This window comes from Bidens hawaiensis, unplaced genomic scaffold (genome assembly GCF_021521415.1).
Source record: "Bidens hawaiensis isolate Kalapana, Puna unplaced genomic scaffold, B.hawaiensis_p1.1 tig00019588_1, whole genome shotgun sequence".
In the NCBI taxonomy this organism is placed as follows: domain Eukaryota; kingdom Viridiplantae; phylum Streptophyta; class Magnoliopsida; order Asterales; family Asteraceae; genus Bidens; species Bidens hawaiensis.
Window position 1 is genome coordinate 161064 of NW_027492976.1, and position 144179 is coordinate 305242.

The window sequence follows — 144179 nt, forward strand, 5'->3', positions numbered from 1 at the left end:
TCATAATAAGAACTATAATAAGTTCTTTTATGTATGTAAACATGTTATGTATAACTTTTTATTAGAGGTTTAGTAGTAGTTTTAAATTTTAATTCAAGAAAAGCCACTTTTGCTATTTCTTTAATTTAATTAGTGAAAGTGGTTTTCTGCTTTAGTTTCAATCACCAATGAGATTACATCTTTCAAGAAAGTGGTTCTTGAATCTTTATTTTTAGTGATGATTTTTAGGTTGTGTGATATCATGTATGTAAAGGTAAAGGTTAAACCATGTGTTGGCTGACTAGTGATGGTATTGGATGTATATGGAAAATGAAAACACATACTTTTTATCTTCATTGCAGTACAATAAATCAGACATATTTGTTATAAACAACAGTTGGTTTGGTCATGCCCAGATTGACTCTGATTTTGCTAGTACAGTTTTGTGTTTCTTGTTTTGTTCTTGCTTGTTGTCATAGTTATTTTAAATTTTTAACTTGTGACTGTTTGGAATTTTTTTAGATAGCCTAAAACTCTAAAAGCCATAAGTTTAAATATAAGTTTACAAAAAAAAATCATAAATTTAGGACCTTTTTTTTTATTAAAAAAAGAGTTATCTTCTTGTGTGAATAGAAGTCTTTATAAATTTAGGCTGTTTATGTAAATTTTTTGGTCTAAAACATTGGTAGGTGAGAAGATTCACAATTTTACATCCACTTGTATTTCTTTTCCAAAAATATCAACAAGTTATGTTGTAGTGTTTTTTTTTTTGTTTAGACCTATTTTCGAATCCTATTTAATAACTAGGAAAATGACTAAACACTTAAATCGGTTATCAAATGACGTTAGCGAGTAACGTGTTGGAAATCACAAGAGCGGTGGACTTGATTATATATAATACATGTAGGGTGTACATTGTGACGAAAGGTAGATGTCAAGAAATGGACTTGTAAAGTTATTTGTTTGAAAACAAATCATAATTTTGTGACTCAAGTAAACTCTGTTGTAGTAAAAGGACCATAATTATAAATTACATATAGTTCAGGGACCACAAAATGATTGCCAATGAATCACACATTCACACGGGGTAAAAGATACAGAGCAAGTTACTAAAGTAGCCCTGAATATTACACCAATGTCAATTTTTTTTTATTTTTTTTATAACCTAGAATTGCATGAATATCACTTGTAAACGAGTTGAGGCGAGCTTGGCTCGTTTAGGTTAACAAAGATGAATCTCTGGTCACAAGAAATTTTCAAACTCAAGCTTGGTTCATTTGTTTATATTTATTTAAGTTGTTTATTTTTATACACATGTAGTAATTTTTACGTTTATTAACAAGTGTAATTTCTAAATAACACGATATGCGTTTTGTTTGGTTATTTTTATCATAATTATACTTACAATGATCCTTACTATGCAACATATATTTACTATATAAAATAAACTTTGTTGGAATTAATTGTATCGAACAACAAGAACATCACCGATAATTTTGTGGTAACTCGCCACGACTCTTTCAGTATTAGAAAAAGTATACTAATCCTACTCAAATAGTTCTCTAATATTTTGAAAAAGTCAATAAGTCAGAACTCATTCTCTAACATTATCTCTACTAATTACATGATCACTTAAACATTAAAATACTATATTTGATTAAACTCAACTTACACTTAATACCTATAACAAGCTTATCACATTGTCAAAACTAACATGCTAGTTTAGCTTAGAGCTTGGGCTTAAGCTCGTTTAAGCTTGATTCAGTTTGAGCTTTTAACAAACCGATCTCTATAAGCTCACAAACAGTTTGACCCGTTTACGTCACTTCATCTTAATTTGCATAATAAGGAAAATAGGGGTTTATTGAAATTGAATAAAGAGTAGAGAGGTACAGGGGTGAGTTAGATTTGGTTCTCCTTTTTGACCTATATAGGGAAAGTAAGAAAAACAAGATTGAAATTAGGAATTTGTTGTGTTTGTAAATGAGTTGGACTTTTACCTAAACAACAAATGACCACAAAGATGCCCGTGACAATGGCACATGTGGTATTCGCCGAAAGTTTACCAACCCCAACTGGCCACATCGCCTTTGCTTTTGCATTTGCCACTTTTAATCTCACCTCACTACAATAAAACCGTACTACATCCTTTCATTATTTATTATACAAATATATAGAATTTTATTCATAAAAACTTATCACAAGCGTGTTCAATAATAACATGTTATACTAAGTAGAATACTACGAGAACACCATAGACATTGTTAGTTTTATGCACAATTGTAATCGTTTTGAGCAGTGACAAAGTTTGGACGAAAATGCGAAGAGGGTTGGGACACAAATTTTTGGATGAAAACGGGTAAATTTATAATACGTGTAAAAACAATTGGACGGAAATGAGTAAATTTACACTATTGAGCTTAAATAAGGGGGTCAAAGACACCTCCCCCCCACCCAAAAAAAATAATAATAAAAAATAAAAATTTATATACTAAGCTTCATCCATGGCTTTGAGGCATAGGTTTGATAGCGGCATGGCAAACTTATTATGACGGAATGCCAAACTCTTCAAGTCTGAAACACAAGTTCTAAACCCCTTTTGTCATTCTTAATAGCCTGATTTTAGCTTTAGAGTTTGAAAACTACGATTGAGCTTGACAAACTACGAGAAAATAACAATAAAATGTTATAACAACTTTTCTTTTGTTTTTATCAAGGACAAAACGCAAATTACACTTAATGTGTAACACATGAAACAATTCACGTTATTTTTCATTGATTACATTGACAATAGAATAATATATAGAAAAGTCAAATGTTAAACTATAAAGATCAAAGGGAATCATTTTCAATAAAATACATTGACAAACAAATGAAACCTAAAACATCTTCAAAGTCGTGGCTCCATCATGATAAGAAAAAGGAATCATCAATGTCAAGAAAGTGTATCTAATAAGTTGGAGTTGGTTAATTCCGATTAAAAAAAAAGAGGAAAAGAAGTTGAAGTTGGTTGAATATTAATGGAGATAGTATGAATATACAAAACGAGAAAAGCATGTTAATTATTTACTTATATTGTTTGATTTAAGAGAAAAGAGATAATATTCGTATTAAAGACTTTATAAAATGTTAATGATATTTATAAAGATTGGCTAGTCCTTATTACTTACCAATATTTTTTTAAAGCATATTTTATTTTATCATTCTCACACAGCAGTTTAATACTTAAACCAATTTTAAGTAATATAATGTGAAAATGACATACTGCATAATTGCGTATGGCTTTTATGCGGCAACATAACTATCTCTAGTTAAATGAGTGTTTAATACACATTACTACTTTATTATTATTTTATTATTATTATTTTTTTCTTTCGGTTGCTATAACGAAACGAGCTGATATCAACCGAATTCCCACCATATCGTGTGATCGGTATCGGTTTGGTTCGTGATGGTACCGACATTCGCTATAACAACTGAAAGAGAAATCCGAAATAATTACGTCGTGATATGTCAAAGGATATTAACACGTGATTTATATTGATCGATAACTATAAAAACAAATGTCGGTACCGTATCAGTAATGAATATTTATCATGTTACAAGAAATCAATCTCTGTTGTGAAACAAGCCTAATAGCCAAACAATAGGAGATGAACATGTAGGGAGAAATATGGAGATTTCATTAATATGTGTGTCTTACAAAGAGGTACAATGAGATGTATATATAGGATAGGAAAACTTGGAGAGAAAGCTAATCTATATTAGGTATTGATAACCATAATATTAATATATTTATAACACTCCCCCTTGGTTATCAACTTAATACGCTTGAAGATGCTGCCTCATTAAAAACCTTGCTAGGAAAACCCAGTGGGACAAAACCATAGCTAAGGAAAAAAGAGTGCAGCGCGTATTGTCTCCCCTTGATTTATATATCCGTTAAAATGGTAAATATCGATCTTCTGCGAAAGTTGCCCAAGACGTTTGTAGTCAATCATTTGTGTCTTCGTCCCTTGACATTTGAATCCTCAAGTTGAATAATGTTGTATGATCTTCACGTGAAAACTTCTATTGCTTCATTTGGTAAACATTATGATCATGTTGTGTTTCTCTGCATCAACAAGACTAGCCAAACTTGTTTTGATGGGTTAGTAAAATATAAATACATATCTTTCTTACCAGAAATATGTGTTTTTACCCATTCTGATGTTTCCTAGCAGGACACATGCCGATAAATATAAATATAGAAAATAATAATCATATATACCTAATAGTATGACATAATGCACATATGCATTTAATTATGGTATTTCCGAACCAATAATGTTTCATATTATGATAGACAAGGATATAGTCATTTTTAGACATCCTTTAATATGCTAAAATGATTAAATTTGTCCATGGTAAAATGTCTCAACATTTTCTAGATGCACTTTGATGGATTTATAAGCATATAATTACACATATACTCGAACTATAAGTTGAACAATAATCACACTATGTCAAGGTCTTTCAAAAAAAATTTTCTCTATAAAAGCTCGTAAGTTTCTCTTTGTGATATGTACATCATTGTAAATTGTGATTATAATGACCATTTAAGAGTAATATTTTGATAAAAGTATGGCTAATTATATCCAACTTATCTCCCTCCTTATCAAAATATCTCTTGAGTTGTGTCAAGCTCAATCCAAAAAATTTACGTAATAAGCAATCCATGCATTTAGCAATCCATCATGGACTTCTTTCAACTTGACAAATGATGCATATGCATTCACTTTTCTAGGATTTTTGTTGCATAATTTGCTCATTAACACACCATTTTGTATCACATATCAAAAATCCATATTGTACGATTTATTTGTTTATTGAGATATTGTACTCATCACGTACATTTTCTTCTATGTGTATGCTTGTTGATGCAAATAATCAATTAATTTTTCAAGTATTCAATTACCTTAGGAAACTCTTCAGGAGTTTCATTTATGTTTAACATATTCAATAATCGTAAAGTATTCAAACATGACTCTATACACAGCAATCATTATGTTCTCGAGAACTTACTTCACATTATTTGATAATTCAATTTCTTCATAGATTTTCTAGTAAACTCTCAGTATCAACTAAATAACAATATTTAGTGGACGCATATCAATTCTCTCTTTATATTACCAGACTGTTTAGTTATCGGAAAGTCATTGCTTCCACCACTGGAGAATGTGTCTCCTCATTATTAATCATGGGTCTTTGCAAAAATTCTTGTGCCATCAGTTTTGCTTATATCACTTGATAAATTTTCATAACTCATATACAATACCCGTTTGTATCTAACACATCTAACACATTTTACAACTTTAGTTGTACGGACTGCTGGTCCAACAAACTTTCCGTTATTTAGAGAATTCAACTCTGCCTTGTTTGCGCCTTTTCACTTTGGCCAATCATTTTTCATAGGCAGATTTATAATCTTGATCCTCATCATCATCATTTATATAAAAGTATAGCGACGTCGACTTTATTTCGATTCCATATATCTGTGTAGAAGATGTACATAGAAATATACATCTTTTCAGCATCAAATAATCTCTAAAAACTGCAATTTCTATCTAATAACATAGCATAAAAGGCTACTTATCATAATAAAACGTAATTTCAGGTGAAACCAAACCTCAAACGAAGAAACAAGCAAAAAGACGAAGAAAAACAGAAGAAAACACAAGAAAACAAAGAAACACGCCCCCATGTCTCAAGAAACACGCCCTCGTGCTTATGGAACAAGAAAAGACAAAATCTGAGAACAAAAGCACGGGGCCGTGCTCAGCATGCACGGGGCCGTGGACGGGAATGAAAAAAAAGACAAAGAAGAATTGAGCACATGTCACTAAAAAGCACGGGACCGTGCCTGGTAACCACGGGGCCGTTGCCAGCTCACACAAAAGACAAAACAAATCTGGCACATGTCATAAAAATACACGGGGCCGTGCTCATCAAGCACGGGGTCGTGCCTCACCATCCAGATTGCCTATAAATAGTGGCTCATGTTGCATTCATCAAGTGTGCCTTGAAAAGATTTATATCTGATTCTCTCTTATAAAAACACACACTAACACTCACCTTGAAGATCTAGTGAAGAGTTTGAAGGTTTGGAGGTCATCACCACTAATCATCATCATCAACCATCATCCCCATCATTAAGAAGAAGGATTCATCTACATTTGGTTAGATTGTTCCAAGTTTAATCATGTATTTGTTATTATCAATCATCTTAATGTTCATCATAATGCTCATTATGAGCTAAACTCCTTTTACCATCTAAAATCTATGAAGAAGCTTTGTTTTACTTTATAATTAATCAAGACATGTGATGTAGTCTAGTTAAGTACATGGTTATATTACAATTATCTTTTGATGAGAAATGTTTCACCATCTTAAATCACTAATTCAAAGTTGGTGGTTGTCAATCTCTTTGGCAATCGTTCATGATCGATTCATGTTCTTGAAAGATAGAAATACTTTGATACATTATCGAAACATGGATCCTTATATTGTACTTAGAAATGATGAGATATAAGTTATGGTGTATTTTTCTAAACCTTGGTAATCCGAAAATGGTTTTGCTTAGGATATCAAATTAGCTAAAGAAATCATATGTTAATGGAATGTGTAATCATAACCTACTTAAATCAACCAAGGGGAGGTTGTGTGATGAACTACAATCACCCGAAGTTGTTAGAATTGGTATTCGAGAAATTGAAGCCAATCCTAATCTTTCTACTTAACGAAACTACTTGCCAACTTAAATTGACATCATTGAGATGGTATGACATTAGGAAAGGGTGGACTTTAAAATGCGCATATCATCTCCTTAGTGCCAAAGATGCTCACTTTGGGTTAAGGAGTTATCTATCATATATTGCTACGGTAAGTTTATCACATGTCTACATATTAATTATCAATGCTAAAATGGAGTGGATTCTTGATCTTAGATGGTAACCTTCGTATAATTGAACAAGTCGTTTAGAATTTCTTATCTTGGTCAATTATATTATATATATATATATATATATATATATATATAATTATTTATATTTTATAAAAAGTTTAAAAATTAACCTCAAAATGATTAAAACCTCCGATTGAAGTAAAACAACGATTTATTATTAGAAACCTTTGTGTCCACGGATCGATACTTGGTTCTTACCAATACTATTCTACATATACGATAGGTACACTTGCCTATTTTGTGTGTGTTTAGTCTTTGTAGAAATCACTTTTATAAATTTAAAACACGATCTTGTGCAAAATCTAAATATCCAATCTATCATATTTTATACAAGCTACACAGCACGCATCAGTAGACATGATACAATATAATTTATTGAGAGCTCTTTGTTTTCTGGTACCTAAGGTTCTTCAAGAACCATCATGTCTAATCTCTTTCAAGAGACCTTTTTATTGTACCTCGACTTGACCATCTTTATTACTTGCTCCAATTTTCGAGGAAATTTTACCTTTGGAATCGATTGGTCTACCATGTTACACCGTGTATTAGACTCATTATCAATATGCGTTTTTCCTTCTTAGACAACTTTAATTGGAGCATTAGCAGTTGGTATATGTGTCTTAGATAGACACTCTATTTTGGTCAGTGAATTGTCTGGTAATTGATTCGTTAAGTTGTATACATGAATTATCCTTTGAATGTTCAGTTTATATAACTTAGTTTGAGGATCAATGATAATTCATTCCAACTAAATTCATTTTCCAACTGCCTTATTTCTCCCCCTGATGTTGGGATCATCGATTCACTAAAATGAAGACCAATGAGCCATAATCAAATATCACAATAATGGCTCTAAGTATTACATCATATATATTTAATACCAACATAAATTCCCAACTTACTTTGTGGCCTCATCATTGTGTCTTGCGGTGGATTAATTTCAATATATAACACATATGAAATATTAGATGAGATATATTTGGTTACTGACAAAAAACCAATTGCAACGGGGAGGAAGTATCATAACTTGTTAGCTTGATATGAATTAGTTTAAAAACATCTAAAATCATATGTACTCAAATACAAACATGAACCTTTGCTCTCGTGATAATTGCATTTGCAACCAATTACAGACGTTGAGTAATCGTCTTTAACAAAACAATTTATGTAAAAACATAATTTGTTATAAAGTTCAACACTTATTCCAATGATCATTATTAACTTGGGAATCAAATTCATTATTATAACCAAATGTAAATATACCACGTTGGAATAATATGTTTGCTATCTTATTATCTAAGCCATAGATCATGCAAACATCGAGTTGCGATCTTGATAACCATTTAGACGATGCGTCTGTTTTGAAAAACACTAAATGGTATCATGTGAGCATATGTGTATCGTTTCTCAATTCCATAATATTTAGGGATTCGCGCCCCCTTCAATTGGTAAATAAATGATTTCCCTTGAGAGCAATATTACATGTATATTTATTATGAAGAATCTTTTGGTTCCTCAATAAATTTCACATCATTGACTCGGTGTGGTCTAACCGGTCATGCCATAAGATGATCATGATCCATAAACTTCAGGTTTATGATCGTATATGTATCATGCTTCTTTAGTACAAGATTGTAAATATGAGTGAACGTTGTATTATCGTTTCAAACGATCATGTGATTTCACTTTTGTATTTCCAGATTTTGTTCTCATATATGATCAATCTCTTTGCCACATGTGGTGGTCGATCTCATTATTAGCATGAAAAACATTATAATTTCGATAGCCGATCTCATTATTAATATAATCATTGTTACAAGTTTTTTTTATTATGTCCATGATCGCAACAATCAGTGCGTATTCACATTCACTTCGGGAAATGATATCAAACCAAACACTTTTCATGGTTTATTCATAATTTTCTCGGACATAGATACAAAATCACTTCAAACCCTTCATACGGTTTAATGATATGCTACTTCAGAGCATATTTTAGGTTTAACAAATGAAAAATGGTCTTATCCGGTTTTTCCTCATAATTAATCTTCTCTTCATATAACAAGTAATGAGAAGTAATTACATGAATGAGTCATGTAAAGATTTATCATGCTATATTTTATAACATTCAATAAGATTTAGGAAAAGTGACACTTAAAAGTCTCATATTTGAACATACTCTTTCATGATAGTAATAATAAAACACAACTTTGATTTAGTTGTTCTATCAAATAGTATCCATATCTATATGTATATATAAAAAAACACGCACACTACAAGTTGTACATAAAGACATAACGTTATAACATGCATGTCGCAATATAAAGGGGGTTATAATAAACCTTTACGAAATAACATTTTTATCACTTATAAACAACAATATATAACATAAAGTATCATCGGTCACAATCAGCTAGTCAACTATATATATCTTATATGTATTTGACATTTTAACTTGAAATATACACAAATATCTAAACCAGAATTAAAGTTGCTACAACTTTCACTCAAGGATGTTTTGTTTTAATTGCTACAGAAAATTATCATAAACAACATACTTATACACCTTTAAAGTATGTGTATAACGACATAAATATTCATATAGATATTGTGTTCAAATCGACTCTAGAATTTTACGCTATAATATTGATTAATACTCAAATTGTATTCTGGATTTCATTTCTCTTTTAATAAATATATTGCTAAGAATTAATTGATAAAAGAAAATATAAAATCAAACCCTAAAAATCTTATTCTATAAAATTTATCCCAGTATTATTTATCAGTAAATCAATATACCAACATGCATATAGAGTCAATAAATACATAATTATTGCTATAATTAACAAATTATTATTATTATTATTTGTAAAACTCGTCGAAAATAGTTTCTTTAAATGTTTTTTACAAATAATAAAACTACTGTCATTCGTTTACCGAAATAATAAAATAAAAATGTGTATTATATTTAACATAATCCAATATCACAACTTGATATTATTAAATCCCTAATCGTTGCGGTTAAAAATTTGATAGCCAAATAAGCCGGTTCCTTTTCCTTTGTTTGATCAAACCATAAGCATAAATAAAAAATCTAATTTATTTTTTAAAATAAACTAATAAATAAATCAAGAAAAGACCACATTAGCTTTGTAGATCAAAATAGATTGTCAAAAACTTCAATCCACTTACGACGGAATAAAATCATAAGTTTTACTACCACAAATTTGATTTGTAGAATAAGAAATTTAAATAGATATATAAACCTAAAACCATGTGAATTACTTTTTAAAGATTTAGGTATAATAAAACAGGTGTCCGTCACAACTAAAATTATATGAATCATTTTGAGGTATACAGGAGTGGAATAAAAATATCTTTAACACAATCCAAAATTGTATTACTTACAATATGGATCATGCATATAGATTAAAGAACAACAATATGTAAACTAAACAATGCGACTTACCTTATGATATGTGATTCAATTCCAAAAGCAATTCGTGTTGATAACGTGTTGTGAAACAAGCCTAATAGCTAATCTATATTAGGTATTGATAACCATAATATTAATATATTTGTAACAGTCTCAACTATCTACTATTACTTTACAGAATTTTAACAATATTCCTGAAATATTAAGCCAATCCTCATATCATACACATGTAAACTTTCGACCTTTACGAGTGTAAACTTTTCACAGGTTGATTGTAAAGATAAAAACACTAGGAACAGTATGCAATGCATATTAAGACTTTACACATCTACATATTAACTGCCTTGTAAATATATACTTCATTACTTAAATGTCCAAATCACCATAAATCATGACAAAGTTTGATTATTCAACTTTCAAATAAGTTATATAAAGTAACTTTAGAACTTTTACCAAATAAACTAATAAAACCAACACACTAACAATTGAAAACATATACTTATGACTTATTAGCAAACACAAGCTATTCATACATCAAGAACCAACGACTACAATTTCAAAAAACACAAAATCAGACAACAAAAAATACCTATGCAATCAAAAAATAACGAGGCAAATATGCAAATGTCTAATAAAATATGTAGTTGCCAAAAAGAAAAAAGAAATCTTACTTGTACAATGTTAGAAGATATGAAGCAAAGCTTAAAGCTACAAGCACTAGGGACAAATTGACCATCCGAAGACGACCTCTTGTCAAATCATTGTCTTTAGAGTCATCATTTTTAATGTAGTACAATATACAAATTTCCATGCATATGGTACAAGTCCAAAACTTCACGGCATAAATAATACAAACCCAACAGTTAATTTCTGTTAAGTTATTAGAAAAACATTACATGCCGAATGATTACAAGATCAATAAGGTGAGTGGAGTTGGACCATAATGTGATGAATGGTACTTATACCCAATTCTATATTAAGACTAGTAAGAGACAACCAAATGTGTCACTGTCCAAGTGTCCATTACCGAGGCAGAGTATCATGCAGTTGCAATGACGACTCAGGAGTGTGTTCGGTTGGTATAGTTATTAAAGGAGCTGAAACAAAAGACGAGTAGCCTTGTTCAGAGATAATATATCCTCGATTATGTTAGCTGAGAATCCTATGTTCCATGCTCGGACAATTATTATCACTTCACGCATAAGATGTATTGCAAGGACAGATTGACTTTAAATATGCCAACACTCCACTCATAAGAACATTATAGTCTACTTTTTTTAATATCATAAATTGCGACTGTCAATTACTTTTTTTCTCTAGGGGTGTATAAGAACCCAGACCCTTTTAGAAGATGCGAAAACAATAACTATTCACTAGAGACACATTGGCAATCCAAACATGACCTCTTGTCAAATCATGTGTCTTTTGAGTAGAAATTTTTAATGTAGTATAAGTGTACAACATAAAATTCTTGCATACGGTACAAGTCCAAAACTTCTAGGCTTAAATAATACAAAACCAACAGTGGATTGCTAAATTATAAAAAAAAACATTACATGATAAATGATACAAAATATATAAGGTGAATGAAATTAGATCATGGTGTGATGAATGGTACTTATACCCAATTCTATATTAAGAGAGTTGAGACCGGTTTCTTGTAACATGCTGAATGCAGTAAATCCATAATATGAATGGTAAAGATCCGGAAACTGTCTAGGAAACTTACTGAAACCGCCATACTACAAAAGATAAACAAAATAAATTATTTGTTTAAACAAATTATGAAGAACAGTGTAGCACACAAAAGAAAGAAGATTTGACCTCAGACTGGCAAGTGAGCAAAAATTCACGTAGGGTTTTTTCGTTCATGAATTTATTAGCACCTAAAATCTTCAAAACTCCACCGACCCTACGAATTTACCATAAAAACCAGTGAACTCTAAAAATATAAAAGAAAAAGAACAGAAATCTGAAGCAGTTATGAGCTTACCAAAAAGCATAACATGTGTCACTAACTTTGTTAGGTCTTCCTTGAAATCCTCCATCAACCGCTTGCCTCTGAAACATGAGAAACATGGCAACAGTTAAAATGACTCATTTTACCTTCAGGGCCTCACAATCGGCATACCGTACCTTCAAATAATATTAAATGAAAATTGGAACGTGTACCTGCAAACACCACTCTAGAAGCATTGGAACATCTATGATGCAAGAGGATGTGTATTTAGAAACTAGATCATCTTCAATGAAGCCCATCAACCGAAGAGATGCTACAGCACAGTAAGTCGCACCACCTGTGATTCTAAAAGTAAGAACGGTTTATGAGTAATAAACGTAGTTCTAAAAGAAGAAAATTAGAAGCTCCTAACAATAAAGTCAGTTTACGTAGTAATAATACTAATTACTCATCTATTTGACAAGGTGCAAAATTTGAAAAATGTATTGTTGACAAATAGTGTCAAGTCAAACTGCAATTATAAGGCAAGAAAACTCACCATGAGATTCTTGACCAGGAATTAGTCCAAAACCACCATCGTATGACTGCACCAAAACATTAACTAATAAGTTATAACAATTAAAGTGTTATATAGGAACACCTAAGAATTGGGTACTTGAGAAGGTGAACATATTACCTGACAACTTAATATGTAGTTCTTGGCCTTCTCTTTATCAATGCCACTCCAATTATCCAATAGAGAGGAAATAACAGCTAAAATAAATAAAGTGGCTACCATGAAATCCAATCTAGAGAGAACTAAATTGAGTTAAGTGCTTAAAGAAACATAAAGTCTTACCGGCACAATATACAAACCGTAAATCCGTCTCTGCCCCTGTATGAATGGGCATGAAACTGATGCAGATAGATATAAGAAAATAAGAATAATAGATAGAATTAATGGCAAACAGATCAAAAAATGAAAATAAACTTAGCAGCATGTCAAATATATCGTATGCATTGGCTAGCAAGGGTGGGCATGGGCCGGTCAAGTTTTTGGTCCCTAAAAACCAAACAGGGTCATCCTTTTAAGTGTTTCACGCGGTTCAGTTTTACATAATTTTGTTGATTCAAAATCTCTAAAAATATTGCACAAATTCTGTGGTCTTTATTCACTCATATAAATCATTATAATTAGTCCTATATGTGAATATGCGTGGATGATATAGACCTTTGCTATCAAGGCCTACTCTCTTGTATTATGCATGTGTGTGTATTGGTGTGTGCGTGCATGCGTAAAGTGGTAAGCTTTTGACAAGGCTGTCCTGTGGATTTTGATGGCCCTATGTGAAACAAACATTGTAGGCCCTTTAAACATAAAAAAATAGTGCACAAAAGTTCATTAATATTGCCAGATTGTTGCAATTATAGTGTCCAAAAACATTAAATTAACGAGTGCAAAGTGCCTTCATCTCAAAGCACATTCCCCCAACAATTTAACAAGAAATCGTATCGTTTTCCTACAATACATGTATACAATTTCACTTTTTTTCAATCACATCTGGCTCATATAATTAGAAAACGAGCATGCAAGTTTTGTAAGACAAAATAAATAAAAACCCTATATTAAGAAGTTAAAGAAAACCACTAGCCAGTAATTTTGAAGCTATTCATTTATAAAGAAGGGAAGAGTCAAACTATGGAAAGCATGAAACATATTATAATTTAAAATCAACGAGATCATGTTTGCTGGTTAATAATGTTAGGAACAAAGCGGCGCAGCGGAACAACACACGAACAAGCACACACGATTATACACGCAGTAAATAGAAAAAAATAACGATAAACACGACACAAGAATTTTACGTGGTTCGGTCCCAGCGGGGGACCTACATCCATGGGCTGCAACTAGGTTATTTCATTGATTAGGTGCAAAGATTACAATTACATAACGAGGGTATATATAGATATAAAAACTAGGGTTAAAGGCTTAATTAACAAGAAACAATAACGGGCCAAGTCATTATTCTCCTTGTCACCAATTTGAGCCCAAGCCTAAAACTAGCCCAAAGCCTTCATAAATCCTGACAATCTCCCACTTGAAGGCTTTGCACGAACCGCAACAGCCATCCAAACAAAACCCGACACCTAGTAACTCAAGTAATCTTCAATAACAAAAATCACCAAACCACCAGTTCCAAGAACAAGCTAAAACTCCAACAACGGAAGTTCTCCAAGCCTCCAGTTCTTCATGAACAAGCTAAGATTTCAACAATCCAATCTATCTAGTTGCAGCGGCCGGCCTTTGCATCAGTTTCCCGAAAGGCCCATTGAAGCGCCCCGGCTCCAATACGGTCATCACAGACCCAGTCATGGCAAAGCCCGCCAATGACTCATCTTCAATCTCAACCGGCACCTACTTACTCATATAACCGGCTCCAGAGACTTCCAGAAGAAAGAACACTCTCCTAATACAGCAAGCACCAAAGAGAGAATTTTCATTTGGAATTCCGGTCTCAAAACCCCAACGTCACTATGTAACTGTACTTGAACACCCCGTGCTCCCACTGTTACCCAATCCCCGTCAAGGTTTAAACCACCGAATATGCTCAAGCTGACATCCATGTGGCTCTAGGATTCATGCTTGCAATACGAAACCATTTAGCTCTACCCGATGCAGCGAGCCAAGACTTTTACAACTCCAGAAAAAGTCTTAAATAACAGATTCACCGATGCTTCATTAAAGTAGGTAACAAAAAAATGAAGCAAAACAAAATCTCAAACCCAAGAGTCTTCACTGCCTTCCACTGAGTCCCAATGCATCACTACCGACACATTCTCAAAAGCAGAATTTACCATCTATGGACATTAACTCTAAAGAATGTCCCACACCTTCATGCAACCCCACCAAGTCAAACTATGCTCAGCTCCCACTGTCTCTGTTATCCCAAACACATGCCAAAACAACACTCATGATATGAATCCTCAATTGTACTTCCCGGCAAACGTCTTCACCCAGCACAAAATTTAGGTCACCTCAAATGTTGTACCACTCGTCACTACTGAACAAGATAAAACTTCAGTGTTCTAAATCAGTTAATAGACAAACAGTTGTGAAAGTAGTTGAGCTTTCAAGGAAAACAAGCGGTACCAAGGGTTCTATGACCGTACGCACAATCAGTTAACACAAACCCTAACCGAAAGACCATCCAAATGAGCAATAGTTCACATGACTTGTCACTAACCTTTTTTTTTAACTTATGTCGTTACTAGCGCACCCATTGGTTCCATTTTCTCCATCACTAGTATCACATCCAAGTTCCTATGACAAACCAATCAACCAAAATCCTTAACCGAACCATCCCATCTTCAGTTATAACAATAACAAACGAGAACAAATCGGAAACAATGAACAAACGCATCAATGGCACTGGCTTAAACTTGACGGTTGTTCTACCGAACACTGTCAAATAAACGATTTGCTCCTGCTATAACCAATAAATCTAGTAACTATAAATAAACTGCAACCTCAGACTAATCTCTTGCAGACAAATCTAAACCCGAACCCAAACAGTTTTCACAAAACTCGGTTAAAATAATTATGGTTAATGATAATGTCAAAAACCCAAAATCAAATTCAAAACCTAACCCGCAAACCATTCGAATCCCAAGAGTTTTATTTAAAAAAAAAAACTCTAATCAAAACAAAATATAATTAAATGTGATGGGCTCCATTTAATCTAGAAACATCCCATGAACCCAACCATTTTCTTTCACCAGCCCCCACAAAATAACACATGGACCAAAAGCTAGAAAACAAATTCAGTCCAAAAGAAAATATTCGAAAAAGTTATTGACCCATTAATTAGGTTTAATTCTTTGTAAACAAGGTACTTCCCTGGGCAAAATACGCTCCCTGCCGCCGCTCAATATTCTCCGGCCAACCACAGTAACGTCGGTCACCTCATAACAATCACCTACTATCGGTCTCGATTTTCCGGTGACACCAAGAATCTCTAAGTGATATTTCTAAGTGATATTTGTCGGCAACTCCACACTTCTGCCGGCACCAACCACCAATTCCAATCGCGATCAAAACTAAACCCGGCGACCGCTACCTTCTAAGCTTGTATCTCTGATTTGAGAATTCGAAATACACCTCGGCCACACAAACCTTCTGCTCAACATTGGCCTACGAATTTCCGGCGACACAAGCTTCCAATCGGCAAGACCACCGATAACTTGCAAATAAGGGGCGACCTGATCGTCGACGTCTACATCAGACCCGGTGATCTCCAAAGGATTATTTGGCAATTCAGTGGACAAAACCCAGCCGACAACCTAAACCCTAATCACGCTTCTGATGTTCGACTGGAATTAACCAACTTCTGCGAACTGTTCCTTCAGTGCGAAACATCGTGTGTTCAACGAGCCTAAGCTTTGATACCACTTGTTAGGAACAAAGCAGCGCAGCGGAACAACACACGAACAAGCACACACGATTATACACGCAGTAAATAGAAAAAAATAACGATAAACACGACACAAGAATTTTACGTGGTTCGGTCCCAGCGGGGGACCTACATCTACGGGCTGCAACTAGGTTATTTCATTGATTAGGTGCAAAGATTACAATTACATAGCGAGGGTATATATAGATATAAAACTAGGGTTAAAGGCTTAATTAACAAGAAACAATAACGGGCCAAGTCATTATTCTCCTTGTCACCAATTTGAGCCCAAGCCCAAAACTAGCCCAAAGCCTTCACAAATCCTGACAAATAATTCTACTTAAAAATTGCAGCATCATATGTATCAATGTAGTTTTCTCAGAAACTTTGATCAAGTTACTAATTTTAAATTTTAGTTAGTCTAATTGAAATAGCATTGTGCATACCTCCCATCAGATTGTTGAAGATGCTTCATTGACTTCGAAATTAAGCCAGAGTCAATAAGTGAAAAGTCATAGTCAACTATCTTCAATATGGCTAATGCACAGTATGTGCTTGCCAAGTGACTATTGTTAAGAACCAAAACCTGTAAGCAGACATATCATACAAGAGTAAGAGATATATACCAAAAATACAAAAACCGAAAAATGATAACCTGACTTCATACCCCATTATCAACAGAATCAAATTGAGAACTTTTAGAACCATGAAATCCATAAAACTGTCCTGCAGTAAACAATCCACAAGTAGGTTCAGTAATTTTCTACATTGTACTTCTAAAATGACAAATTTACAGTTCATAGTTCATACCATTGTTTAGATCATCTTCATTCTTTGGGTGAGCTTGCAATGACAAAACCCAATTAATAACAGCTTCTCTATCAATCTACATAATCAATTAAATATCATTTTAATATGTTTACTGAGTCAAGTTACACTGCGAGGCTGCAACACTAGCACATATGGCCATATGGGTACGCAAAGTCTGTTCGGTTATAAAAGACTGCTTAACCATAACCATAATCGAATGGTCGGTTAGCCATAGGTAGGTTAACAATCGGTTACGGGTCGGTTTTGGTTAAGTTCAGTTAATTGTCCGATGCATTTTTTTTATGTTTTTTTGTTTCCTGTTTTAAAGTTGAAAACTTGAAATTGGTTCTTTTAAGGTGTTCCAAGCTGAATAATGAAGTTTTGAAGTTGAAGTATGCCAGTTTCAAGCTTGGTTATGGTGTTCCAAGCTATGTTATAGACAGTTGCAACATAAAGTTAATTAGGTTTAATTTGATGATAATTATAAATATCAAGCCCCAATTATCCACAACCTCGGAATCACACTGTTCAGACAAGTCAAACAACTTCAATTACTACTACAGTTAATCCTAATTGAATAAATCAGATCTTAAATCACATATATTGGCTAACAATAATAACGGAGTCTTACACGATCGAGTGCGTGGAGGATGTGAAGACCAGAGATGATGAAGTAAGCAAGAGTAAGATGATTGATCTCTTGACCTTCGTAGGGTGAAGGTAGTAACTGGTAATTCATCTCTAAGTACCTTATATCTGTCGAATAATTGATGATCTGGTACTGGATCGGAAGGAGATGTGTAAGGTAGATCACCGAATGAAACTGGTAGAGGGGTTTTGTGGTTAAAACTTAAAACTTCAAAGTTAAGGTGTGATAACTCTGATAAGGGTAAAAGTCAAATTGAAGGTGGTTGTTTTTAACTCAAAAAGGGTAGATGATAAACCGAATCTAGTTTTAAGAAATTCTTTTTTTCTTTCGGTTCGGTCAGAATTGGTAATCCGGCTTTTAGATTTACAAAAGTTGAATTTGATATATTATTTTTTTAAAACAAGACGACTAGCAAATACTGGTGATTAACAAAAAATTACAAGTCAGAAAAAACACAATATTTTTTTGACCTTGCCACCACCTAAAGAAAGTTACGAGACTTCCGCCATTACTTTGTATGCATTCATGTTAACTTCATTGAAAACCTAGTAATTCCTCAATTTCTAAATACTTCAAATTGTAATCTTAAAAATAGCTTGAATTAATTGTTTTTTTATGTGTTGGACTGCAAACCGAGTGATCTTGATACGCTATGACATCGGACATCAAGAAAGCGTAGAAATGTAGATATTTAGACCCATAGACCGAGGCTCATGTTTACAAACTTTTAGGGTTGAGCTGTATACATTTAATGTGTGTGTTATGTTGATTACTCTCGAATGAATGAGTTTGATTTTTTTTTTTTACTTTTTGCTAGTTCTATATTTTTCAATAATTGTATCAACACCCTCTGATGATTATAAACTTACTAATAAGTGTCTTCATGCGATGCGATGGACATATTACCGATATATGGATTTGTGGCATATAACCTTAGGTATTGACGTTAATCTATGCACACAAGTAGCTTCCACGTATTTTAAATTTACAATAACCTTAAAGAACATCTATGCGTGTTTTACATAGATCGAAGACCATAAAACCAAATACCAATAACAATCCTACTATTACCGACATCAGTACCTATGTTGCAGGCTCAGTATCGGCTCGGTTCGTAATGGTACCGGTACGGTAATGCACTCGGCTTAGTTTACGATGCTAAAAGAATGCTTTATTTCAAACACAATTACGTTGTTAATAGACAAAAAAATAATCAAAACCACATATTTTGCTTTTGATATGTGTAAAAGGATGTCAACACATGTTTAAGATCGAACAAAATACATAAAAAATTTACCGGTCTCGAATCCCGATGATATCAAATTATCAATACTATTAGATCGATTCATTACGGTTCTGATTCTTTACCCAAGCCCATAAAATTTGGCTTGTTTCAGAGCATTCTCATCCCGTTCTGTATCTCTCCTGTTCAATTAAATAATATTTTTTATATCTTTTTTATTACAGTTTTCTCTCTCCATCTTATAATTTACAAAAAAATCACTACCTTTTCCCCAAATTTATAAAAAATCACTACCTTTACTCTCTCCGCCACTCACAACCCCACGCTATAACTTCTTACGTAATTTTAGGGGATGGGTTAGGAATGCTCTCAAAACCCTCATTCTTCATCGCCCCACCCCAACACATTTCCTCGAATAACCCAAGCTGACTCAGTCCGTTCTAATCACTACCTTTCTGTGAGTAATTTCAACAAACACTTGGTGTGCATCACTCGCTTTTACATACAATGAAAGGAGGGAGAACCACGGTGTTAACATTCGCTGAAAAGTGTAAGGTATAGATTACGATTACACTTTATACCACACCTATTGAATACGTATGTAATTGATTGTCGTATTATTGCAGAATATTTTGGCTTCAAATTGGCAAGGTAGTCTTAATACAGTCAAAGCTGATGCCAAAGGAAGGTACTGATTTAACCTTTCGTTTATGCTTCGATTAGTAGTATGATTGTTTATGAACATTAGGGATGCGCAAAGTCGGTTCGGTTATGGAAGATTGGTTAATTAAAACCTTAACCGAATGGTCGGTTAACCGTAGGTTTCGGTTAAGTTCGGTTATACGTCAATGCATTTTTTTACTCTGTTCCAGTTGAAACTGGTTCGGTTATGGTATCCAAGCTCAATTATGAAGTTGCAACATAAATTTAAATGTTCGAAGTTAGAAATGGGGCAATAAAATATGGAAATATAGGTATACAATTCGGAAAAACACTATGCTAGGTTCGGTTCGGTTTTTGGTTAAATTCGGTTAACGAAGACACGTCAAGCGTAACCATAACCGGATGGTTGGTTAATCAGACTCACTTAATCATAACTATCGGTTTTGTTCGATTATGATTAATTTCGGTTAACGGTTATGGTTCGGTTTTTGCACACCCCTAGTTTATGCATTAGTTTTTGTGTATTAAATATTAATCAATGTTTGCTGCTCTGTGTGCGTGCGTGTGTGTGTGTTTTCTGTACAGCAAGAACGAACTCCACAGTTCAAAAGTTAAATATTTTGTGAAGAGGGGGAGGCCTTACATTTGGGTGCCTGATGGTGACTTGCATAATGTGGTATGGCTAGATTTCATAAACTTGAATGTAATTTTTGGTTTTGTTATGCGTTCTTGATCATTGTTGATGCTTTTGTTTCTGAAAAATTGTGATCCCCTTTAATACTTTGGTTTATAAGGGGGACATCAGTTTAAGATAACCTTTTAATATGCGACCTTTTCATGTAAAACATAGTTGACAATCATGTCATCCGGGATTCAAATGATGCTGCAGTGTTGCACAGAATAATCTATCATGTTGTTGTAGTCATTCAAAAAAAGTCATGTTGTTGTGACTTTTGAAAGAAAACACACATCTATCATGAAGAAATGAGGTTGTTTGTTGTTTGAAATAGTCTATAGTGGTAGAACTTATCCTTGTATATTTAGTTGTATATGGCAAATGACCCTTCAAGTGAGGGATTGATTTAGGTTCATGTTCTACTTATGAAAATGTTTTTATCTCACCCTCTCATGGTACTTCCTTCTTACAAGTTAGTTCCTTATAACCGGTTGGAATGAGATAATTTCAACTACAAGTTGAGTAGTTGACTAGCACGGGTCTCTTTTTACTGATTTTATTTTAAAAATACGTGGTTTGACTTGTGACATGCAAATATCTTTATATGCTGATTGCTTTACTGGATATTGAATTTACTCTCTGCTATTCTGATTTGCATATTTTGCTTAAAAAAGAATACAGTTATAGATGAACGTGGCTCATTGGCCGTCACAAGTCCGTTACCAGGCTCGCTTGCAAATTTGCTTCAATCATTGAAGAAGGTTAGTTAGATAACATCTTGCAAACATAACACATTACAAAGCTTTGATATCTAAAATTTAAATGTGAGAGTTGAAGACTATACTGTATTATCTTGATAATGGTATAATAACACAATAAATCTTTTATTGTTACAGGCTCCTAATCGGATTGCTCTTGTTGGTGAACTTATTCCGCTTAGTGATAAAAAGGTACAAATTAAGAAGCTGAACATGAGTTGGCAATTTATCGCTTTTTATTCCTCTGTAACGAATTTGGTCTTGATATCATTACTGTTTTCTGACACTATGATAAACACTGTATTGTCAATATCATATTATCAACATTATTGCACCAAAGGATGTTAACGCAACATAACTAGTATTGCACGAGTTCATCTTCCCCTGGCTTTTGCTTGAATATCTTCATCAGTAGTCATGCTCATAGTTTTGTCCTTAACCACATTTACATCACCTTATCTTTAAAGAATGGTAACAGATACTAGTTAATAGAAATGTGTAGATATTATTTATTTTATGATAACATCTATTTGTATGACCATATTTTGTGGAATCCTGTCAGGTCAAGTCAGCTGCAGAAAGCCTCCGAGAAACATTAATATCAGAAGGGGAGGCAATTAAGGCGTTCAGTTATTCAGTTACTGGTATATTAAGTTCATCTGATTTCAGATATACATCTCGTGCTGAAAACCTCCAAGAACTGTTGAACAGAGATCAAGAATACAGGATTTATAAGTTTAGTCCAAGGTAGGAATACGCCTTTACACATTTTTATTGATAGATAAATAATTGATATTTATGAGCATAAACACTCGACCGCCACTGGCTTATAGCTTGTTGGATTCTATCTGTTGAATCATGGTAATATATATTGCTAGTAAGAGTTTACATCTGATACAGATTTGTTCATCATACAGCTCAATAACTTACATAGAAGGCAAGGAAAACAGCCATGAAGTGGATTTGAAGGATGTGGAAGAATCAAAAGCTGACTCCTTGTGTAAGTATCTTCCTACATGCTCTCAAGCTCAAATTCACACTTTTCAAGCAAGTGGTGTCATTTCACACGAGTTTAACAGGTCTCCTCAACATTTGAAAATAATAATAAAAAAAACATCATTTTGGGATATGGACAATATATTGTTAAATTATTGATCACATTACTTTTGGTATTTTGGTCATGTAGCACTTTTTTCTGCAAGCGTGATCGACGGCATTAATCGAAGTGAAGCCAGGCGTCGAGCCCTCGTGATTTTTTGTGCCACATACTTGAATAAGATTGTGAAGGTATGAAACTCAATTCATCAGTCATCAGTGGTCACTTTATAACCTTTTAGTAACAATTGCTCAAATCTTGCTTAAAATAAGTCAAGTTGTTTCATTTACTCGTGATCTTATGTGCCTTTGTAATATAGGACGCGCTGGTGCTTTCTATAGATCGAAAAGGGCTTGATTTGCTGGGGAAGTTTGTGGGGCCCATGGCAGATGACGGGTCACACGAATATCAGTGGAAGGAGTTGAGACTGCTGTTAAAGGAAGAAGCTCCAGATGTTGAGGCGTTTTGCAAACGACTTGTTGAGATGGAAGAGGAAGCAATCAAGAATGTTTCATCTTTCAGTGGCCTACCGTTGGAACCAAATGAAACATAAGCTGCAAGTTATGTGATTGCGTGTGTTTTGGTAGGACTTGGGAACTTATGCACTGGTACAACCTTTGTTGTAACTATACATGTGCTTAAGAATAGGGGGTGACTTGTAGACCATCATTTTTATTTATCGTATTTGGTTTGTTGGTGTAACATTTAAATTTAATACAAAGGTTTACCAAATCATCTACTAGTTATGTTCAAGTTGACCAATGTCAACTCAAGCACGAGGGTGGCCGCATCAAATACTAGATTAAACACACTAAAATAACCCATTTACATATAAATCATGTTCAAAATATCTCTATATACAACTTATACAAGATTTAACCCAAAAAATACAACAAAATACAGGCTTTGAGACCAATAAAAAGGTTACATATATGTAAATAAATTGAAAGCCACAAAACAGATTATGGCCACCCAAAGAAGTGTGTAACAAGTCAACAACCATGTGGATGATCTTTGAAGCCAAAGTACTCTTGAGGGTATCCATAAACCACATCTGGAGTTGTGGGAATAGGTGGAGCAGATGGCCTGATATTAGCTCGGTGGTGGCACTAGAGGTGGTGTTGGAGCATGAACATCGTTAAAACTCGGAAGATGACGATTGGTGAAATTAAACTTGAAGGTACTCGATTGCGTGTACTCCATACTCTCTAATCCTTGACCTTGTGGCATTATCACCAATGTTGTAGCAATATTATCAACATGTGGATGTGACATAGTGATATTCTTTTTAGGAAATGGTTGCTTAAGAGCATGTTCTATAACTTGAGGGTGTTTAGTAGTTTTGATTGTAAATTTCCCTATATCGGGGTCCATTGTTAACAGTGTGACATCGTCAAGTTTATGAAGTGCCTTCTTCACCTTTTTTATGCATCCTTCACAGTTACAAAAACGTTCAATCTGTATAACAATTGTCGTTGGATTGGCCATCGTTGATTTTCACTAAAAATGAAATCGACCGGACAAGAATTATTTTTTTAACAGTTATGTAAAGCATTAACCAGCAATGGTTAGTATTAATTAACTCCTCATTAAACAAATAAATATTGATAAAACAAGCTAGCTAATAATAAAGAATATTAAAAAGAGGAGTTGTTGAAAAAGAAAATTAAATATAGACTTGTTAAGTGTGAACTGTGAACATATATTAAAGTAAAAAGATATATTTATATAGCGAATGAAGTATTGGCCCTTACACAAAAGCTATGAGTTTAAGTTGTTTATTAATTTTTATAATATTATATTAAGACTTAAGTTTAGTTTAGTATTATCTTGAGCGGTCTTGATCAACTTATGATCAATATCTGAAAAAGTATTTTGGTTTTTTCACTAGCCTACCTCTATAATATCAAATAATTTCTATCATATAAACATTATTTATATGACAGTATATATTACTCGCATGCATATATAGTATATAGAGAAAACACCTTAAATTCTTAAAAAAATCTTGTGGGTCGCACTTCAATACGTTCAATGGAAGTGTTCATAAGTGAACTGATATCGATGGTATTACAAACATCTACGAGAACTATTTCAAGCTCAAGCTTTGTTCGTTTATTATTGATTAATTTATTAATGATTTTATCTATACATATACAATTTTATACGTGATTATAAGTATAGTTATGCATAAATATTTTATTATGTAACCAGTGTTTTTTCTTGTTCATCGATAAAAATCGTGCGGTGGTAAAACCCAAGCGTTGATACGGTAAGCCGACACGAATTCTGTCGGTTTCGGGTACGTGTGTTATTGTACCGGAATTAAGACAAAAACAAAACAAAAAATTATAAAAATTGGGGTGGACCAATGGCGTAGCGTGTCGTTCGATAAAACTCGATCATTGGTACAACTCGACCGTTATCGATCCCATGCGTGAGACGGTTGAGTCTGCGTGAATTCGGTCAGTTTTCATCATGTTCGTTACAGTAGCGAAACTAAATGAACAAAAATAAGCATTCGGTCGGTTCTCGTTACGGTACTGAAACTAAAACAAAACGCGGTGAGTCTACGCGAATTCGATCGATTTCCGTCACGTTTAGCACGGTACTGTAACTAAAACAAGTTAATAAAAAAGAACAAAAACAAAATTCACAACAGTATGTTCATTACGCGCCGAAACTAAAAAACAAAAACAAAAACAAAAACAAAAACAAAACAAAAAAATAATATCAATAGGTGTCGTAAAATGGGCCCAATAAGGGCTTTGCGGCACCAAACATGTAAATTGTTATATATAATAATATGTACTTGTTATATTAAGTAAAGTTATTTATTTGTATGAACTTGCCAAACTCGACACATAAAGCTTTATCTCGGGCTCTTCTATTAAACAAACTTATTTTTAAGCTAAAGCTCGTTTAAACACAACCAAAACATAACTATTGTCTCACGGCTACGAAGATATAATAAAATATATATATGAAAGATCAACTGAAAGTAATATAAATACATGCATTAAAGATTAACCGAAATGAAAAGGACTAAGGTTAAAATTTTAAAAACTACAAATTAAATGTACATAGATTTTATTACCTTCGAATTCTGAATACTGCTTGATCTGTTGGTGTTCGCCGGCCGGGACCAATGGTTGGGTTTATCCGGCAACTGTTAATGGTGATGCTTATATAAGGAAGACGACTATTATTAGGGGATTAACAAATGAATTGTAGCCAATAGCTATATGCCACATGGCAGTTACCTATTTTCTACAACGCGGTAAGACGTGAGAGTTGCTAATCTTTGGCCTTTGCAACATACTTTCTTGCAGTTTACTATCAAATTCGTGCGAAACTTTGGAAACATTTTCCTAAACCTTTTTGTTATTATAATTAAATAATTGCAATGATGACAAATAGACTACTTTTAACTTGTAAAATCAAATTTGGGAAAATAAAATAATCTACTAAGTTGAGAACTTGAAGACATCGCAAGGTTAATGGTTCATGTATTTAGAGATTATGAAGCAGGCCATGATCGTCTCGTGCAAAATTACTTCGTTGTTTATCCAGTATTTGGTGATCGATGATGTGCTTAGAAGAAGGTTTTGAATGCGAAGGGAATGTGTGTACAAACTGTTGTTGACATGAAGCGAAACTTTGAATGGTTTCAAACAAGTTGAGATGCTTAATGGAAGAATAAGAGTAAACTGTGGTTTTCGTCTATGTGGTTTGTCTAAATATGCGATTTTAGTCTATTAGTTTCAAATTTGCGATTTTCGTCCCTGTAGTTTCATTTCACTTGCAATTAAACCCGAATTAATTAACCCTGTTAAGTTTGGTCGTTAAACCCATTAGTGTGCCCCTCACATGAGGGGCATTTTTGTCCTTTTTCCCCCAAATAAACCCCAGTCCTAATTCGTAAGCCCATTCACGTGAGGGGTTGGGTTGTATTTGGGAAAAAAGGGACAAAATTTCCCTTCACGTGAGGGGCACGTTGATAGGTTTAACGACCAGACTTAACGGGGTTAATGAATTCGGGGTTTAATTGCAAGTGAAATGAAACCACAGGGACGAAAATTGCAAATTTGAAACTATTGGACTAAAACCGCATATTTGGACAAACCACAAGGACCAAAACTGCAGTTCACTCGAAGAATAATTTTACGTCATTACTTAAGTGCGCATCTACAATACGTCAACTAGAATACAGAAATATTCCTGACGGGTATGATGAGTACTTGAATATGTCTGGAATAGCAGTATGTGAAAGTCAACAATACTTTCATGACGTTATTCAATTGTGCGTTAAATAATATTTTGCATAGACCGACTTCCAAAGGTGTACAGCTTTTTTACTCGGCACACGAAAGCAAACATAGGTTTCATGAAATGCTTGGTTGTATGAATGCTACTGAAGGTAGGGATGAAATAAATAGTACCGGTATCGATACCGAAAATACTAATACTGAATTTAAAGAAATGTGAAATGTGTTGGTTTAATACGATATTGTGTTGATATTTTAATACGTAACCGCTTTGATGTTTTTTTCATGTGTTTTGTTTTTCTAGTCATGTGTTTGTAATTGGCTGGGGTCGTTTTTATGGGTCATTTTGTAATGTTGTCTCGTAGTGTCTAGATTCTTACTAGATGGGTTGCTATTTATAATATCTCGCCAGGGCCGGCTCCGAAGAGTCGAAAAAATTTGGGTCAAAGTCGAAATTTTTTTTGGGTCTTAAGTAAAAGAAACATTTTGTTGGGTTTAAATAATTTAATTTTAAATGAGCTTATTTGATTATGATTTAAGTTGTGTAAAAAATTTTGTATAAAAATAAACTTAAAATTGCCTCAAATAAAACTAGAACCCACAACCATTTGGTTAGATGTCATACCCCTTTACCATTAGACCAAGCTACCAGTTATGTAATTGTGTTGAAACATTGATTATACACGTGTTTTTGATAAAAATACATATAATTTTTTTTGAAAAAAAAAAATTTCGGGCCTGGCGGGGTATCGGGCATGTGGCCGTCGAATACCCTGCCATGCCTCAAAGACAACCCTGAATCTCGCCGTTCAAAAACATAATATTTGAAATTTTCAGTATGTTAAAACCACATAATTTTTTACTATGGAAATTTGACATCAAAAATGGACATTTCAGCCACTGAAATTACTCAAGCCCTAGCTTTCTACTGCACCTTCTTCAAATTGTGTTCTTTATACAAACTAATATCCTGATGATGACCTAATTAAACATATAAATTAAGGTGGCAATAGATATGTTTAGGTTATCTTAAGCTAGTTTACTTAGTTTGAAGTCATTATTGAAATCAAATTCATTACCGGCCAGTTAAATTATCCAAATCATATCATGGATATTGTGGACTTCATAATAAGTTTATAAGAGATGGGAAAAGATCCGATACAATAATACATTAACGTACAATAGGTACGTGAATCCATTTTTCACGAAATCGATCCATGAAATCACATCCAAAAATCTCAGAATCGTCAATACATATCCAATTAATCATTGGTTCACCGAAAAAAACAGTTTTGGATGGTTAATCGATCAATTTTTCACTTTTTTTCATGAAAACCGTTTTTGAGTGTTTTTTGAGCGTTTTAGGTTTTTAGCTGAGCGTTTTAGGGTTTGGTTGAGCGTTTTGAGCGTTTAGTACTTTTGCCTTTAAACGTCTCGCGTACCTATCGTACGTTAAGGCATTAGCGTACAGTATCTCTACCCTATAAGAGACAACAGTCTTGTAAATATTCAAGGAGCTCAACATATTAAATATTAAACATACTGTTAATCAAATATAATGAATCAAAATAGAAACCTTCCAAAACTCTACATATTCCAATCGGTACCACATAGTAAAATACCGAAAAATTGTATTTTTGACTTAACAAGTAGTCGATTCATTTCCTTTCAATGATGAAAACATAAGCTGCTGACTATCAGCCTTATTAGACATTTCTAAATATTATTAGCTTGATATTAGACTAGGAATTATCTAATTAGTATAAAAGAGAACTTTGGTGTCGCAAAGTGACTTACTTTTGTTTTTATATATATAGTAATGGTTTTGTTAATTTGCAAATGTAAGGGTGTTGGTGGGATGGTGATGTTGGTAAGGTAAAGTATTTGAATAGTATGCTACCAGGATTCGAATCCCTTGTGGTGTAAAATGATGGTTACTTTTTTAATTGTGTTCTTTTATGTTTTTGGTTGGTAGAATGGTTTGTCATCTAGCGAATGACGGTTCCTTTGTTATTTATAATTTTGTGTATCGTAGAATGGTTCTTTGAACATTAACTTTGGTGTAGACCGGATAGTTTTGTTGTTAAGTGAAACCGACCGAATTTGCGTAAAATCATCGCATTTTGTTTTAGTATCGGTACAATAACGAAACTGACCGGATACCAATTTTATTGTTATCTTTTTAGTTCCGGTATCGTAACGAACGTGACGAAGACCGACCAAATTTGTGGACTCGTTGCCTTAACGCCCGGGATCGACAAAACTCGGGTTTTACCAAAGCCAAAGCTTTACTGACCGATGACAACCCATTGGTCCACCTCAGTTTTTAAATTGTTATTAGTTTTATTTCCGATGACATAACGCACATAACCAAAACTAACCGAATTCGTGTCGACTTACCGCCTCAAAGCCGAGACCTAAAATGCTTGGGTTTTACCAACGTTCGAATACGTTTTCAAACAATACAAATATGCCCTGATCATCATGATCATCAATTGCATCATGCATCTGACCAAGTAATATCAGCTTCACCCCAATCACTTTTAGACACCCCTAGCGCCTCCCAAACCGCACGAGATGCATCCACAATATCATCACCACACCCACTACACTCGTCCACGACCATAGCCCGTGCACTTGCGTCTTTGTAATATATATCAATATAGTCAAAACACCTTTGCCCGTGATTGTACCACCTACTGGATAATGCCACAAGAAGGTTGTTATTTGAATGGTACTTTCCATCACACTCGGATGGCCCTCCGCCATCTCCACCCTTCTCAAAGCTGTTCAATGTCATAACGGCGTTTGCATTCCCAGATGTAAAGAGTGAGCGTTTGTGTGTGTTTTTGCCTCTCAAATTTTTACCAAGCTTAGATCGAGCCTCTATACATGAGACGAGTAAGGTGACCATAATTAGAAGAAAAACAACTTTGGATGTCTTCATTTTGCCTTATGCTATATATGTTTATAAAATTTAGATGATGGATGTGGAGAATTGAGTTAGAGGGACTTCAATATATAATGAGGGATAAGTGTTCTTGTCTCCAGCATTGTTGATTTTGTACAAGAAATACATACAAGGCAAAAGCCGAGTGCATATACAACTATACAAGAAAACTACAAAGCTTGCTAGGTTAACTTGACCGTTTATTGAGACAAAAATCCAAAGATATTGTATATGAGGCGAATGAAAAAAAAAAAAACTCAAACAAGGTTTGCATTACCATCAAATCCTGAAAAATTTGGAAGAAAAGACAAAAGTTCTTGACCTTTTCACCAGGTTGTTTAGAAAAGGCAAATTAACAAAAAGACTAAAACTTATAATTAAGCATAATATTATTGTATAGCTAGCTAGCTAAGCGTCAATGATCAACCTGGCTGCAGGCATGGCTCAAGTTATGTTCATGAGAAATAAGGCATGATCGATCGAGATTCGAGGGCTGACTATATTACGCCTTAATGGATCATTATGGGCTTTATAAGGTTAGGTTACGTGTTAATCAGAGAGTTATTGTAGTGATGTACAATAGATCACGTTAAGCAATAGTAGATACATTCACATCTTAATGGATCATTTTGAGCCTTATTACTCTAAATGGACCATGATGAAGGACCATATATATATATGCCATGCCATCAACATCCTAAGGGAATAGACCATTCAATCTAATATATTCATTCCGTTTACTCATCGATAGATTAAACATACTACTTGTACTGTTTTTTTAACGTCTGAGAGTAGTCACTAAGAAACCACCCTTCTTTATGTGGCAGGGAGATTCTACCATATGTTATCGGAGCTAAAGAAGATCATGTAACGTCATCGAAGAATTTCTTGAGCCTACAATTAAGTTGTATGAAATAATAAAATCTTACCTTACGGATGATAAATGGCTCAATAATATTGTAAAAATCATTTATCGGATAGTAATTCAGGAAATTAATACGTATGAGATGTTATCTTTTTATTTGTTGTATATAAAAATAACAAGTAATTGTACCCGCGTGTTGCCGCGGGCCAAGTTGATGCCATGTTTTGTGTGCATTAGTAATGTTCATAAGATCGTTTGCGTAAATAATCCTAGGCCAAGTAAAAACCAAATGACGAAAATTGAAATAACAACTAAACGAAAACTTGCTTGCAGATTCCAATTTCAAATGCCAGCCCGTTTCCTTTCCTGCTTTTGATTAAGAATTTCATACACGTTTGTGAGAGAAATGGATTAAGAATCAAACAGAGTAGTGCTTATCAATTCTTAACTTTATCAGTTAACAATATGTACAATCTACACTAAACAACCACACTTCAAACGTAATTCAAAAACGGGCCTAATTTGTAACTTTTTTGCAACACACAAAATAAACAAATACAACAGCCCCTTCAGGTTATTCCTCACACAACAAAAATATAAGAGGAGTTAACTGGTATAGTGATAAGATAAGGGGCTGTTCTATTTGTTTCAACAATTGAATCTTCATTGTCGCTACAAATATATAAAAACAATTGATCAATTTGAAGAGGCTTAGATCCCCGAAAACAGAGGTTGCATTTACTTGGATCACCATGACCTAGAATAGCAACAATTGACATTGAAAATGCACGGCATACAATTACATTAAGGATCAAAAAATTGAACAGTGCATTTGTTAAGAGCTATCGAGTTACAATCACAGTCCACCGCCACCATAGACAGTCGGAAAGTTGCGATATGCAATAGTCTAATACCTATGATCGAACATACCTGGAACGGTTTGGTAGGCTACCACAGTCCATAGTCAGACGACAATCCTTTTTTGGAGTGAAGACCTAGCAATAATAACGCTGTAACTCAACAACCAAATCAATTAAATCCTAATTTAAAGACAAAACACAACAATTACCAAAATCAAATATTCTTCGACTGAAATACGGTATGTACCTTCTCGATTGTTCCAAAGAACGACCTCTTCGTGCAGATTCGAGCCTTTGCTCCTGGCCTTAGCAAAAGAAAAGGTAATTGTTATCAAGGTTATAAAAAAATCATAATATATATATTGTTTACTTCCGACACATGAAATTTGGAAATTGAAGGGTCCGTAAACCATAGTAAAGAGTTGCGCCATCGCCACAGAAGATCCCGCAACATAACGATTTTTCCGAAGCCTCCAAGTTACAGTCTCTGTCCGCATCCGCCATAAACGGCCGGAAAACCCCCCAACAACATAAAACTTGTGATAAGCGACCGAGTACCCACACGTTGTTGCGGGCCAAGTTGGTATCATGTGTTGTTTTCTTTGTTACATATGTTCATGTGTTCGTTCACCCTAACTTGCGAAGAGTCACCCTAGCTTTCCAATCAAGCCAATCAGCAAAAAGTCTTTTAACTCTAATAGCCAGAATGTTTTTCAAACAATGCACTGATGACCTTAACAAAACCGTGTCCAGCAATATAACAACCACAAACCATGCTAACAAAACAATCATAACCCCGACTACTACTACTACTACTACTACTAATGTTATTTTTACAATAACCGACAAATAATTGTTGACCGCATGGCTTTTCACCATTAGCAATAAAAAAGTGGGTCAGGTTCACCTGCATCGAAGCTCCATATGTGCACTCCAACATATTGTAAGAGTGCACGGCTCATTCCCATCAATATTAGTCACGCTTCGTTATGTGGTTGTAGTCCGTTTCAGGTTTGCAATGGTGATATATTGTCACCAGGGAATGCCATGTAGTCTTCATCGCCTGCAAATACACATCGTGTGGTTCAAATGCAATCCTAGGCATTAATTAGATTTAAACAAATGCAACCCGCACACGAAACGGAATTTTGGGTCCGCAAGTTTAACCTTTTTAATAAATAGGTCTGTGTCATGGTTGACTCGTTAAAAAACATGTAGTGTAGGATTAAACTGTTTAAAAACGGGTCATGATAGGATTGACCGTTAGTTAACCTGTGTTTATCTCTTTACATGTTTTTTTTTTTACTTTCCAAAGTTCTTGCACATATTTTTGCCTAAAATAGAAATACAAGTTTTGATAAAAAAGAAATTCTCATTTAATTATAAATAATTAAAAATATAGGGTAATTTATCTAGGGTGTAAATGAAAAGTTTAGATAGGGGTTAAGCTGTTCGTGTTCGGGTTGACCCAAAGATATGTATATCTAAGTTAACGTTGAAATATTTTTATGCTAATAAAGTTCGGGTTCCATAAGTCAACCCGCCGACATGTAACATGCCTTTCGGTCAACCTGCAGCCAACCCGACTCGATTAACACCCCTACATTAAATCCAAATCATCAATAAGAACCTTTGCAAACATAAATCAAAAATATCATTGTACAATTCATGTAGATCTAGATAACTCTCATATGCTTCCTGCAAAGAAACAACAAAAATATTGTTGTTTATTAGCAACAGTCACCTCAACAGTAAATATAAAATTAATAATCATCAAAGTATGATGCAATATTGTCCAGTGATATGAAATTATTAATAGTGATAACAAAAACAGAGAAAAGAAACATAATTGAATGATATTGCAGTTCAACGTGGCAATAAGGCTTACAGTGCAACAAATTGAATGGAATTGACACCCATACCAGCAATAACGACCAACGGTCCACTGTGTGTAGCGGACGGCAATTTCGTCTGGCGTGACGGAAGAGGAAGTAGCCGAAGATAAAGGGATGGAGATGGAAGCGTGGTGGCAAATTACGTGAAAAGGCGGTGGAGATTTGATAAGCGACAGACAAAAGCACCGCCATCGCTCTCTACCATACACGTACACCTAAAGGAGAAATACGTGTTCAAATTATGTTGAATATAGAGGTTGTAACAGCTGCAGAAAAACTTGTAATTATTTTAATTATATATAATATAATATAATGATATCAAAGAATTCAGTTTGGTTGCAATCTTGTGTTAAAGATCTTGTTGTATTCGGGTTAAATATAAACATCCATTTTTTTTAATAGCTCCTAATTTATCCTTATAACTTATAAGCCACCTGCATCTTGTATAATTTGAATCTTAGACCTCTAAAATAGACAGAAAACATGTTACCACCCAGATATCCCTTTAGAGTAATTATTATTATTATTATTATTATTATTATTATAGAAAGGATATTCGAGAAGCTTCTTGTCTGACACAACTACTACATAGGACTTGAGTTGAGTAACATGGTTGGATTTGTCGTTACCAGAGAAAATTCTCCTCCTTTTCCAACTTTATTAAATTTTCGTACTGTTTGAACATGTATTCTAATTATTTGGCTGTTTCACTGTACCTTAAACGGCTAAACCATTTTTTTTAATTGGAAAATATACTTTAGTTGCAATAAGCAAATTATTTTATATGTAAATTCAACGAGGTAATACCCGCTGCAACGCAACGTCACAACAACGCAGACTTGGCCGGTATCGATTAAGTTCGCTACGACACCAACACTAAATCAACCGGTTAAATATGTAAACGTCCAAAACGGTAATGTCAAATCCACAACCTATGATCAAATTGACACTAATTTTGTTGGTCTTGGTTAGGTTTGTTATGTTACAGGCACTAAAACCAAAAGCAAGTTAGTACACCGACATAACAGTGGTAACACTCATGTAGCTTATGATACAAAAAAAATGTATAATATATTTAAAATGATGTTTATTTGATGGATAAAACAAGGGTGTTAATAAAACTAGGACATTGCGGAAGCAAGTCGACGTGAATTTGGCTGATATCGGAAATGTTCGTTATGATACTGAGAATAAATACAAATAAAAAATTCGTCAAACAAAAATACTTATAAAAAAAAAACACATATAATAATCAAAAATATAAAACTTAATAAAAGAAGCAAATACAAATGTACAATACTAAAAAAAAATGAAATTCGTGCTCCAGCTAATTAGAAAGAAGAAAGTAGCATAAAGTTTCCGCTTCATATAAGCCTCGAACCTAGCTTGCTAGCTGCATTTGCAGCGGTTTAGTGCGGACCACATGGTCATCATGTATTTGTAAATATTGTTGTTAATACTTTACTGAATCAGTTTATATCTTCCAAAGATCATATTCATGCTACGAGTATATTCTAGGAGCTTGGAGTAAAAACACTCCAAGGATGGTGAATATTAATTCTAGGAGCTTGGCTTCTTCTTTTAGATCGTATTCATATGGGATAGAACCTAAGTGATAAATATTAGGATACTAGTTTTAAAGCCTATGTAGCACACGGAATGATCCAAATAATTATGTTACAAATAAGGCAATACATAATATATATAGAAAAATATATTACATCTATGCTTGTATCATTATATATAAATTGATTTTATTTATATCACAAAATGAATGTTTCAAAAATAAGAAAAATGAACTTAATTAAAAAATAATGCAAGTGCAAAAACATACTAAAGAACACTCAATCCATTGAAAATTTATTCTCAGTATCATATATGTATAATTGAAATAAATTTAGTTATGAATCAATTTTGGTGAATACTTTTCATATAATAATAGTTTTGAGCGAAATCACAAATTTTTTTTTGATAATTTTGAGAGGTTTATTGACTTTGCCAATTGACAAAATAATAACATGTTAACCCATTCAATTTTGTGAATGTTTTGCTTCACTTGAACATAATTTTGTACGTCATGTTTCACATAAAACATTCTGATCACTATTCAAGGAAAAGTCAATGTTGACACAATTTTTTCTAATTTGATAAAAGTTAGAAGCATTGATAGGCCTTGAGGTGGCATATCGGAAGTGCTTATCATTTTTTCTTAAATTTTAATAGTCAAGGGAAAAATACCCAACGTGCAAAATCCCGAATCTTGACTATTTCCAAAAATGTCCTTAAAAATAAATTCGAACCCCAATCACATTTAAAATTCTAACTTTCATTTGTTTTACATTTTCAAGTCAAAACTCTGAACACATAACAAATTTAACAATAAATCTATTTGCATTCTCGAAATTTTAAAAATATTCAGTTACTCCTTTTTACCCGTAACAAATTTGAGCCAAATGTAGTTTATACCAAACGATCTATTAATCAACTTTTAACCCGCAACAATCAAACTTAAGTTCCACAAAAAACCCGCAGCAATCCTTGATAAAAAAACACAATAAACTAAATATGATAAACTTTAATATATTTGAAAGTGTTGGTATATACTCTCTTTACAATTTAACACATATATGTATAGTTTACTAAATTAATCGAAAAAATAAACAGATAAATTTAAATCATATATTTATACTTTATAAAATTATATGACAATGTAAAAAAAACAACAGATAAATTGATTTATTTATAAAAAATGGATCAACTTTTAAGTATATATTTATAATTTAATAATTAAAAAAATTATTTCGTAAATTGAAAGCATATTAGTGTTTTTTATTTACAATCTTCAACAATATACATAGTGTAATATGTTAATGATAACATTTAAAATTATATTTTTTTCAATATTTAACGATTTGTTGTTGATTTTTTGATTTCACAAAGTATGTTGTGAAATATATTTTAACAATGAGTAGTGGTATAGTATGTAAATATTTATTATTTTAAAAGTGTATAGATATAATATAAATAAAGTTTAAAGAAAAATAAATAATTTAATCGTGTTATAGATATAATATAAATATAATGTAAAAGGAAAGTGAATAATTATTAATATATAACATATATTAGTTTTGGAGGGAAAACAATTGTGAGGATTAACCACAAACTGACACGTATCTACATTATTTTACTTTATTAGAATAGGCAGATTTCTTCGATCTTCATGTGTCTGATTTGTTTTTATTCGATTGAGACTACTGCTCACATTTGCGTGGAGTGTTATAACGTCTTCTAAAACTTGCGATGCTATTTCTTGATGGTTAGATGGGAAAATTTCCAACTTCTAATGACATGGGGATCCTGATTAACTGGATGAATTCGGCTAGAAGTAAGCACGGGTAAAAAGGAGATCGAGGCTACTATTTTTCCGGCATTGTGGGTTCCCTGAAGAGCTCAGAATGGAGTTGTTTTTGGAAAGTCATCCCACAAGATTGATTTTCCGGCATTGTAAGGTTATATTATGTTAGTTGGGTCTAGTGACGTAATATTCCGTTCCTTATCACGTAACTTTTTTTTCTGTATTAGTTAGTCAATTCCGGGACTCTATAAAATTTTGCCATTTTAGAAAATAGTATATTTCATATAATAACTTGGGTTGTGTTTTTTCTTAAATAAGTCAAAAAAGTTGGTTAAAAGATAGTTAATTACACATTCATTAATCATTCATCTATAAATTAAAGAGGACAAGTCGTTCTATCCAAATATCTTTTATAATTCAAATTCATTTTGATATGTTATTTAATGGGTTTTAATCCGTTCAACACGTCCATCTAAGCCCCTTAAAAAGTATATATGCATAATGCATTGCACCCGTGTTTTGTATAGATGTAAAAAGGGTTGTTCAAAAAAGCTCTCAACTCAAATCTCTTGATTAACTCAAATTTTAATTTTACATATAACCATATATTTTGTAGTTTATTTATCTTTTTCCTTTTGTTTTGTATACATCAATATGTGTAAAAATTAAAAGAGTAAACTCTGTTTTTCGTCCTTGTTTTTTTTATCTAAATATGCGGTTTTAGTGTAGTAGTTTCAAATTTGAGATTTTCGTCCATGTGGTTTCATTTCACTTGCAATTAAACCCGAATTTATTAACTCCGTTAAGTCTGGTGTTTAACCCATCAGCCTACCGTTCACGTGAGGGGCAATTTGGTGCTTTTTTTCTTCCTCAAACACACCACAACCACTCACGTGATGGGGACTTGCGAATTACGACTGTGGTTTATTTGGGAGAAAAAGGATAAAAATGCCCCTCACGTGAAGGGCACGCTGATGGGTTTAACGACCAGACTTAACGAGGTTAATGAATTCATGTTTAATTGCAAGTAAAATGAAACCACAGTGATGAAAATCTTAAAATTTAATCTATTTGACTAAAACCGTAAATTTGGACAAACCACAGAAACGAAAACTGCAGTTAACTCAAATTAAAATTTAAACTATTTTTAATAAAAAGCTCGCTTGTAATTGCCATTGGCTAGCTCTAGTTAGTTTGCAAACTAAGCCTGACCCAACATGGTTCGGCTTTGCCCAGTTCGGTTTGTCTACAACCATATATATTATGTGACTGACCAATCAAGTGAATGACGAATATTGGTGGAAGGAGTTGAGACCGTCGGTGAAGGAAGAACCCTCCCCTACGTTGAGTTGTTTTGCAAACGACTTGGTGAGATGGAAGAGTATGTAATCAACAGATCAAGTATGCTTCATCATTCACATTGGAACCAAATGAGCTCAATTTGTTTGAAAGTTTTGTCAACCAAATCTATGTACGGATGTTTTTTTTATTGAACTTAAAAACGTGTGCATGCAACTACGTACGTACGTATTATTGTAATATTCATAGATGAATTGTAATTGTACACCACTGTTTTTGTGTACGTGTTTTGTTTTGTAATGTTTTTTTAACTATATTATGTAATATAATTTAATTATGTACGTACAAAGTAAAAATATTGGTGTACACCGACTCTTTAAAATAAACAAATCACAAAGAAATCCATTACGATTTCAATAAACATATCAACGATTATTATTGAGGTTCAATACAAAAAAAATCAACATATATAATACATATAGGCCCTGTGGGAACAATAAAAAAGGATACAATCATCATGCAAACACTTACACATCATGCAACAATAATTTAAAATTTTTAAATAGATTATGATCAACTCATCACTTAAAGAACGTGCGAGATTAACCTTAACCACGGTGATAATTTTCGTAACCATATAACCCTGGAGGGCACCAATAAGTCGGATATGGAGGCATGTGAATTGGTGGAGCGGATGGCTTAATCATATAAGTTCCTGGTGACGATGGTGGTGACGGTGATGGTGATTGTGACTGATCTGATTGGTCGATTTCTTGTGACACGTTAATATTCTTGTTAGGAAATGGACCGATTTTGAGAGCGTATTCTATAACTTGAGGGTGCTTAGTAGTTAAGATTGTAACTTTTCCGTTACTAGGATCGGTTGCTAACAATCTGACATCACCAACTTTATCGAGTGTCTTCCTCAAATTTTTTATGCAACCTTTACAGTTACAAAACTGTTCGATTTCTAGAGTTAATGTCATTGGAGTGGTCATATTGGCGTCTGCTGAAAATGTTAAAAACAAGAAGTTAAATATATGTGTTTATATACATGAATAAAAAATTCTAAATGCATGCAAGTAAAATATTGACAAGTTAATATCAAAAGTATATATTTAATCCTTACAACTTTATGCGTGAACCGTTGGTTAGTTTTTACCTGAAAAAGAAGTTGTACTAAGGAAGGAATTGAATGCGAAGTGATAAGAATAAAAAATGGTTGTATATATATAGGGAAATAAAAGTGGATGGGTCGGTGGCCTTACCCAAATGTCATGAAGGTACGTCACATATATATAAACCCAATTTGGTTTCTACAACGTGTGGGAAGGGGTGAGCTTATTGTCTGATTTAGGGCTCCGGAATGAGGTCAAGTGTGGTGACCTGAGGCGGACCTGATCTTGTGGTACGGGATTGGTTGTACCATGCGAAAGTTTTTAGTTCTATTTTAGTGTAAAAATTATGACCGACCTGTATGAGTATATAACGATAGTTAACCGAGAAAATTTTCAACAATTGTGACAATTTCACAGCTCCATCACTAGTGGTGACCTATATTTTTTTTTTGTTCTATATTATGGAAAGTTGATTGTGTAGGGTTGGTTTCAACCTCAAACTAGGAGCTATTTTAGTTTTGTAATCGAATGTCATGCTGGTACTTCTCTAATATCGATTTACATGGTATTTTATAATAACAAGATTGAGAATTAGAGTTCAGCATAGAACCTAAAATATTAGTTCTCGTCAGATTTACCGAGATTTTTGTTTAGAAGTTGTTAAAAGGTTGTTAAGTGAGATCTACATGTTGGTGTTAAGCAAATAATTATTACTAAATGTATAAATAAAGGGAAAATGACAAAAATGCTCATTTGATCGGTCAAAAGTTAAAAGTAAACAAAATTTAATGTCCATACTCAATTTAGTTGAAATGTACAATATTCTAAACTGTGTAATAAACTCTGTCCAATAGTTCTTTCCAAAAAAATCTTCGGAGCCGATGGGATCTTTTAGGCGTCCGACTAGATTTAGTTGGCGTCCAACGACATTTTTCTTGTCTTCGACGAAAGTTTTAATGACATGTGACAGAATGCTTGTAGGTTAAAAATAGTGTGTTGGACGACAAATTGATGTTGAACTTTATATAAAAAAGCTAGTTAAATAGACATTTTATTAAATGTTTACTTTGATCGGGTTTCTCATTTAAAAGGGGGTGACGACACAGTTTGTTGCCCGCTTATCTACCTCTCTATTGTAATTTGATTCTTTTCTTTAATATTAATTTTATCTTAATAAAAATATAAAAAAAATCATACATCCTTCTCCTGAAATTGACACAATCTGGTTTGAGTACAACGAGCTGGGTGGACTCACTTTTGTGATTTGAGTCCGTGTTAACTTACGGAGCCCGTCTGAATTGTTGAGCCACCAAATGAACAGTTGCTAGTGTTTTCACTTTAATTTTTATTTTTTGTTTGTTTGTTTACTGCTCAAATTCGTGTGGTGTACACTTTCATGGGTGAATTTCTAGGCATTTGCCTAGACGCTTTTTAATATTTTTTTATATGTTTTTTTGGTAAGACTTGTTAACAGATCAGAATAACGTCACAAGGACGTATATTGGCCATTTTAAATCTATTTACGAGTATAAAAGAGAAATCATTAAGATAGGCATGTTGACCACAATTTTATTCAAATAGGCATTGACTTTTTAAAGGGATTATGAACTATGGGTGTGTGGGCAGTGAAGAGATCGGATTATTGGGTCGGTTTGAGCTGCGAAGAAGTCGGATTATTTGATTGTGATTTAAGAAGCAGATTTGCGTTGACTTTTACATTTGTTCAAATGGATTGTGGATGAGCTAGATTATCGGCGTCTGGCTGTGAATGAGTCGGATTAGCGGCACGTGGGTTGTAAAAGAGCCGAAATATGGGTGCGTGGGCTGTGAAGGAACCCGTAAAAAACAGAACAAATTGAAGGTCCTTTTTATTTTCTTATTTTGCTTTTTTTTTTCTTTTTTTAATTTTATTTACTAAATATCTCTTTTAAATCCAACTATTTCATCATAATTAACACATTAATTTTGTACAAAAATAGTAAAAAAAAAAGGCTATATAACTGCTTGCCATTCAATCCAACCCGAATCCACCCCCTGTTCCCTATCCCCAAATCTGGTCACCTTTATAAAAAAAATAAAAATAAAATATGCTTGCTTATTTACTAGCTAACTAGTAAATAATAAAGCTAGTTTAATATTATTTATTCTAACAATACTGAATTAAACAGGTACAAACCAATTTCATATGGGTAAAGATATCAAACAATTGTTTCACATACACAAATACATGTTATAAAGATATAATAAACATTCTAAATAAATATTCACAATTTAACATGAATAACTTATATACATGCATTCAATCGGAATCATCACTAGAATAGCATGTGTCTATAATAAGATCGTCTTCCTCATCTAAAAGGTATGTGTCTTCGTCTTCGTCTTCGTCCTCTTCTTCGTCTTCATCAATAAAATTGTCATCATCCACAACCGGAGCAATAGTTATTGTGTCACCATTATCATCAATGAAATTTTCATCTTCAGTAAAATCTTCATCAAAGCCTGAGTCGACTACTAAGTTGTAATCAGACGATTGAGTGTCGTGCAATATATCTATCTCATTAACAGCACTCATACTTGGATGATCCCAAAGTTTTCGATGGTGAACGTCTTCCACAACCCTCCAATTGCCGCTTCTTTGAGAAGGATCTTGTAGATAAAAGACTTGTTTAGCTTGTGTCGCTAATATATATTGCTGGTCGTCATACCATTCATTACCAACAAACCATTCACGACTGATGTCGATAACAACAGTATTGTTTTTCTTAATTAGTCTTTTACCTGACGTGTCAAACCATTTACAACGAAATAGTACAACCGAGTATTTATTTAGATACTTCAACTCTATGATCTGTTCTAATTGACCATAGAGTACCATCTTCTCCTATTGAAATGACACCACTGTTCTGAGTAGTGTGTCGGTTATCACGGTTATGTACCACAAATCTAACTCCATTGACTATGCAAGCATCGTAAGAACATGCTCTCGTTGGACCATAGGCCAATGCTAATAATTCATTTGCATAGTACTGACATTTAATAAAATTGGGTTAGATCGATAACCAATTGATAATATTTATAGTAGCTTTCTTTAGTTTTGTATAAAAATGCACAAACAAATGGTTCATGTTTTCTGTCACCAAAAACAAACAAGGTTGATAATACTTAATTTCTTATAGTAGCTATTAACAACCAATTTGGTTGCATAAACATAAACAATAGTACAAAACCCAACGAATACACAATAGCCAACAAAAAGTCTTGACAAAAGTAAACCAATTAAGAACACTCGCATCTATAATCCATATTAATATGACACAGGCGACCTCTAAGTTTGACCCAAACTTGTAGAAACCCAGTTTTAAAACATAAATAAGGTCTGAAATTAACTAATTTTTAACACTACAGTAACATATGTTTCTAACACTACATAAATAAGGCTGAAATTAACTACTTTTATAAAACTACAACTGAAAACACCACAAACCCTTATCTGTTGCCCAGATCAAGGAATAATATGTGTTTCTAACTTAACAAACTGAACAAGAAATAGCATGTTTTTTACTCTCAAGCTTCAAAATGGGGAGAAAATGGGGGTGCTGAGAGGTGCATTGCTTCAATGGTGGCTATCACTATCAGGTTGAGATTTGAGATTTGGGGGAAATTGCTTTTTGTTTAACTTGACACCTATGTATATTTCCCTCCATTTAGCCCCAAAATAATTGTTGATTCTTTTTTACTCGGTGTCCATTTATTAACACACCTATAATATACTTATATTTACCTATAGAGACCACATTTTGTCTTTATAGGTAAATCATTTTCTTTTTGCTTTTTGTTTACACCGTGCTCACTAAATATTTACTTATAGGGATGACATGTTGTGTTTATAGGCTTACTTATAGCTATGAATAATGTTGTCCCTACAAACGATAAACATACACTTACATGAACCGGTCATTTTCTTTAGAAAACCGTCATCAACTCACCTTTTAGTAGTTCTAATTGAGCTTATCCTTCTTTGTGAATAACTTAATACGGTATCTCATGTATCCACACTTACTATGGGCATTCGAATTATTAAGTGTGCTCAATGGACTTAGATTACTCGTTTGATTCAATCGAACACACACATACAAATACTTAGGTGCTGTTTGTTTTTAAGACAAAAACTGTCTATAATATGATTTTATCTTATTGTGGTGGGTGGTCGACGATGGTGGTGGCCTACGGTGGGTGGTGGAATGTGGTGGTGGCGGACGGTGGGTGGTGGTGGCGGACGATGGGTGGTGGTGGATGATTGGTGGTAGGCGATGAACAGTGATGGTGGTTATGGACGGTTGTGGTGGGTGGTGGACGATGGTGGTGGCCTACGGTGGGTGGTGGCGGACGGTGGGTGGTGGTGGATGATTGGTGGTAGGCGATGAACAGTGGTGGTGGACCGGTGGTGGTGATGAACGGTTGTGATGGGTGGTGGACGATGGTGGTGGCCTACGGTGAGTGGTTGTGGTGGTGGCGGACGGTGGGTGGTTGTGGTGGTGAGCGGTGGGTGGTGGTGGATGATTGGTGGTAAGCGATGAACAGTGGTGATGGACCGGTGGTGGTGATGGACGGTTGTGATGGGTGGTGGACGATGGTGGTGGCCTACGGTGGGTGGTGGACTGTGGTGGTGGCGGACGGTGGGTGGTGGTGGATGATTGGTGGTAGCCGATGAACAATGATGGTGGACCGTGGTGGTGATGGACGGTTGTGGTGGGTGGTGGACGATGGTGGTGGCCTACGATGGGTGGTGGACTGTGGTGGTGGCGGACGATGGGTGGTGGTGGTGAGCGGTGGGTGGTGTTGGATGGTGGAAAACGGTGGTTATAGGTGGTGGATGGGTGTGGCGGACAGTGTGGGTAGTGGTGGTGGATGGTGGTTGTGGCCGATGATGGGTTGTGGTGGTGATGGACGGTGGCGGTGGTGGGTGGTTGACGATGGTGGTGGTGGTGGTGGTTGTGGTGGCGGCACAATGTTGGTGGTGGTGGTGGTGTTGGACATTGGGTGTTGGTAGGATGCTAAGCCTATTCATGAATACTTTTTTAGGGACGACATGTTGTCTCTATAGGTTATATTATTTTAACATAGTTTTCTTTTTCAGCATCGTGAAAATTTTACTCCTAGTGAAAGTAAATTCTTTTTACTCAAAATTTATAGGGACGACTTGTCGTTTCTATAAATTATAATATTTTGAATTTTTGAATTTTTTATTTTTATCATTAATTATAAAAAACCAAAAAAATATATATATGTATATGAAATGTTGTAGAGACGACATGAGACGTCGTCTCTACAAGTTAAAACATTTTTTAATGCTTGTTTTCATCGAACCCGAATTAAAGAAAATTATAAAAAAAATGTTATATTCAATCTATAGGGATGACTTTTTGTCTCTATAAGCTTATCAAACTTAAAAAAAATGAAACTTCTATAGAGACAATATGTTGTCCCTATATGGTGAACTATAGAAACAACTTGTATTGTGTCTACAGATTTCGTCCCTATATGGTGTTTTTCTTGTAGTGCAATCATTTTTAGGGGTTAACAAGTTAACCTCTAGTAGCTCACACTACAAAATATCTCCAAGTACAAGTATACATTTGAAAAAATAAATAAAACACATACTCTATGAGAACAGTAAAAAACTAAAAACGGTTACAAAACTGAAACTCACAAAAATGTCTCCAAGTACAAGAATGTTGCAACAACCATGTGGATGATCTTTGAAACCATAGAACTCTGGAGGGTACCTATAAACAAAATCTGGAGTTGTTGGAATAGATGGAGCAGATGGCGTGATATTAGCTTGTGGCGGTGGTGGTGGTGGCAAGAATGGAGCATGTTCAAGATGAACACCATTAGGTGGTAAACTAGAAGATGATGGTTGATTATGATGGTCGGTGAAGTTAAACTTCAAAGTACTCGATTGCGTGTACTCCATACTCTCTAATCCTTGACCTTGTGACATTGTCACCAATGTTGTAACGATATCATTAACATGTTGATATGAGACAATGATATTCTTTTTAGGAAATGATCGCTTAAGAGCATATTCTATAACATGAGGATGTTTCGTAGTTCGGATTGTAAAGTTCCCTATCTCGAGATCCATTGCTAGCAATTTGATGTCATCAAGTTTACGAAGTGCCTTCTTCACCTTTTCTCTGCATCCATCACATTTACAAAATTGATCTATTTGTATAGCAATTGTCGGTGGAATGGTCATCGTTGATGTTTGCTGCAAATGTAAAATAGTGATCCAAATACATGACATATTATTCGACATATTATTGTCTCAAAATATTTATGTAAGATTTAACGAAAAGATTAGTCTTAATTGTAACTAATAGCTGCATCTTTAAATATGATGTGAGTTTGAGTTATTCAAATTAAATCTCTTCGAATAATATAAAACTATGAACTCGTATTAGAAATTTGGTTCAAATAAGGATTCAATCTAAATATCCTAAAGTTTGAATTCAAATTTGTTAATCGAAGTTGGTTCAATTTGAAGTTTGATTCGAATAATGAGTACGCTACTAATAAGTTATATAAATAAAACAACATAAGGGAAAACAATTACAAGTATAATCATATTTAATAAAGCTCATTAATAGAATAGCTATTGGATGGATCTTGAGAAGACAGAAGGTACCTCAGATCATGAATCATGACTCTATAACAAGAGTGCTTTCGGGGAAAGGTCTCCATGTTTGGGATAATAATAATAATAATAATAATAATAGTGTCTATAAACTGAAATGGGAATTAGCACCTAGTTCCTAGATCAATAAGCATTGTCTAAACAATACAATTATGAACAAAGGGATGATTTGATAATAAAATTAAAAAAATAAAATAAAATCACAGATTAAATAAACCATTATCGTTTAGCTCACAATAATTTGCTAGATCCCTCCACAGATCACCAAATAAATAACCAACCATAGTCAGACCTGTCTACCACAACTACAATTCTACAAATTGAAAATAAATAAATGAAAAGTTTATTGAAATAAAATAAATAAAGGAATTTAAAAAGAAGTCGTTCAAACCGGGAATCTAATCGGCGAATGAAAGGGATGAAGATTCTGCACCACTTTAAAAGCGTTATTAATAATCTCAAATACATGAAAGAAAAGTAATTAAATGTGTGTATATATACCTATATAGATAAATCTACATGAATCGAAATTATGCAAGTAAAAAATAAACAAATTAAAAATTTAAATAAAAGCTATTTAAATCTTACGACTTTGGCCGAAACCGCTGGTGCTTGCCGATGATGTTTTGGCCGGAGGAAAAAACTTGTTGTATCGTTTGAAGCTTACTTAATTTTGATGCGTTTAATGAAGGAGATGGTTGTTTATAAAGGGATTAAGGAACAAGTTGATAAATTGGTCGGTACGCAAAATAAAGCTATGAAAGTCTTTCTCTCAATTTGTTTATTCATTTTTAATAATTAATAATCTTAGTTTATGAATATAATCTTATCATGACCGGTCTTAATGAAGTTTTGAATAATGAAGGGGGTGACACGTAAGTTTACGTTAACAGAAATAAGGTCTATTTGTCCATTTGTGTAAAAGCTTCAAAGTTTAAGGGGGTAACAACTAACGACTAACGCGCAAAATGAATATTGTATTTGACTTTGTAGTTAAAAAAACTGAAAACATGTTTCAGAAGGTTCTGAGCAAGAATAATATCCAATAGTTGCATGCCACGTGGTGATCATCTTGAGCGACACTCGGTATTTGGCACTACACTTCGTGTCGGTCCTTGCTGAGCTGGCCAAAGGAAATCTCAGTCTTTACGTTTTGTTTTTATTTTCTTTTCTCAAATTCGTTTGGTGTCATGGGTGAATTTATAGAAATTTGCCTAAACTTTATTTTTAGCTTTTATAAAACTGAAAGTCACTAAAAAAATGTCATAAAACTCATGTAGTATGCTAGTCAAACTAGGTTATAGACTTATATACCGTGTTACACACGATAAAAAATATATATAGTAGATACTACAAGTCCGGAAGATTTGTTTACATTTTGGGCCCTGTACATCAACAGATGGACTTTGTTAGCCCGAATTAGCCTTCTTAATATCTTGTTTTTGCGGGCCTTCAAGGCTAACTGTTCCGAGTTCAACCTCCGAGTAGAGGTGCACAAAAAACCTGAACCCGGAACCGGACTCGAAATAAATACCCGGAACCGGTTTTTCTAATACCCGGGTTTTAATACCCGAACCCGAACCCGACCCTACCCGTAGGGTACGAATAGGGTATGCATTTTGGCACTTAAACCCGAACCCGAACCGGACCCGATTTGTACCCGGTAATACCCGAAAACCCGATTTGTACCCGGTAATACCCGAACCCGGAACCGAGGTTTTCCAATACCCGAAACCGGGTATTTCAAATACCCGATGTATATCCGAAAAATACCTTAAAAATACCCGAATAATACCCCTAAAAAGTGTAAACTTTTAAAAAATCCAATCTATATAAAAAAATGCCGGAAAAAAACCCGAAAAAACCCGTAAATAGAGTTTTTTCAATACCCGATAATAGGGTATTCAAATACCCGGTTCTATACCCGACCCGAACCCGATGCATAGGGTATGATTTTTAGAGACAATACCCGACCCGAACCCTATCCAATTATTACCAATACCCGATCATACCCGTACCCAGTCATACCCGAACCCGATTCTATACCCGAACCCGGATATTTACTTGTGCACCTCTACCTCCGAGTATCCCTATAATTTGTTCATCCTAGCCAAAGTTGATCTAAGAGAACCAATAAATATCATATTGTTAAAAAGTAAATGAATCATTGAATCTAGATAAGATTTAAACCTCAGAAATGGTGCAACCCATGTAACCGCCATGTCATTTAGAAGTCTTGATGTTGGACTTAATTTCCGTCCTCGAGTTCATGAGGCGGGTTGGGCGGACTCATTGAGTCTACGATGAGTTGGTGTCTTGTTTATCAAGTTGAGTACGTGACTTAGTTTACATGGAATAAATTACTAGATGTGAAGTCGAGCCAATAACTTGGACAACAAGAAATTTATTTATTAATATTGTTTAAATATGTTTTTTTATAATTAGTATTTGATTATGATAAGGAGTTTGTATTCTAATCTAATTAGGTTTTCATGTTTAAACTAGTATATATACCCGAACTTGTGGGTTATATCATTAAGAGTTGAGAGTATTGTAATTTTCGAGCTAATGAGAATTACAAAGATTGAGCTTATGATCTAAAATTTCGTTATTGTAGTGTTTATCGATCCTGGTCACCAAACTTCACTTGAGCAGTGGAAATGATGGAATACATACAATCCTTGTGATCTATAGTTATCTTCCTAAGCTTTTGATTGTTATCAAGTTGCAACGACCATGGAGTTCCACATGCCGTCGATCCCTATACCCGATCCACATGATTATATGACAACCCTACCATCAAATAACATGAATATTAATTTGAATCTAATCAACATCAATGGAAACGTTTTCGATAAGTTGCAACTTGAAATCCCAAAGAGTTTTGTAGTTCTATTATGATTTAATCCCATTGTTGAGCGTCATTTTCAATCTTCTTTCAAGTAATGATAAGCAATTCTGGAGAATGTTCGTAAGGAATTTGGTTTCATTTGTTTTCGTAAATTGGGGTTGATGATATCATCTAATCTTTCCTCTTTGTAGTAAAGTTTTGCAACTTGAGATTGAAATTGTCGCGCACCGTTGCATTTTTATGATCACAACTAGCCTTCCACATAATACTTCGAATAATACTACGAAAACAAATACAAGTCAGATTCTTTTGTAAGCACTTTGGTGGTTGCATATAGTGGATCCATATAGGATATAGCTGAATATGCCACAAGCATTAAATTATGACCAGAAAAGTAAACTCTTGAAGGATTCATGGGACCTATTTTAGATAATCCAAATCATAAATCTTAGCTTCCCAGTTCTTAGAGCACATTATGTCACGATGTAACACCTAATTATGCCCCTCTCCTGCATCATTATGAAGATTATTAAGTCCACGAGTAGTACCAAGGCACATGAAGCAGTTGTTCCCATGTGAGAATGAGATCCGTGGTGAACAAGCGTACTTATCGAGGCTTCTATGAACCTCGTGCTCCTAAAAAAATAAACTTCTTGTCACTTTCATTGGAGAATCCAACAAGAGAGACAAGATTATCGTGTTTGCAACTAGAGATCATGACAATCTCCATCAAGAAGTCTTGTCCTTGTGCAAAAATAAATGCATCTAATCAAGCAAAAAAAAAAAAAAACTACCGGCTTTTTATCCAATTAAACTTGTTCCACTCGTGTTCATAGTACAACCCAATTAAAACACAAAGCAACATAATAAATATGGGCCTTCAAGATGATTTCATAAACTGATAAATATCATCTGCAATCAAGGGAGCCATATAGGCATATACATAGGCCAGCAACGTACATAACATGATTAAAAGTCATAGGATGAAGCTCAAGCTCTTCAATTACACACAGCCATAAAGGAATATAGTTTATTCAGGTATATACTAATGCAATTCACAAACTTTGCTCAAAATGATTTCTAATGCAATTCACAAACTTTTCTCAAAATGATTTCTGGAGGTAAAATAAAAAATGAAAACATCATATTGTTAAAAACTGAAAGAATTTCCGGCATTCATCATCAATTTTCTTGAATTTGGATATACACTCAATAAAATAGTTTCAATAACCTTAATGAAGAAGATTTAAGTTAGTTAAATGATATATCAGTTGATCAATATTAAAAATATTATAATTATGATTATAAGCATATGCTTGATCAAACGTTTAGAGTAAATAACTAAAAAGTAATCGATTAATAAGTAGTGAAGTTGTATATGGTTTTCAAGGATTTCTATAGTTTAATTAGTACCTATTTTTATTTCCATAAGAAAAATTATTTGTTTAGGATAAGGACCCACTCTTGTGGGACAATAGACAACAAATGACCAAAATAGTTTGGGATCAATTTTCTCCATTTCTGCGAATCACACTAACCTTATACAGGCACACAAAACTAAAGGGAAACAATAGTGGAAGTAAATAAGTTTAAACCCATGTTCCTGGCACAGCAACATGGTAAGGGACTAAGGGATTCCAGGAGAAGGCGCAAGTATCTGTTTACAATAAAGAATACAAATGGGATCATTTAAGTTCACAATTTTTCGTTTCTAGAAAAACAGTAGCTTTTAAGTGATAGGCTTCAAACAACAACCTAGACCATACACGAACTCGCCATAACGACCATAAAGCCCTTGAAACAAACCTAAGTCCCATGATTGAGAAAAGTCAGTGTCCTCTTTCACAGTGTCATTGGAAGGACCGTGCCTTTTCTTGTTAGTCACAAATGACAACGAAGAGATACACTCAAAAGAATCTTCACGGTTCGCAAAAGATCCAGACATCCCAATTATCTCTTCGTCAGCATCAAACTGTAATCTTATGATTTTCAGTAATTAAACAAATATTGTTAACTATGAATCACATGTACACAATTCATATTATTATATGTTCTTCATCTTCATATCACGGAATTGATACAAGGACATTGTTACATGAGCAATACTAGTTGCTATTTAAGAAAAGTGAATAACAGCAATCGACCAGATAATAAATGTACAAAGATATGTTTGGTTGATACAAACTCTATCTATGATAAAGCCAAGGGTCGAACTAAACGTACTTTCTCCATTACAAAGATTGTGGCTAAATTGGGTTCTATATATTTTAGGGTTTCAAAGTTCGGATATCTTCACTATTCGAACAGATATCCGAAATTTTGGATATCCGAAAATTCGAATAAGGATTTGGATAGTGAAATCTATTATCCGAAATGTTCGGATATCCGAAACTCCGAATATCTGACTTTGAACACCCCTACTTTTAATAGATAACGTACAAAATAACAAAACCAATAACAAAAGATCACAATAGTACAAAAAGACCAGCAAACCAAAATAAAAACTTAATAGGTCTTTATTTGATATATCGAGGGAAGTATGGATAAAATAAAGTTAGATTTTTTTGTACCTAGGAATACCTATTATATTATGGCTTTTTGTGACTCCGGGTGAGGACGACGAATCGAGGATTTGCGCTCATCCTCCAGTAGAGGGTTCCATTTGATATATTTGTATTAAGTAATTAAACTAATCATTTGAGTAGTTGAGTACCATAATTTGTTCAATTAGATTGTTTCTTCATTAAATATTACTGTAACAGAAGAGCAAATAGCGTCACTTGATATACGAATAAATTATTTCACTTACAAATAAACTTGCTGAGATTATTTTAAACGATTCTTTGTATAATTATACACATTTTGAAAACTTGCTTCATAAAATAAGTAACTAACCAAATTATTGTAATGTCAAATCAACTCTGATATTTTCTATATTACTTCCAAATTAACCACGAAATATATCACTTTTAAGGAGGGATAAGAGTTGATCACCTTAAACGTAATTATATGTATGATGTCGCAGGAACGCATGAGCCGACCATGTTGTTCAGAATAATGCAACAAACCTCTGGAATCTTCAACTGTAAACTGGAGTGAATCAATCCAATTGAATCTGCCGTGATATATATCTATCCTCCTCAGCTTTTGATCACTCCGAAGCTGGAAGAAAAATGGCCAACCCTTTGTCGCTGATCCCCATAACTCAGTTCTTGTACACTAAGATTAAATAAAACAGTTCGTAGTTATGGTTGACAAATTTTACATTTTGTTTTAAGCTTAAAAGAAACTATATCTTACAAATTGAGGTTTTAAAGCGGTTGTTCGTTTAACCTATATCCAACAAGGGTGAGGGGAGGTTTACACAGTCACCCAAACTATTCACTCAACCCACCAATAGTATAGTGTCACCTCAAAACAACCCACAACTGCGCAATCTAAGGAGGGTGGTAAGTGGTTTACCCAAGTACACACTTAATAATTAACCAATTGGATAATGCAACCTCAAGTCAACCAAAACCATCCCAACTACTCAATCCAAGTACTAGACCTCCATACCCACTACTCACTAAACCAGGGTGGTTTCACCCGGGTACTCGACTACTCGCCCGAGGAACTCGGCCGGTCCGAGTATTGTGCACCGCTTACCCTAATACTTTGTGACTGCAAGTTCAAATTTTAATGCGACAACAATAAATTTACATTCTATTTTTGAGAAAATTGAGATAACTTACAAGCTGATGTCTTAAAGCCGTATCTAAACCTTTGACGACTAAATCCATTGTTGGTCGTTGTTTGCGATCTTCATTCAGACACTGAAAAGCAGTATCGGAGAATACTTCTAACGAATATGGGTCCATTTGATCTAGTAAATTAGGCATCATGATCTCTTGTAATGCCCCTTTCTCTTGATGAAATTTCACAAGGCGAGATAGAAATCTACGTTCGTCTTCATATTCCCCAAGCATTGCGAATCTCCCACATAGAACTTCAAACAATACAACTCCAAAAGAATATACATCAGATTCTTTTGTAAGAATCCCAATATTTACATATTGTGGATCAACGTAACCAAACGTACCACAAGCCATCGTGACAAGAAAAGTGAATTGTTGATTAGTTGGACCTATTTTAGACAATCCAAAATCTGAAATCTTAGCTTCCCAATTGGCATCTAGCAATATATTAGAGCTTTTTACATCGCGGTGTAGCACCCGGTACCCCACTCCCACACCACCATGAAGATACTCAAGTCCTCGTGCGGCACCAAGAAAAATTCGTAAGCGTTGCTCCCATGAAAGGTTTGTGGAGGAGAGATGGTTGTCGAGGCTTCCATTAACCTCGTGTTTGTAAACAAGAACTTTCTCATTACCTTCGTCTGAGAATCCAACTAGGGAAACAAGGTTGTGATGTTTGTAACTAGCAAGCATGACAATCTCCATTAGGAACTCGTGTTCTCCTTGCCCGCTGTCGAAACATGAAATGAATCTGACCTGATCCAAGACGATGTTCCTCGGTGTTCGAGATAAACGAGCCACGACTTCATCTTCTTCTCCGGTAGCTTGAGATCTGCAATGGCTTTTTGGGGGTGTGGAGGTGACTGCTAAGAAATCTCAAGGATCTCTTGTTTACAGACACAAAAATGGTTATGGTGGTGGCTCTTATTGAGAGCAACAACAACAACCCTTAATAAGGAGGTGGAGACCTCCTTATATAGGGAGCCTCATGGCCACCATCATGGAACCCTAATGGGCCTAGCCCAGTTAGGGTTACCTCCACAAAACCCCCTCAGCCCAATAATATTGTATTAGTCCATATAATAAAATAAGCCAGACATAATAAATTAAAGTCGTAAGCCGGGTTTAGTACCATACCCCTACAAGCCCCCCAAGTCCAGTGTTGCTCCTAGGCGTGTAAGCGTTTAGGTGGAGCGCTGGACTTCATAAGGTGTGTTAGGATATGGGGCGGTTTTTTCCCTTTTCTTCGGCCTTATCTTTATTGTCTTTGGGTTTTGAGAGGTTTTCTCCATGATGGTGACATGTTGTGATCCTTATGATAATGATGGTGCACTGGCATGAATTAGATATAGCACGCATCATAATAATAGTGGCGCGGGGCCTGATAAAAGATAGAGTGCGCATCTTGATAATAATGTAATGCAACTTGCGCGCGAGGCGGCTTACGAGCTATAAAAATAATGAAGCTTGCGCGCGAGGCGACATACGAGCTATAAAAATAATGAAGCTTGCGCGCGAGGCGACTTACGAGCTATAAAATAATAAAGCATGCGCGAGTTGCGGCTTATGAGCTATAATATGATGATGACTGGCCCGCAAGGGCCTCTTCTACGCAGGATGACTGTCCCAACTTGTTTTCAAAATAATAATGGGGGCAAAAACGGCCAGATAATTTGCGGGCCTCTTCTACGCAGGATGACTGTCCCAACTTGTTTTCAAAATAATAATGGGGGCACAAACGGCCAGATAATAATAATGTCATAGGTGCTTGTGCGACCGTAGCCGAACCTGCAAAAACATATCAACTAAAAGTGGATGTATTACAAGGTTCCCATCCTCGGGCAAATTATGAGGTGTGCCCAACCTACATTGGCGCGTGGCCGTTTGGGATATTATTAGGCTCCCGACCTAAGATTCGGATGTCTTCCATCGCGATAATGTAGTGGTGGTATACCACGATAGTCCCCTAGTTCATTGCTGCTAAATAATGTTAGGAGCATTGAACTTGTAATATAAACTTGTTAATAAAGTTTTAATCACAAACGTGTATCGATAGTCCCCCAGTTCATTGCTGCTAAATAAGGTTGTCCTTATCCTGATTTGGATTAGACTATTGTCTCATTTGTTGTGTCGCTTACGCATAGGTTTTGGTTTTGTGTCATGCGCAGATGTTTCATGCACTTGCGCATAGGCTTTGTGTCATGCACCACGCGCAGATGTTTCATGCGCTTGCGCATAGGCTGTGTCATGCGCAGATGTTGCATGCGCTTGCGCGTAGACTTTGTGTCATGCGCCACGCGCAGATGTTTCATGCGCTTGCGCATAGGCTGTGTCATGCGCCACACGCAGATGTTGCATGCGCCTGCGCATAGACTTTGTGTCATGCGCCACGCGCAGATGTTGCATGCGCTGATGTGATGTGCACGACCATGTGATCTGCGTAAGCATATGTAATATGCGTGAGCATATGTGATGCGTGAGCATATGAGATATGCGTGAGCATATGTGATGCGTGAGCATATGTGATGCGTGAGCATATGTGATGCGTGAGCATATGTGATATGCGCCACGCGCATAGGTTTTGGCTTTGTGTCTTCATGACATCCTGATTTCAAGCCTCGTCTATATCTTGTGGGTTGACCCGCCCCGCTCGATGTTAAGGCGGGTGCATACCCCTTCAAGCCCCCCAAGTCTAATGTGTCTTGTCTTGCGCTAGCGAGGTAAGAGATTAGACTTAATAGTTTGCCTCTGCACGTTCCTGCCACCATTTTGAACATTTGGGATGGTTGCATGGAGTTCGTAATTGCCAGAGTTAGCGTTGAACTTCAAGAAGGTCACATGCGTTCCGTGACGGCGGAGTTTTACCCACCGGATCAAGTTGGTGGAATGTGATACGCGACTGCGCGCAAGCATCATGGCGGTGCGCATGTAGAGTGGCGGAATGGTTGATCCGCGGTGGCGCGCATGCGACGTGGCTTATTAGGGGTGCTTCGGGTTATAAGAGGTTTAATTATGATGGCGTGTTGAGCGGAGCGGAGCTGCGTTCGGTCTTGTATTCGGCGCGAAGCCGTATGGGTTTATAAGGATTCCCAACCTTTAAGTTTGGCGCGTGGCCTTATGGGTTTGAGGATTCCCAACCTTATAAGTTTGGCGCGTAGCCGTATGGGTTTATGAGGATTCCCAACCTTTAAATTTGGCGCGTGGCCTTATGGGTTTATGAGGATTCCCAACCTTTAAGTTTGGCGCTTAGCCGTATGGGTTTATGAAGATTCCCAACCTTTAAATTTGGCGCGTGGCCTTATGGGTTTATGAGGATTCCCAACCTTTAAGTTTGGCGCTTAGCCGTATGGGTTTATGAGGATTCCCAACCTTTAAATTTGGCGCGTGGCCGTATGGGTTTATGAGGATTCCCAACCTTTAAGTTTGGCGCGTGGCCTTATGGGTTTGAGGATTCCCAACCTTTAAGTTTGGCGCTTAGCCTTATGGGTTTATGAGGATTCCCAACCTTTAAATTTGGCGCGTGGCCGTATGGGTTTGAGGATTCCCAACCTTTAAGTTTGGCGCGTGGCCTTATGGGTTGAGGATTCCCAACCTTTAAGTTTGGCGCGTATGCATGGCAGCGGAATCTTGATCTTTGATAGTGCGCATACATGGCGGCGGAGTGGTGACTCGTGGGCGCACATGCATGGTGGCGAAGTTTTGATCTTCGGCACTGCGCATGCATGGAAGCGGAGACTTGATCTCCAGTGACGCGCATGCATGGTAGCAGAATCTTGATCCTCCGCAGTGCCCTTGCATGGCGGCGGAGTGGTGACTCGCGGGCGCGCATGCATGGCGGTGAAGTCTTCTGCGCAAAACCAAAGGCATGGAGTCGTCTTCCGATCCGCGTGTTGGGTTTTTGCGGGAGCGCATGCATGGCGGCGAAGTGATGACTCGCGGGTGCGCATGCACGGCGTCAGGAGTCTTATCTGCGATGGCGCACGTGCGGCCATCACATTTTTCCGCGATGGCGATGGCGCAGTATATGATGTAATTTTAAACCTAAAATCCAGATCTATAACCTAGATCTAGATCTGTAAACCAGATCCGAAGTGGAGAGAATTTAAAACCATCACAGATCCGGAGGCTTGACCGTCCGGATCAGGTAGTTTCTTTTTGGATCTACAAATCTTTTTCAGCTTCATTTTTACACAGATCTGGAAGCATCTTTTAGATCTATGGATCCTTTTTGAGCTTTAATGGAACAAATCTTGAAACATCTTTCTGTGAACTTCCAGATCTGGATTTTTCTTGGGAGAGGAGAAAATCACAGATCTAGAATAACGGATGAACAGATCTGAGAACCGAGACGAAGATCGAAGGATAGCTCGTTGCCGTCCCACGGATGGCGCCAATGTCGAAACATGAAATGAATCTGACCTGATCCAAGACGATGTTCCTCGGTGTTCGAGATAAACGAGCCACGACTTCATATTCTTCTCCGGTAGCTTGAGATCTGCAATGACTTTTTGGGGGTGTAGAGGTGACTGCTAAGAAATCTCAAGAATCTCTTGTTTACAGACACAAAAATGGTTATGGTGGTGGCTCTTATTGAGAGCAACAACAACAACCCTTAATAAGGAAGTGGAGACCTCCTTATATAGGGAGCCTCATGGCCACCATCATGGTACCCTAATGGGCCTAGCCCAGTTAGGGTTACCTCCACAAAACCCCCTCAGCCCAATAATATTGTATTAGTCCATATAATAAAATAAGCCAGACATAATAAATTAAGGTCGTAAGCAGGGTTTAGTACCATACCCCTACACCCGCCCTTCACATCTAACCGCTTTACTGCGACATCTGTGCCTGGCTCACATGAGCGGGTGGAGGAGGGGAGTCGACCTTTGTAGACCGGCCCAAATCCACCCTGGCCGAGGAAATTTTGGTAGTCGAAATTGCTGGTGGCAGATTTAATGTCATCAAATGGGATTCTCAAGTGGTCTAGCTCTTGAGGAAGAGACATCATGTGAATTTTGTTAAGATTGTGAAGGGGAAAGAAAATGGCAACCTCTATCTCCTAGGTGACTTGAAAAACGGACTATATTAAACTGTGTTTACACTAGTATAATTATAATACAAGGTTAGGTACAGCTTTGACAGCAAACTGAGTTGACTTTAATTATGTTGTTTGGGTATATGAATGTAGAGATGTGCATTGAGTAATACAAATATTGTATTACTCCAGACTTATTCCAATGTACCTAATACATATATAATATATAGAATGCACATTTGATCGAATTCCAAACCATATTCGACATTAAATTAGTTTTAAAGCAAGTTGGCATCAAATAAGTATATCGGTTTCATTCAAATATATATGTAGACCGTTTACTTTTTCTTTATACAGACTAACTAATTTAAAATTATGTCTTTAATTAAGAAGGTGTTTCTCCGCAAGTGATTGAGGGTTCTAGTTCCTTGGTGTAGATTTAGGATTATGTCTAGAGATCGAGTGCGAGTCAGATGCTCCGGAAAAAAAACCTCAGCCCTAGATACATGTTATGTGTAATACCGCCAGATCTTTTGATGTGTAAGCACAAGTAATTGATCGGTAAGATTACAACCCAAGCTGCAGCATGCTGAAACAACCTTCAAAGTGCATCTTACTTTGAAATAAAATGGCATGCTTAGTGTTGCATTAGTACAATTTAGTACCATACCACTTCCAAACAGGTAATAAACAATAAAACAAATGCTTTAATTTTCTAACAATTGCTCTAAGCTTGCATACAATTAATAGGTAGATTTGGGTTGTGCTTTACCTTAAATGTGCATGTCAAATGAATTAGATAAATCAATAAGACCGAGCGGTTCAAAAAAGCCAGACATGTAAGTCCTTTTTATTTACTAAATATAAGCTCCTTTAACAAATAAGTGAAAAACACAATATGTGATGTTAACAAATAAGTGAAAAACAAGATGTGATATTCTAAAAAGATATGTTGCACTCTTTCATGAAGAGTTGCAACATTTCATCCAATCATTGTGATTGTCCGAACCATATATAAAGGGATTTATCTGGTCTGATTTAAAACACAATTTTATACATTGTTTTTCACATAAAAGAACATCTTCTTTGAGAAACATTTTTTGTTTTATCTGATTATTGATTCGGTGTGCGCACAAATTGCTTTAATATGAAAGTAATATACACAATTCAGAAATTATCCAAATCATGCATACAAAATCCAAAACCTACCATTTTTTTGGCCTGGCCCTTGTGACTGCTAGTTCTCCGTTTCTGCCAAGCATTCTGATTTTTTACTCTTCTGATTTCCATTTGCAAGTTATCGTATACATACATGATACAACTATACAAGTAATACTGACATAACTGATCATAACATTTGATTTAGATAAACATGGCAAATAATTATCTCCAGGTGATTAACAAGCCTATAACCCCTTATAGATCACACTAACCATATACGCAAATATAGGTGTATATATGTGAGTTATTAATACACACAAAAACGAACAAAACTGACTCTGTGAGAACAAAACTATTCAGGATTATTTTTATTATGAGTTCATCTTTATTAAGCAGTTGGATTTCTCACAAGCAAATGTTAAAATTTTGAGTCTCATCATTTCGGGAGCCCTAAGCGAATTCCTAAATCGAGGCCCTGATTCATCAACTAGCTAGTGTTGTTATGAACGTTCTCATGTTTTTGAGATCACGGCTCAATACAGGTCCCCACAAGTCTACAACCTAGAAACCAAAATTTTAGGCAAAAATAATTAACTCTTATCTTAATCTACCTAGATGATAATCTTAATACAATGCATTCTTATTCCTATTTCCAAATTAACTTACACCCATCCGCCCGTCTTTGATCCCCATAACTTGGTTCTTGAACCCTAACACCAAATGTAACAGTTCGCAATTTTGATTTCACAAAAATTACAATTAAGTTTAAAATAAATGAAAACTTACAAATTGAGCTTTTGAAACGGCTGTCCATGTAACCTACATTTAATAACGCAAAGTTTGTGATTGTAAGTTCAAACTTCAAATTCTAATACGGCCACAACAAAATTACAATCTAAGTTTAAGAATATTGAGATTACTTACAAGCTGATGTTTTAAAGCACTTTCTAAGCCATTGACACCTGAATCCGTCATTGGGCGTTGTTTGCAATTTTCATTCAAGCAATGAAAGCAATATTGGAGAACTCTCTAAGGAATAAGGACTCATTTGCTCTAGTAGACTAGGGAGTATGATCTTGTATAGTGTCCCCTTCGCTTTATGAAGCTTCACTAGGCGAGATAGAAAACTGCGCTCGTCTTCATGTTTCCCGATCATTGCAAGTCTCCCACACATGACTTCAAATAATACAACTCCAAAAGAATAGACGTTTGATTCTTTTGTAGGGATCCCAGTATTTACATATAGTGTATCAAGATAGCTAAGCGTGCCACGTGCATTAGTGACAAGAAAAGTGAATTACTGATTAGTTGGACCTATTTTAGACAATGCGTAATCTTAGCTTCCCAATTGGCATCTAGTAGTGTATTAGAGCTTTTTTTACATCACGGTGTAGCACCTTGTGCCCCCCTCCCACACCATCATGAAGATACTCAAGTACTCGTGCGACACCTAGAAATATCCGTAGACGTCGCTCCCTTGAAAGGTTTGTAGAGGAGAGATGTTTGTCGAGGCTTCCATTAACTTCGTGTTTGTAAACAAGAACTTTCTCATTACCTTCATCTGAGATCCAACTAGAGAAACGAGGTTGTGATGTTTGTAACTAGCAAGCATAACAATCTCCATTAAAAACTCATGTTCTCCTTGCCCGCCCTTCACATCGATCTAATCGCTTTACAGCGACAAACTGTACGGACTCGCATGAACTGGCGGAGGAGGGGATCGAGTTGACCTTTGTAGACCGGTCCAAATCCACCTTAGCCAAGAAAATTCTGATTAACAAAGTTGTTAGTGGCGGATTTGATGTCATCAAATGAGATTCTCAAGTGGCCAAGAGACTTCATGAGAATTTTGGTTAGCAAACTATGAAATAAAATAGAAAGAATATGAAGGGGAAAGGAAATAGCAACCTCGATCTTCGTTGGTTAGAGGTGCACAAACCGGTTTAAAACTCAAAACCGGTTTGGGTTGAAACCGGTTCGTTTAGTCAACAAAAGTCAAAACCAGTTTCGTTTCGGGTTGAATCCGGTTTCTTACCATGTTTTGATCGGTTTTGGTTCGGGTATTGACCGGTTTTTGTCAGGTTTTGCCTGGTTTCGGTTCGGTTAACCGGTTTGAAACAGGTTTTGGAGGAGAAAATTACAAACCGGTTCCGAGCATACGGTTTCAATCGGTTCCAAACTGGTTTATACATAATTTCAATCGGTTTCAAGCCGGTTCGGTTTCGGTTCAATTTTCGGGTCGGGTCGGTTAACCGGTTATTAAACTATGTTTAAACTAAAGCGTTGACAGCAAATTGAGTAAACTCTAAATACATGTTGTTTGGGTATATTCGAAATGAAATTATTTTAAACCATGGTGGTATCAAATAAGTAAATTGATTACAAACTGTCTTTCTGGTAGATTTTTTGATGGGTTTCTACTTTGGGGAGACAAAAGTACAAAACGGAAATTGGGTTAATGGGATTGTGGGCTTATTTGGGCATTTGAGAGAAATTGGGCTTATTAAAAATTTAAAATGGGGTTTAACCTGAAATAAAGATCTAGTTTGAGGCTTTGAGCTCAGCACTTTTTATTTTTTCATATAGAATAAACTATTAATTTTTTTTGTTGGGCTACACTCTACAGGTTTGCACAAACTTATTTATTTTAAGGTTTTGGGTTTTTTCATAAAACCAATAGGCTAACGTTAGAAAAAGACTGGGGTACTCATTGTGCTCAAATGTTTTAATGCCTAAAATGGCACTTAAGACTATGTGTAATAGTTTACTAAAAAAAATAAAATAACACGTTGTCACGCCACTATCATGTAAGCATGAGTGGCTGCACTAATCAAGTTCGTTAAAGTGTGTAGGGCTGTCCAAACAGCTCGTCACTCGTTCTTCGTTCGCTCGAATTTTGCTCGAAAAATGCTCGTTCGATTTCGGCTCGATTTGGAAGTGAGACGTTCGGCTCAGTTCGGTTTGAAAGCAATCCAAGCACGAGCAAAGCCTCTCTCGGTTTGGTTCGGTTCGTTTTGCTCGAATTATTTTTTATTTATTAGTTTTATATATAAACTTTATGTATATAAATAAAAGTATAATGTTTTTTAAAGTTTTTAAAATTTTCCTCTTTTGTGTTGAATTCAAAGTTCAAATTTAAACCATAGCCACTCGTTTTATATATGTTTTGTTGTATGAGTTTTATACATTTTAAAGGTAAAAGTTTAGACAATTTAGAGTTGAAATTCTTGAATTAATGATATTTTGAAGTTTTAGAAATTTAAAATTGGAAACTTTGTACGAAATCAAGCAAAACCAAACCGAACCAAGCCGCTCGGTTTCAAAACCAAACCAAGTTCAAGCATAAAGATATCGCTCGTTTCTTTAAATTCAATCCGCTCGGTTCGGCTCGCTTTCAAACCAAACCAAGTATGAGGATGCCCGTGTTCGGTTCGGTTCAATTCGTGAACAGCCATAAAAGTGTGTAATAGGATCATTTGGAAATTAAATAACAAAAATGATTAAAAATAAAGTGTGTAAAGTGGCAGAGTTCCATGGACTACTCATCTTCAAAAGTAGACAAGAGTTAATTCTCCATTAAGATGAGATTTCACTTGGCAACAAAAGTGAAACCAACAAGTGTCCTCAATTAAAGTATCAGTATTAACTATTAAAGTTCGTTTTGCATACATATATAAAAAGCTTTCAAATGTTGGTCTTCAAACAGCAACCCAGGGCTTCCACGTACCAGCCACAACGGCCATAGAACCCATGAAATGAACCCAAGTTCCATGAGCTTGAAAATTGTGCCTTTTTTCTTGGGCGAATATTGTCCTCCTCACCAAAAGGTCCATACGTCGTTTTGTTTGTCACAAATGATAAAGACGTGATTAACTCAAGACCATAACGTCTCCCAACAGCTCCCGAGATTCCAATTATTTCTTCGCCTTCTTCAAAAGTTATCTATAAAATTGAAAATATATCAACATGTTAACACCTTTTGCATTCTAAAATATTCAAAAGTAATAATAAGAAGAATAATAATATATCTTTTCGTAGGAGAAGCAACCGGCTACGTACATCGATATATAAGAGTTTACTTATTAGCTCAACTTTTTTTACAATATATATACATACAATTATAAAGTTTCTACACATTATTGTTTGCACATTGTGCATTCTAATGTGTACCATCATTATTACTTTTTAACTTTCTATCATATACTTTTCATCTTTTACAAATTACAAACCATTTTTCATATTTAACCTCAACATTTTCCCAATTACAACATCGATCTCCTATACACATCTTTACAAATTTTTTATTCAAGTTAACACGATGCCACACGTGTGGTCTATTTTTCTCCCGTTTAATAGCTCTGTCACGACATGTGGATCCTAAGTCGATCAAATTAGTTAACTTTGTCTAATGTTGTACGTTTCGGTTTAATTTTTGCATGTGGACACGCGGCAACCGGTGTGCGTGGTTTAATGTTTTTATGTCTACTCTTCGTTCGTTTTTCTTAATGGTTCACAAAGTTACTAGCATGGGTGTTAATACTTGAATTAAATAAACGTTTTTAGTTTTTACACCTTCGGGGTGTTAATACTAGTAATTAATTAATTACCAATTAATTAACCATAAAATAAAACGTAGGGATAAGAGTTTATGACCATAGACATTTGAACCCCCTTGTTGGTAGGGTTATTGAGTCCACCATATTGTTCAGAAGAATGCAACAAACCATTAGAATCTTCCAATGTAAATATGAGTGAATGAATCCAACGGTCGTGACCTATTGTTATCTTCCTCAACTTTTCATTGTTCTCAAGCTGGTACACAAATGGCCATCCACTAATCACTGATCCCCATAGCCTGGTTCGTGTACGCTACCATCAGATAACACATGGTTTAGTTACATCACGTTAAACTACACAACGAATGTAAAAGAAACGATAACCTACAATTCGAGAGTCTGAACCGGTTGTTTGTGTATCCTAATATCCAATAACACAAAGTCTATGATATGTTGTGTGTCAAAATATACTGTAATAGCATATTATTTAAAGAATATCATGATTACTTACAAGTTGGTGTTTTAAGGCAATCTCTAAACCTCTGACAACAAAATCCATGGTTGGGCGTTGTTTGCGATCTTCATTCAGGCATTGAAAAGCAATATTGGAGAACACTTCTAATGAATACGGCTTCATTTGATCTAGTAGATCAGGGATTATGATCGTGTGTAACGTCCCCTTTTCTTGATGAAGTTTCACAAGGCGAGATAGAAATCTACGCTCGTCTTCATATTTCCCAATCATTGCAAGTCTTCCACACAGGACTTCAAATAACACAACTCCAAAAGAATACACGTCAGATTCTTTTGTAATTACCCCAGTTTTTATGTATAGTGGATCAACATAGCCCAACGTGCCACAAGCAATTGTTACAAGAAAAGTGAATTGTTGATTCACAGGACCTATTTTAGACAATCCGAAATCTGAAATTTTAGCTTCCCAGTTGGCATCTAGCAAAATATTAGAGCTTTTTATGTCTCGATGTAGCACCCTGTGCCCTGCTCCAACACCATCATGAAGATATTCGAGCCCTCGTGCTGCACCAAGACAAATTCTCAGACGTTGCTCCCATGTAAGGTTTGTTGAAGCCAGATGGTTGTCGAGGCTCTTATTAACCTCATGCTTATAAACAAGAACTTTCTCGTTACCTTCATCCGAGAATCCAACTAGAGAAACTAGATTGTCATGTTTGTAACTAGCAAGCATAAGAATCTCCGTTAGGAACTCATTTTCTCCTTGCCCACCCAACTTCAGGTCTAACCGCTTTACAGCGACCATCGTACCCAACTCACTTGAGCCAGAGGAGGGGAGCTTACCTTTGTAGACCCGCCCGAATCCACCTTGGCCTAGGAAATTTTGGTGAGAGAAATTGTTGGTGGCGGATTTGATGTCATCAAATGGAATTCTTAAGTGGTCTAGCTCTTCAAGATGAGACATGATATGTGAACTTGTTTTGTAATTTATGATGACCTATTTTAGTAAGGATCGTATGATTAATGTTGGAAACAAGTCAAATAGCAAACCTTATCACTTCACCTCGAACATTAGGTGAAAGGTTTTCCGCCATTCATGTTTAGGGACCGCTGATAATGACAATGGGGTATTGGTGTATTATCTATAAACCCCACATTTTCTTCGTATTAAAGATTTTATTTCTATCCATTTGCACATTAAAAATGGTAGTAGGTTAATATGGACCAAATCAATAGGTTCAGATTTTCAATAAAAATAATAATTAAAAATTGTAGTTGGTCATAGGAATCACTTATTATCTGATTTAAGATTGTAGTTGGTATTAGGAATTGGAATCGATAATTTAATCTAGGCTAAGATAACAAAAATGCTAGAAACATGTCTAATCAACCCAACTATAACATCAGAAAATCACTTATTTATCAAGAACACTAAATGTCATAATATCACGTAAATACATTATCACCACCTTTCTAATATTCAAACATTTATCTTTATCTCTATATATATTTAATATGTAATCTTTTTTTTTTTGAACGGCTATAATTAGCAAGTCGTTCTTTCACCGTCTTATTTATGTACTCTTACTTAAAAATACCAACTCTTGGTTCTAATTATTTGAGGACAATCTAATAGTCTTATGCTTGTAATCCTGAAATTTTAAAACAAGTAGCCGAAAAGTTAGAATATCAAATAAATATACTTCTCTCTTAAAAACTATAAAAGTTATATTGACTTGTTCTAACTAAGTGTATGAAAAGCGAAAACAATTCAAAACAAGAATAGTTTACTTCCATATTCAAACCTTCTGGACCTAGATAACAAAGAGATTGTTTTTAATCAAATTGATGTAGATATATTTTCCAGGTGGCCACCACAAGTGGGCCTAATTTAATCAAAGTGAAAGGCATGTTTTGGTCAAGATTGCATTTTCCATCAAAGTCACCGTCACTAGTGAATCACACGCCTTCTTTTGAAATCGTTCACAAAAAGTTATTACTTATTTGGCTAAGGTTTGCGGTTCCGTGAGCGGCTGGGGAGTGGACAGCATCTTGCGAGCCAGTCTAGTAAAATGAAAATGATGAGAGCCAATTATGTACTTTTATCTCATTGTTAAATTAAAATTTTCTATTACATTATTATTTAATTTAATACTTAATTTGATTTTATCTCAAATAATTTGTTTGGTAATTTTAAATAAAATAAACAAAACTGTGGTTTTTTAAGATTTTAATATAAATTTTATCGAAAACGGGATTGTTGTGATAAAATATATTGTTCTCGTAAGTAGTACACGCAGCTTTAAAGACAAAACATATAAATTTATGCATACCTAAAAAACTACTTCCTTCGTCCCATTTTAAATATCATGGAACATACAAATTAAGAAATATTTGCTTATTTTATTTTATGATTTGTAAAATGACAATAATGTCCTTTAATGTAATAATTGTTTTGTAAAATGAAACATCTAGTATATGTAATAGTAAGGACACAATTAAAAATTGAATTTATATGTATAGAAATGACATTTAAATTGGGACAACCAAAAATAGACATTTAAAATAGGACGGAGGGAGTATTAATTTTAAGCCATTTATCCTGATTTTTAAATGTGAGTATTTATCACAAGGATTAGTTTAGAATATTTAACTTGTTACATAGTTTACATATTTTGAAGTGTGTGCCTGTGATGTTACTAAAACTCTAAAAGTAAAAAAAAAAAAAAGAAATTGTTTGTTGTAGTGTCATGAATTAACTTACTAATAATTATTATGTTAAATTGTTGATAAAATATCAAAACATAGCAACACATGTTTACAGTTTGAATTAAAACACAATAAATAATTATCAAATGATAGAACTCGATCGTGATAGAACTCCATCTATTAAAAAGTATATTTAGTTTTATTTATGCAAACCCATGCATATATACTTTTCATCTACGTACCGCATACATTTATTCAAAAACTTTCAAAAATACACACAAATGAACTCAAAACCTTCTAACTCACGACAATACCTTACTATAAAAATAATATTATAACAAAAGAACACAAGTAGTAGAAAGTGATTGCACCACCTTTCTTAGAGAATGCTACAACACCTATTATTTTTATGATCATGACTACAAGTTGTACACAATCCATAGAACTCGGGCGGATACCCATACACCGGTAGTTGATCACCTGTTGTCGGGAACGGTGGCGGCACTGGTGGCTCAATGATGGTTCGCGGTGGAGGAGGAAGAAACTCGTAGTCAGTATTATTAATAACATCCCCCATATAGTTAACACTACTATTGAAATTGAGTCTGAATGAATTGGAATTAAGATCTCCAACCAACTCAACGTTATTTAATCCTTCGGCTTGTGACACTCTAAACAAGGCTTCGGCTAACTCTTGAACGTTTATGGTACCTTGATCATGAGGTCTCGTAAAGTTAGGGTTTTGGGTTCTAGGGTTTATTTCTCGTGACAAAATGATGACTTGTTTCTTGGTTTTGAGTTGATAGCGTTTCTGATTACTTCAGGGTGTTTAGAAGTGGATATTGTGACATGTCCAGTCACGGGGTCGATTTCTACTAGTTCGACATCATCAATTTGGTGCAACGCGATTCCCAGCTTTCGAATGCAACCTTCGCAGTTATGGAACCGAAGGATTCGAAAATTAACTGTCGTTGGACTCATCTAAACCTTAAACCCTAAACTCTAAACGCTAAATTGTAATCAGGTGGTGGAAAAGAGATGTTGCGAAGAGGTTAATTTGACGAAGTGACACTGAATTGATGATTAAGTAGACGAAATATATAAAACGTGACAGTTGACCTCTTGTACACTTTATATATTATTTTTCTTGTCATTTCTTATAACAAAAGATAAAGTATAGTAGTATACTAATGCTAAAAACTACATTGATGGTTTTTACCGAAAATGAAAGGACTACGTACGTTAACAAAGACTTAAATGCACGTATAGCTCTAACGCATGCAAGTCTCATTGCATAGGTTATTACTTATTACGTGTGGGCTATCTATAATATATATAAACGAAAACCCAAAAATCCTAGGTGTCGCGATGTGGTCGCTCCCCCCTTTTTAAAAGCCACCAGATTGCTCGATTTTTGAATGGTAAACTCTCATTGATTTAACCCGGTTTGACCCAAATAAATCTTACACGGGTCATAACTAATTCCTAACCTCACCCTCTCACAAACCCTATGGGCATCCTTTTCACACTCTCTAACCACCGTCTGGATCATCTTCTTCAATAACCACCAGATAATCTTCTTTTAATCTTGATTTTAATTTCAGGTTATACAATATTTCAATTGAATGATTCAAAGAACTGCCTCCTCTTAATCACAACTCTGATCGGGTAATCTTTCTTATTTAATTCGACGCTAATTTGATCAACTGGTTAAGTATTTGATGGATTAATTCAAGGCTAATTTGATTCAAGGTTAGTACGTTGGATGCCAATAGATGATTAAAAACTGATTTCTAACCTTTCAATCTCTAATTTTACAAGCCAAAGAATTCTTAAAGGTATCTTCACCCTTCTCTTTTTAATATCAAATCTCTAATTCTCTGACCTTAATTGATTTGTTGATTGATTGGTGTTAGAGATGGTGATGGAGGTTGGAGCAACATGTTTGGTGCCTGGTTATTCCTCTTCATTAAACTTTGAACCACGGGTACTTCATTTGTAAGAAACTATATAGCAATTCATCATTATGCCATATTTATGTTTTTCAGTTTTTAATTTATGGATTTGTAGTGTATTAATTTTATGATAAATCCTTCCTAAAGCCTAGAACTCATTATTCATATTAAACCTGATGATGTTGGTTCTTTGGCGAATCGGGTTCAATGTTAACAAGGTATATCTAATGATGCCAAGTGTATTATTGGGTTCAGTGTTAATTGTTTTCTTTATTCAAAGTAAATGAACCTTTTGACGGAAGTTTGTTTATTCAATAAACAAATGCTATTTTAGTCCAAGCATAAATGGAAAATTTATATATATATAACAAAAGTATATATTGATTTGGTTGTTTTGTATAGGATCAAAAGCCTTCAATATGCACATCTGTTTGCATTCTAACATTCTGCTTTTGTGAATAAAACAAAGGTTGTTCTGTTATTATTTAGAGGGTCCATCGGTTGCCCTTACACTGATAGGTCTAGAACAGTCGCACCACTTCGAATACAAATTTAAGTTGTTACATTATTAATATATATGTGATGGCATGTTGACTTTTAAGTCAAATGGGTTACTCTGTACACCAATTTTCTTATGTGTTATTTTAAATTTGCAAGAGGCACTGTATTGAATTTGCATTTGTAAGTTTTGAAAAATCTTAGGTTTTACTTTTAAAGTTAGGTTCCCAGTTGCTTTATTGTTTGGTAGCTAAATGTTTTTGGCTTATTACAAATATGAATACCGAAAGCCAAATTAGTATTAACATAGTTACAATTATATGTCCGGAGGGAGCAAAGATTCAACAAATCACTAGAAAGGAACATTCAGCGTTTAAATCTAACGACATAAAAGGTACCTCTCTAAGTGCTTTTGATTATAGATTTACAGATTAGTGAGGTTTCATCTAAATTTTTAAGGTTCAACGGGGAACGTCCAAGTATTAAAGATTAGCGAATGATTACCTGTTACGAGTTTGGATGGCTGAACAAAAATAGCTGAGGATGTAGATTTTCCAGTGTTTTGGGGCCGGAAAACAGTAAATAAAATGCGTTTAGTGGCGCTTTGCAAATTTAGTTAAACACGTTTATGTAAGGGTTGTGGCATTTTAATCACTCACGAGTGTTGGTTTGATCGGTTAAACACGTTTGTAAAAGTTGGTTAAATTGTCACTGGGCGTCTTTTAGATTACTTAGTAACTATATAAAGCGTGATAAAATAAAGTATTTGGTGCATACATTATTAGGGTTCGCTTTGGGTAAAACATGAGTCGAATATCCTTTACAACAAAGATAATTGTGTTGGTATATTCACCGGTATCTTGGGTTTTTTAAAACCGTTAGATTGCGATTGATCTGGATTTTACAGTGGGTTCAGTTTTTTTTAGTTTTACCATTTGGGACTGAAAGTTTAGGGATGAAAAAAAAGGGAAAAAAATACTGAATTTGGGCATGAAACTTTATGCCTACATTTTTTTGTTAATTAATAGTATAAAGAAAGAGGTTTTTGATAAAGTTCAAGATGGTTCCACGAAACAACAAATAGTCAAACGAGTGATAAGGGCAGTGCGGTTAGTGTTGTGGAGGATGGCGATATAGGCGAAGCGATTACAATTATTAAGTCTGATCTAAACTCAAGTTGCGAGATTGTTACTTCAGTTAAGGGTGTATTTGGAAACACGGAAATTGGATAGAAAGGGAGTTGGAGAATACAATCTACGTGTCCTTGGAAGTAACTGAGGATTTGAAGTTTGCTACTATAATGGTAAATTATATATTTTGTATGGAAACATTAATAAAACATTTATTAGCTATAGAATCATTTTTCAGACATATATTACCAATTTATATTAGTGATTCATTGTTATGAAGATGATAACCATCTTCAATCATTTTGTTCATTTGCTAGCGAACAAATTTGAATTTATAAACTAACTGTTTCAAAAACCATGATAAATAAATAATTAAAGCACTATTGCAAAATAAACATGTTAAGGGATAAGAACATGACCCGAATAAATCGTTTGAAACTTACTACCATGTGTCATCACTCAACCACATAGATGAGATGATATGACAACTTCAGCCAATTCATCATTTGCATCTCAACATTTGTAAAATATTATTATAAATATTAATTAATTAACATCCTAAACCATCAATAATATATGAAAATAAAAAAACTAAAAGTAACCCGCGTGACACGCGGGATACAAACTAGTGTATATATATATTTTTATATATATTGTGTGGCTTTCATTTCACGCGTGTGAAGTGATGAGAGTGTGATACTTCTATGTTCTACTTTTATGTTGGTATATACATGAGTGAGAGGTATTTGCGTCTATTTACACATAAAAATTATAAAACGGTTATTGTTATAGTTATGTTGGTTTACCATTTATAATTGTGCTCATATACCACTTGTAATTGTTTTCACATATAGGAGTGTTGAATTTCAAGTTATTCGCATCAAGTTAATTATTGAATTTGAAGATTGTACTCGAATTCGACTCTAATTTGGAAAAAAAAAACTCAAATAATCCGATCCCTATAAGTTAATCGAATTTAGGTTGAATGAGTTTATGCAAGTCATTCAAATTAGGAAAAACAGTTGGAGTTTACAATTTACATACATAAAAAATGGAATTACGATTTTTCCTACACTTTTATCTATATTAATAGCAGTCTCATTTGATTATCTATTTTTATCTCCATCTCCAAAATTTTAGTAAGTTACAAAGAACTCTTTTTTTCAGTTCAAGTAGAATTCACAATTTCACATCACATCCCGTACCACAACCCTAAAATTTGAGGGGAAGTTAAGGTAGTTATCTAAATATAGGGACTCGCTATTCACTCCTAATATTTATACTTTATATTTTTTAAGTTATTTAATTGAATATGGATGGATATAATGAAAGTGGTTTAAAAGGTTTTTCTAAATCATCTCTAAAACTAAAATTTGGGGATAAATATGTTTTTTGTTAAAATTATATGGATGTGGAAACGATTGCGAATGCTCTTATGGTCTTATACATAGTTATATACATAATCACAAAATGCCAAAGTCAACAATAGTAGTCAAGTGGGTTTTTAAGAACAGCCCCAATATTACACTACGACATAAAGAGCCTAACAAGATAGATACCCAGTCTCTAATATGCTTAGCCTTTGAATTTTACTTGGTCACACATATTAATAGGACCTAATTAGTATATTTATATAGCTTGGAAATTGCATCTTTAACATCATTTATAACAGCTTTTAGAGCCAGGGATCTCAGTTTAGATCAGCCTCTTTATCTTACATTTAAAAAGCTAAATTACAGCAAATCCGCCTTTGGTGACCCATGAAGCCATGACCTTAAAAGGAGCAACACCACACTAACACCAAAGTCCAATGGCTTTGCCAATTGGACCAAACTCTCCACCCAAACAGCCTCTTTATCTAATAGAAGAGTTAAAAGGTTCGCACCTGTATGGCCGTAATGCTACATGTGGTATTTAGCAGTACCATGACAAATTCAGCTACATCATACATAAATATAATTATGATACTTAAGAGCAAAGTAAAACTAGCATGTGAACAATAAGGGAAGTTCAATTATTCAAGCCCTTCCATGTTTAAAATAAGTACTCATGTTATAGAAGTTAAAATCGAAACACCAATTAACATTTAGACTAATAAGGGTTGTAGCGGCTACGTCCCCTACCTCCACTGTCATGACCACCTCGACGACCACCACCACCACCGCCACCTCCACCTCGACGACCACCACCACCACCGCCACCTCCTCTTTGCTGTTGTGGAGCTGGTAGTGGAGTGTGTGGCTGTACACCTGGTTGTTGCCTGTCACAGACAAAAACCCGCATTGGCTTAAAAGTTAAAACATCAAATATAGTCATGATAAACTATATCCTAAATAGATTTACACTTACAGAACATATCCAATCCTTCCATCAGGCAAAAGCATTGGCATCATAGCCATGCCAGCTGTCCCGGGTGCCCTTCCATACATAAGAGGCTGTGAAACAATAGTATATTAAGCATAAAAATAAGCTCAAAATCATCAATTTCATAACAATAAATATAACAGAAATACAGAATAGATTAGAAAAGCACACGTGCCCTGCTTGCGGTGCGCGCATATAATGTATATATGTGTGAACCCTCGGGTGGGCAAAAGTAAAATTGCACTAATTTTGACGTTATTTTACTAATTTTGTGAAAATAACGTTAAAGGTGATGGAAGGTTAATCAAGCATCATGTGGTGGCGTTGATAGCCGAAAGACAAGGGTACATGCACCAATCAGCCGGCGTCCCGATGATTGAGTGCTATGTGCCTTATGTAATATGTCCAAGGCTTGATGCAAAACTACTATCGAGCCGGGGGTCTCACCGGAAGCAGCCTCTCTATCCCCATGGGGTAGAGGTAAGGCTGTCTACATCTTACCCTCCTCAGACCCTACCATAGCTTTGCTATTGGTGGGATATACTAAGTACGATGATGATGATGATGATTAGAAAAGCACACCTGTGAATATCCTGAAGCATAGCCTGCACCCAAAGCACCATAGCCTGCAGCACCAACCAAACCATAACCCATACGAGGCTGGGTTGGAAGTATAGCAGCCTTCTGTGAGCTTGAATATCCTCCGGGCGATTTCTGGTCTGCTTGGGGTTTAGCAAGAGAGCACTCCAACTTTTGCCCTAATTACAAATATGTCAAATTATTATTTATTTGAAAAACATCATAAGCCTTGATTAACCAGTCATTATCGATTTATCATTACCATTAAGCTCATACTTCTCGGTGTTCTTAAGAGCCTTCAAAACACTAGATCGGTCTGCAAAATGAACAAAACCGAACCTACTCTTCTCATGACCTGCCTTTGCAGGAGGAAGAACAACTTTTGTAATCTTCCCATGGTGCTCAAATATCTTTTCTAACTGCTCCTGAGTAACATTTTTTGGCAAGTTTTTAACATACACTGCCTTAACCTGCATAAAAACAAAAATGAAATGATGATGTGTGTAAACTATATTAGAAAAAAAAACGGAAAATGTTCATCAAGCTGTAAGCACCTGAGAAGAAGCTGATGCCTCAGCATTTTTTGGGTCAGCCCAGCTAACAGTTGGAGCATTATCATCAAGCTTAAACTCAGGCTTTGACATATTTTGCCTTGAATATTCTGCACACGCATGGTTATAATAGTCGATAAAAGCAAAACCACGGTTCCGTCTGGAGTTTTGTGGGTCCTATAATAAAATACACAAAAAAATATTAGATATTCAACCATTAGATGTTCAACCATCTGCATGTCTTTTGATGCTCAATACTAGCAGATATATACAATGACTATAATAAATGAATCAGTGGTTAAACCTTTAACAGCTCTACAGAATTAATGCCCGGTCCAACCCTTTTGACAACCTTCTCCATGTCTTCCAGTGACCAGTTTTTAGGAACATTACCAATAAATAATTTATGTTTCGCTTGGGATGTTGAGCACTTAATTTTTCTACCCTGAGATAACATAAAAACAATGTGAAGTCAAAAACCTGAGAAAACTATAATTTTTAATAGGATGGAGCATCATTAAATGTAAAGGTAGCAATTTCAAAACTATTCGCAATACCTTCAACTGACTATTATTAAGCTCCTTGATGGCAGTAGAAGCCAAATCTTTAGTCCTGAAGGTCACAAAAGCATAGCCTTTATTCTCACTTGAGTCTTTGCCTCTCATTATTCGAACCTGTTATATGTTAATTAACATCAAAAATATGAATATATACATATATTGATATATATAATATTTATATAAGAGAGAGAGAAAGATACCTCTGTGACTTCTCCTACAGATTCACAGAACTCTTTCAAGTCATCTTCAGATGCATCAAGAGGTATTCCACCAAGATATACCTCTGAACCATAAGGAGGAAGTGCAAGAAGTTCTTCATGTTTTTTCTTTACATCTTCGTCGTCTTCAACATTATCCATTTCTTCATCTTTCACTCCTTTCTTATCATCTTCTTCTTCTTCATCATCATCGTCTTCTTCTTCTTCTTCCTCCTCTTCTTCATCTTCATCTTCCTCAACTTTTTCTTCAACTTCTTCCTCTTCTTCTTCTTCAACTTCTTCCTCTACTTCTTCATATTCAACTTCCTCCTCAACATCCCCATCAAAGTCCACCTGTTCTTCTGGTTCTATCTTGGGGGGCTTTGGTGGTTCTTCAATCTTGATTGACGTCAAATGTGCACTCGCCTTTGCCCGTGTCCTTGGCATCTTATATTTTTAAGAATAAAAGCTTGAACAGCAACTGGGATTGATACACAGAAGCCAGATGCATTTACAGAAGGAAGAAGACAACAATGGGAAGATTGAAACAAATTCAAAGAAGAAAGGGAGTGACAAAGTGATAGAATGTGTGCCATTAATTAGATAGTATGGCTCAAAGAGTTCAAAAGGCAAATTCAATGGGAAAATCAGTGTATCAATGACTTCCCAATATTTAGATTCAAACTGATATGTGGAAAAATGTATCTAGCTTCTAGAGTTACAATGTACCATCAACAATGCAAAACAGCAAAGAAATGAGGTTGAAGAGCAATTACTAAGGTTGAGAAATCAATAATTAAAGAATTTATGTTCATGCATCAGTCAAGAGCAATAGCAGTTAAAAAAGCTGGAAACTATGTCCAGACATGGTCAAAGGGAAGTTAAATGGGTGTAGCAGAATAATAATTTATAGCAATATTATCAGGACCGAGATTAATTTTCCTGTTCCTTTATGCCTGCAGCAAGTTAATGCACAGGAATTGAGAATATACTCAACCAATGAGCAATTCAAAAATGCACAAAGACAGTGCTTAATATCAACTGATTTGTGATAGAAAAGAAACAGATATACACTTAAAAGTTGACCAGTCACTGTTATAGTTTTAGGGATTTCTAATCTGAATATAACACATAAAACTGCCAGAACAAAAGCAAATCATAGAAAGTCGGAAACTACTGACCTTAAATTAAACAACAATAGCATAGCCCTCCCTGTGCTTAAATAATATCCTTCAGATCTTATATAAACTTAATTTAAAAAACTAGGTGAAATTCTGGTGTTTCTATCATGAATGAGAAAGCTTCCATACTCACTTCAGACTGAGACGTTTAAGCCTATGGTTCTCTACCAAGACAAGTGGCAAGTCTTTGTTTGATCTTAAACTTCTGGTAAAGGCATAGTTGAGATTCAAGTAAAAGAAAAGGAAGAATTTGCTGGGGTTCAATCAATGTAGTTGTCAAAATTCCAACCGCAAAATGATGACTTAGTAAAAGTAGCCCAATGAAATAAAACTCAAAAGACTGCGGCTTCTGCTATTTACTGGTAATTTATCTCTGTCATCTCAAAATGTTGACCTTGTGCATTCATAAGAGACCGTCAAAACCTCTTGCTAAAATTAGTCAATCGTTTTATTATGGTTTGAGGCATAGTTATCAAAGGCGCTAGTCACACTTAAGGCGCGTAGGCCTCCCTTGGGGCCCAGGCGCAAAGCGCAAAATCGTGAACGCAAAGGTACATAGATGGGAATGTACCAGAAGACAATCACTGTATGTGATCTTTGTCCATGTTTTGCCTTACATGAAGACTCAGAAATCACAATTTCTATTCGTTATGTTAGATTCTTATTGGTAACTTCTTTTGCAAACCTTATACAACACTAGCAAAGACATACACATCAGCATATCACATATTCAACTAATTATAAACTCTACATAGACAACTTAAACTATGTTTGAAAGCAAAGGAATAACCGACAACTTCAAAAGCTTTGCAACTTGCACAAAACTCAGATGACTTTTGTAGTTATTCCAAATTAGTTGGCTAGGCTGAGAGTAATATTAGCAAGACAGAGAGCCCTAAAAGGTGTATATTATGCCCTTAGGTGTTTGAAGCAACCAAGCCCTTCCACAAGGGCCTTGGTTTTTGTTGCGTTTTGCAGACGAGGTGGGCCCGAAAAGGTTTTATTTCAATGTTGTGTGTAGTGCGTAGGTTATGAGGTGGAAACTAAGAATAATAATGATATTTGTACGGTTGGAGATGAAATGAGGGTTTTTAATTGTAAGGATATGATGTAGCAGATGCTATGGCACCTGTTAATTGTATTTAGTTAGGGTTTTAGCCCATTTGGTTAGATAGAGCCCATGGGCCTTTTATGGGCTGTTAGCTAGGGTTTAGTTGTGTATATACAGGTGTAGTGGCTTATGTATTTCACACACCTTCAAGTAATAAACATTACTTTCACTACAACCATCTTCTTTACATGGTATCAGAGCTACGGCTCTCGATCCAAACCCTAGCCGCGATCTGACCCGAACCTGAGTCTGACCAGCCGTCACCAGCAGCCTTCAGATCTGAAACAAGCTCCTGCCTTGTTGTTCTGTCCGAGCACTGTTCACGCGAGCACTGTTCACCGGGACTGTTCATCGCCGGAACACTGTTCACTGCCGGGAAAACTACTGTTCACTGACGAGCACTGTTCACGCGAAATCCCTGTTCACCGGTACTGTTCATCGCTGAAAACACTGTTCATGCCGGAAACACTGTTCACTGCCGGGATTTCTGTTCACTGCCGGAAAGTTACTGTTCGCTGCCGGAATTACTGTTCGCTGCCGGGATTAACTGTTCACGACGAGTAACTGTTTACGCCGGAATCTGTTCCTGCCCTCCACCCTCACTTGTTACTGTTCACAGTCAATTTTCAGTTTCGTGTATCACTATGGGCGAAAATACATACATGTATACATTTACTAAAGAGGAGCATGATCTTATTCAACGGTTTCTTACCTCCCAGTTGCCTCATCCTCAAACCAGCTCGGCACATTCAGGTAAACCTTCTAGCCTTGACTTATCATGGGTGATTGATTCTGGAGCCACACATCACATGACTGGGAATCGGGGTATTTTTTCTAGTCTTCAAAATGTTTCCCATGCACCAGTACGTCTTGCCGATGGATCTTCATGTCCCGTTCTAGGCATAGGATCCATCAGTAACTCGGAAAACCTAAAACTGTCTTCTATCCTATTTGTTCCTAAATTTCCTACCAGTCTTTGTTCAGTGAGTCAGATTACCAAACAAAACAACTGTTCTGTGACCTTTTACCCAACTCACTGCGTTTTTCATGAACTAGGAACAAATCGGGTAATTGGTACTGGTTTTGAATCAGGAGGTCTCTATCGTATATCCCCGTTTTCGCATCCTGTAGCAAACTTATGTGATTCCGCTGTCAGGGAGGCTCACTGTCGGTTAGGTCATCCCTCTACAGCAATTCTGAGGCAAATGCGACCAGATTTACCACTTTCATCTTTTAATTTTCATTGTGAGTCGTGTCAACTTGGTAAACATACCAGGCGTCCCTATCCCCCTAGGGTGCCCAATCGAGTCAGTTCTTGTTTTGAACTGTTGCATTCTGATGTATGGGGTCCTTGCCCTATCAAATCTACGTTGGGTTTTGAATATTTTATTACCTTTATTGATGACTATTCTCGCACTACTTGGGTTTATTTATTGAAATCTCGTAGTGAGGTATTTTCCATATTTCGAGAATTTAATGCTTATGTTCAAAACCAATTTAACACCACCATTAAAACTTTACGATCTGATAATGCTAAAGAATATTTTTCCACCGACTTTTCTTCATACTTAAAAACCAACGGCATTATTCATGAATCATCGTGTGCTTATACATCTCAACAAAATGGTGTGTCCGAACGCAAAAATCGTCACATATTGGATGTTGCTCGCACAATCATGATCCAATCACGTGTTCCTCATCGTTTTTGGGGAGATGCCGTTCTCACTGCCACATATCTGATTAACCGCATGCCCTCAACCGTTCTTCATGGTAAAACACCGTTTTCTATACTATTTCCCAACGATGATCCATTTCCTCTCGCACCTAAAGTATTTGGTTGTGTCGCCTATGTTCATGACCATAGTCCAAAAACCATCAAACTTGATCCTCGAGCCATTCGTTGTGTCTTTCTTGGTTACTCACGGGTTCAAAAAGGGTATCGATGCTATAGCCCATCACTTAACCGATACTTTACCAGTGCCGATGTCACTTTTCACGAGTCTCCTTACTTTCCCGAGTGTTCCACTCCTGTTTCTGACCCGTTTCCCGACCTCGATATACCCACATCTCCCTTCATCCCCACCATTCCTGTGTCAATTCATTTTACTGATCCAATCTCTACTGATTCTGACCCACCGACAGAATCTCCGCCACTGCTTTTCACATATGCTAGGCGGGGTAGGGGTCAAACATCAGCGACTCTTGATTCACAACCTGGCCACGACCCCGAAATACCCTCCGATACTCCGCCTACATCTGAGCAATCCACACCTCTCACTACTACATCGTTACCCGATCCACCAACCTCTGACACACCTGTTTATGATCCTCCTGGTGCCCCACTTCCCGATATACCTATTTCCTTTCGCAAGGAACCCCGGACATGTACTCGTTACCCAATTCAGGACTATGTTGCCTACACCCACCTATCTCCTGAATCTCATGCGTACACCACTACCCTTGATTCCTACCCGATTCCCAAAAATGTGACGAGTGCTCTCGCTCACCCAGGATGGAGACAGGCTATGGAAGATGAAATCGGGGCTCTAAAGTCGAATCATACATGGGATCTTGAAACACTTCCTAAAGGGAAGCGTATTGTTGGTTGTCGTTGGGTGTTTACGGTTAAACTACACCCGGATGGCTCCCTACACCGCTTAAAGGCTCGGTTGGTTGCAAAAGGGTATTCTCAGGCATATGGCATTGATTACGATGAAACTTTCTCTCCGGTTGCTAAAATGCCATCTGTCCGTATTTGCATCGCTCTTGCTGCCATTAATCATTGGCCGCTCCACCAGCTTGATGTCAAGAACGCCTTTCTTAATGGTGTTCTTGAGGAGGAGGTATATATGGAGCAGCCCCCAGGGTTCGTCGTTAAGGAGGAGGCCTCGAAAGTTTGTAGACTACGTCGTTCTCTATATGGTCTTAAACAGTCTCCCAGAGCATGGTTTGGTCGATTCTCTAGTGTTATGGGACAGTTTGGGATGACGCGGAGTGCCTACGATCACTCTGTCTTCTTTAGACACCAGAAAGGGAAGAGGATTATCGTAGTTGTTTATGTGGATGACATTATAATCACAGGTGATGACGAGGTCGGGATTTCCGAACTCAAGCAGTTTCTTCAGTCTCAGTTTCAGGTAAGCGACTTAGGTCGACTGAGGTATTTCCTTGGCATAGAAGTATCCCGCTCTCCACAAGGAATACTTCTCTCCCAACGAAAGTATGTTCTTGATATGTTAACTGAATGTGGCTTACTGGGTTGTAAACCTGTTGATACACCAATGCTTCCTACAAAGAAACTCCTCCCAAAGGAAGGAGATCCAATGAAAGATCCTGAGCGATACAGACGGCTGGTTGGTAAACTTAATTATTTAACCGTCACACGACCGGATATCTCCTTTACTGTCAGTGTTCTGAGCCAATTTATGGCTACACCATACACCGGTCACTGGGATGCTGCCCTTCGTGTCTTAAGATATCTTAAGACCTCACCTGGCTTGGGCATATTATACTCTGATCAGGGTCATTGTCGTGTAGGTGCCTTCACGGAAGAAGGAGATGGTCGAATATCAGGGTTCTCAGATGCAGATTGGGCAGGTTGTCCAATTTCTCGACGATCTACCACCGGATATTGTGTGTTTGTTGGGGGAAACCTTGTATCATGGAAGAGTAAGAAGCAACACACGGTCTCCCGGTCGAGTGCCGAATCAGAATATAGAGCCATGGCAGATGTAACATCAGAGATGACATGGGTTCGTCGTCTTCTCAGAGAGCTCGGGGTTGTTTCTAATGACTTGATGAGGCTATACTGTGATAATCAGTCAGCTATTCACATAGCCAAGAATCAAGTATTTCATGAGAGGACAAAACATATTGAGGTCGACTGCCACCTTATCAGAGATCGGGTAGTAGGCACACAAATTGATCCTCCTTCCATTCAACCAGTTCATGTGAAGACAAATTTTCAGCTAGCAGACATTCTAACTAAACCGCTCCGGAAAGCTCAGATAGATTTTATTTGTAACAAGTTGGGCATGATTAACATCTATGCTCCAACTTGAGGAGGAGTGTTAATTGTATTTAGTTAGGGTTTTAGCCCATTTGGTTAGATAGAGCCCATGGGCCTTTTATGGGCTGTTAGCTAGGGTTTAGTTGTGTATATATAGGTGTAGTGGCTTATGTATTTCACACACCTTCAAGTAATAAACATTACTTTCACTACAACCATCTTCTTTACAGCACCTAAGGATGCCCATAACAAGTACCGAACAGGGCACTTTCGGTACCACTTCGTTATGGGTACATACGCCGTACGGTACCAGTATTTTACCCACTTTTGGCAATTTCCGGTATCGGTATTTTCGGTTCCGGAACCGAGCTCATGCCTTATCTTACTAGTGGATTATCCAAAACCCTAACTATTGAGATTCACATTGACCTTACACTATTATATTACATAAATTAGCTATTAACCATAATAACCTAACTCCAAAGGTCCAGCACATAATATTAGCATATACTGGTATATTACACTACGAAACACCAAAAACGCCTAAATGTTACATCGTTAATTTCAATTAATTTCAAACACGTAGATAATAATTCATAGCTTCTATATTCTCTAAGTACACAAATTAGTACCAATTTCATCACTAATTAACAGATCAATCACACGTCATATCTGTTTGAATAATATTTATTATCCGTGAAAAAATAAAGGTACAGGTTGGGAAAATAAATATAAAATAAAAGGCGAGTGATACCTGTACTTGACGGCGGATGACGGATCTCAAACGACGTCGAACGGAGGAATTTGACGGAGGAGACGATAAGCGGCGTGGTAGCCTGAATAATAATAAATAATATAGAGGTTAGGTTAAAGTTTTATATTACCTGTTTTGGTATTTATTTATTTCACGGTTCTGAAGATATTTTCTATTTTCAACTTTTTATATATAAATGGAAATGGAAATGGAAATTCGCTGGCAAATGACGTTTCCTTTCTATTTTTTAAAATTTTTATTCCGACTTAAATAAATGGGGATAAACAAATCGTACTGAATCGGTACCGAAACAATAATTTCAATACCGCTACTTGTAATAAATTTTTAAGAAAATTGGAATCGAAAAATTCAGGATTAGTACTGGTACCGTAAGTAAAAAAATTGGTACCGATATCGAGTTTTTAAGGAATCCAGGATAAAGAAGTTATGGGTTAGTACCGACGTCATCCATATAATTCATCATGATGTTATCATGTGACCCAAAGGTTATGAGTTTGGGTTATGGAAGCAACCTCTTGTAAAAATGTAAGGTACATATTCGTACGACAGGTCTAAGTCGGCTTGACATTTTATACTTTATGTATGTGGAAGCCTTGTACGTCGAGTTTGCAATATTGATAATGGCGTGATGGTAAATTAAAATAAAAAAATTAAAAATGTTTTGAAAAAAATCTAAGGAAACACATGCAAAAATCATTTATAGCTTTAACTAATAACTATAATAAAGTTATTTAACCTCGTCTTTCCTCTCTCTTAATATTTTTTATAAAACATAAAGTGTAATTGTTTATAGATTAAACCAGTTTTGTAATAAAGATGTCACAATGTCATATTTATTGAAATAAAATTAATATGTAATAAACACTAGTATTTCATAATTTTTTCATAACATAATTTTTCTAGAGGGGAAAATATACCGTTTAATAACTTTTTTATATATTAAATTAGGTTTAAAGTGTGATGTATCTTCTTGCGTTGCTCCCATCTCGACTTAATTGCGTTGCTCCCATCTCGACTTTCTACTAAATATTGGTTCATCTCGGACTTTGGTTGACATCCTAGTACCCTATAACAAAGCTTCCCCAACACCATTGTGTCATTATGAACTAAAAAGCATTATTGTTCTAATAATGAGGTGGCGAAAATAAATTTAAAGTAAACTAGGTAGCGTAGGATAAGACGATAGCTCCAATACATTCGAGAGAGCATGGGGTAGGGGCCTCTATAAATTCAACATTGCATTCCTATCAAAATTGTGGTGTCAATATAAAGCAGATAGCTTATATTTGTAAGACAGTGTGATTTAATCCATTTATTTATGATAGTAATAAAGCGTAAAAGTACATCCCTTAAAAATGCTTTATTACCAACACCTAGAAAATATAAATAGAATTGATGAGTACTTAAATTTTACTCCATTTATATTGAGGAGCTGGAAGCATCCCATATATTTTGGATAAATAGTTGGATTGTAACGGACTAATTAGCTTATTTCCTTCACTTTTTAATCTTGAACATCTAAAAAACGGCGCAATAGCAGAAAGCATACTTAGGATGGGTGATTCGGTTACTCCAAGAGTCCAAGGTGGGAGTGGGAAAAAGAGGAGTTAAACGAATATGAAATATTGAAGGTGTAGCAATGTTTAAAGATGAGGGTAGACCTACACTATAGATTCCGGGGTCACATGACCCAATGAATTTTGAAATTTCAGTAGAATGGAGGTAAACGAAACTTTGATTCACATCAAATTAAATATTAAAGTTAAACCTTTATTAAATTTGTTTGGTCTAGTGGCAACTGGCTAGGCATTGGGTTTTCGAATTCTAATAAAAGTACAAGTGGTTAGGATGAAAATCGGTGGTAAATATAATTTATACTATATAATAATTAGCAAAAAGATGCTTAACTGGCATTCCAAATATGTATGCATCGTGGAGAACCCAAACAAAACGCTTTACTTTAAGTAAAAATTAACGCTAAAACTCCTAAATTTAGTGATCAAATTATTCGTTGTAATTATTCATATTTGTACTTTACTCATAATATTACTCTCTACATTATAAAAATCTCCACTCACAAAATATATGAGGAAGGATATGAATGTTTTATTACCGACCCAATAATAGTGTACCTTTAAATGTTTTTTTATCAAACATATATTTTATAGCATACGTGACCCATACCAAATAAAGGTTGACAATTTAGACACGTGCACGGATAGAAGACACGAACCTACACAACCTTTACAGGTAATGTGGGTTAAACAGGTAGACACGAATCGACCTGCTAAGTTTACTGTCTAAACTGGTAACATACCCATTTATTTGTTAAGTACCTGTTAATACCTAATTATATTTTTTTATAACTAAAAATATATAATATAACATGTATTGTACCCTAACTACTCAACCTTAATTCTTTTACACCCGTACCATACCATCGTCTGTCCATCGACAAATGTAGCGATGCACTCGATGCCACATCTCCAGTCTCCATTATCGCATCCCATATATACGATCTCCCTCCTCGCAACCCACGTCTCTGCTTTCCCTCCTCGCAACCACGTCTCCGGTCTCCCTCCTCGTAGCCCACGTCTCCGATCTCTCTTCGCACACTCTGCAACGGCGCCACCGGGTCGCCCCCCCCCCATCAAACACCGTCACCTACACGTCTACAACTAATTGTCTCTTAAAGCACCCAAATCGAACCCTCTTATGATTATCCTCGTATGTGTCTGGTATTAACAAGTTCGTGTTCATATACATATTTCATGTTCGTGTCTTATCAAGTACCATACGTGCCTAAGACCAAATACAAAGAGGCGGTTAGTTAAATTTTAGCAAAGGATATTTTGTAGAGCTACTGGCACGTGCGAAGTTGATGAATATCGGTAGATGCAGTTAGACTAGCCTATCAGCATCAGCTGCTTCTTCATTAAAATCAGTAGTGGTTGCCTCTACCCATCTACCCAACCATACCTCCTCTTTGATTTTATTTAATTAAAATCTCATTATCATCTTCCTACCCATAAATCTATTAGTTATAATATTTCATAACAATAATATCACCGCACTTGTCCTCATTGTTTCCGATCCGTTAAGATGAAGGTGACGGTTACTACGCGGAGCGGTAGAGAGCTAATCAACGGTGGCCTTGTGCTTCATGACGACTCTGTAAGCAATCACCTCTCAGTTTTCACTTCTCTTTATTTACTCATTTTTTTAATGCTATTTTGGGGGGTGTTTGTCAGGCTACTGTTGCTGATCTGCAGAAAGCAATTCATCAACGAAGTAAGTTACTTACTTCTTCACTTCTCAATCTTCATTATTAATTTTAATACCTTTCAATTAACAATTTAATATATAACAATAGAAAATAATTTAATAATATCCTTTTCTGATTTCAATATAACAGAAAACCTAATGTAGTTAGAAAAGCTATACTACTCTCAATATCTCATAGATAGTGTGCTGTAAGTGTTGTTGAACTCGATGGGCGTTAGTCGGGCAGTGCGGGTAGGACCAACGATTAATCGGATTATAATTTATATGTAATCTTTCAAATCTACATATATACACCAAATTTTATATAAAAATTAAAAAAATTCTCAATTTTGACCGTTTTGACCAAACTGGTGATTAATCGGATTAGAATTTATATGTAAATATTCAAATATACACATATATACCAATATTTCTATAATTTTTTTTTCCAAATTTGACTGATTTGACCATAAATCGATTAATTTGAGACTAGTCAGCGTGGCACTGACTAGCAATCAATCGGTGATTAATTAGCGCCTAGGCGCGATTTTTACAACCGTGAATTATATTACTTATTAGTATAAACACTCGAAGTAAGGATAAATACATAACTACTTAAGGTTTTTACTTTATAATTCAATATGTACCTACATACAAACTTACTATTATTTTGTATTAAAAAAACATGATTGCTGCATGCCAAGAATTGTAAAGGAAGTAGGCAATGTAAAATTTTTTGTACCGGTTCAGTATGGTTTTTCCAGCACGTATTGAACCGCTTGCTTCAAAAGAGGTGTGCCTTGCATATGTTTTGAGGGGCCCTCGCCTTTCCTAGCATGCAAGCCATTCACTTTTGACTACATATAACAAGTATTAAGACCAACTATTAATTATTGTGATACACTCTTGTTACCAGAAAACATGTGTTAGTTGCCCATCAAACACAAAGTGAATGTTGACTATTGTAAATGAATTTGCATCATGTGATTGTGTACTTGCAAATTATAAGTAATTAGTACCAGTAATTACCCATAGATGCTTATAGACTTATTTTTATCCTAAGGTTTGATTGTATTGATATACATTAAGACCAATGCATTTAAGGTATATGTTTAACACGCTATCGAATGCGCCTCTTTTATATTAATTTGAAAAGGTTGTTTTTGGTTGATGGGTTTGGGAATGAAGGAATGGGTTTGATACCCATTGTCTATACCCACCATTGGAGTGGATGGGTTTTACATTTTTCATTTCCACATCCATTAGACCATACAATATTCCAAAAATCGAATTTGAACTCATACCTATTCCCATTATACACATTACAAAAGGCAAAACCATGCTCTCTCACAAAGTTATTGTTGACAAGGCCACATCAACGTGTACGAGTGAGATGGGTACGCTGTATAACTCATTTATGCAATGCTTATGGACTCATTCCTTTGAAACAAAGATCTTACAATGTAGTCCCTGATCTTCAGCTAAAGTTACCATTAAACTTTTTTTTTCTCAGAACCAACCAGGTTACGACACGTGGCCGGTGGCCCATTCACAACAACCTGGTAGATCCAAGAAAAATTTTTCTCCTTTTTCTTGGACCAAGGCCACGTGTTGTAACCTGGTTCGCCCTGAGAAAAAAACATAAAGTTTGTGTGCAACCGGTAACTTTATTTAAAGTGCAGACTCTGTGGTAACTTCTTCTTTTTCATTAGATGAGTCCATAAACATTGCATAAATAAGTTGTTTAATGTACCTAGATCACGTGTACAAATTGTTGTAACTTTATGAATAGTAACTTTGTGAGAGGGCATCGGGCTTACTGTGAATCATGAGCGAAGGCAGATAGAAATCTAGAATGAAGTTGAAAGTGAAATCACCAGCTATTTTACTTGAGTGATAATCAGTTTGGAAGAAATGCTCACAGTTGACTTTATATATCAAAGATTATCGTTTAAATTCCATACCATATAGCATTAAATTTAGATGACTTGTGGTTTTCACCTTCAAAACTTTGTTCCAACTTCCTTAAGGAGTTAAGGTTTACATATAATGTAGTAATGCACTGTTTTAGGCTTTTGGCTTGACGCTGCATACATCCTACCATAAAACAAAAGGCATTCAGAGTTATCATATTTATATAAAATAATATAGGTGCATTGCATTAGTAACTTAATGTTTAATAATGTTAATATGATACATTCTATTGAAGAACTTTTATATAATCAAAACAATCTCTTATTACTCACATGCATCTTCTGTAAACAGTCAAGAAATACTATCCTTCAAGACAACGTTTAACCCTACCCGTCCAACCTGGCTCAAAGGAAAAGCCCGTTGTTCTTCAATCCAAGAAAGCTCTAAAAGAGTACACAACCGGAAACTCTGACACCCTTACTATAGTTTTTAAGGATCTGGGCCCACAAGTTTCATATCGCACACTCTTCTTTTTTGAGTATTTGGGCCCGTTAATCCTCTATCCCGTCTTCTACTACTTCAACGTGTACCAAATTTTCGGGTACAAAGACAAACAGGTTATCCATCCGGTTCAAACATACGCATTATACTACTGGTGCTTCCATTATTTCAAGCGTATCATGGAGACGTTTTTTGTGCACCGTTTCAGTCATGCAACTTCACCTCTTTCAAACGTGTTTAGAAACTGTTCTTATTATTGGACTTTTGGGTGTTACATAGCTTATTATGTTAACCATCCTCACTACACACCCGTAAGTGACCTCCAGATGAAGATTGGATTCGGGTTTGGGTCGGTTATGCAAGTTGCAAACTTGTATTGCCACATCATACTCAGGAATCTTAGGAGCCCGAGTGGGAATGGAGGGTACCAAATTCCAAAAGGGTTTTTGTTTAATATTGTGACGTGTGCAAATTATACAACCGAGATTTATCAGTGGTTGGGTTTTAATATCGCGACACAGACTGTTGCGGGTTATGTTTTTCTTTTGGTTGCTGCTTCCATCATGACTAATTGGGCCCTGGCTAAACATCGACGTCTCAGGAGGGTAATATTCTTAAACCTTTTTATTAATTCATGGGTCAGTTTGGGCTCGTGTTTGATCTCAAACGGGTTGAAATGTCGTATATGGTCATATGATAAATTAGGTCTGATACATTTTGTGATGTTTTTTTTTGTTGCAGCTGTTTGATGGGAAGGAAGGAAGACCAAAATACCCTCGCCGATGGGTGATATTGCCCCCGTTCCTGTAAACGACTGCACACGTGGGTTGTATCTTAAGTTTGTTCTAGTCAACAGATTGTTAAGAACTTATGTTTCCTTTCGATTTGTGAATCATACATATGATTTGTATCTGTTAGTTTGAGTCTTATATTTTGTGATATCTGGATCTTTAGCAACTTTGCATAATCTTAATTATTTCTTCCAGTTTAAATGAGTCTTTATGTCTACTTCTTGGCGTTTATACTTTATATAAAGGGGGAAAGCTAACGTACAAATGAAATTATCATGCTAATTGTGAGAATCAAGTAGAGTAATTATATATACATAATTACACTATGATGTAATTACAAAAACACTCTACTTGATTTTCACAATTAGCACGCTAATTTCATTTGTATTTGATCCAAATCCTACTTACTTTCATGTCTGAACTTATAGATTTTAAAATATATACTTAGTCTCATGTCATTGCCTATTATCGTCGAGTTCATATTTATAAATGATTTACATGTATACACATACCAACACACAAGAATATATACATCACCAAGTTGGCAAGATTCTATATATACATAAACATGAGTCATGACAGCCATGGTGGTGTGATAGTGGGCGGATGGATATATGATGAAAGTGATTTTGGGATTAATTTAATAAATGATCTGTGAACTGATCTTTCAGTGATCTACAATATTAATTGATTATTAAGGGAAAAAATAGTTTTAAAACTTATATTCCAAAATCATATAATATTAGAGGAAAAAAGTGAATAAATGGAATATATGCATCTCATATTGAGCTTTAAATTTGTAGTTACTAAACTTAAAGATTCATTACAAGTTCAATTTTGACTTGGTCTCAATCAAACTCAGAGTTTACTCATACAAATATGGTTCTAATGCATCAAAATTATATTCTAATATGTGTTTTTATTATGTAACATTACAAAATAGCGCATGTCACGCTTAGTAGTCCACGAAACCAGTTCATCCATGTTCCATGAAAAGAATATGGCCAATATTTAAAGAGAAAATCTTGATCTTTTAAAATAATATACCTTAATAAGCAACTAGATGGTTGACAAGCACTTTAGATCATTCCCATTGGCAACCCAATGGGAGATTGGGTTGCCACATGGCATTAAAAGTAATAAAAAACTAATTGTTTTATACTTTAAGCTCACGATTCGTTCACCAAATCAATCTAGTTTGCAACCCATTGTTTTGCCAGGTATCAACCAGTCAGTAGTGCATGTTTCTTTTTTCCTTTTTGCTTTTTTTTTGTTAACAATTAATTTAGTATACAATTAGAGATTTGTTTAATAATTTAAATTGCTAACTTTAAAAAAGATTCTAAAAACGCAGTCGTGCTTATTTTTTAATTATGAACATTTCGATATAATTTTATTAAAAACAAGATTCATTAAGAAATATTTAAACTTTTTAAATAATTTTTCAATATAATAATCTTGGCTGTAAACTTATTATTTACATATATATTTTTCTATACATTTTAAATAATCATACACTATATTTCTTTAATAAAATGATTGTTTGGGTTGGATTGTGAATGAGAGTGAAAATTTAGAGTGAAATGAGTTGTGTGTATTGATGAGAGAGAAATTAGTTTTTTATTTAAAGATTGGGTTGAGTTGGGTTGTGAACGGGAGTGGTCTTAGATTTGGAGTTATGTAATTGTAAGTTAGTCAAACAAATATTTGTTACATCAATTAATGATAACTAATAGATTCTCTAACTCTACTTTCAAACTATAATTTTTATTCTTATTTTTATTTGTCAACATGGTTGAACCCACACCCACTTGAAAAGACAAAATCTTATCCAACTTCTTGATACGACTAGACCAAGACCTTATGGATTTAGATTGTTGAATGGGATTAAAGGTCGCACAACTTGGTTTTTAATTTGTATTTAATAATCATATAGATTTTGGAAGGAGAAATAATAAGTTTTGGTGATATCCTACGAAAGCGTTGAAACATGTATCTAAACTAGAGTTTAGATGAGTATTTCCGTAGGGTAAAGCATACTGAAACCATTAATCCAAGTAGAGAACTAAATCTGCAAAATGAACATGAATCATTTTACTGTTTGATAATAAGAAGAGAGCTGAGAGAACATGAATCCTTTTACTGTTTGATGGAGTCTCCTATTTATATTTATTGCATGTATGATATATTTATTGCACACATGCCATATTGGTATATCCACATGGTCTCATTGTGGCTAACGTAGTGGAGGTTGTTTTGTGCGAGTCCCACCGTGTAGTAGGGTTGTCTCCTTATACAACTATTAAAGTGGTCCCCGAGCGTAAAATCTGTACAAACTGCGTTACCCTGATGGCGCTTATTTCTCCTCTACAGTTGCCTAACTGACAATGTGGTCTTCAGGTGTACCTTCTTCCAGATGGAGTCTCCGTATTAGCTTCTTGAGGGTGCGTGTTTGCGGTTTGTTTCCTCTGACGTTTTCCTGTCAATGAGTTGGTCTTTGGTGATTGGTCTTGATCTGAATCCCAGACCATATCTCTTCACACATAACTGGATAAACACGAAAGCAAGTATAAACACAAGTTACTTCATTCATAATCGGTCAAGATTTTAGTCGAAAATATAACTAACTGTTATTTTTTTTTAAAGTTCGCTTTCAAGATAAGCTATAATTCTAAAAACTTTATTCAAAGATTGAATTTATGATTTTCTTTTCAAAAGAAAAATGTTAAAGCTGGATATTCAGAAATAATTGATCATAACTAACATTTATAAAGCTATGTTAATTTCTCCTTTAAATGTACTTTAGCAGACACCACACATGGGAGTGAAGCCTTTGAAAGTAAGAAGGTAGCAAATCTTTATGGGTACCAATACATATGTCTGCTTTTTTCCATGATACCTCAGATTCGGTCATGCTACCTTTTATTTATTTCATTTATGCAAAACAATATACAAATATATTATACCCCAAGATATAAAAATGATGCTAACAGGTTTTATAAAATAGGAAAATTGGTTTTTATTGATCTCAACTATTTTATTTTTGCCGGCGCTGGTCCCAACTATCATTTTGGCTGGCAACTGTCCCAACTTTCACATACGTTGAATCCACCAGTCCGCGACTAACGGAGTACTAACTCCGTTAGGCAAAATCTGATGTGTCGTCCTAGTTATCAAAATCAGATGACATGGGCATCCTACTTGGACTGGCTGTGTATTATAACCAACGTTTTATACTTAAACATTATACTAACATAAATTCCCAAATTATACAACCCTAAATCCCCAAATTCTCTCTAACCCAAGAACCCTAATTCACCCAGCCGGTGTTTGTTGGGTCGGGACGGTTTCAGACTGACCTCCCCGCCCATGTTTGTTGGGTAAACATCTCTTAAAAGTGAATTAGGGTTCTTGAGTTAGAGAGAATTTGGGGATTTAGGGTTGTATAATTTGGGAATTTATGTTTGTATAATGTTTAAGTATAAAACGTTGGTTATAATACACAACCGGTCCATGTAGGATGTCCATGTCATCTGATTTTGACAACTAGGACGACACATCAGATTTTACCTAACGGAGTTAGTACTCCGTTAGTCGCGAACTGGTGGATTCAACGTATGTGAAAGTTGGGACCGTTGCCAGCTAAAATGATAGTTGGGACCAGAGCCGACAAAAATAAAATATTTGGGACCAATAAAAACCAATTTTCCTATAAAATATAATTTACAACTAATCACATGTATTGTCCCTATGGACCTATGGTAAGTATCAACTATTGTTTGTCATATTGTAAGTTTGTAACACGCTTGATCTTCACCGTGAACGACTTATTATTAGTTTTAAATCACCTTTAAATTTTAATACTATGATAGTATTGTCATTTTATAACAAACCAAATCTGTACCTATTACATAAGTAACTGGTTGGGCCAAGTGTCATAATCTTATTAGTACAAGATTCCTTTTCCCGCTTGTTTTGTTTCAAATCCTTAAATATAGCAACTTATACGTAATTTCATTAACATCTTAACTCAAAATATCACTTTATTAATTAGTTATTTAGTATTATCTATATTCAACCATGTAATATACGAGCTTCTAACCTAGTGTGTGTTATAGTTGACTTGAGACGAAATTCTAATTATTGCAAGAAGAAATAAATCCTTAATCTAGATCTACAAGAATAAACTCTATAAAAGACTAAAAAACAAACTATGATTCTAGGGATAACATCAGGTACTGAAAACACCGATAAAAATTTTATTGAAAGGTGGGTACCAAATTTATCGATATGGTACCTATACTACTCATGACAAAACACTCATTTTTATATGGTATCGATATCGTAGATACCGACTCCGTCATTACAGTACTAGTACGGGTACTCGATACGATTTGAAAAAATGGAAGAGGGATGTGGGGACCCAGACGTGTAATCCACCACTTAAATAATGTATAATAATCAATGATCTTGAAGACCAAACTCATCCAACGGTCCACATTCATATCACTCCTCTATATTATTTCCTACATTTGTATTCAATTTTCAAGCTCTGTTGCCATTACTTGTCATTCATCTATCTCAACATCTTCCGGCATTTTTATTTTTTTATACAATTTCCTCAGGTATATATGTTTGTTCATGCTGTTTATTCACTTATTTTTTAATATTATAATATGACTATTAGTAGATCCGTTATCAACAATTTGTATTCATATTGTTACGATCATATGTGTATGCATGTTTACAGACAAGGTTTTGGCGCGTTCATGTCTCGTAGAGCATGTTCAAAGTTGTGATTATTTACAAATGGTTGGATGAGTCGATAACTTAATTGTAACCAGAAAGCATGCACCGGTTTTAATTTGCATTTTCCGTTACTTTTGTACCGGAATTTTCGAAGTCATCGGTTATTCCATTTTACTAACCAATCGGTTATTGGCTAATTAGATTGTCGGTTTTCAGTTTGGTTTGTTCAATTTCGGTTACTAACTAAAACCAAACTTGGGCCAAGTATTTTTGCCTAGGAAATCAATGAAATGAGCGTATAAGTACATATAATTTAATGGAGGTATAAATACATGAAATGGAGCCTGTGATTCAATGATACACTAGAATTAAGTTCATATTTGTAAAATATTTATATTGTTAAAACTCATTTTTCTGATTTGTATGTCTTCAAGTTACCCTTAATGAGCTATAAGACAAGATTTCACACAATAATTTTGCCACGTTGACCGTTTGATGTTCTTGCCGTCGTTGTAGTATATTACTTAAGAGTTATAGCATATTATGTTATTAATTATCTTATTTTGTCTCTGTTTCGATCTTAATTAGGCAAGATCATCTTTATTTTGCTAAATACCATGATTTCAGCATATATTATAATATCCGTCTTTTTTTGCTTGTAGTATCTCATGTGAAGTTGATCCTGTGTTTGAGTTTTGGCCTGCAGGATTAATAAAAGTCTTAACTTTAGTTTCACATTTTTTAAACCTGCACAGTCAACCCAAAAGATTTATCAGTCTGGTACTTAATAGTTATCTCTAAACAATCGCACTCGATTAAGTCATTACACAATTTTGTCCAATTTTTAACCAAGTCAACCGTATATTAATAGCCAATTCATGACAAAAGAACAAATAGACAACGATCTTTTAGAGAAATGTTTACATCTCAACTTTTATCGATGTTATCGATGATTTATGTTTGCTAATTCACATAACTTCCATGATTATGATAGTATAAGTATTAAGGATATGACTGATTATTGTTTTCTGTTCTGGTATGTAACTGAAAGTTGGTATCCATATAATGAGTGTCATGTGTGCGGTGTTATGCGTGCTTTTAAACACAGACCGTCTGAAGCTGTATTTGTTCTGCAGGTAGCGTAAAAGATGGCAGAGTCGGATGAGATTCAACCACTTGTCTGTGATAATGGAACTGGAATGGTTAAGGTAACCAAATATAGTATCCGTTTATTCCTCAACACACATTCAGATAAACAAGTTATGTTTAAACTTTAAACCTTAAACGTTTTGTTGCAGGCTGGTTTTGCTGGAGATGATGCACCAAGGGCCGTGTTCCCAAGTATCGTTGGTCGACCACGTCACACGGGTGTAATGGTTGGAATGGGCCAAAAGGACGCTTATGTAGGCGACGAGGCTCAGTCAAAGAGAGGTATTTTGACTCTAAAATACCCGATCGAACACGGTATTGTTAGCAACTGGGATGACATGGAAAAAATCTGGCATCACACTTTCTACAACGAGCTTCGTGTCGCCCCAGAAGAGCACCCGGTTCTTTTAACCGAAGCACCCTTGAACCCGAAAGCCAACCGTGAGAAAATGACTCAAATCATGTTTGAAACATTCAATGCACCCGCTATGTATGTTGCCATCCAAGCCGTTCTTTCTCTTTATGCTAGCGGTCGTACTACCGGTATTGTACTTGACTCAGGAGACGGTGTGAGTCACACGGTTCCTATATACGAAGGTTACGCATTGCCACACGCCATCCTGCGGTTGGATCTTGCGGGACGTGATCTAACCGACTGTTTGATGAAGATTCTAACCGAACGCGGATACTCATTCACGACAACAGCCGAACGGGAAATTGTAAGAGACATGAAGGAAAAACTAGCTTACATTGCTCTAGACTACGAGCAAGAGCTCGAGACTTCAAGAACGAGTTCTTCTATCGAGAAAAGCTATGAGCTGCCCGACGGGCAGGTGATTACTATCGGTGCTGAGCGCTTCCGCTGCCCAGAGGTGTTGTTCCAGCCGTCTATGATTGGAATGGAAGCGGCTGGTATTCACGAGACGACGTATAATTCGATCATGAAGTGTGATGTGGATATTAGGAAAGACTTGTATGGGAACATTGTGCTTAGTGGTGGCACGACTATGTTTCCCGGGATTGCTGATAGGATGAGTAAGGAGATTATTGCGTTGGCCCCGAGTAGTATGAAGATTAAGGTTGTCGCACCACCGGAACGAAAGTATAGTGTCTGGATTGGTGGGTCTATTCTGGCATCACTCAGTACCTTCCAGCAGGTTTGTTTTTAGTTTTGTCATTAACTAGTGTGTTAACTGTTGAGTGTATATGTTGGTTTTGATATGGGGTTGTTTGGAATGATGCAGATGTGGATTTCAAAGGCGGAATATGACGAATCTGGTCCGTCAATCGTGCACAGGAAGTGTTTCTAAGGAGTTTCGGTGATGTTCCGTTTTCGCATGCATGTTGTTTTGTCATTGCGTTTATTGTACCGTCTGCGATTCTTTGATTTTAGAAGTGTTGTATCAAGTATTGTGTTTGGAGAATATGATTCTGTTTTTTTTATTAGTGATGATTTTTGGTTCATCTTCTTGTTTTTGATACGAACCCGTCTTAAGCTGAAGGGTCAAGGGAGATAAACGGGTGAGGATGTTGAAGGGGCTAAGTAACCGCAACAATTATTAATAAAATTGTGTCTAAAATTATAGGTTCTTGTTTTAGTTTCTAGGGTATCATTGTTTATGTATTAAAAATATTGTGGGTTATTAACCTTGTATTTGGAGAATTACTATCTTGAATGGCTAACGAGAATAGTCCATCTTGAATCGGCCCAACTATCCTTGTTCTTGTTTATTTTAATCAATCAAATTTCCGGTTTCTATAAGTTTTCTTTTTACATATATAGTTTAGTTGTAGGGTACAATTGGCACATGGATTCTGAATGTGTTGGGTGTGTGAGGCAATTATTTGTTTGTACATTAAGCAATATTTGTGACAGCATCTCATGAATCATGATTGTGACATAGCTTAAAGACTCACCAATCAGCAAGGAAGGTGGGTTGCATGTTTGAAGATTTTGAAAGAACCTAAACCTTTGGGTGGTCTCTGAAATGGTCCCCTTTGCTTTACGTTTAAAAAAATATATTTCATCTACTTTTTTCAAAACATATAAAACTATTTGTAGATCATAATCAAATTTGTTTGACCACAAAATCCGTATGTAAGCAAGATTGTCTAAATAGATCTTGCTTGAGGCTCATTTAGAAAAAGCTCAAAAGAAGAAAACAAAAACTCACTCGGATTGTAAACAAGCACAGCCAAGCTCGCTCAACTTGTAAACAAGCCGAGCCAAATAAACCCAACCTTAACATTTAACAACCTAAGTGAAAAATATTCAACCTGTGTCTACACCAACTCTTATCATTAACCAATCTAAACCAAGCCGAGCCAAGAACAAGCTGAGCCAATTTGTTTTAGAAAAACCAAGTCAAACCGAGCCAAGCTAGAACTCAAGCAGCTTCTCGCTCAGCTAAAAATCCGAGCTAAGTTCAGGCTTGCAAACAACCCTAGTCAGTAGTTGAAGAATATTGGATGTCATTGTTAACCTTATCTTTATGAGATGCTCATGCACAAACTAAATGGTCAAAAATCAGGCTACTATGAGATTTATTGTACATGTAAAGTTCTCTTAATTATTAAAAACAAAATCTCAAAATACAATAAATAATCGTATTAAACTACTATCGTCAAGTGTAACTGTATAAATACAAGGGGACCATTATATCATTTTCTTATTGTTTAAAGTAAAACACAAATATACAATGCCATGCCTCTTACATGTCAACTATGGTTTATGAGGTATAGGTCAGGCGTGCAAGAGTGTTACACATGAGTCAAGAGTGTTTAAATGATCTAAAGAAAAAAAAATTGAGAACTTTAAAGTCTCATTAAGTCTCAGCATAGATCAGTATAACTGTCACTCATGATGTCTCTAGCATACATAATAGTTTCAACTTACAGCTAATAACAACCGCATCAAGAAAAATAATAACTGAGATTCCTTCAAACATATTAAAAAGAAACCTGGTTACATGACTTGATAATTTGTATGTTTAAAAACTGGCCTTCAGGGTTGAGGATAAAACAAGGCTGCTGTCTGTCTGTTGTTACTTGAACTATTGTCGATCGCTGCTTATCTTCCAAATACCAACTCTATACCCCACCGACATAAGACTCATTTCCCATAGCATGTTCAGAATGCTTAATAGACTCACCTTCGATCCGGGAATTTCAGACCAGGTTACTGATATCTCTATTATAGGGATGTTAAAGTATTTGCTTACATAAACTAATTCCACATCAAAGCACCATCTGCATTATAGTTTAAAAAACTTCATCACACTTATGCTAAAACAAAAAAAAAACTAATCATATTGAAAGTCAATTAGAGTCTATTATTAGTGCATATCGCCTCTCAAGTCGTTTTATTCAATTTCAGACTATTGTTTTAACAACACACTTTATAAATATGGCTATAAAACTCAGCAAGTAAAAGATTTTCATACCTTTTCAAACGAATATTAGTAAAAAGCTTCCTTGCAGCAGCTCTAGTAAACATCTTAAATCCACACTGCCATACACGTCAAACTTTGCATTAATATAAATCCCATTTTTTAAAGGAAAAAAAACTATGTCAATTTGATACATTAACAGAGGTATATAATTAAATAACTTGTTTAAGAACAAAACCTGTGTATCACGAACGCCAGGGCCAGCAGCAAGGAGGACTACGACATGGAACCCTTTCATCAAAAAGTTTCGGTACCATTTCCTCTGAAGCATAAAACAAAATTATTCAGAAAAATAAATGAAAAATAACAAAACTAAACGCGAGGAACTAACTGTAGCTAGAGCTGTCTTCTCCAGATGAGCACGTGAACCAAAGGCCACAATTGGGATGTCTTGAATTACTTCACTTAAATCTCCATCTGATTGATGTTTCTTTTTGGCAACTGCAAGGATCTAATACAGAAAACATCAACTGCTATCCAATGAAGTATTAAAACAGAATTAACCGACACTAACCTGATTTTCAAGTTTTTCCAAGTCATCAACTTTGGTTGCACCATCAGCATCTAGCATCAGAAGTAATTTTCCCCTGGAATGAAGCATTCCCTGTTTTACAATGCTTTCGCAAAAGCAACGACCTTTGATCAGTTTTTATATTATAACATTGTGAAGATGAAGCATCATATAAACTAAACTCACTTTTCTTATAGCTTCTCCTTTGCCCTGATTCTTTCCTAGAAGCACAACTCTAACATTGTCTACTTTATACTTCCTCACAAAGTCAAAGGCTACTCGTTTTGTTCCATCCTTACTTCCATCATCAACAATTATCACCTGCTCAAAAACCAATCCTTTCAAAACTAAGCTATTAAGCAACCAATCATTGAGTTGATTAGATCTAGAAAATACCTCATATGTAAACGAGGGATCCTTTTTCACACGTTCTTGAAGATAACTACACATCATAATTCAGAAGTACTGATCAAGTCATACATACTATGTTTATTCTAGCACAAACTTTGACTATTGGTAGTAAAAAGATTAATGAAATATATTTTTTACTCACTTCATTGTCTCATCAAGAGCAACAGGCAGTCTAAGTTCTTCATTGTATGCAGGTACAATCAATGAAATATATTTTTGTGCAGGATCATTCAACCTGTTACAAATGCATCAAATAGATTTAGTATCCATAAATAACTATATGGTTAACTCTTCTTCTAAACACTTATAAATGAATTGTTTACAAAAGAATTTCAAAGTTACTTACATAAATCACTGTATATTATCAATCAATCATACCCAGTAAAATCCCACCGACAGCAAAGCTATAGGTAGGGTCTGGGGAGGGTGGGATGTAGGCACACCGTACCTCTATCCAAAGGAATAAAGAGGTGGCTTCCAGAGAGACCCTCGGCTCTAAGTACATGTGTATGAAGCAAAATAAAGGAAATCAAAGTTTAACAGTTATATAAAAACTACTACTAATTATAATAATATTAATAATAAGGTCACAGTTTAACAGCAATATAAAAGCTAATAATAATAGTAATAATAATAATAATATATGTAAGGGAAATACCATTATGGTATGTGACCTAAATAAGTTAAGTCTAAGCCCTAAGTTATTCAATTCTCTCTAAAAATCCTTAACTTTAATTCTACTTCTCCACGAATTCCTATCCTCAACCATGTCCTCGGAGAGGTTTAGGTCTATCAAATCATGCCTAATCCTCTCATCCCAAGTCAATTTAGGTCGTCCTCTACCCCTTCTCCCCTCTATAGTAATGTTTTCTACGGATCTAACAGGATTCGTCGTCTGTCTTCTCTTTACATGTCCAAACCATCTCAATCTCCACTCTCTTATCTTGTCTGCTATGTTCGCCACCCCTAATCTCTCGCGAAACACAACGTTTCTTATTCGGTCTAGCCTTGTGTGCCCACACATCCAACGTAGCATTCTCATTTCTGCTACCTCCATCTTCCGCACTTGTGCCTTCTTGATGGCCCAACAATCTGTTCCATATAGCATTGCAGGTCTAACTGCCACCCTATAGAATTTTCCCTTTAGTTTAGTCGGGAAACTCTTGTCGCACAATATACCTGTGGCTGCCTTCCATCTACACCATCCTACCTGAACTCGGTGGGTCACATCACTGTCTAATTCCCCATCGCTCTGAACAAATGATCCTAAATCACTGTATATTAAATTCCTAATAATGTTTCAATGACACGACACATAAATGTAGGGATGGAACATTTTTTTACAGCATACTAGTTGCGTACTGAACCAGTACCCACCGGACACAATCAGTGCCCGTGCCATGAGTGTGCACGGTTTGGTTTTTGAGTTTGTGAAAACCATTTGGTTTCGATTTTTTTGGATTGGGTTTCTCAATTTTTGGTTTTGGTTTGATTTTTCCGGTTTTGACATTTGAGTTTGAAAATTTTTTAGCTGAAAACAAAAAGTGGGCCAAAATAATGAATATAGGCCTAAATCATTTTGTAAATTAATAACTAATTTATTCAAATACGTTTGCTTTAATATATATGAGTTACATATTTATTAAACTCTTTTTGATACTTAAGCTTAGAATTGGTCAGTTGTATTTCTCGATGGGGGCAGGGAAGGGATATAACTCAGCGGTAACATAAAAAGTACAAAATAAAAATCTACATATTCGGTTCGTTTTTAGTTATATGCAACCAAATTGTCGGTTTGTATTTAGGTTCTTCGGTTTCATGCACACCCCTAACCGATACCACTATCCGTTCTGTCATGTTTTCGGTATCAGCAGCATTCGGTTTCAGTATTTACGGTACCTTCAATGGCACCGGTGCCTATCAATACCAAACCGAAAAAATCGGTACGGTATTCAGCATATGGTTTTAATCGTTCTCGGTACCGATCTAATCCCTAACTTAACGAATGCTTAACAATTAATAAGAAATTAGATAACAATGATACCTGTTTCAATGAATTTGGATTTTCAAAGATCGGGTGAGCTTCTAGATGACTGTGAAAATAAAATCAACATCAAAGAACAATAAACAAACAATCAAAGCAAATAATAATAGTAAATAATTAGGGTTTAGAATATAGCAGTACTTGTGATTGAATCGTCTTCGGAATGCTTCAACAATAACAGCAGCTGCTAAGCCTAATCCGAGAATTAAAGCTACGATTAATATTAATTGAAGCATCGTCGACAAACCCCATAGCTCCATTGTTCAAGTATCAGACCAAGTAAAATATTCAACACATCAGATTTAAGATGTTTTCAAACTTCAAACTTCAAACTTCAAACTAACCCTAAATACACAGGCTCTTAACCTTGTGGTCGTGGGTTCGAGCCCCACGGTGGGCGTAACTTTTTATCATTTTTTTTGTGTTTCGGCTACTGATTGATATTTGGGTTATACAAACGGGCCTGGGCTCTCATCTTAATCTTATCCTGGCTGGTTATGATTTATCTCGTTTTTTTTATAACAAATTTATGGTTCAGTTTCTTATTTTATACATGAAACAAACATAACTTAACCAACTACTAACTATTAAAAGGCTAACTTATTTTGGTCTGGGAGCTATTGTTCGGGTGGGTAATGAAGAAACACGTCTATGTGGATCTTACCTGAGTGTCTTCTCTTGTTGTGCTCAGGGATCGTGGGTTTGTTGTGGGTTAGACTGCGTTGAAGGCTGAATCCGGCAAAGTTTTTAAACAAGAGAAAGCTTGTTTAGAGAATCAATATGTGTTTATCACATTTGCTTTTGATATATTTGGTTTTCTGGCCCCAAAGACTGTGAAGTTTTAGAGTAGAGTTTAACATGTCGTACACGGAACCTCTTTGGCTCCTAGGTCCCAAAACTTCAAAAGGGGTTGCGGTGCAGCTTGTTGCCCGTTTGCCTGCCACTTTATTGTAATCGTTTTGAATTTTATGAAATATATCAATTTTATTATTTCAAAAAAAAAATATATTAAAATAAACATATAATTTGCCTTCTTTTTCTTGAATATAAGATAACACGCTATATTTTTGTCATACCCAGAACCTAATTGAATTTGTTAGTAGTAATCGGCTGAGTTTACCTGGTTCTAGAACAAGCGGTTAACCAAACTAATTACCAATCATCCTTATGTTGTTGTCGTTGTCTTGCAAACACAATCGTGTACTCTAATCATCATTTCCATAATCAGAGGTTTGCGATTTGTCTGAGTGGTTTTTGGAATTATTATTGAAATTTTGTTATAAATAATGATTAATAATACACATATATTACCCAGGACCAGCCCAACCATTTTTTAGGCCTAAAGCAAATAAATAATCCAAGGCCCTTTTTAAAAATGTTTGAGTTCTTATTTTTTATTTATATTTGATTATCTAAGGAGCTAATGAGCTTCAATCCAATTTATAAACTAGGTGAATATTTTCCTAGAAAATAAAGTTCGTAACTCACTTATAAACTATATTTTGACACAAAATGGACCGAGTTCGTCAAATAAAAGAACAAATAATGATAAAATATTATAATTATCTCAATATGTTTAGGGTGATATTTTATACAACAATAACATTTATTCATATGAATGAAGCATACTTGAAAATCAAAACTATTAAAAATTAGAAATTTATTATGCATCAGATCTCTTTTAGTAGTGTCAATTAAACCACTACACAAAAATTTTTGGGAAAAAATAGAGATGGAGTCGATACATGGGACCGAGTGCACATATTTATTGTTTGAAGTTAAGATTTTGCCAAATGCCACCAAGCCAACGCGAAAATTGTTGTTTAATTGAATAAGATATAATATCTATTTATTATATTTTTTTGAAATGAAGGCTCAAAGCCTCAGCTTGGGCTTCTAATGAAGTTGGGTCGGCCCTAATATTACCATCGTTACAATTTACAACTAAATACTGAAATATGTAAACTAAAGTGCTAAGACTACTTCCATTAGCAAACTAGTGAGAGTTTGAAACACTATTTAAAAAAATGTCTCAAAATTGGGCAAACCACTCGATAAACCAAGCTAGTTTGCCAATCCACTTGCAGACCACATGTCACCATATTATTGGTTTCCATTCTAATTTATTTTTTCTTTTCTTTTCATACTAATTAATTATAACACTAAAATTGTTTTTCTTTAAAAACTTTTAATTAATAAGTTTTTAAAAAAAATCTAAAAATATAGTCTTGTTTAGTTTTTTTTTGTGAACACACTGGTATAAATTTTATTAAAAGCCATTAGATTGCAAAAAAAAATTATAATAAAATAAATATTAATCATTACTGATTTATATTATCCGACACTTTATATTTAATGCTACGATTATAATTTTATTATCTACTTTATTAAGTGTGTTTTGTCAGTATAAATATTTTTTTAGATTTTTTTATACTATATATATATATATATTGTTTATTTTAAAGAAAGTAATTATTTTTATATTTTTAAACACGTTTAATAGAAAACAACAATTATTAATAAAAACAATTATAAATTATATTTATTTAATAAAAAGTAATGAAGTTTGGTTTGCTAATAAGTGTGGAAAGTTTGGTTTGGTTGGATTGGGTAGGTGGAAGAGAGAGAAATTAGTTTTATAATAATAGATTGGTTTGAGTTGATTTGTGAATGTGGATGGTCTAAGAAGTGGAAACTAAGTAAACCGATTAAAGACCGAGCTGTATGTTTGGCGAAAATAAACGTTGCATTCAAGAACCAGGATTTAAGTGAAAGCCAAGAGATGGACCTTAAAAAATCTAGATAAAACAAAATCTAGCTATAAAACAACAATTAAAGTTACTACTCTAAATTGACTACTGCTAACACGTTTAAAAAATTTAGTCAAAGTAAGCACATATGTATTTCTTAAATAACTAAAAAAGCTTGTTTTTTTTTGTTGGAAGAATTGTGTGTGGAAATAAAATATCTACAAAACTTAATATAAAATATGATTGTCATGAATAAATAAATGAGAAGGGAGCACGGGTCATAGCAAGAGAGAGCTGTTGTCCTGCCTTGGGATTCTGCCGACGTTTTTTAATATGCTCGCTCAACTAGAAATCATCACCCTCATTACCCATGCACTATTTCCCACCGATAATATATTCATAAACATCCAAATTCATACACAAATTTAATAATGGTTTACACACACATATAGGGTTGGTTATGGTATAAAGTGAACTTCGCCTTAAAACGTAAAAAGCAAATAGAGAAAAAGATATGTGAATATGAGCGGGTTTAAAAGGTGAGGGATATTTGCGTTTATTTATTTATGTACATAGATTTATGACACATATCCATTTCACCGTATAAACTAGCATAGTAGCATAGCATTCGAGTTAAGAAAAATAAGTCATTGATATATGTATTAGATTACACGTATAAGTAAGATGATAATTTTGATATTAAAATAATACAATTAAATATAAAAATATATATATATAACAAATAATGTTGACTGCATAATACATGTATTCTTTTAAAGTTTCATACATACATATATGGAAGAATCAGTCTCAGTCTATATATATTTGTGTTATCTCATTACATACCGAATTAATTTAACAATTATTTATTTGAAAGCTAAGCTGCATTAGGCCAATAGGCCGTATAAGATGCCTAGAATAATCTTTACTTTTTATATTACTAGTCATAACGCGCTTAATTAAAGTTATTTACATGATTTATATACTTTTGCTTTTTAAATAAAGAAGCAATAATATGACCAGGGACTGAACTACTGAAGCAACAGCACTATTACATAAATCTTATTTTATTCATCCAAGATTTTACAAGCTAACATTTGCACATAAATGCATAACTACAAAATCAAATCACTAAAATTATTAAATTAACTACAAACAAAGTAATAAGATTGTTTTTCAGAAAGTAAGATATACATGACAAGTGTTCTGAAAAATGGCTGTAGAAACTTGACTAAACAAGGTAATAATGATAATAATAAAAAAAAAACTACCTATCATTTGTTTTTTTTTTTTTTTGAATGTTTAAGCTTGCCTCATACTATTTACAATAAACCATCATTACCAGGGATCAAACCCTGGACCTCTTACCCAAAGGCCTAAGCCTTTTACCATCCCACCAAAGTGGAGATGGCTATCATTTGTTTGTTGCTATGTATAGTTATAGCCCACAGTGGGACACCTACCAAGAACACATAGAAATTAACATTTAGACATTTACAAGTACAACTGTCACACCCAATTTATTGATCCTAAGTACATCAAACAAATTGCTAAAATATAGAATCTCACATCAAATTTAATCAAAAAATTCCACAAACTATTAACTTCTCTATAAAAGTAAAAAAAAGATAAAGAAAGGGTAATTAATACAGTAATTTTAACAAGCCATAGCAGCAGGAGGAGCAAAGCTAATACTTCTTTGATTAGGCATAGCAAGCATAGCAGTATGATCCATAAAATCATTCAAAGCCACCACATATTCCAAAACTACCCTTAAATCATCCGCACATGCAAACCCTATATTCCCAACACGTCTCACACCATACACATAAAATGTTATGCACCCTTTTCTAAACTTAAACCGCGCCAATTCGCAACCGGTTAATCCTCTAATAAGCTTCTTGTTCACTTCCCCTAAGGGTAATTCGACCGGCAACATCCGGTCCACGGCCACCTTCATGTTTTCTGACTCGAAAACAAACATGACCACTTTTGATTTTTTGGTTCCTAGGCCTAGAGTGAGTGTGTGCCATGCATGGTGGGCTAATATGGTGAAGTTGGTGGGTATGAATGCGGTGGTGGATGGTGGTGGTGGTATGGACAAGAGGCGAAGGATTTCGAGTGGCCGGGCTCGGCGAATTGTGAATGATTTGGTTAGGAGTTGACCGCCGAACCGGAGGCCTTTGACTTCTGATGAGGGTTTGAAAGAGTAGTTTGAGGATGGTTGGTGGTTTGTGTGTTTATGTTTTTGCTTCTTGTTCTTGTTCTTGTTCATTTGTTTTTCATCCATGGTGGTGTTGGTGTGTGAGAGATTTGAAGGTTGGTGGAATGGTTTATTTTTTCTTTTGGTGGATGTATTGATTTGTGATAAGTGTTAAAGAGACCAATGTAAAGCTTTTTTGTGACTTTCAAGTAAAGGGGTGCACTTTTATACATTAATTCCATTTTTAATGGTTTCTTGAATTTCCAATCATTTTTTGTTTGTGTAGATATGGAAATGAGAAGCATTATCTATTTTAAATTTGTTAAGATTTGGTTTAATAGAGAAACATGATTCATGAAAGTAATGTATGAACTATTTCATGTATATATACATATATAAAAGTATGTGTTAAGTGTTTTTTTTTTTTCAAATTATATGTGTCAAGTATTAAGTCGTGTATTAATAAAATTATTATTATACACGTGTTTTTTGTTTATCGTTGTGAAAATAACTTCGAAGTGTGTAGATAGATGACTGATATTCATATAGATCACAAAGTTTCACCTATCTACCATTAATGTTACATCTACCTTTATTTATTTAATACTTCAATTTTGTACTCTACAAACGTTTATATTATTGAGCACCTTAAGGCTCAATTGATAATTTTGTACGCTTATCACATTTGAATGTTTTAGTGGACGGGTGGATGTGTTGCAAGAACAACTTAAATTTCAAACTCAACCAGATGGATGGTGGGTCTCTTTCACACTTGATCGATTATGTTTAAGTTATATGTATTAGTTTAAGTACTTTTTTATTTGGAAATGGTGTAGTGTACGTAGAATTACAGAGAAATGCATGTGTAAAAAAGATGAGTGAAAATCTGATGTAAAAACTTATGAGACATTTGTAGATGTGTTTGAAATTAGATGCATCAGTAGTATTTTTAGTATTATTTAATATAATATATAAGTAGATAAATAATATATGGGTATGGAAATGTGAAAATAGTTATCCTATGAGGTAGACAAGACTTAAAAATGTAAGTGTTATAGATAGTTATATGGATAAGGTAGATAGGAAGTTGCTTGCTTAATTTGGTTGATGCAAACCTAAGGATAAAGTCTCGACTGTCTAGTGACTACTGACTAGTAGGCCTTACCCACTAACAATCCATATATGATATGATAATAAGATAATCCCATAAGATAATTTTAGTTTGTATTAAATGAAAAAAGAATGGAATATTTTGTTATTAATAAAATTTCGTCCATAAGTGTTTTTATCACTAAATCATGATCCTCTTAGTTGCATATTAATTACCAAAATGACCCATGTTTGTAAAAAAAAATGCTATTCCATGTTTGCCCCATCCTCAATTTCTAACAATATCGTCAAATTCCAATTTCTTACCACCAACTTATGATAAAAGTCGGAAAAGTCTGATCGTGAATTTGATTTAGTGGAATTCTGTGACTATATTTGAATTTTTAAAATAAATTCGACCACAATATAGGGAAAAAAAATAGAAAATAAACTAAATTTCTAGAAACAGAATAAAATAAAAGAAATTAATTGAGCTAAAGGGTAAAAAATAATATAACAAAAAAAGCAAGAATTTGAATAAGTGCATAACATGCATCTGCCTTTTGGGAGTACGAATAGTAGCGATCACCGGTGCCACCTATAGGCCAAGACAATATCTTATTTCACCAATGTTTATACCAATCAGTAATAGTTTTTTTCTGGCGATCATTTGGATTACTGGTGGGCCAATGGCTCACCTGATATTATATTAATCTTCATTCCTCGAGTATGAAATAGTGTGGTGCTATGTTGCACGTCCTCGAATGGAGGCTCATACATAAAAAAAGTGGATTATTGTTTTTTCAATTATGGTTACAAAAAATTGATGAAAATGTTTTTTTTTTGAATTTTAGATGCAAATGTTGATGTAGCTCAGCATATCCTTGAACTTATTTTTAAGCTTCTGATATAGATGCTCAAACATAACATATGGGACACTAAAAATGGTGGAAAACATTAGTCTTGTGAATAAAGCTGCCCCCTTTATGCTGGTACCTTCATACACTTTTAATCATTTCACAAGAAGAAAGAGACCTCCCATGTTCTTGAGTGGACCCCACCCCTTAACAATGTGGACCCATAAATTATGTCTTTACAACGAGTTTACTTTTTTCTTTTGAAACAAATGAAAATGAGACTAAACCAAACTTTGTTATTAAAGAACAGTTTGGTTTATTCAACAATCAATATTAGTTGTATTGGATGGAGTTTGGTTACCTATGATGTAAAGGGATTGATTTGACTGTTGATCTGTATTAACATCTAGTTTTTTGGTAATAAGTTTTAGTTTTGGTTGTAGTAGGCAATTGGTCTATGTTTACTAAGTGTTCATGCTACTAAGTAGTGTACCACCGCCTTCTAACATTGTCGTTACAACTACCGCCACAGTGTCCACCACAGTCACCATCTCCACCTCCAACACCCCCTCGTTATCCCTACCACCACTACTCTACCACCCTGAGTTCATTGCCAATTGTTGGTAAATAAAGTCATAAAAATATTGAGCAGACATGTATCTTACAATCGACGCCTCCTAAGTTATATCAAAGTTTTATGTGTGTGTGTGTGTGTGTTGTAAAATTACTCTAATCAAAAGTAAATCCAAGTGGTTTAGTGTACTAATATTGTGACGGAAAAATGTATAGATGGTGTATAAATTCGTCGATTGAAAAATAAAAGCTAATTAAAAGAACAGTGAAAAGCCTAGACAATTAAGCCCAAAACAGGCTCGGTTAAACTTAAAACTTCAAGCCAGTCAATCTGGCCCATTAGAAAATTTTCATGACAAATTCATTTAAAGCCCAACTGAAATGTGGCTGGCGACTTGGCGGTAATTCTTTTAAGTACGTCATATCTGATTATCATATATGTACGATCACCATTTTTCACACAAATTATATTTTGATAATTTTAGCTACTATTTCTAAACAAAAATGAGTAACCCGTAGTAGAGGCTGGAACGATTCAATCAAACATTTTGTTCGTTTGGGTTTGATTGTGTCGTAGCTCTATAAATCGAATTAAGTTTATCGTTGTATGAACTGCATTGTTGATATTGACCAGTAGGCACGACTAGGCCATGAACAGCCAACTATCACATTGTAAAATCTGAAAATCTTCTACGGCTCCTTTTTAATAGGATAAATTATCGGGTCCTGCTGTTAAGACGCCCAACCTCAGTTTTCAAACATCCTTTATACGACACGTATAATCCATACGAGTCGTATGGGATTCTGTACACTGACATCATGCCAAGCTTTTCAGAACTTGTGTTGACCTTACTCATATACGAGACTATATATGACTTGTTTATACGAGTACTATAAACTCATACGACTTGTATAAATATATAGGACACTAGTTTGATCCTACCGTGTTACGGAAGTTTATTCAAGTTTTTGTTTTTATTCGTTTTGCTATTTTATGATGATTTATTTTATTTTATAAACGTAGTTTTGTTTTAACTTAATACACATATATTAGTTTGTTATTATATTTTTTAGCGTTTGGGTTTTTTCAATTAAGATGTGTATGTTTTTTTAGTTTTTTAACGAACAAATATAAACGAACACGGGCATGTTGATTTGTTTAAATAAATAAACATGAACACAAATATTTGTCTAATGAAAAAGGGTACGTTGATGTAGTTGACGATGGTGGGTAGTATCGGAAGTTAACCGGCGAAGGAGATGATAGACCAACAACGGAGAACATGTGAAAGAGATAAATGAAATTAGGGTTTAACGATGAAAGTGTTTACTAATTAATGAGATCTTATAACCCATTTAAGGGCTATTAGGGTTTGGTAAGACCTATAACCCATGAAAATTATTCTTTGATAATTAATGGGGTATTTCACAAATAAATGAGACGTTATAACCCGTTTAAGGTTATCTGGGTTTGGTGAGACCTATGACCCACAAAAATTATTGTTTGATTATGAAACAGTTTCACAAATAAATGAGATGTTATAACCAATTTAAAGACAATCCGGGTTTGGTAAGACTCATACCCACGAATTCGGGTCAAATGCATGAGAAGCCTCCATTTAGAAATCAAGCAATCTGGTGACTCTAGAGAATGGGGGAGCAACCTGAGAGTGACACGTAGGATTTCATGGTAGACAATTATATATATAGTTAGATATATTTGGGCCGTACCGAGATTCTCATAGTTTTTCGTGGCGGAAATAATTTGACGTGATACAATATTCCGTCAATTAATACGATATAATATTCCACCGCTACTTATTCGACACGATATAATATTCTATTCTAACGAAATAAATATATAGGACTATCCATTTGTTCATTTTATTCGTACATGGACTCATACTTCGCGTATGACCCAATCTCGTATATGATAATTCAAATGGATCTCGTATGACACCATACTACTAGTATAGGGTTGACTCCTGTAATTCCAAAGCACAATTTGATATGTGGCCGACTCGTATAAAACAAATGGTTCTCGTGTTGCCCAATTCTACTCATATGGCGCCGAATATAACTAATGTTGTATAAAGTGGTCAACGTTCTAACACAAAGGCTGCCCACCCACATGAGTTGTATGAACCTACACGACTCATATAGGTGGGGTCGGGCGTTTGGATAGCAAGAATGGGCGTCTGAATAGCCATAGCCAACGCCAAAGTATCTGGTCCTTAATATAGCAGTTGAGACCTTGTCTCCAGTTTCTCATTTCTCTTTGAATAACATAATTAGACAAAAATACAGTAAATGCCATAACTAGAAATAGTGTCTCGGGTCCTTAGTATCAATAATGTCTACAAGGCTGCATCAGTTGCCAAAAAATGAACATTACATAGTCCCAAAAAATTATGACTACATCTCTATTGTTTTCTAGTAATCTAATAATCCATCATACTCCGAAAATATGATCTACAGGAATAAAGCCATGACTGAAATGATAATACTTGCAAGCCTAGCTGCAAGAACAACGTTCATGGAGGTGGTACCTAGCGATGAATCACGAACGTTAGCATTTGCGGCGGGGTTAGAAGCTGGTGGTGTTTGCCTTGGTGAGCCAGCGAAAGGTGTAGTTCTGTTAAAGAAAGGAGCATCGTCCCAAGGACCACTGGAGGATGATGGTGCATCGGCTGAGGATGATGGCTGAAGAGGTAGGTCCCAGCACAGACCAGTTGGTCCCGCAAGACTCACCTTGAACATGGACGTCTGCGCAAAGGCCATCTGCTCCCGCAGGACCCACCATGCTCATAGAATCTTACGCGCAGTACGCAACCTGTACACGCAGGGAAAGCCTCCCAATGGTGAAGTACCCCGCCTGTTCCCGCAGTTGCGGATACAAGCCATCAGGGAAGGCTACCCGCAGACAGCAGGGCTACACGTACAAGACACTAGCTACTTCAGCAGTCACGTGAAGGCATGAGCAAGGCGGGAACAATCCCGCCCAAATGAGCCAGTCTGATTCTGAAAGATCTTTTGTACCATACCTACCAAGGTATGGATACGACAGACGATCCGACCAGAACAGCCCATGAGCCAATCACAGGGTGACAGCTCACCGACAACAGTGCGAGGAGGAGCACCCTCTAGTACTGTTTGTCACTATTAGCCGCTGCCTACTCACCAACCCTCACTGTGGAGCATGCGCAGCCTACAGTTGGTGGAATAGTATTACTGTTGGCCGTAACCTATTCACCAACCAGCATGGCCTGCGTACAATCCACAGTCAGTGGGACGTGCATAGTCTACAGTTGGTGGAATAGTGCAGCCGACTTTATTACTGTTGGCTGTAACCTACCCACCAACCAGTATGGCCTGTGCGTAATCCACTGTTGGTTGAACAGGAATACTATTCAGCCGGCTGTACCTTCTAGAAAACCTACCTTCGGCTATAAATACTCCAATATCTTGGAATGGTAAGATCATCTACTATCTCGTATAACTTACTTGATAACTGCTCTAATAGTATTCATATACTTTTATATTCAAAGAGCAATATAGACTGATTCTCACGCCGGAGGGTGGTCACAAGGAGGAACCCCCCCCCTTCTCAGTGACGAGCTTACGGTGTCTGTTTTGCAGGTTCCCTGAAGTACAAATTACTCTGCTGGACCTACCTTCGTGGGAAACATTACCTAGCCCCCAGATTACCCATAATCTGCCCGGGGTCACTTAGTGTTTCTTCATTGGCGCCATCCGTGCATAAAGCTAGAACTACATCTTTCTCCAGTTTTTCAAAACTTCCAAGATGACTAGAGAAATTCCGGTAACCACAACCCCAGCCACTGGGGTAAACACCGGCAACACAATGTTTACAAACACTACCCCAGCCACCCAAGCTGGGGCAAGTGAAATACATTTTACGAACACTACCCCAGTCACTCATGTAGGGGCAAGTGGAGTAAATATTCCACTGGGATTCACTGATGCCCAGCTGGAAAAACGAACTCGAGCCCCTCGCCAAACACTTGATCAAGTGAAGGCATGGGCCGAGACACGTCAAAGAGAATTTCAGGCTGAGTTGGACGAACGCTTGCGTTCAGTCCAACAAGCTGAGGAATTCGGTAGTACTCGCCAGCACCTCAACATGAGTAGTGAGTACGAGTACTCAGACGGCGAGGGGGAAGACTCCGACACCGACGCGAACCCTCGCCATAGGGCGAAAGGGAAGCGTAAGGAAACGGATCCCCAGCCAAAAAGGAATTTTGGGGAAGCATTCCAACCAGTCACGGAAAAAAGCGAGCGTGACTTCTCCAAGGCCTTTAGACCTACTGCTACAAACGCAGGAAGGTCAAAATTTGCAAGGGACATTGCAGAGGCAATCGCCCCGAGGAGTGCCAAACAAATGTCCAACATTGGCACATACGATGGTCTATCCGACCCAGATGACCATCTGAACAGGTTCATTGCGGGGGCAACCGTCAGTAACTGGACGGAACCCACGTGGTGCTACATGTTCCAGATGACTCTGGTAGGAGCAGCCAGAGCATGGTTCGACCGTTTACCGGTCCACCACATTTATGACTGGGCAGACTTCCAGAACAAGTTCAGTCAACAGTTTAGTCAACAGAGGAAGCACACTGAGGAGCAGTGGACGATCCTCAACTGTGTCAGAGAAGAGGATGAATCCTTACTGGACTTCATCACCCGCTTCAACTCCAAGAAGGTGAGTCTGGGCAACATCAGTGAAGACCTCGTTCGCGCCGCTTTCATTCAGGGCGCCGAATACCCAGAACTCATCCGCACTCTGACGGGTAAAGACGGCATGCCATCCACGTGGGATGCCATAATGACGGCAGCCAAGCGCTTTGCCGAAACAGAGAAACAGCTGGGAAGAGATCTCCCCCAGAATACAAACCTCTACACGCAGAGGACAAGGGAGAACAATGTGAGAACCGCCCGGCTAAACAAAAAGAGGCGGCAAGGTATTTGGCAGTCAAGGATAAACTTTGACGCCCCCTCAAGCTCTCGCCCTCTGGTTGGCGGAAGGGACAAAACGCACCCTTTGAACCGGAAAAACCGTTGGACGCCACTCACCAAGAGCGTCACGGAGATATTTGCCACGGAAAAACTGCCATGGCCAAAAGCCCCAGTGATCCGACAGAAACCCAATGCGGATCAAAGCAAGTCTTGTGACTTCCATGGGACAAAGGGCCATAGCACTGAGGAGTGCACATCCTTGAGGGACATCGTCGAGACATTCGTCAAGGATGGGAGGCTCGCACACCTCGTGGCATCTATCAAGAAGGGAGGAAGGAACGACAACAGGTACAGGGGTAACGGACGGAAGCCCGTCGACATTAGCATCAACATGGTCCATGGTAAGGTCAGAGGAAGAAAGAGACCAATGACCGAACCATGCGCATGGAAGGAAGCAGAAGTGCGCTTCCCGCGAGTGCCGGGAGGCCCAAACAAAGAAGGCCCCATTGTCATTAAAAGCCAGCTGGGGCACTACATCACCTCCCGCACCCTCGTTGACAATGGCGCATCGTCGACAGTGATGTACAGGCAGTTCTTCGACAAGCTCGATGATGAAGACAAGGAACGCCTGGAGACGGTCTACGCTTCAATGGAAGGGTTTGACGGCAGCATGAACACTCCCTTGGGCATCCTATCTTTCCCCGTCACTCTCACTGATGGGAATTATTCACGCACGGAGGATGTGGATTTTGTTGTGATGAAAAAACCACATCATACGTATGACATCCTATTCGGGAGAGACGGGATGGCAAGATTCAACGCCGTGGTATCCTCAGTCCACGGCATGATGGGATGGCCAACAACTGAAGGCGTAGCGATGATCACGGGCATTCCCCAGGTATGCATCGCATCTGTCTCCTCTAAACCCAAACCGAAGATGGCCAAACAAACCATCACTGAACCTGAACAGTGGGCATTCAATGGGAAATATCCCGATCAGGCCGTTACCATTGGCCCGACAATTGTTGATCCAACACGCACCTTACTCAAGCGCTTACTGCAGCGAAACGCAGACATCTTCGCGTGGACACCAGCCGACATGACTGGTGTACCCCGGGGAAAGGCAGAGCATAAGCTCAAATGCGATCCGGCCGTTACGCCGATCGTACAAAAGCGCAGAGTAATGGGGCCCGAGCAAACCAACGCGTGCAGAACCCAAGTCAAGGAACTCCTTGATGCGGGCATCGTGCGCGTTAGCAAATATCAAACATGGGTTGCAAATCCCGTAATGGTACCGAAGAATAACAAACAATGGCGCATGTGCATAGATTTCAAAGATTTGAATAAAGCATGCCCCAAAGATTGTTATCCGTTGCCAGAAATTGATCTCAAGGTGGATTCGGTGGCACCATTTCGCCTTAAATGCTTCTTGGATGCGTATAAGGGGTACCATCAAATCCACATGGCTGTGGATGACCAGGACAAAACCGCCTTTCGGACGCCCGATGGCACATTTTGTTATAAAATGATGCCGTTCGGACTTAAGAACGCGGGGTCCACGTACCAACGACTAATGGACAAAGAGTTTCACGCCCAAATTGGGAGAAACTTGGAAGTCTATATGGATGATTTGGTCATCAAAAGCCCCGAGCCAGAGACGATGTTGAAAGACATTGAGGAAACTTTCAACACGCTCAGAAAGATAAACATGAAGCTCAACCCGAGCAAGTGTTCATTTGGGGTGGAAGAAGGGAAGTTCTTAGGGGTCATTATTACTAAAGATGGCTTCAGAGCGAACCCTGAAAAGGTCGAAGCCATTGTCAAAATGGAATCACCTACCACCATAAAACAGGCTCAAACACTTAATGGACGACTAGTCGCGCTTAACCGCTTTTTGGCAAACCATGCGGATAGGTCGTTCCCTTTTGTGTCAACGCTAAGAAATTGTTTAAAGAAAACGCACTTCCGCTGGACACCAGAAGCGGAAGCAGCTTTTCAGGAGATTCGATCACGCCTGATCGAACTCCCAACACTCACAGCACCACAAGCGGGGGAGGAGTTAATCCTATACCTCTCCGCAACAGATAGAGCAACCGGGGCAGTCATGCTTGTAGAACGAAAAGGCATCCAGATGCCAATCTATTATGTTAGCCGCGTGCTGGCAGACGCGGAAACCCGGTACTCTACCCTGGAAAAACTGGTCTTGGCACTTATACACGCTTCACGCAGGTTGAGACGATATTTCCAGGGTCACCCAATCACTATTCTCACCAACTTCAAACTCTCAAATGTTCTAGGCAAACCCGAGTTATCGGGACGTCTAGCCAAATGGGCAATTGAATTGGGAGAATATGCGATTCAATACAAGCCGAGACCAGCCATTAAAGGTCAGGTCCTGGCTGATTTTATTGCAGAAGTCCCCGCTTCACGGGAGAAAGAGTGCCAGGAGGAGGTTCAACCCTCCCCAGCACACGAAATCGACGAAGTCTGGCGACTCTACACTGATGGAGCAGCTAGTAACGAGGGATCTGGCGCAGGGTTAAAATTAACAAATCCGGCAGGCCAGGAATATACTTATGCTATTCGGCTGGATTTTCCAAGTACGAATAACGAAGCTGAATATGAAGCATTCCTGGCCGGATTGAGGATTGCGCGAAAGATGGGTGTAAAAAATTTGGAAGCCCACGTAGATTCCATGCTAGTGGCAAACCAAATAAACGGGACGTACACGGCTGTGAACGACACAATGGCCCTGTACCTTGCCCAAGCCAAAGCCATCATGCGCGATTTTAATGATTGTAAAGTGACACACGTCAAGCGCAGCGAAAACAAATCTGCGGATGCGTTAAGCAAGCTTGCATCACTGGCCTTCACCCACTTGGGAAAGGACATCCGCGTGGAACTCCTCGAAACACCATCAGTCCCGCACAAGGAAATTTGTGTCATCCAAACCGGTACAGAAACATGGATGACCCCAATAATAAAATACCTTGAAGCAGGAACGTTACCAGAGTCGAAGTCACAGGCAAGAAAACTACGCTGTAAAGCACTGAATTATCAACTGGTCAATGACACCCTTTACAGACGTAACTTTCTTGGCCCATTGTTAAGATGCGTGGACAACCAAGATGCTGACTACCTCTTAAGGGAGGTTCACGAAGGCATCTGTGGAGTACACGCAGGCCCCCGCGCTGTGGTAGCCAAGCTAAACAACGCGGGATACTTTTGGCCGGGGATGCATATGGACGCGTTGGCATACATCAGAAAATGCAGATCTTGCCAGCTTTACGCACCCAACACGCATCGCCCGAAAAATGAACTTGTTCCTGTCACTTCCTCGTGGCCATTTCAGAAGTGGGCCATCGACGTGACAGGCCCATTCCCAACAGCAGCTGGGAATGTTCAGTTCCTAGTGGTAGCCATTGACTACTTCACCAAATGGATAGAAGCGAAACCTTTAGCCCAAACAACCGCAAAGCATATCAAAAAATTTATTTGGGAATTTATTATTTGTCGTTTTGGACTTCCACAGAATTTGGTAAGCGACAATGGCACCAACTTTGCTGACAAGAAGCTACAGCAGTGGCTGAAAGAACTTCAAATCACCCACACCTTTACCTCAGTGGCACACCCGCAAGGTAACGGTGAGGTGGAAAGAGCAAATAAGAGCATCGTCGAAGGCATAAAGAAAAGACTCTTGGAACATAGATCCGGTTGGGTGGACGAGCTTCCACACGTCCTTTGGGCAAACAGAACGCTGAAGAAGACCAGTACGGGAGAAACCCCGTTCAGTCTCACTTATGGCACTGAAGCCATGATCCCAGTCGAAATCGGTTTACCCTCACCAAGGGTCTTAATCCAACCAGAAGACAATGATGCGGAAAGACGGTTAGACCTTATGCTAACCGAAGAGCGCAGAGACTTAGCCGCCGTGCGTGAAGAAAACTACAAACGACAAATGCAAAAATACTACAACACGCGGGTAAAACTCTGCAACTTCAACGAAGGAGACTACATACTGCGTAACAACGAGGCTTCGAACCAACAACGCCCAGGAAAGTTGGCCCCGATTTGGGAAGGGCCATACATTATCAAAGAAGTTCTGGGAAAGGGCGCGTACCGGCTCGAAAGGCTCGATGGCACTCCCATCCCTAGAACATGGAATGGAGCTCAATTACGCAAATGTTATATGTAGATCAATTCCAACTTGTAAAGAAAAGGCCTAGAGCCACTTCTAATGGAAATGATTCTCCTTTCATGATGTATTGATAGCTTGTAACCTATGAAACTTCCCTTACGGGAAGAAGTAGTTGCGTGTGGAAGGCGGCAATACCCGCATAAACACAACGCCAAAATTTTGAAAAAAAAAAAAAAAAAAAAAAAAAAAAAAAAAAAAAAAAAAGTTCTAAGGAAAACCTACACGCAGGTCAGATGTAGGTAAAGTTTAGCCATCCTTGTAAGTGCAAACGACGGTCTTACCCGCACAATCACATACAAGGAAGCCAAACTTAACTTACCATCTACCACGTTAAAAGGTTAACTTATGAACACTTAAAAAAGGATAAGAAAAACCTACACGCAGGTCAGATATAGGTCTAAAGTTAAAGCCATCCTACTAAGTGCAAGTGACGGTTACACCCGCACAATCACGAAAGAGGAAGCGAAAACTTTAGTCCATTATCAACCACGTTCAAAGGTTTAACTTAATGCCTTAGAAATTCCGAAAAGGAAAACCTACACGCAGGTCAGATAGAGGGTAAAGATTAGCCATCCTACCAAGTGCAAGTGACGGTTTTACCCGCACAATCACGAAGGAGGAGGCAAAACTTTAACCCATCATCAACCACGTTCAAAGGTTCCTATTCTAAACACTTGGAAAATTGCTAATTCAAACTAAGTATGCAAGTCATAAGTTTATAAAGCAAAGAATCCAGCGAAAGGAATAACAATCGTATATTTCAATGATATATTACAACAGTGGCCGGGTAACTACCCGCCTAAAAGAAATCTATACAAAACTAAGTCTATCCTAGCAGTGGGAAGGGATCTTCAGGATCAGGCTTCAGGGCCACCTCCGCTTGGACCAGCACCGTCAGAGCGCGGCTGCCCAAGGAAAGCCTTAAGGATGTTTAGCCCATCATCAGCAGCAGCAACTTCATTCACCTTCTCCACCACTGGATGCGGGAAGGCAGCGTACTGGTTCACAGCATGGTCATAAGCAGCTTCAGTATTAACATTGAATAAAGGGAAGTTGGAGGGCGGAAAGCCTCTCTCAGCGAACCCTAGACCAAGCAGGAAGCCAGTCTTCTGCCCATCCTCATGAGAAGCGTTGAGGGCTGCGCTCATCGCATCGTCATAAGAGGTCTCTGAGAGGACCTGACGCACAACCTACAAAAGAATACAAGTTAGAACATTTTCTAATTACGAACGAAAAGCGTAAAGAAAAAGATAAAGATACCTGAGGCAACGCTTCTCGAAGCAACCATTGGAGGGTAGCTTGACTTTCTTTACAAGCACGTTCGGCTCCGCTTTTATCAAGGTTGGCAAGTTGAACTTCCTTGGCGGCAGCTTCTTCGACGCTTTTGAGTTTCCTTTCAGTACGGTCAAGCACCCCCCTCTGGTCAAGGATCTCCTGCAGCTTCTTGGCATCTTCCATTGCCAAGGCGTCATGAGCATGCTGAAGAGCCTTTAATTTGCATTTAAGCTGCTCATTCTCTTCGCGAAGTGGCTCAGCAACAGCTTCAGCCTTGGCAGCCCTCTCAGTTGAGTTTCGCGCAGTCTCCTTGGCCAGCCGAAGCTGTTCATTCACAGCTTGAGCAGCCTTGGAGCGGGCCTCAAGTCGCGCCTGGACTTCAACCTCGAGGGCCTTGAATGCCTTCTCCTTCTCGGCTGCGGCAGCGGCCAACTGCCGGTTCTCCTCCCGAAGAGCCCGCGCTTCAGATATATCTTTGGCGCGAGCTGCTTTTAACTTGTCGTTTTCACGACAAAGCAGCTCGACGCGGGGCTGCGTTCGGGCCTGGAGAACCCGAAGCTCATTGGTTAGCCTACCCTCTTGGTAGCTAGCCATGGCTTCCCCCAACGCACCATGAGGAGCGGCGTGGCGAGCCCAGTCCACGCACTCCACGGGGGTGCGAAGGGTTGTTCCTCGGCGTATGTTCCATCTTGGAACATACACTTCATTGGAATCCGACACTGCAAAAGAAACAAAGGCAGTTAGGAAAAGATGATAAAAATATACAAAGGAAAAAGAACCCTACGTACCTGTAGGGTCAATAACAGGCCGATAGCCGCCAAACCCATCACCTGAACCTGAACCTAAAGGAAATCCATCCAACAGGTCAGGCAGACGGGAAGGTGGCATAGATCGGCGGGAAGCCTGGCGCATACCTGATGGTCCGGCCGTCGGTGCCGGTGGCGCAGGTATAGTCGCAGCCGCTGTGGTAGCCATGGTTGGCGCCACCTCCTCAGTAACAGTAACCGCCGGCTCCGTGAAAGATGCTGTAAAAATTGCACTCACGGCCGGCGGAGACACCTTCTCAGCTGGAACAGCCTCAGGAAGGCTGGAACCAGCGGAAGCAGGCGTAGACGCCTGAGTCGATGCCTCGGGAAGGCTGACCGAGCCTACCGTCATTGGCGGGGGAATACTTGCTCCAACTCCACCCTGGAATGCGTCAACATCCACACCTGCACAAGCAAAAGTGTTAGAAAAATTTATTTGAAACAAATCTAGACAAGAATTATGGGGGTACTCACGGGGTTTCTTGAGCTTGAACGCACGGACGAGCGGGGGCGAACCCGATGGAGCCGGCCTCTTGACACCGGTAACCGTCGTCGTCGCTGCCTCCCCGGAGGTAACACCTGCAGCCTCCGGAGCGGTGGTCTCCTCACCACCGGGCTTCCCCGCCACCTCTGCATTATCTGACTCCGAGTCAGATAAGACTACCGGGTCGGCCGTAGAGGCCACCTTCTCCTTGCCCTTCCCGACGGCAGCCTTTTTCTTCCGCACCAGTGGAGGACCTTCTGCGGATTCCTCAGAAGAAGAAATGTCATGAACTCCAGCAGCAGGCACAGCATTGAGAGGTTCAGGGTAGAAGATAGGCTTACCTGGCCGTCGGTGGCTCAGGATCTCTTGGCCTGGCGGGTAAACCTCCACGAACCGACCCGCGGTCTGCTCTAAGATGGGCAACTCGTTCTCGTCCAGAGCACGAGTACCCATCCGCGCGGGACCATCTTCCTCCCGCGGGTTCAGGAGCGACTGAAGATCGTTCCCCTCTGAAATCAACAAGCAAGTTAGTAAAAATCGAAGTCAGCAAAATGAAACAAGACGTACCATAAGGGACAGAGTTCGAACCATATTCAAGGACGATCGGAACCTTGTCCGCATTCGCCGCCTTCCACACCCGGCTCATCCCCAGCATCACCATCGCCGACTCCGGAAAACGGAAAACCGGGGACTGGACCCGGGATATCTTCGAAAACCATTCCGCCTCCTCGTAGTTGAGGGCGGGAAGGTTTGGAAGCGCCTGGCCATTCTTGAACTTCATGGCGATGGGGACGGCGCGAGCGGATATGAAGAAGAACTCTCTTCTCCATGAGCGAAGACTCCGCTCGGTGGTACAAATCTTTAAACCCTTGATACGGGTTGTAAGAGTATACCACCCCTGGATGCACCTCCAAGTGTAGAAGGTCATCAGACGGTCAACGAGGGGCTCAAGGCCCAGTATCCGGCACACCCACTCAAAGTGCCGGACCTTGGCAATGGCCATGGGGTGCACCTCTGTCAGGTGCACACCGTGCCTCTCCAGGACACGGTACACAAACTTTGTCAACGGAAACCTAAGGTTTCCGTAGACAAAGAATGCAGCATAAACCCCGATCTTGCCACTAGGGGCATCGTACACAGTATGGTGGGGTTCAGGAAACTCAGGCTCGAGAGACTCGAGCATGAACTTCCTGACGATATACTGGTACAGATCGACAGGAAGAGAACACTGGCATTCGCCAGCAGTCTTCTGATCATCAGTATCATGAGAAGACATGGTGGAAAAAAGAAAAAGATTTCAGAGTAATGCTTTACTGAACAGAAAAATTCGCCGGAAATTACGTGAGAAGAAGAAGAAAGGTGAAAGTGTGAATTACAAATAACTCTCTCCCCCTTTATATAGTAATCGCAATTAATGCGGTGAATTTAATGCGGAGGAGAGAGAAATCAAAGGTGCAATGAAACTATGACACGTGGCAAAAAGCAGGCTGGCAACAGCTGTTGAAAGGACGTGTGCCAGTAATTTCGCGGCCACGCGCCCGAAAAATCACGCCCACGCGCCTGAAAAAGCGACTGGAATGACCATGTTCTGTCACGTCACCATAACTTCCTGCACGTCCTGACACAGTCAGAAGAAACCGTCGCACGACGTTTCAGAGGTTTGGACTGTTCTTATCTTTCCAACTCTTCGAATTTCAAAATTCAAAATTTAAAAAATATTAAAAAGTAAGCGGGAAAATACCCCTTACCCCTTGGCAAACAAGTAACCGTTAGACGGATGCGGGTACAGTGTAAAGGCAAAACCCTTCACATACCTAGCACCCGCAGGGAATTGAAGCCAAGTAAACCTTGGTAAACAAGTAACCGTTAGACGGATGCGGGTACAGTGTAAAGGCAAAACCCTTCACGTACCTAGCACCCGCAGGGAATTGAAGCCAAATATTCCTCGGCAACCAAGTAACTATAAGACAGGCGCGGATACAGTGTAAAGGCAAAACCCTTCACGTACCTAGCACCTACAGGGAATTGACGCTAGGAATACCTTGGAAGTAAAGTAACCGTAAGACGAGCGCTGGTACAGTGTTAAGGCAAAACCCTTCACATACTTAGCGCTCCGCTGGGAATTGAAACCAGGAAGGATCTTCTGGGCAATGCTTGCGGAAACGGAAATAACATCCCCGCATAGCGGGAACGTTGAGAACTACGTTGTTTGAAGCGCCAGGATGGAATTGGTGGTTTTAACATAATTGATCACTATGTTCAAAACTACCAAAACCTCATGGAGAATCCACACAACTGGGACTCAATGCTCCTGACTTGCGAGGAGGTTACAGACCTACCCGCATCATACCCAAAGACCAAGCAGGAAACTCGGGCATTTCTGCAAGTGACAAGGACTTCCCATGGAAAACCTTACAAAACCCTTTTCAAAACCCTTTGCTTAAGTCCAAAAGTTCACCTCACTTTATTAAACACGCATGAGAAGAACATTGGACTGGGGGGACTTGAAGAGGTAGGTCCCAGCAGAGACCAGTTGGTCCCGCAAGACTCACCTTGAACATGGACGTCTGCGCAAAGGCCATCTGCTCCCGCAGGACCCACCATGCTCATAGAATCTTACGCGCAGTACGCAACCTGTACACGCAGGGAAAGCCTCCCAATGGTGAAGTACCCCGCCTGTTCCCGCAGTTGCGGATACAAGCCATCAGGGAAGGCTACCCGCAGACAGCAGGGCTACACGTACAAGACACTAGCTACTTCAGCAGTCACGTGAAGGCATGAGCAAGGCGGGAACAATCCCGCCCAAATGAGCCAGTCTGATTCTGAAAGATCTTTTGTACCATACCTACCAAGGTATGGATAGGACAGACGATCCGACCAGAACAGCCCATGAGCCAATCACAGGGTGACAGCTCACCGACAACAGTGCGAGGAGGAGCACCCTCTAGTACTGTTTGTCACTATTAGCCGCTGCCTACTCACCAACCCTCACTGTGGAGCATGCGCAGCCTACAGTTGGTGGAATAGTATTACTGTTGGCCGTAACCTATTCACCAACCAGCATGGCCTGCGTACAATCCACAGTCAGTGGGACGTGCATAGTCTACAGTTGGTGGAATAGTGCAGCCGACTTTATTACTGTTGGCTGTAACCTACCCACCAACCAGTATGGCCTGTGCGTAATCCACTGTTGGTTGAACAGGAATACTATTCAGCCGGCTGTACCTTCTAGAAAACCTACCTTCGGCTATAAATACTCCAATATCTTGGAATGGTAAGATCATCTACTATCTCGTATAACTTACTTGATAACTGCTCTAATAGTATTCATATACTTTTATATTCAAAGAGCAATATAGACTGATTCTCACGCCGGAGGGTGGTCACAAGGAGGAACCCCCCCCTTCTCAGTGACGAGCTTACGGTGTCTGTTTTGCAGGTTCCCTGAAGTACAAATTACTCTGCTGGACCTACCTTCGTGGGAAACATTACCTAGCCCCCAGATTACCCATAATCTGCCCGGGGTCACTTAGTGTTTCTTCAAAACTTAACCTGCCGCTTAAAGTACTTTTTTACATGGAGTTTTCTTTGACAAACACGCTAACTTGTCGAGTTTTTGATTGAAGGGGTAACGAACTGCCTTGAAGTACATGAACTTTCAAAATAGCTTGTATAAATACTCATATGAACTCTAAACCACCTACTAAAGAACTCTTTTACCATCATATTATATAGATTTAACTTCAAATGTTAGATACATTGTTTCATTTCAAAAACTGATGGAACAGACGAAGGAATTTGGAAAAATAACGAGGTAATTCGACAATACACCATAGAGTTGCTAAGCAACTATCCCCAAGAAATTCAGGAAATGGCTAAAAACGCAGACATAAATTCATTGTCTTTTACACACTTAAGATACCGCACCCCGTGGGACTTGCTCGTAGGGAACTTTTCTAGAGGAACTGTGACAGTTGCTGGCGATGCTATGCATATCATGGGTCCCTTTTTAGGGCAAGGTGGTTCGGCGGCACTAGAAGATGCTGTTGTGTTGGCTAGAAATATGGCTACAACGGGTTTGAACGATAGAGTTGGGGCAGCATTTAATGAGTTTGTAAGACAACGAAGGATAAGAGTGGTTCGACTGTCATTGCAAGCGTACCTCATTGGCATGCTATTAGGTAGTTCACGTTTAGAGAAGATAATATGGATCATTTTATTAAAGCTTCTATTTCCTAATCAGGAGAGTCACATGGATTATGATTGTGGTGGCCTTTGATGCGTTCATATATATAGTGTTGGTGCTAGATACAAACTCGAATAAGTTTTGTAACATGATTGCACGCTTGATGAAATCTTTATGTTTTAAATTTCCTTATTTGTGAGAAGCCCGTTTGGTATGTGGTATTCAAAGAAATTGTAATTGGAATTGAAAATCTTTCCGTCAAAAGGTATTTTATTGGTTGTTGAAGCCGATCCATCAATTAGCAAACAATAAATATGACTATGGCTGTCATTTGTTTGTTTCGTTGACGCTATTTTATCTATATTTTTGTTTTAAGCTAATTGATTTCGGGTTTTACATGTGAAACTACATTTTGAAGCAATCCAACTATTCGTAATTGTGGTTACTGAAAATTAGTTTTCTAATATAGTCTTTTTTTTCACATATATATTTTGTTTGTAGTCTGTGCGTTCTTTTGGTGGAGGGCCCAATATTCTTTGGCATCGTTAATATTATTGCTTTGACATTATAGTCTTTCCTTTATGAACAAACACATGATCTCTCTTAAGTAGCAATGTGTGACGATGAAGTGGTGAAAATCGGGACAGGGATTTATGGGGCAGGCACTATATAATTGATCTCTTACAAGAATGGGATCATACGAATAGGCTGAAGGTATTGATCACTCTGGTTCACTAGTGACGCTAATGTGGCTTGCGTGAGGTCTTGGAACATCGCGCCCCCACCCTCAGGTCACTAGTGACGTGATCCGCGTGATCACCATCATGCACATCACTAACTAATAAGTTTTTGTTCCTTAATTTTTAGTATTTAAATAATATAAATAAAAAGTATAGCATGTGTTGAGTGAAATGAGGTGGTGTGATGTGACGAAAATGATCCACATGAGAGTGACCCATAGCGCAAACCTTATATAGAAAGCATGAAGTACGTTGCCGCTCTTCTTGTGGCTTGGTGGTTTTTAAGTTTGTCTTGAAATCAAATGGTTGAATGTTCGAGTTTGGTATTGGAACATGAACAGAAAGTGTGAAGTTAAGTGTATTTTCTATCAAGTACGCACGAAAAGTATGAATTCATGATTCTATGACGTCCACGATTCTATTTCTAACATATTCTTCGTGTGAATTTTTGATGGAGGGGCCAACATTCTTTGTTTTTATTGTGTGACATTCTATATATAATGTAATTGCGATCAATTAATTTTGGTTGAGAACCAAATACTTAATTACTCTCTTTGAGAGGTAACGATGAATGATGAAGAAGTGGTGATAATCGGGGCCGGGATTTGTGGATTAGCCACGGCCCTAGCACTTCATAAGAAAGGGATCAAAAGCATAATAATCGAGAGATCAGAATGTCTAATGAACAACACCGGAGCAGCGATCACAATCCAACCAAACGGGTGGCGCGCCCTGAATCAGCTTGGTGTCGCGGATATCCTCCGTTATAAGGCTATTCCTTTACAAAGGTCCGTTTTAACCATAACAAGACTACGTTTACAACTAATTTCCAAACGATCGATTTATAACATGAAAGTTAGAATGAATTTTGTATAGAAAGTTAAGTAATTTTAATGAAACTTTTAATAACTTAGTTAGTGTTGGATGATTTTTTATTTTTTTTTTTGAAAAATGACCATAATAGTCGTTTTAAATGCTCAAATTTCAATTTATAGTCACATTTTTCATAAAATCCCTAAAATAATCATCAAAACCGTTGCTAGCGATGGTTCTTCATTAGCCGCTGACATTTTAAGACCGCCAATCGACGAAACTTGTTGACCTATAAAATCTCTTCACATATCAATGTATTAACCAATCCGACAGAACTCATTAAAGAACCATCGGATCCGAAAAAACTGATAATGGAGCACCCTCTCTCTCTCTCTCTCTCGTTAAAAATGAAAATCCACAATGGTTATGGGTGAAGATGATGATCATCAACGTTCATCTCCCGACACCCCAACAACCACCACGATCGGCATCTTCTTCTTCGTCCCACCACCGTAAGAACCACCGTTTTGTCCGGGAAAGCGGAGACGGGTTAGTTGCTGCCATCGGAACTGGAGATGGGTTTGTAGGTGATGCCGGAATCAAATATGTCCCCTAGCAACCTGTCATCGCCGCTGTCAAATAGCGGGATTCATCCCATCATCATCTTCCTCTCCGGCCGCCGACAATTCAAGACGATACTCGTTTGGGCCATGAGTTCTTGTTTGAAAAGTTTTATTCTGTGATAGTGTGATGGCTCTGTCACTATCACTAACATGGAAGACAAGTGGGTGTGGTCGGCTGTTTCGGACGAGATGTTCTCGGTCAAATCCGTGAGGAAAATGTTAGAAAATCCATGCACAAAGGAGTGGAATAATTGGGTCCCGAGAAAGGTAAATGTGTTCGGGTGGAAAGCTCAATTGGGAAGAATTGCCACAAGAATCGTTCTCATGAGGAGGAAGGTGAATGCCTAAACCCTAGCATGTCCGTTTTGTTTGGAGTGTGACGAAACAGTAGAACATTTGTTATTGTATTGTCTGAAGTCGGACCGTGTTTGGCAGCACATAGCGGGCTGGTGCAGGTTACCACTGTTTTTCAGGTTTTCGGTAAATAACGTTTGGTGCTACCAAAACGGTTCGACCGTGACCAAAGATGGTCAAAGATAATCCAAGCAATTTTCCAGGTCACAATTTGGTGCATACTGAGAGCAAAGAATTACAAGATTATTAATAATATCAACACGTGCCCTACTCAAATTGTGAATAACATGAAAATTGTCACAAAACATGTATCGGATATAATAAGACTCAAGAACAACAGGAATTTGACGACTTACAGATTCAATCTGAATATGTGATTAATTCCTAAACTAAATCTTCACCGAAGCGATGAGATTACAATGAGTCAAAGAACAAAGAAACAATTACAAAACAATCTCTCAATCGAACACTCGGATTACAAAAACAAGATTCATCTAACAATCTTGAGAGGAAAAATAACCGCTATCAATATTCCACAACTCAACCTATTTAAGCGTTTTCATTTCTTCATGTGTCGCCTTTCAGCCCCTCATCATCCAGGGACTTCACTTTTTAGCCTCTCAACTTTTCAGCAACTTTCATATCCAACCATCCATCTTCAAGTATACTCTACAAACAATATTTCAAGTTATCAAGCCAAACTCAAGTTTGCTAATGAATTGACTACCTTTTTAACAAAAATCTTAAACTATTTGTGGGTGTAATCAAGATCGAAGATAATAGGAGTCATTTGGAAAAATTAATGTAATTTTGATGGTGGGAACTAGCTTGTAGTTCGTTGTTTTTGCGGGCTAGTTATTGCTAGTTCGTGTTGGGAATATATAATGCCTTTCAAAGAAAAGAAAACGTAGTAGTTAAAAAAATAATACATTTTATTAAAATTTTCATGCAAATACAAAAACTTACGTCATGGCCGACAATTCAAGATAATACTCCTTTGATGCCATCTAAGATTCATCCTTCCTTTATCATCATCTTCGTCTCTGCCCATCATCTTCATCTCATTGTGGGTTTTCAATTGTAGAGAGAGAGAGATCCATTATCAGTTCCGTCAGATCCGATGGTTTTTTAACGAGTTTCGTCGGATCAATTAATACGTTGACACGTGATGAAATTTTATAGATAACGAGTTTTGTCAGCTGGCAGTCTTAAACCGTATGCGGATGAGGAAGAACCTTCGCCGGCGACTGTTTTGATGGCTATTTTGAGGATTTGGGGGACATTTTTCAAAGAATAGTAACCAAGATTTAAAAGAGTTACAATTAGGTTACTCAAATTTAAAAATTGTTTTAAATAAGTCACTCAACATTCCTGTTTTATTAAATTATAACTTTTAACAATTTTTTTTATCATATTTTGTTTGTCTCAATGAGAAAATCTTTTTTTTTTGTTTTTATGTGGAGTGGTGACGTGAATTTTATTTTTTAATATAATTAATATTTTTTTTATTTTTTAAATATAAGTACATATATTGCAAATCCCGACCCACATCTTCACCTGTATTACTTTCTTGACACACAAAAAACCGACAAGGCCTGATCTGAAGATTTAGTAACCTAATTTGGGTAAAAATTGCATGAGTAACCTAATTGAGACACTTTCAAAACTTGGTTACTATTCTGTAACATTTTTCCTATTGAAAATTGTTATATGGTCATTTTTTCTTTTTTATTTTATTTTATTTTTTTTTTTTATATTAATATGGTTTGAGGCACTGTTTGTATAAAAGTTGTATAAAAAAATATTTTCGGTTTCTTTTGCCATGCAAAATTGAAAGTGGACTTATTACATGACTCATAAAGTTAGAAATACACAAATCCAAAATCTACACGCAGAATGGCAAGAAGCATTATTTTAGATAGAATACCGTCTAAAAATCGATTTTTAGTATACAAATACAGACTAAAAGGGAGAAAACAATAAAACGAACTTAACGAAACAACTGAATTTTATGGGAAAGAAAATGATTTCATGATTAGATTATACCCATCCACAACAGAGTATATAGTCAACCCGCACAACTTGTTTAACCTCCAACATGTGTAGGAAAATATTAAGTTGTATGGGTTATATATATAGGTTGCAAGTCTATACGGGTTAAGCTTGATATTTTTTTTAACACAAATAAGGCATGGGTCTTTTTTGGATTCATCGATTTTAAGCAATTAACCTGAACCCGTCATCATGATTAACACCTGCACGACCATTTCTATAAAAAGAATTTATTTTCTATTTTTCTATAAATTTAAAAAACATTTACGAGTTGTCAGTTATAGCATGTGCCTTTTCATGAATTTAGACCTTGAATATCAAGTTTGTTACTTATTGGTATATATCCTTGATAATAAGTTAATAACGATAACATGTCATGTCCAGTGAAAGAGTCGTATCGCTTGATGGAAGGAGACAACATGATATCTCATTGTAAGTTTATATGAGTTTAGGAACTTAATTAGTCAGATATTTTAATTTGATTGTTTGGTTAAGTTTTTTTTTAATATTTTTAGGATTTTTAGGTGTAAATAAAGTTAAATTGTATAATATCAAATGAATTTTGATCCTTCCATTTTTTTTTCTTTTTAATTCATGACTGCCATTTGCCAATATATCTTAATCTTATAAATATATATAAATGAAACATTTAAAAGCTCCCTGGTTACTTTCTACATCCTCTCAAGCCACTAGATTACTTTATTTATAAATAGAGGCTTTTAATACATTTGACCCGGATTCACAGGTATAGGTCTCACCAAACCCAGATAACCCTTAAATGAGTTATAACATCTCATTATATTAAAAATTATCTCACCAAAAATTTGATATGAAAATCCTGTAAAATAGGAAATTAATATCCAATTATTTAAAAAATATATATATTATTTATAATTAAAAAACAATTTTATAGTAAAAACATAAGTGAGTCATGAGTCTCAACAAATCTAGATAACTTTTAAACGGATTATAACATCGTATTTATTGTGAAACTCTTTCATAATCAAACCTTAAGTATATTATTAACTTCCTTACAATAAACAAAACTAAAATTCAAAAAAAATATATAAATATTAGAAACGAAAACTAAAAACAATCACCGTAATACGGAAGATAAAACCTAGTTAAGGAATTAATATATCAGGGGGTTAGTTAATAACGAGCAACTCATCAATTTTTATAATTTTATGGATTAAGGCTTGTGGAGTTTAAAATTCAAAATTTTGTCTTGTTATATATATATATATATATATATATATATATCTTGCTGTTGACCCCATGTATTAAATGCGATTCGTTAAATAATAAAAATTAATTTTGCACGTTATTTAAAAAAAGAATAAAATTAAAGATAAAAAAAATGAAATATATTTTACAAACAATTAGAAATCTAGAATCTCAAATTTATAAATTAGAGAAAATCTCTTTATATACAACATTTATTGTTTTATCACAAATATTTTCATCGTCATCCAATATTAACAATTTTAGACCGCGTCTGCCAGTTACCATAGGTAATACAACATATAGTGTCTATGAAAAAAAAACTAGACATCGAAGGAACAAACCAAACCTAGAAAAAATTGTTCTTGGTTATTTTCTACATGTCTAACTTCGTATCTCTATTTGTTTAATCTTCAATCAATATTTTACTTTTAATTTGCTGACTATCTAATAACTTAATTGTCAAAATGGTTTGACCGATGGATAGCTAGGATGATTGAGATAAGAGATTAGAATATAACGAGACAAAATTGACTATTTTATAACTTAATTGTCAAAATGATTTTGACCCATGATCCATAGATATGTATGATAAATAAGATAAGAGATCAGAAGATTATGAGAGAAAATTAAGCTAGATTTGAATGTATGCTTGATATCTAAGCTTTATTATTTTATTTTATTTTATTAAAAGAGTAACATAAGATGATCTATGCATTTTTTTATCTTGCCTTTTCGATTCAATTCTAACTAAGTGATCCATTCGTGTTACATATATTTAAATGAGAAAAACTACGCATGGGTTAACCTCTACCAAGAAGAAACAAGGGACTATATAAAATCGCCAAAGCAATTTTGCTTTGTTAAATATGAAAATGAGAAAGGAAAATAATTTGTGGGTTTAAAATTTGTATAAACAAGTTCGAGTTGGTTTTGTTTAAACCCGCAAAAACGTTTAGCTAAATATGTTAGTGTTCATGTTAACCACAAGTTAATGGGTTTTTTCTTGAACTCTTTTATATCCAAATATAACAATTTTTTTGTATACTTTAGTAAATTTTGTAAAATTAATAACTTTAAAGTATTTATATAAGTAAAAGAACTCGGGTCAGCATTTGTGTTTGTGTCAAGGAGACAAAGAGCAAATGCACGTGTTGTTTTTGGGTCCAACACGATTACCAGGTTTCTGTCGGTTTGGACCCGCAAACGCTACATGTTTTGTACACATACAAACACGTTTGTAAGTTTATTGAATTGCATGTATGTACCCTTATGTCGCTTAAACTAAGCTTTTCTCAAATCAAAACTAGATTTGGTCCTGGTTTTCATTGTTTACGAATTATTATTTATCTTATGTTTAATCTAACATTAACTCAAATACTCACTTCGAAAGACAGGTGGCAACTTGACCTCTAAGTAAGGATAGGAACGCCCGTGCCCAATCAAACACCCCCCCCCCCCCCCAAAAAAAAAGAAAAAAAAAATCTTATGGGAAATATATTTTATTGTTTGTGCATTGAGGTACCACTGTGTTGACGAAACACGTTGCTTGAGAGGAAATGATCTTATAACCACTCTTTATGCTTCACTTCCGCCGGAGACTGTCAAGTTTAGTTGCCAACTTGAATCTATAAAATTAGACCCGTGCACTAACAAACCAATTCTCAGGTTCATCAATGGAACCTCAATTTTTGCCAAGGTATTGACATAGTTTGAGTATGGAAACTTATACAACATGATCCAGAATAATTCAAAGCATTTTTGTCGCCCAATTTTGAGGTTACTACATGATTTCATCAAATTAACGACACTTCTTGGTTATCGTAGGTTGTCATTGGTTGTGATGGTGGGAAGTCGACCGTTGCTGATTTCTTTAACCTCAAGCCTACAAAGATGTTCCCCATATATGCAATTTGCAATTCTGAATCGGTCGGTCACCCGATCAACTAACGCATCAAACTCAACAATTTGCAATTCTACACCCGATAAACCCTAGTTTTCGAACTAAAATCGATTGACCGACCTAAACACCTCCAATGACCACGAAATTTTAATATGATGTACATGTCATACCTAGTGGGATTTTGATGCGAAAACCTCACTCGAAACAGCCCCGGAAACGCTCAATTGGGCAGCCACCCGGTTAGCCTACAACAAGACGTTTTTCGATCAATACGCGCAATATGAGGGTCAATTAACGTGAAAAAAACTTGGGGAATCGTAGTACATACCTTGAATTGAAGTTCTAAGGCTTAAAGTTGGCTACAAAAAAGAAAATCGGTGGTCTTGTTGTTGTTTCTTTCTGCCGATCGCCAGCTTCAAAAGGGGCTAGGGTTAGAACATGTTATAACATAAGATATTCACTCTAGTCCCTCTAGATTCAAGTGTAAGGCAAAATAGAAGGAATAGTTAGGTTCTTTAACGTACCGGGATGACGTGAAGGCTTTCGAGAAACGTCGGTTAAGTCCCGAGAGTTATACATACTCTACAAGCTTTAGTTCTTATAACCGGAGTTAACGGGTGTTACAAGTCCACCCCCTTTACAATGGGATTCGTCCTCGAATCCCGATGCGACAGGAACAACTGCGGATAATGCCTCATCATTTCATCTTCGGACTCCCAAGTGGCCTCAGAACCCCTACGGTGCTTCCACTGCACCTTCACCTGCCTAACCACCTTATTTCTCAGGCACCTCTCCTGACGGTCAAGGATAGCAATCAGTTGCTCAACGTAATTCAGCTTACTATCGAGCTCAATATCGTCAAGAGGCACATGGGCCTCCTCATCCGCTAAGCATTTCCTCAGATGAGACACGTGAAAAGTAGGATGAATCCCCGCGAGCTCCTCGGGTAAATCCAGTCTATAAGCTACCTCGCCAACTCGGGCCAAAATACGGAACGGGCCAATAAACCTCGGACTGAGCTTTCCCCTCTTACGAAAACGAATAATGCCCTTCCAGGGAGAAACTTTTAACATAACCCGATCCCCAACCTCAAACACGATAGGACTTCGCCTTTTATCGGCATAAGATTTTTGACGATCCTGCGTAGCCTTCATAAATGCTTTAATCTTGTCGAGTTTCTCAGTCGTAGCCTCGACCACCTCTAAACTACCTAAATGCTTTTGACCAATGGAACCCCAACAGACTGGAGTCCTACACCTCCTACCATACAACATCTCAAACGGTGGCATCCCAATCGTGGCATGATAACTGTTATTATACGAAAACTCCACCAACGGTAAGTGACGGTCCCAACTACCACCAAAGTCGATAACACAAGCCCGCAACATATCCTCGAGAGTCTGAATGGTCCTCTCGGACTGACCATCCGTCTGCGGGTGATAAGCAGTACTAATGAGGAGTTTCGTGCCCATCTCCTCGTGAAACCTTTTCCAAAACCTGGAAGTGAAACGCGTATCCCTATCCGAAACAATAGATACCGGCACCCCGTGCCTAGAGACGATCTCACGAATAAACACATCGGCCAGCTGCTCAGAATTAAAAGTCTCTCGAATCGGAAAGAAGTGAGCGCTCTTGGTCAATCTATCCACGATTACCCAAATGGTGTCATAATTACCCCTAGGAGTACGAGGCAATTTAGTCACGAAATCCATAGTAAGATGTTCCCATTTCCACTCAGGTATTTCCAACGGCTGAAGTTTCCCAAATGGCTTCTGATGCTCGGCCTTAACCTGTAGACACGTCAAACACTTACTCACGTACTGAGCCACCTCAAATTTCATTGCAGGCCACCAATAATTTTTCTTCAAGTCTTGGTACATCTTGGTCGTGCCCGGGTGAATAGAATAGCGCGACTTGTGTGCCTCATCCAAAATTTTATCTCTGAATCCTCCATACCTCAGTACCCATAAACGACCATCCTTATATTTCACCCCATCACCTACGTCTTCCAACAACTTTTCCTGACCCCAAATACGCTCTGACATAATCCATTCCACCTGCAACGCTTCATTCTGTGCGTTGGCTATTTGTTTCAAAATGTCGGGTTTGAGAATAAGTTGGTAGGATTTCACACGAATAGGTTTTGGTCTCTCCTTCCGGCTTAACGCGTCGGCCACCACGTTAGCCTTACCTGGATGGTACATGATCTCCAGGTCGTAGTCCTTAATCAACTCCAACCATCGACGCTGCCGCATATTCAGTTCCTTTTGCTCGAAGAAATACTTTAAGCTCTTATGATCGGTATAAATAACGCAAGGAACACCGTATAAATAGTGCCTCCACAACTTAAGCGCAAACACAACCGCTGCCAGTTCTAAATCCTGGGTAGGATAATTCGCCTCGTGAGGCTTCAACTGTCGTGAGGCATAAGCGATGACTCGACCTCGCTGCATCAAAACACACCCAAGCCCCTGATAAGAGGCATCAGAATACACAACCAAATCGTCGGTGCCATCAGGTAAAGCTAAGATCGGGGCATGCGTCAATCTGTTCTTCAACTCGAGAAAAGCCTCCTCCTGTTCCGTACCCCAAACGAACTTAACAGTTTTCTAAGTTAGCTTGGTTAGTGAAGAAGCAATGTTCGAAAAATCGGGAATAAAGCGGCGGTAATACCCCGCCAAACCCAGAAAACTACAGATTTCAGTTGAAGACTCAGGAGACTCCCATTCATTCACGGCTTCCACCTTTGCAGGGTCAACCAGAATACCAATCGAGTTAATAACATGGCCCAAAAATTGAACCTCACATAACCAGAAGGAACACTTAGAAAATTTCGCATACAATTTGTGTTTCCGCAGAGCCTCCAACACTTCCTTGAGATGACCGGCGTGATCGGATTCACTTTTAGAGTACACAAGAATGTCGTCGATGAACACAATAACCGAACGATTGAGAATCGGCCTACACACCCGGTTCATGAGATCCGTGAACGCAGCCGGTGCGTTGGTCAAACCAAAAGACATCACCTGAAATTCGTAATGTCCATAACAAGTGCGGAAGGCAGTCCTAGGAATATCTTCCTCCCGAATCTTCAACTGATGATACCCGGACCTAAGGTCGATCTTCGAGAACCAACTAGCTCCTTGGAGCTGATCAAATAAGTCGTCGATCCTCGGAAGCGGGTACCGATTTTTAATGGTGAGCTTATTCAACTCACGGTAGTCAATGCACATCCGCATGCTACCGTCCTTCTTCTTAACGAACAAGACCGGGGCACCCCAAGGCGAGATGCTCGGTCGAATGAAGCCCTTGTCGAGCAAGTCTTCCAACTGGGCCATAAGTTCTTTCAACTCATTCGGCGCTAGGCGGTAGGGAGCTCGGGCAACGGGTTTGGTGCCCGATACAAGGTCTATCTGGAACTCGACCTCGCGATCCGGCGGCACATCTGACAAATCATCTGGAAATACATCCGGGAAATAACGAACCATAGGAACATCACCGACGGTAGCCACCTCGGTATTCACATTCATAGCATACGCCAGATACGCCCCGCACCCCCGCTGCATCAACTTCCCTGCCTTAATCTTGGATATAATATGTGGCGTCGCAATATTCCGATCACCGAAGACCGTAATCCGAGTCCCATCTGGGGCCCTTAGACGAACGAGTTTCTGACCACAAATGATCTGAGCATCAACATTCGCGAGCCAATCCATCCCGAGCACCACATCGAAACAACCAAGCGGCATCAAGTACAGTCGCACCGGAAACCTATAACCAGACAAATCAATGGAACAACCCTGAATAGCCCTAGACACGGACATGGATTTTCCTACGGCAACCTCAACCTCAAACCCATCGACTACGCGCTCGGGTGATTTATTCAATAAGGAATAGAAAGTGGTAGCCACAAAACTCCTACTGGCGCCCGAATCAAATAAAACTGACGTCTGTAATTCATCAAGTAGAAAGGTACATAGGACAATATTATACTACTGCTTAGCTACATGGTCAACACATACGAATTCAAAGGAATAAGAAATTATAACGGTGGAATGAAAGCTAAATAAGGAAAAAGTACCTGAAACGACATCCGCATCGTCTTTCGCTTCCTTCTTGGAGATGTTGAAGGCCCTTGCCCTGGCCTTCGGCTTCTCATCTATTTTCCCCCTCGAGGAAGTCCCCTGCCCGGACCCCCCCCCCCCCCCCGCCTTAATGGAAGGACAGTTTGATGCCAAGTTACCCAAACCCTTACAGCAGAAACAGGTCAATGTCGGGCACTCGAAATGGGGGTGTCCCACCTTATCACAACGAAACAAGTGCCAGACCCCATCCTACATTCTCCCTTGTGCGGCTTCCCGCACTTCTTGCAATTACCAGACGCTGCATCCCTTTTAAACTCAGAAGTCTCAGTCTTTACCCTTTTCCCGGACGAGTTAAAATTGTTCCCCCCTGGCCGCTTACCGTACGAATTTGAGTTCCATGCCCTCCTATTCTCGGTAGGCGGTAATTTCTCCCTCTGATCAAAAAGCGTACCTGCTAGAGTGACCACCGAGTGAAAAGAGTTCATGTCGGTAGTCAACACACCCCTACGAATATCCACCGTAAGTCCCTTCACGTACTTCTTAATCCTCTTGGCTTCGAGAGTAACAAGTCGGGACATAAGCGAGCCATCTTGTTAAACTTTGTGGTATACTCCCGATGCGACATAGAACCAGCCTCCAAGGTCAAGAATTCCTGTTCTATTTTATCTAATTCATGCGGAGGACAAAACTGATCAAGAACCGATTTCTTCAACTCATCCCACGTCATCCTCCTAACCGCACGATCCCCCATAGCTTGCGCCAAGTTATCCCACCAACATAGTGCCTCAGAACGGAACGAGGCAGTAGCATAAGTCACCATGTCATCCTCCTTGCACTTACTGACCCTCAGTACAGCCTCCATCTCTCTTACCCACTGATGTGCAGCCAAGGCATCTTTAGTACCATTGAAAGAAGGGGGTTGCACTTTTTAAAGTCACCATACGAGCAACCCCAGGTCGATACACTAACGGTCCGCACCTCATCATCATCCCCACTCGGCACATACACTTCCTCGTCCTCTTCGACCTGTACCTCCTTACTCTTCCTTCCCCTATCCGAACCCTTACCAACTAGTGATTCTTCCATGACCCTGACGGACTTAGCAACGATCTCTGGAATGGCGCTATGGAGCACCTGGTAAACCTCATCCGCGATAGCCGCGCGTATAGCAGGATCCAAGGCGGGGTTACCCCCCTCCTCAGGAATCGGGGTTTCCTGCTGGGGAGCAGGAATCTCATTCTCGGCTTCGGTACGTGGCCTACGACCACGACCACGACCACTAGAACCACCTCTTCTAGCTGTTCGAGTATTAACCATGACTTATCCCTACAAAGACAGAATTTTAATATGATTAAGTACAAGTGACATTTAGAACATGTAAGGTAAGGGTAAACTGCTAATGACGTTGATCAAGTGTGATTAGTCGTTTACTTTACCCGCCCATCCTAATCACCCCCGGCCCCTAACCACATGGACTATGATTGTGGTGATCTTTGATGTGTTCAAAGATATATATACTTATAATTTAATTGTTATATTACTAGATTTCTTTTCTAAACATGGTTATACATAGTATTGGTGCAATACAGATTCGAATAAGTTGTGTTACACGATTACGCGCTTGATCCATGATATTGTTTATGTTTTAAATTTTCCTTATTGAGAGGCCTGGAAGTGGTATTCAAAGAAATTGAAACAATCATTAGGCCTGTTTGGTTTGTGGTATTCAAAGAAATTGGAATTGGAAAAAACTTTTCCTAAAAAAATATGCTATAGGTTGTTGATGGAATTTTAACTCTCTAATGGAATGTTCAAGGATTACCAATATATCGGTTCTTCTTCCTTCAAAACCCAAAAACCAGAATTTAAACCTGTTAAAAGCAAATGAACAAAGATAGTAATTAAGGAATAAAATATGAACCAAATCAGAATTAGAAGGTTGATCAAAATCAGATTTGCAAAAATCTTTTTTAATATTATTTCATCCGTTGTCGTGTCGTTAAATCCGGATAATTGGATGTGACAACAAATAGATGGTAAATGCTCGGTTTTCTCGGTCAAATCGTTGAGGTGAGAATTAGACAATGCTGATCATCAGGTACAAAATGTCACGTTTTGGCTTTAGTGGGTTCCAATTAAGATTAATTGCTTTATTTGGAGATTGTTGTTGGATCACATTGCGACTACAGCAGCACTATAACACGGGGTATTACAGTTGGTGACGTGAAGGGGTAGAAACTTCACAACACCTGTTTGTTGACTGCAAGGGTATTAATGACATTTGGCCGATAATACATGATTGGGTCAAGATCCTAGACGAACTAATTTCGAGTCAGTGAAAGAGATTCTCGCCAACCCAAGTAAGAATATTATTTGTAAAGAAATATGTCATGTAGTTCAATCTATAATGGTGGTGACGTGTTGGATGATATGGTTGACAAGGATGATGCTATTTTTAATAACGCTCCTTTAGCAATGGCAAAATTAGTGAATGACATTAAGCCGACCTCCTTATGGGTGAAACAAAGAAGCAAAAGAACGTGTCTAGATTGAGAAAAGTGGTGCAAGTTTAATTTTGTTAATTTTCCGCTATAAGCGATTGTATGTTTTGTTGATGTTATTCATTTTGCTTTATTTTGTTTGGGCTGCTTGCCTCTTGTAAGTGGTTTCTCTTTTCGTTTTAATAATATTGGCCTTTAAGAAAAAGAAGGTTGAACAAAATAGAAAATCAAATATAAACAAAATCGAAAGTTAAAACATAATTAAAAACCATAATCACAATCAAAACTTGATACTTGAACAACTTCAATTTTTGGCTCCATCATCGGCATATGTTTGATCTCGATAAGGGTTCGAAGACAATCCATCCACTAGCAAACAACAAATATGACTATATACGGCTACCAAAACTCGTTTGTTTGGTTGACGCCTGTTTTATCTATATTTTTGTTTTAAGCAAGCTAATTGATTTCGGGTTTCACATGTGAAACTATAAATTTTGAAGCAACCCAGCTATTCCTTTTTTTTTTTGAACGACCAACAAAACTGAATATATTAAACTAGTAAGAAGCTAGAAATAAGAACAACACCAAACCAACCAGAACAAAATAAACAAAAACAAGGTTACACATCGAACGGACACCATTCTTCCCAGGTTAGATGTATCTTCTTTCCCATGTTTTTTATCCAAAGAAAACCAAGCACCTTAATTTATTCAACCAAATTAGAGATATTCACCAGCACCCCTTGATGGACAATGGCATTCCTCTTTTTCCACAAACATCACGTCGCCATAAGACACACCGCATAAAACACCTTAGCCTTTTCTTTTGATAAACCCAAACAAAGAGTGAGCCAGACCACACGAAATGAAAATGTGTTCAACCGTCTCCTCTATTTCACTGCAAAACGGGCAAAGAGTAGACGCAACCGGAATGTTTCTTCTTTCCAAAGCATCAAACGTCGGTAACCGAGCTAGTGCCGCCCGTCAAACCAGCACGCTACCCGACTATCCCTAATTAAGGTGCCTGAAAAATTGTGTTATAATATCTTCTTTTTCTTTGTTTATCTTTAGTTTGTTGTACCTTGTACTAGAGATGTTCAACGAAACCGGTTCCTGGAACCGAACCGGTGGACCTGAACCGGACCCGAACCGGTTCCTACCCGTTTTTTGTAGGAACCGGACCCTATCTGATTCAACCCGATGATCCGTGACCGGTTCTTGCATTTCTGAGTGGGGGCGGGTAGGAACCGGAACCGAACCGGAACCGGTTCTGGAACCGAACCATCCGGAACCGGTTCCTAACCGGTTCTAGCCGTTGGATCGAATATAGCCGTTGGAAATCGTTTTTTTTGGCCGTTTTTTGACCGTTGGGGTCAAAAATAGCCGTTTTTTGGCTCCCCCAAGCACCCCACTACTATAGGGATGACAACGGGGCGGTTTCGGGGCGGGGAATGCCAATCCCATACCCGCCCCGGTTTATAAAACACATTACCAAAACCGTCTAAAAACCCGCGGGGACTAAACGGGGAATCCCCATCGGGGATTCGGGGAAAACCGCGGGTATTCGGGGAACCCGTCTAGCATAAATGGTTTTTAAACGGGCTAAATTCCCCGTGGGGATCCCCATTTAACCGTCGGGTTCACCGTTTAAAACCCGATTGTAAGAAAATGATACAAAATTACAATACAATATTAATACACAAAAAGTTCAATATCCAAACACAATACACATACAAAAGACATTATTAATACATAAAAATGTTTATTTCTCCCATCACAACGGAAATTAACTTCATGATTGATCCTTCTTACACGTCCATACCGCACCCATTCAACCATTCAAACACTTGTCACGCCGGATTGCTATGATAATCAAACATTAACATATTAATTGGAAACTATATAAGAATCAATGTTAAACCATATTAAAATGTAAACGATAAACCATATATATATGTATTACCTCAATACCATCGTCACAATCATATTCAATAGTTTGGCAATATGCCTCGGATTCTTCTGAACAAGTTGCTATATTCATATCACAAAAGTCAAAAGTTTATATAGTAGCTAAGTTAAAAATAAAAAATAAAATGTTTGTTTACCTTTGATTTCATTCAACAACCAACTTTGGGCGCACATTAACGCTTCCAATGTTTTTGGATGAAGACGGCTACGATGTGGACTTACCAATCTACCACTTGTACTAAAAGCGGACTCGGAAGCAACGGTAGATATTGGAATCGCCAATATATCTCGAGCAATCTTTTGCAACCTTGGGTACTTGACACCATTTGTTTTCCACCAAGCTAAAAGGTCAAATTTAGAAATGCATATATCATTTCTAAATAAATAATAAATAATATATTATATATAAATATAAAAATTATATTTAATTAAACGGGTTTTAAACGGGTATACGGGGCGGGTATACGGGGCGGGTACAGGCTATACCATACCCGCCCCGAACCCGATTAACTTAAACGGGGAAACCCCGAACCCGGACCCGTCCCCGATTAAGTGTCCCCGAACCCGCCCCGTTCGGGGCGGGTTTCGGTTTTCCCCATCGGGTTTGGTTTTTTTTGCCGTCCCTACACTACTAGTATAAATAGGTATTTGGTGTCATGGGTTCATCACAACACTCAAAACGCAAACCCGAACGCAAAAAAAATACAAAAAAACGCTATTACAACGTTTTGAGTTCTCTAATCTCTTGTTTTCTCTTCTTCTATATTCATATTTGTTGTTATGGCTGCCTCACAATCATCGGTTGGTCAAGGTTCCAACGCCGAACCAAGTTTCGTTCGTATTGTACCTCATAATCGTAATCAAGAGATTTGGTGCAATTGGGATTTGGTTGAATTGAGTGATGACCATTCATTGAAGGCTCGGTGCAAGTTTTGTGGGATTTATTTAAACCCACTTTCGAATTCAAATTTGAAGAAACACATCGAAAAACCGTATTGCAAGGCGTTGAAAAAGAACATCGATTCGCAACAAACGCAAATGGATAGTGAAGGCAGAATATTTACATACCAAATTGATCGAGTTCAAGATCGTATGGCGAAGTTTGTGATTCAAGAAGCTTTGCCGTTTAGCCACTTCGACAACTCTCGCTTAACCGCCATGATTCGAGATACGCTTCAACCACAATACACTCACGTAAGTCGTCATACTCTTAAACGTTATTGTTTAAAATTGTGGAAAAATGCCAAAGAGGTACTAATTGCATATTTTGAAAATATAAATACGGGAATAAACTTAACTAGTGATGTTTGATCGGCTCCACATGGTCTACCCGAATCTTATCTTTGTGTCACCACTCATTGGGTAGACCCGTCATCGTGGGAAATGATGAAACGCACCATTGCTTTCGAACTCTTTGAGTATCCACATACGAGAGATAATTTGTTTGAAATTTTAGATTATGTTATAAAAACTTATAAACTAGAAAATAAAATATTTTCAATGGCATTTGATAACGCATCGAATAATACATCGGCGGTTGATAAATTAAAATTAAAATATACGCCGATTTGCAATGGTGTATTTTTTCACTCAAGGTGTGTTGCACATATCATTAATTTAATCGTGCAAGACGGACTTGCTTCGGATGAGGTTACATCGGTTATAAACGATTTTAGACTAATGATACATGAAGTTTTTAAGAAAAGTAAAAAAAGACAAATGGAATATAGAAAATTTTGTAAAGATACGGGAAGAAAAGCTTTGGGAGCTAATTGGGATGTACCTCATCGATGGAATTCCATTTGCATAATGTTTCAAAGTGCTTTGAAACAAAGAGAAACTTTACAAATGTTTCATTCTAGTCTTGCCGAGAATGATTTGGCAATCCCCTTTTCAAATGAGAAATGGGAAATTATCAATGACTTATCGACTTTTCTTGAAGTTTTTAAAACATCAACTACGAAACTATCGGGAACGTATTATCCGACAAGTCCCTTGGTTCTTTCGGAGTTATTTTTAATCGTTAACAATCTTAAAGAATTTGAAAATAAAAGTCCAATGTTTTCAAACATCATATTACCAATGAAGTTTAAATTAAAAAAATACTTTCTTGAAATGCCACCGGTTTTTACTTGCGCCGCCGCTTTAAACCCAATGTTAAATGTTACGGGGGTTGAATGCGTTATAGATGAAATTTTTTCAGCCTTAGATATGCATGAAGTTGACCCAAACTTTTCAACAGAGGCAAAAAATGATTTTAACTTGAATTTTAAATTTATGTATGACTTTTATTTAAATAAATATGGGTCAAACATACACATGCCTATGCCGGGAGGGTCTTCATCAAGTTCAAGTGCTACTAGAGTACGAGATCCCATGATTAGCCTTATGAACACCGTTCGCAACGTAACGGCTAAAAAACAAAGGGGTAACACCCCTTCAAGCGAACTAGGAAGGTATAGTGCAAATGATTACTCTACCGGTTTATCCGAAGAGGAATATGGCACTTTTGATGTTTTGGCTTGGTGGAAGGTAAAGGAAACCGAGTTTCCGATTTTTGCCACCATGGCCCGTGATTTACTAACCGTCCAAGCTTCTACGGTAGCTTCGGAATCCGCTTTTTCTCTTAGTGGCAGGGTAATATCGGTGAGAAGAACAAGACTAAATTCGGAGTCGGTGGAGATGTGCATTTGCTTAAAGGATCACTTGGACTCAATCGATCGTATTCAACACGTAACCACTCTCGAAGATGAAACACCACTTGATGTTCGAGTGCACGACGAACAAGAAGGCATTTCTACAAGTAATTCCGAGGAAGAAGTCGCCGCTCAATAATTACGACGAACAAGAAGGCTTTTCTAGAAATAATATGTTACAACTTTATATTTATAAGTTTAATGTTTTGTTAGTTTGTTTTTGAAGATTTTAAAACATGTAACCTTTTTTTTTGAACTTCTTAAAGTAAATAAAATGAATTTTATGTTAATTGTTTTGTTTATTTTTCATGCTATACAAATACGAATCGTAGTTTAGAATCCAAATCGCAAACGAAAAACGAAAAAAAAAACTAAATGCACTTGTATTGCAAATCCAATGAACAAGTTTACATTGTACAATGGTTACATATTTAACTGATGATGTTCCAACTGATAAAACTCTGCAACTGATGTGTCATTGATTCATATTTTGCATCAGTGACAACAAACTCTGCAACTGATGAATGTTCCCACTGATGAGTATTCCTCATCAGTGGCAACCTTCAGTAGTTGTCATCAGTGGCAGCTTTCCCACTGATTCAACTGATGACTGTTCCCACTGATGAGAGCTTTCCCACTGATGAGTATTCCTCATCAGTGGCAGTCTTCAGTAGTTGTGATCAGTGGCAACCTTCAGTAGTTGTCATCAGTGGCAACCTTCAGTAGTTATCATCAGTGGCAACCTTCAGTAGTTGTCAACTTGTCATCAGTGGCAACCTTCAGTAGTTGTCTTTAGTAGTTGTCTTCAGTGGCAAACATCTTCAGTGGTTGTCTTTTCTTCATAAGTTAATTGTTTATTTTTATGTTAATTGTTTTTTTTTATTTTTCATGTTATACAAATACGAATCGTAGTTTAGAATCCAAATCGCAAACGAAAAACGAAAAAAAATAAAATTTTACACTGTAACCGGTTGGAACCGGTTACGGTACAGGAACCGGGTTAGGAACCGGTAAGAACCGGTTAGATAGGTTAGGGGTCCGAGGGTGGGAGAACCGGTTCGGTTCCCTAATCGTTTCGAGCCTGGAACCGGTTTAAAAGGGGGTTTTGAATATAGGAACCGGTTAGGAACCGGTTCCGGTTCCTAATCCCAAACCGTTTTGAACATGCCTACCTTGTACGTTCTTTTGGTGGAGGGCCCAACATTAATTCTTTGACATCCTTAATATTTATTGTTTTGAAATTAAGTCTTTCCTTTATGACCAATAAATGTTTCCCAAAAGCATTCAAAATAACATATTTATTATTATTATTATTATTTAATTAAAACCATATATATCTTTATATTAGTCATATACTCATTTTTTTTATTTTTGGTAACTGTTAGTTATTAATAGCCTCAAACAATTTATTATTACCTATTATTTATTTATTTTATTTTAAACCAAAATATGAATTACTTCTCACGAATTATTGTTAGACATTTTAAAATTAAATTGTAGCAAATTTCATAGATTATGTAAAATATCCAAAAATCCCCCTCCTCGCATTCATCCCAATGAATCCCAAATTACATATGCATTTCTTTTTTAT

The 144179-nt window shown here is 36.8% G+C and overlaps 12 protein-coding genes across 14 annotated transcripts in view; 5 read left to right on the plus strand and 7 right to left on the minus strand.

Moving 5' to 3' along the window:
* LOC143558698 (uncharacterized) overlaps positions 1 to 510 on the plus strand; it is a 1263-nt gene extending 753 nt beyond the window's left edge. Inside the window, exon 2 of the mRNA XM_077047481.1 lies at positions 502 to 510. Within this exon, the coding sequence (XP_076903596.1) occupies positions 502 to 510 (9 nt within the window). The remainder of the gene's footprint in view (positions 1 to 501) is intronic.
* A 10265-nt stretch (positions 511 to 10775) lies between these two features.
* Positions 10776 to 18365, minus strand: LOC143558709 (geranylgeranyl transferase type-1 subunit beta-like). Its single transcript, XM_077047491.1, has 11 exons — positions 18247 to 18365; positions 17616 to 17691; positions 17473 to 17531; positions 17252 to 17391; positions 13214 to 13269; positions 13052 to 13128; positions 12914 to 12959; positions 12588 to 12712; positions 12409 to 12476; positions 12240 to 12327; positions 10776 to 12157 (listed from the first exon to the last, which is right to left on the minus strand). The coding sequence occupies exons 1-11, from the start codon at positions 18352 to 18354 to the stop codon at positions 12008 to 12010; spliced, it is 993 nt and encodes a 330-aa protein (XP_076903606.1). The 5' UTR covers positions 18355 to 18365; the 3' UTR covers positions 10776 to 12007.
* Positions 18366 to 19885: 1520 nt separating this feature from the next.
* Positions 19886 to 23378, plus strand: LOC143558710 (uncharacterized). Its single transcript, XM_077047492.1, has 9 exons — positions 19886 to 20062; positions 20134 to 20195; positions 20756 to 20846; positions 21521 to 21607; positions 21743 to 21796; positions 22167 to 22351; positions 22522 to 22604; positions 22791 to 22891; positions 23020 to 23378. Exons 1-9 carry the CDS (start codon positions 20015 to 20017, stop codon positions 23251 to 23253), a joined length of 945 nt encoding a protein of 314 aa, XP_076903607.1. The 5' UTR covers positions 19886 to 20014; the 3' UTR covers positions 23254 to 23378.
* Positions 23379 to 29468: 6090 nt separating this feature from the next.
* On the minus strand, positions 29469 to 29882 carry LOC143558699 (putative ripening-related protein 2). Its single transcript, XM_077047482.1, has one exon. The coding sequence runs from the start codon at positions 29880 to 29882 to the stop codon at positions 29469 to 29471; it is 414 nt and encodes a 137-aa protein (XP_076903597.1).
* Positions 29883 to 52544: 22662 nt separating this feature from the next.
* On the minus strand, positions 52545 to 57786 carry LOC143558685 (receptor-like protein kinase ANXUR2). The gene is made up of 2 exons (XM_077047472.1): positions 57402 to 57786; positions 52545 to 53320 (listed from the first exon to the last, which is right to left on the minus strand). Exons 1-2 carry the CDS (start codon positions 57607 to 57609, stop codon positions 52563 to 52565), a joined length of 966 nt encoding a protein of 321 aa, XP_076903587.1. The 5' UTR covers positions 57610 to 57786; the 3' UTR covers positions 52545 to 52562.
* Positions 57787 to 62396: 4610 nt separating this feature from the next.
* LOC143558711 (putative serine/threonine-protein kinase PBL28) lies at positions 62397 to 65356 on the minus strand. 2 transcript variants are annotated; one of them, XM_077047493.1, is made up of 4 exons: positions 63865 to 65356; positions 63742 to 63774; positions 63451 to 63666; positions 62397 to 62739 (listed from the first exon to the last, which is right to left on the minus strand). In XM_077047493.1, exons 1-4 carry the CDS (start codon positions 64789 to 64791, stop codon positions 62482 to 62484), a joined length of 1434 nt encoding a protein of 477 aa, XP_076903608.1. In that variant the 5' UTR covers positions 64792 to 65356; the 3' UTR covers positions 62397 to 62481. The 2 variants fall into 2 exon arrangements, with proteins under 2 accessions (XP_076903608.1, XP_076903609.1); XM_077047494.1 differs by lacking the exon at positions 63742 to 63774 and having other exon boundaries at positions 62398 to 62739; positions 63865 to 65317.
* Positions 65357 to 72029: 6673 nt separating this feature from the next.
* Positions 72030 to 81565, minus strand: LOC143558712 (heterogeneous nuclear ribonucleoprotein Q-like). Of its 2 annotated transcripts, XM_077047496.1 has the most exons (9): positions 81426 to 81565; positions 74374 to 74851; positions 74171 to 74287; positions 73918 to 74058; positions 73617 to 73790; positions 73325 to 73532; positions 73066 to 73241; positions 72469 to 72554; positions 72030 to 72379 (listed from the first exon to the last, which is right to left on the minus strand). In XM_077047496.1, exons 2-9 carry the CDS (start codon positions 74815 to 74817, stop codon positions 72211 to 72213), a joined length of 1515 nt encoding a protein of 504 aa, XP_076903611.1. In that variant the 5' UTR covers positions 74818 to 74851; positions 81426 to 81565; the 3' UTR covers positions 72030 to 72210. The 2 variants fall into 2 exon arrangements, with proteins under 2 accessions (XP_076903611.1, XP_076903610.1); XM_077047495.1 differs by lacking the exon at positions 81426 to 81565 and having other exon boundaries at positions 74374 to 75422.
* Positions 81566 to 84481: 2916 nt separating this feature from the next.
* Positions 84482 to 88073, plus strand: LOC143558714 (very-long-chain enoyl-CoA reductase-like). The gene is made up of 4 exons (XM_077047497.1): positions 84482 to 84620; positions 84698 to 84737; positions 86976 to 87730; positions 87867 to 88073. The coding sequence occupies exons 1-4, from the start codon at positions 84549 to 84551 to the stop codon at positions 87933 to 87935; spliced, it is 936 nt and encodes a 311-aa protein (XP_076903612.1). The 5' UTR covers positions 84482 to 84548; the 3' UTR covers positions 87936 to 88073.
* Positions 88074 to 93668: 5595 nt separating this feature from the next.
* Positions 93669 to 95360, plus strand: LOC143558715 (actin-like). Its single transcript, XM_077047498.1, has 3 exons — positions 93669 to 93873; positions 93964 to 94971; positions 95059 to 95360. The coding sequence occupies exons 1-3, from the start codon at positions 93814 to 93816 to the stop codon at positions 95122 to 95124; spliced, it is 1134 nt and encodes a 377-aa protein (XP_076903613.1). The 5' UTR covers positions 93669 to 93813; the 3' UTR covers positions 95125 to 95360.
* A 1491-nt stretch (positions 95361 to 96851) lies between these two features.
* On the minus strand, positions 96852 to 100550 carry LOC143558716 (uncharacterized). The gene is made up of 11 exons (XM_077047499.1): positions 100371 to 100550; positions 100222 to 100278; positions 98592 to 98602; positions 98328 to 98415; positions 98171 to 98216; positions 97961 to 98095; positions 97778 to 97867; positions 97595 to 97714; positions 97442 to 97525; positions 97258 to 97322; positions 96852 to 97063 (listed from the first exon to the last, which is right to left on the minus strand). Exons 1-11 carry the CDS (start codon positions 100487 to 100489, stop codon positions 96868 to 96870), a joined length of 1011 nt encoding a protein of 336 aa, XP_076903614.1. The 5' UTR covers positions 100490 to 100550; the 3' UTR covers positions 96852 to 96867.
* A 4044-nt stretch (positions 100551 to 104594) lies between these two features.
* LOC143558686 (uncharacterized) lies at positions 104595 to 105436 on the minus strand. Its single transcript, XM_077047473.1, has one exon. It carries the CDS (start codon positions 105267 to 105269, stop codon positions 104637 to 104639), a length of 633 nt encoding a protein of 210 aa, XP_076903588.1. The 5' UTR covers positions 105270 to 105436; the 3' UTR covers positions 104595 to 104636.
* A 4753-nt stretch (positions 105437 to 110189) lies between these two features.
* Positions 110190 to 123901, plus strand: LOC143558700 (monooxygenase 1-like). The gene is made up of 2 exons (XM_077047483.1): positions 110190 to 110382; positions 123230 to 123901. Exons 1-2 carry the CDS (start codon positions 110190 to 110192, stop codon positions 123718 to 123720), a joined length of 684 nt encoding a protein of 227 aa, XP_076903598.1. The 3' UTR covers positions 123721 to 123901.
* Positions 123902 to 144179: the final 20278 nt, after the last annotated feature.

Coding starts and splice junctions, on each gene's coding strand:
- LOC143558709 (XM_077047491.1), bottom strand. CDS start 18,354: ATGAATTACCAGTTACTACCTTCACCCTACGAAGGTCAAGAGATCAAT. Junction 12,713..12,913: donor TCCTGGTCAAGAATCTCATG/GTGAGTTTTCTT, acceptor TTAGAATCACAG/GTGGTGCGACTTACTGTGCT. Junction 12,328..12,408: donor GACACATGTTATGCTTTTTG/GTAAGCTCATAA, acceptor GTAAATTCGTAG/GGTCGGTGGAGTTTTGAAGA.
- LOC143558710 (XM_077047492.1), top strand. CDS start 20,015: ATGAAAGGAGGGAGAACCACGGTGTTAACATTCGCTGAAAAGTGTAAG. Junction 20,847..21,520: donor ATGGTGACTTGCATAATGTG/GTATGGCTAGAT, acceptor TGCTTAAAAAAG/AATACAGTTATAGATGAACG. Junction 21,608..21,742: donor TGCTTCAATCATTGAAGAAG/GTTAGTTAGATA, acceptor TTATTGTTACAG/GCTCCTAATCGGATTGCTCT.
- LOC143558699 (XM_077047482.1), bottom strand. CDS start 29,882: ATGGTCACCTTACTCGTCTCATGTATAGAGGCTCGATCTAAGCTTGGT.
- LOC143558685 (XM_077047472.1), bottom strand. CDS start 57,609: ATGATGTCTCTTCCTCAAGAGCTAGACCACTTGAGAATCCCATTTGAT. Junction 53,321..57,401: donor TGTGAAGGGCGGGTGTAGGG/GTATGGTACTAA, acceptor GCGGGCAAGGAG/AACACGAGTTCCTAATGGAG.
- LOC143558711 (XM_077047493.1), bottom strand. CDS start 64,791: ATGTCTCATCTTGAAGAGCTAGACCACTTAAGAATTCCATTTGATGAC. Junction 63,667..63,741: donor CCGGTTCAGACTCTCGAATT/GTAGGTTATCGT, acceptor ATCTGATGGTAG/CGTACACGAACCAGGCTATG. Junction 62,740..63,450: donor AGGGGGTTCAAATGTCTATG/GTCATAAACTCT, acceptor TCAATTTTATAG/ATAACTTTTGAAGAAGGCGA.
- LOC143558712 (XM_077047496.1), bottom strand. CDS start 74,817: ATGCCAAGGACACGGGCAAAGGCGAGTGCACATTTGACGTCAATCAAG. Junction 73,791..73,917: donor ATTCTGTAGAGCTGTTAAAG/GTTTAACCACTG, acceptor ATTTTATTATAG/GACCCACAAAACTCCAGACG. Junction 73,242..73,324: donor CGAGAAGTATGAGCTTAATG/GTAATGATAAAT, acceptor ATTTGTAATTAG/GGCAAAAGTTGGAGTGCTCT.
- LOC143558714 (XM_077047497.1), top strand. CDS start 84,549: ATGAAGGTGACGGTTACTACGCGGAGCGGTAGAGAGCTAATCAACGGT. Junction 84,621..84,697: donor TTGTGCTTCATGACGACTCT/GTAAGCAATCAC, acceptor GGTGTTTGTCAG/GCTACTGTTGCTGATCTGCA. Junction 84,738..86,975: donor GAAAGCAATTCATCAACGAA/GTAAGTTACTTA, acceptor TTCTGTAAACAG/TCAAGAAATACTATCCTTCA.
- LOC143558715 (XM_077047498.1), top strand. CDS start 93,814: ATGGCAGAGTCGGATGAGATTCAACCACTTGTCTGTGATAATGGAACT. Junction 93,874..93,963: donor ATGGAACTGGAATGGTTAAG/GTAACCAAATAT, acceptor GTTTTGTTGCAG/GCTGGTTTTGCTGGAGATGA. Junction 94,972..95,058: donor CACTCAGTACCTTCCAGCAG/GTTTGTTTTTAG, acceptor GGAATGATGCAG/ATGTGGATTTCAAAGGCGGA.
- LOC143558716 (XM_077047499.1), bottom strand. CDS start 100,489: ATGGAGCTATGGGGTTTGTCGACGATGCTTCAATTAATATTAATCGTA. Junction 98,217..98,327: donor GCTCTTGATGAGACAATGAA/GTGAGTAAAAAA, acceptor TATGATGTGTAG/TTATCTTCAAGAACGTGTGA. Junction 97,323..97,441: donor CTGGCGTTCGTGATACACAG/GTTTTGTTCTTA, acceptor CGTGTATGGCAG/TGTGGATTTAAGATGTTTAC.
- LOC143558686 (XM_077047473.1), bottom strand. CDS start 105,269: ATGGATGAAAAACAAATGAACAAGAACAAGAACAAGAAGCAAAAACAT.
- LOC143558700 (XM_077047483.1), top strand. CDS start 110,190: ATGACTGAAATGATAATACTTGCAAGCCTAGCTGCAAGAACAACGTTC. Junction 110,383..123,229: donor AGGACCACTGGAGGATGATG/GTGCATCGGCTG, acceptor CTGATGGAACAG/ACGAAGGAATTTGGAAAAAT.